Source organism: Numenius arquata, chromosome 6 (assembly GCF_964106895.1).
Source record: "Numenius arquata chromosome 6, bNumArq3.hap1.1, whole genome shotgun sequence".
NCBI classification, from domain to species: Eukaryota; Metazoa; Chordata; class Aves; order Charadriiformes; family Scolopacidae; genus Numenius; species Numenius arquata.
The window spans coordinates 35314415-35458593 of record NC_133581.1 but is presented as its reverse complement, the minus strand read 5'-3'; the positions used below and the strand labels follow the sequence as shown (position 1 = coordinate 35458593).

At 43.6% G+C, this 144179-nt stretch overlaps 2 protein-coding genes across 5 annotated transcripts in view; both read left to right on the top strand.

Annotated features, from left to right (window-relative positions):
- The first annotated feature begins 27068 nt into the window (after positions 1-27068).
- On the top strand, positions 27069-86870 carry PAMR1 (peptidase domain containing associated with muscle regeneration 1). Of its 4 annotated transcripts, XM_074149358.1 has the most exons (12): positions 27069-27141; positions 38919-39095; positions 39844-39972; positions 46179-46293; positions 52404-52621; positions 56664-56771; positions 75613-75813; positions 78500-78712; positions 80241-80307; positions 82437-82669; positions 84052-84347; positions 85820-86356. In XM_074149358.1, exons 1-12 carry the CDS (start codon positions 27069-27071, stop codon positions 86354-86356), a joined length of 2367 nt encoding a protein of 788 aa, XP_074005459.1. The 4 variants fall into 4 exon arrangements, with proteins under 4 accessions (XP_074005459.1, XP_074005460.1, XP_074005461.1 ...); XM_074149359.1 differs by lacking the exon at positions 27069-27141 and having other exon boundaries at positions 38927-39095; positions 75643-75813; XM_074149360.1 differs by lacking the exons at positions 27069-27141; positions 75613-75813 and having other exon boundaries at positions 38927-39095; positions 85820-86870.
- Positions 86871-143719: 56849 nt separating this feature from the next.
- The window catches only part of SLC1A2 (solute carrier family 1 member 2), a 31102-nt gene continuing 30642 nt past the window's right edge, over positions 143720-144179 (top strand). The window contains 1 exon segment of the mRNA XM_074148816.1: positions 143720-143855. Coding sequence (XP_074004917.1) covers positions 143726-143855 — 130 coding nt within the window. The 5' untranslated portion in view covers positions 143720-143725.

Genomic DNA, 144179 nt, shown 5'->3' with positions numbered 1-144179 from the left:
TCTTGGAGCCTCTGACACCCTGTATTCTTGGATGCAGTTGACTGTGCTGATGGGGGTGGAATTGGCAAAAAGGTGACATCATCTGGGGTCTGGATCTTTAAAATAGAACAACAGAAGATGGAATCAATCTTTGCTCCAGAAAAGCTGGTTGCCTGTGGGAGTTCTGTTCAAGCAGCCTTGGTAGGAAATGAGTTGTACTATTGAATTTCCAAGATGTTTCTATTGGTGAAGATCCAAACACTGAATTTAACTTGGCTGTGAACTTGGCTGGTGAGGGGGCAATTATGTTGGCTGATGAGCAGGTAGGAACAGAAATCGTCTGTAGCCTGGCATGTACAGAAGAGAGCTCAGAGAAGAGATGGTGTATCCAGGGCTGCCCCCTCCCATCTGCCCGGGTGTAAGTCAGGAGCCATGCACTGGCAAGAAACTCAAGCTGAGGATTTCCTGTGGGCAGCGTCAGTACATGGTTGTAAGTCTCTGATCTTTGTGAAACTCCATCTGTCATGGATCTTTATTTAGGATCCACTTTAGGATCCTCCTTTAAAATCCTCTCTAGGATTTTAGATGCAATTTACATTTTTTCCCTCTCAAGCCATGATTTGATTTTCACAATGGCAGTTCTGCTGTGCAGCATCAGACAGTATTGCTTGAATGCGCATCGTGATTTTATGAATGTTTTTATATCCCCCTCGGTATTATCCTCCCCATCTGCTCTGCCCTGGTGAGGCCCCATCTGGAGCACTGGGTCCACTTCTGGGCTCCCCAGTTCCAGAAGGACAGGGAACTGCTGGAGAGGGTACAGCAGAGGGCTACAATGATGATGAGGGGCCTGGAGCATCTCTCTTATGAGGAGAGACTGAGGGACTTGGGTCTTTTTAGTCTGGAGAAGAGAAGGCTGAGGGGGGATCTGATCAATGCTTATAAATACTTAAAGGGAGGGTGTCAAGAGGATGGGGCTGGTCTTTTTTCAGTGGTGCCCAGGGACAGGACAAGAGGAAATGGGCACAAACTTGAACATAGGAAGTTCCATCTAAACATGAGGAGGAACTTCTTTCCTGTGAGGGTGGCAGAGCCCTGGAAGAGGCTGCCCAGAGAGGTGGTGGAGTCTCCTTCTCCGGAGACATTCAAAACCCTGCCTGGACACGTTCCTGTGCAACCTGCTCTGGGTGGACCTGCTTTGGCAGGGGGGTTGGACTGGATGATCTCCAGGGGGTCCCTTCCAACCCCATAGCATTCTGTGATTCTGTGATTTACCACAGCCCAGAAATGGGCAGGTTCACTAATAGCCAGGGAGCCTGGAAAAGGAGAAGGTCCAGGCCGCCTTGCTTAGCTCTCAGTCTTTACTAGTTACTTGTCGTACTCCTTGCTGGCCAGTTGAATAGACTTCATTACGGATCCTGGCAAAGCTAGAGAGATACAATGGTATGACCTGTTCAGGTAACAGAAATCCTGGCTGGGGACCTGTGGGGAAGATGTTGTCCACCAGTCATTTGTCTGGGCTGCCCAATGACTGTGTCTGTAATCCTTGCGCTGCCGCAGACCCGCTTTGCCTTATGCCAGAGCTTATCAGCCTCTGCTGAAGAGTCTCCACAGGGAAGCCAAACGCCTGTGCTTTTTCAGAGCAGTGGCTCTTTGCTGCCGCAGCAGGTTCCGGTGTAGTTACACAGTGCCCTGGCAGTGAGGCTTGGGGCTTCCCGTGCTGCGAAACGGCACGGCTGGTCAACATCCTGTACTTCCCTAACCATGATTTATCCAGCTCCCTCAGTCTTGCTGCTGTCATTAGCACTCTTTTCTCCTGGGCTTTCAAGAAAGTCCAAATGAGAAACTTTCACTCTGAGGATTTTACCAGTTTCCCCTTTGCCAGAAACATTTTTTCATTCATGTGTAAAGTAAAAACAATAAATTACGACTTCTAGTGGTAATAAAAATAAATCACGGTAGTATGGCCAGCAAGCTCTGTATTGAAATGCCTTTCTTTCAGGGGTTTTCCCCATACAGCACCATAACCCACGAGTATTAGACAGGAAGAATTAATCCAAAACCACAAGAAAACACAAGTGGGTAGAAACCAGGAAAATTGTTTGAATTTGACATCACTTTCCATTTTAGTCTCATGAAAAGTTCCAGGAACAATCTTGGATTTGCTTCTCCTCAAAATCCACGAGGCTCATGAATAGAAAAAAGTGTTAAAAATTTAAAAAGCACTGTAGAAAATGTTTGGATTTGCATGACAATTTTACTTAAAGTTTAATTTCATTTAATTTCATTTAATTTTTCCCACTTTAAGTTATTTGCATTTTTAATGTAATTTCCTGATATATTACTAGCATGCACTGCTGCTTCTGATAAATTACAATGACATAACATAGTAGCTGAAATGCTTTATTATTTTAATGTAACTTAGTGAAATGTATCATGTTAATAATTAGCAGTAGCTGTTACTTAGAGCTAGTTAAAAGTTCATGCCATATCCCCTAGAGAATTTTATCTTATTTTTTCAATCTATGCTGCAATGTAAGAGATTGACACTTTGTGTAGCATAAATAATTTGAGTGCCAGGGTGAGTCAACAGCAATGATTTGCAGAAAGCAGTGTTAATAACGCTGTAAGAAATAGCTTAATATTAGTGGTACTTTGTTCTTAGCTCACATTTTCAGTCCCTATATCAGCAGACACTTTACTAAGACAATTAAATATCTGTTCATTACTTCGTTTTCCGGACAGGCAGCTGGAGGCTCAGACCAGTGCAGTGATTTCAGGGCAGCATTAATATCTGGGATCTGTGTTTTGTGGGCATTGCTGTATCTTTCCCACACTGTTGTTTTTTAGGGGTTTGCAGATGCTGCAGGAGTCCAGCACAAGAAGCAACACAGCACTTGTACTCTACCCAGCCAAAATGTCTCTCCGAACTCTCTGGCGTTCAGGAGCAGATAGGTCTCTTCAGAAGACTCAGTTTATCTTTCCTCTTCCACTGGCCACTTCTGGTCTCTTGAGGGACCCTTAATCTCGCTCATCCCTGAGTGCAGAGAGAGAGCAGACTTGTCCCCAGTTTTATGCAGGTTGCAAAGGTGGGATGTAGCAAAGGAGGGGCCTCTGGTATCGTGCTTCCTCCCACATCCAAGGCATGACAGCAAAGACCTCGGTGACAAGCTGGGTCTAAACATGGACCAGCATCTCTTGAAGGGCTGGCTGAGATTCTACTGCCTTGGACTTTGGATCAGGCCTAAACTGAGCAATTTCCTTTGTCTTTGAGTCAATGCATTCTTGAGTGGGCGACACCTTCTCTCAGCTATGTCTCAGACCAGGCACTTCAGGTGGGGCACACTGGCCTTGGCCATCTCTCTTGCAGGTGCAACCTGGAGGAAAGCATCCTTCACACCAAAAAAAAAAAAAAAAAAAAAAAGCCTAGAGATTACTGCTGTCTCAGAGGATGGCAAAGGCCTGCTTCTCTCCCTGTCCCTGAGAGGACAGGTTGACTCAAAGGAATGAGATGAGATGCAGAAAGGTCTGTTTGCTTCTTCCTCTCCTTTCTCATTCACTCTCAGCTGTGCTGCTATTCCTAGACACAGGGACCTAAATCCGAGCCACAGGCATTTACATAGCTTAATATTTTTATAGCAACAAAAATGAGTTTCCCTTTAGCCAAAAGTGGCTGGAATCCCAGGACTGGAACTGTGCTGATGGGGTAATGTCTGGAAAAAAAAAAAAAGGAAATCTCCAACATAGAAACACTAAATGCTATGGCAACAAGAGGAACAACAAACAGAGCTTACAGACACAGGCTCAACATGAATTGAAGCACTGGGAATTAGAGAGAGGGAAATATCAGTACATTATAATGCTGTGCTTTATCTGGGATGAGGAGATGGGATCCTTATGCCCTTAAACAGCAACGTATATGCACTAGGTGTAGACAGACAGGCAGTGTCCTGCCGCAGGCTCCTGACTTCTATCAGAATCCCTTCTGGCCACTCAGCTGACATTACATGTGGAAACCGAGCTCTTCTCACATTATCCCTTTTTGCTGAGCCTTCTTTCCAGTCATGTGCTGTAAATACAAAGGAGGGAACATATCTGTGCAATTTGTTAATCCAGTGATAGGAGTTGGCTGAGCTGCTGCTGCCAAACCATCCGCTCTTGAATCACAGAGAGATTCCTCCCTTCCCCAAAGAACAGAGAGATTTCTCCAGTGACATCTGACTCTGTGCTAATTGACAGCTTCCTGTTGAAAATGATGTATGTGTTCATATGCTGGGTTTTGTCCCAGTTTATCCTGGCCCTAGCAACTACATTTCACAGGTCTCCCTTCAACCCCTAAATCCCTGGCAAATGGATAATTTCCATATGTAAACCTCCTGACTTCTGTCCAGAGTAGCCCAAAGGAGGTTTTCTTGTTTCTTTTATTTCCTTTGTGGATCTGAATCTCAAACCATCATGGCACAGTAGTTTCCAGTAAACACTTGGAGAGGAGAGACAGGTAAAAAGTAGTCTGAAAGTGCTTAGCAGAAGGCAAGACACGGGCTTCAGCTCAGTAGATCTGAATTTAATGTGTTTGCACTTCTGCCACAAACTTCCTTTGAGATCCTTGACAAGGCATCCCCTTTCACTACACCTTCAAGCTCTGAAGTGTCTATGTTAGAGAGACCATAACCCACCTGGGCAAGAAATCTCTCCTGTGTGCATGTACAACATCTGCTGTAATGAAGCTTCAACCTGAGTTGAGACCTGATGAAACTACTTCCATACAACCACCTGGTGAACTTGCCGTGCAAGACGCTGACAGGCCGCTCCCCTGCAGCACATTGCCTTGCAAAGCTCAGCCCCTGGATTTCCAGGCTGATGGAGCTGCTGCCTCCAGTGTATATGTGTGTATAATAATTTGGAAGTCATCTTTGTGAAGCAGACATATTTCTTTGTAAAAAAATGGAGCAATTCTCCACTGTGTGTTTAACTGTTTTTTTTAATTTTAAAAAAATGACATCACAAGACTCTGCTTCTCAGCATCCAATGGAAATGACATCTGAATCTCAGGCAAGGGACTCCATCTCTTTTTCTTATTCAGCTGCTCCGAGCGTCTCTTCCCCTGGCCGGTTTTCTCCTCCTGTAAGGCGATATTGCATTTCCCCACCGTCCTTGCCCTTACCGCGAGGCCCTTGCTGTGAGCCTGTCCCAGGCTGTGGGGAGTCCTAAGGAGGAGACACATGGCCTAAACATCTGCCATCTGCTGCTCTGGGGACAGGACAGGCTACTGCAGCACGGCGAGAGCACGGCGGGTCACAGCGTGCGGGATGTGACCTGTCCCCGTGTGTGTGTGGTACACGCTGTTTCAGTGGCACACTACTCAGAGCACTGACTGCGGCGCAGCAAAGCAAGGGAAGTCACAGCAAACCTGCCTTCTCTTAGTGATGTTGTTTCTGTGTCCCGGCTACTCAGGGTTTGGAGAAAACATGTGCCAGGGTGGCAAGAAGGGACAAAGAGGAGCAGCAACAGTGGAGGGAGCAGATGAAATCTCATCAGTGTGAATTCCTCCCTCTGAAGAGCAGACTGAGGAAGAAACTCTCGCTTTCAGTGTGTTTCACAGGGCGGGCTAATTATGGGGGACAGGAACAGGGCAGCGGTTATTTCTCTCTTCCTGATCTACCATTTGATTTTGGACTAGTTCCTTCATTTCTTGTTGTGTAAGTTCCCTTTTTCTATAATGACAGGATAAGAATACCCTCCGTTGTGAAGTCCTTTGATATCCCAGGAGGAAAAACATCACATAGAAGTTGCAGATTATTAGCCTTATCAGCACTAGAGCCATCTTCCTCTTGGACAAAGTCTCTCATTTGTACAAAGAACATCATTGTTGAGTAACTCTCTCTGGTGTCACACCAAAATATATCTGCTTTCATTGTACAGAAAGAGAGAGTTGTGTTCCTTCATTCAAGGACTTGTTAAACTTCTCAATGTGTGTCCTGGCAAGGCAAGGCCAAGTAGGTACAAGAGTAAATGAGAATAATGACAACCTTTTCCTTTGGCTTCTGTCTCAGTGGATTTGTGTTCCCTGAGTTTCAGCAATTTCCAAGCATAAAAAAACAACCCAGTTTATGGTTTTTATGATTTCATCCAAGTTTCCTTAGAACTCGGGCCAGGGATATTCCAGAAGAAGGGATCCTTTTTGACCAAAACGGCTCTGTTTCAAGTGTGTAACATTCAGTTTGTGCAATTTTGTGTTTCAGTTGAGCATATTTCACGCAGCTCTTTTCAGGACTGGGGCTCTCGTCTTACAAAGAGGACAACATAGTGCCAGTGCTTTCAGCCTCACTTGCCTCCCTATTTCTTTCACACGTGAACAGCTTCTGTCTGAGTTAAGCACTGATAGAGGACTGCTCAAGGCGCAGTGGAAAGCTCTGTGACACTATTTCCTGATGCAACCCTGATACATTTTGCATGGAGATAGAACTCAACATTTTTGAAATAATAGTCACTGGGATCAGAGGTTTTACTGTTCAGATAAAAGTCTATTGAAGACTGAAAGCTGTGTGTCTCTTGTATCTGGAAACCCGCCTACAGACCCGGAGCAGGAGAAACCAGCAAACTCTTAGAATCATAGAAGCATTTAAGTTGAAGAGACCCTTAAGATCATCGGGTCCAACTGTAAACATGACACTGACAAAAACACCACTAAACCATGTCACTCAGCACCACGTCTACCCATCTTTTAAATACCTCCAGGGATGGTGATTCCATCACTTCCCCGGGCAGCCTGTTCCAAGGTTTGTCAGCCCTTTCTGTGAAGAAATTGTTCCTAATATCCATCCTAAACCTCCCCTGGTGCAACTTGAGGCCATTTCCTCTTGTCCCATCGCCTGTTCTTCTCCTTGGGAGAAGAGACCGACCGCCCCTGGCTACACCCTCCTTTCAGGGAGTTGTAGAGAGCGAGAAGGTCTCCCCTCAGCCTCCTTTTCTCCAGGCTGAACACCCCCAGCTCCCTCAGCCTCTCCTCATGGGACTTGTTCTCCAGACCCCTCACCAGCTCCGTTGCCCTTCTCTGGACCCGCTCCAGCCCCTCAAGGTCTTTTTTGTGGTGAGGGGCCCAAAACTGGACACAGCCCTCGAGGTGGGGCCTCACCAGTGCCCAGCACAGGGGGACAATAATTTCCTTAGTCCTGCTGGCCACGCTGTTCCTGACACAGGCCAGGATGCTGTGGGCCTTCTTGGCCACCTGGACATGCTGCTGGCTCACATTCAGCCAGCTGTTGACCAATTTCTGTTTATATTTCTGCCAGGCAGCTCCAGCCACTCTGCCCCCATCCTGTAGCGCTGCATGGGATTGTTGTGACGCAAGTGCAGGTCCCGGCACTTGGCTTTGTTGGCCCTTGTGCTGCAGTGAGTGGGCTGTCATGGGTGTCATGGCTGGTAGTCATGGACTGTAAAGCCAGCCTGGGCCATGGCACCCTGATTAAGTTGAGTTGAGCTTATTTTGGTTAAATCCATCTCTTTTCCCAGCTTTTGGAGATGATCTCAAGAGAGAAACAAATGGTCCATGTCTTTTCTTTCCTTTTCTAGCTATAAAGAAAGCCTAAAATAGCTTCTATTTTACAGGTATTTTGAGAGAACTTTTTAGCAGATACTTTGTACGTGAAAAATTCAGATCTTGTTTATATTGTTTTTCCTTGAGAACTAATAGGATTATGGTATCTATGATAAAGGTATAGCACAAATAGCTGAGAGAGGAACTAAACTTTATCTAGGTTGTTTAAAATGCTGGGTTTTAGTACTAAATGTTTAATGCAACCCCCTTATAGACAGCTGGAAAAAAATTATCAATTTGCTAAAGATTCAGCTCAATCTGCTCTGTACAGCCAATATCACAGATATCCATGCAGTTTCACAAGAAAAAGCAATGAAGATGAGCCTTGACCTTTCTGATCTTCAAAGGTTAAAAACAAGAAGAGAATGGAGCCTTTTCAAGAGGGAGAAAAAGTCCCCCTTTCCAGGCCTTTTTTTATCTATCTCAAAAAGGAACAAGAGCAGGCTAATCTTGCACTTCCTTTTGCCATTTCAACTTTCTGCTTTCTCCTTATAGCTCAGGAAATGTTAGAAAAGAGCTGCAGTCAAGGCAGAAGTTTCTGGCTGGAGAGTCACCAAGTGGCAAGCAGCGCAGCTGTGTGTCTCCCCCTCAGCCTTGAGAAGCTGACCTTGCGACTGATTCCGGGCTTGAAACATCCCAGAATATTTAAAGTAATGAAAAAACCCCACAAAACAGCGATTGCTCAAACAGCAGGGTATTCTGGGAGTGCTGAAAGTCCTGAACAAAGGTTTATCATCCAAACAATCATTTCTACCAATTGCTTTGCATATCTTGTACAAAATCACAAAGGGAAAGCTTTGACAGATGTTACCTTCTGGTGTTTTACCAGGGTGGGAAGTACTCAGACCTCTGCCTTATGTCCTGCAGAAATTAGCAGTATTGTGGAGAATCAAATCAGGGAATACAAGAAAAGGAGGGTGCCTTCTACTCAAAGAAGCAGGATCCTGCAGACTTTATCCACAGTTCTGTCAGAGAGTGGTACAGAAGACCCGAACACCTCATCCTGGTTCCTTAAGCCAAGCTTTTCAGCTATTTGCATTTGATTTTTGCAGGTTCCTTCCTTGCCACCCCAAGATCTGTGACCATCAGGAGAGTGGGCACTGACAGCAGTTACAGAAGCCAATGGGAGTCTGCTCTGGTACTGTTAGAAGAAACAACAGAATTTAAAAACAAACAACAAAGACACAAAAAAAAACTGTCTAAGCATCTCATTTTGGACCACAGAAACAAATACACTTCTGAGCTTAATCTGCCAGCCCATCTGTCTCAGCCCCTCATGTGAAAAATGAGATACAGTCATAACCTTCTTGCTCAGAGTTGTGAGAAAGCATTCATTAGTTGTTATGAGGCACGAGAGTAGGATATTTATTCGAGTATGTTTAGAAGAAAGATATTCACAGCCAACAACCCTAAATCCACTATTGCCATGAAGAGGTTAATTACCTTTGTGTCTGCTTTCAGTCAAAATTTAGTCAGAAGATTTATACAGTTATCCCAGAGAGATGTTAATACCAAGCACACTTGTTAAGGCACAGATTACTATGATGTATGGGGTTCAGTGTAAGGTCACGAATGCAAAGTCATGTGTATGGCAGCGGGAGGATGTGGAAGCAAGCTCAATGCATGGGCAAGTGGTCAGAAAAAAATGGAAAATAACACCTGGTCCATTGCAGAGATGTTTTAGTCCCCAAGAAAGTCAAGCAACCCCTATTTTAATGAAGAATCATCAGGCTCCTGCCTGGATAGAAAGGAAATAAACTAGTTTCAGAGTGAGGGATCACACTTGCCTGCATTCTTTAGAAGGCTTCAAGAGGAAAGAGGGCTTGAGAGCTGTCATGATCTGCCCAGTTGAGTCCTCCTGCGGGTTAAGGCTGAGGCGAAAGGCGTACAGAGACCACACCTGCCAGGTGAGCATGGGGAAAGGCTGCAATGAACTGCTGGGAGAAAGGCAGAGAGAAAGGGAGGGAGAGCGTAAGAGGGAGTCCCTCCCTATTGAATTTCAAATGTCTTTTTCCTTCCATTGTTTCACCTTTACCTTTTATCAATTTTGTGACAACATTATCTATTTTGGATCTCATGAATAAATACTTTTATTTGTAACTGATCTAATCCTGGCTTGAATTAAGAGCAATTTCAAGGCAACTGGATAAAGACAAGGCACTTTTCACCCCAGGCTATGACTATTTATGAGGTGGGATGCTAGGGACACTTCAATGAACTCTCTTGCTCCCAGTGCTTTCTCCGTGCTGTGCCCCCACAGGATCCATACAAGCCAGTTGGCAGAGAGAGGATATAGCTCTTGTTATACCAAATGATATGGCTGGGAAAAACTGACATGTGTCTGGGCTCACTCATGCTTGTGCGTTTGAAAGCTTGTCTGTTTTTTCCAGCTATATCACTTGACTAATACAGTGATATACAATAATGCTTATTGTGCCATATTAGTGTTCGCATTATAAGTTCGCAGACGACACCAAGCTGGGTGGCAGTGTTGATCTGCTGGAGGGTAGAGAGGCTCTGCAGAGAGATCTCGACAGGCTGGATCGATGGGCCGAGACCAATGGGATGAGGTTTAACAAGGCCAAGTGCCAGGTCCTGCACTTCGGTCACAACAACCCCAGGCAGCACTATAGGCTGGGGGCAGAGTGGCTGGAGAGCTGCCTGGCAGAAAAGGACCTGGGGGTGTTGGTCGACTGTCGGCTGAACATGAGCCGGCAGTGTGCCCAGGTGGCTAAGAAGGCTAACAGCATCCTGGCCTGTATCAAGAACAGTGTGGCAAGTAGGGACCGAGAGGTGATCGTCCCCCTGTACTCGGCACTGGTGAGACCCCACCTCGAGTACTGTGTCCAGTTTTGGGCCCCCTACCACAAGAGGGACATTGAGGTGCTGGAGCGGGTCCAGAGAAGGGCAACGAAGCTGGTGAGGGGTCTGGAGCACAAGTCTTACGAGGAGAGGCTGAGGGAGCTGGGGTTGTTCAGTCTGGGGAAGAGGAGACTGAGGGGAGACCTTATGGTTCTGTACAAGTACCTGAAAGGAGAGACGGGGGTCGGTCTCTTCTCCCAAGTCACAGATGATAGGACAAGGGGTAATGGCTTCAAGTTGCACCAGGGGAAGTTCAGGTTGGATATTAGGAAACATTTCTTTACTGAAAGGGTTACCAGGCATTGGAATGGGCTGCCCAGGGAGGTGGTGGGGTCACCATCCCTGGAGGTATTTAAGAAACGTGTAGACATGGTTCTTCAGGGCATGCTCTAGTGTCCAAGATTACTGGTTTGCGGTGGGGTGCTGTGTGGGTGGGTGATGGTTTTTGGTTTGGTTGTTGTTGTTGTGTGTTCAGGTGGTGGGTGGTGGTTTTGTTTGTGGTGTTTTTTTTTTTTTTTTTTTTTTTTTTTTTTTCTGTTGGTTGGACTCGATGATCTCTGAGGTCCCTTCCAACCACTACGATTCTGATTCTGATTATTAGTCATGTGATTAAAATCATGTCTTTTCTCTCTATTACACAAGGATAACATGTTTAAAGAGACTGAGTTAAGACAGAAAAAGCTCAGGGTAAGTAAAAACAGTGGCTAATCCTTTATGCTAGGAATATAAGGTAATTGCACTTCTGGAGACATCTGAAAACTGTGTAAGCCTCACATTTGATAGGTTAATTTAAATCAGATTATGATCTTGATATGACAGTTCTACCCCTCAGGATAGTGCAACAACTGTGGCTAGTGAATGTGTTTCAGTTCATCCTCATTCAAGAAAGGATTTAAGGATCCATTAAATTGTAAACATTATCCTTATGAAGATAAACATCTATTTGAGAGCTTTTTTGACTGTGTATGCTCCATCATAAGATGGGGTTGCCTGCTTCTGGTTCAGTTCTCCATGCCAGCCAGCCACCAGGTCATGACTGGACCTCCCCATAAGGTGCCGTCTCTTCCTAGTTGTCCGAGGGCACCATCTGTAGAGATGCTGGATTACCCCCTTCAGCAGGCTGCCACTGTGCCCAGAGCGTCCTTATGGAAGTGTCACTGTGGCATCTTTGCCCCTGCCATCCTGTCGAGTGCAGGAATAGGAGCATCTCTTCCTTGCAGTTCTGCCTGGAGGGTGTTTGGGATAATATTATAACTCCCATGGCAGGGAAAGTAAACACTCTGGATGTAAAATGTTGCAGAATATAATCATTACTTAAATAAAAGCAAAAGTATGAAAAAGTAGTGGACAAAGTAGTGAAAAATGCCTGCATCTTAGTTTTCTCTGACAGGCATTTGACTTGAACAACAAATTAAAAGTACTTTGTTCTTCAGTCATGATGCTTCTCTCAGTCTTTTCTTCCTTTCTACAGAACAGCTTGCTTTGACTGCCTATTTACACACATTAAGAGAAGACCTTCTGCTGTGAAAACATTTCTTTGATCCTTTTACCTGCTAAGATTTCCTGTCCTTTGTGAATTCCTCAGTTTTATACAGCCCATCACCAACATCTGGTCCTTTTGCTTTGATTTTAGGCATCTTGCCCTTTCCACTTCCCCTTTCTCTCTTGCACAGAAGTTGGAGGAGCCAATGAACACTCGTAGCCAGCCCAGCTTCCCAAAGTGTTTCCCTTAAGCAGGCTATCAGTAAGGTTTAATGACTGACACCTCCCCTTTCTGGCAGGCACTTGTTGAGATGCAGACAGGCACACTTTCCATGGCAGAGTAGTTCTGGAAACCAGGGTTCATGCTTGGGACTGAAGCATCTGCTCCAAAGCAGGGTTTCTGCCTCGAGTACAGGTACTCGCAGAATGTGCTATGGAGTTTGCTGTTACACTGGCCCAGCACCTATTCAGTTCTGTGTTTCACAAATTAAAAGTTATTTTACACAACAGGTAAGATGGGTAAATCCAAGACAATTTGCAATACTAAAAAGTTCTCTACAATAGTGTGTGCCCAAGGCTGCACCCCCACCAAATAACTGTCAGGCAACTGATACTCAGAACATCCATGTGTTAAGTTTCTGAAGAGTCAAAAGAGAGTATACAAAAGGTAAATGCCTTTCATGGGAAATCCACTATCTAGAGACTAATCTTCTATAAATGCATTCCTTTTTTCTGGGGAACTGCAAAGAATAACAGAAACAATGATGCATTTCTAGGGAGGCCGAAATTAGATGTTCATTGCCTGTGATCTCCAGGGAGTTCATATTTATTTTGTTGAACATTTTACTAACACTGGGAAAATATTCTCTTTTCCTGAACATTTGCCCTTTGTCACACTGCCAAAGCTTTAGAGAATGATGAATCATTCTTTAATGACAGTGTTATTATTTCTCATTTGTAACATGAGCAATTTTTTTGGTGCAAAAATTTCAGACACCTCATAGTGATGTTGCAATGGGACCTAATGCCTGCATATTTGAACATATGGGGAAAAAGTGCGTGAAGCCATATAAACTAATCATGATTCCTGTGGTAAAGTTAGGCAATGCTCACACCGATCACTCGTACCAATAGGGCTGCACGTATACTTGACAGTGAGATCCACACCGTGAATAATGGGGAATTGTGCAGGTGAAGTGCAGTTGAGGAGGAACCCTCTGAGGCTTTAGCAGACGAGGACAGTGGTACTTGTGCCAGCACTGTGAGGAGCTCTGGGCTTGGAATAGCAGTGGGCATTTTGAGACAAATCTAGCCAATTTACATGAGACTAAAGCAGCAGGTAGAGGGTAGTTGGTTGCTACAGCTCAGGTAGACTTCCCTGCAGCCCCTTCCAAGGTGCTTTATAGAAGGACAGAAATAAATTTAAACTACCATGGCTGAGAAACAAAGTACATGGGTCAACAGTGTCTGAGAGATAGGAAGAAAGAGTAGGAACAAATGTTTTTGTCTCATACCTGACAACATAGGTGTAGCGAGGTGTCTAACATGGATATGAAATCATATGTAGTTTAATACACATATTAAAGAGGAGCAAGCTGAGACCTAGCAACTGTGGCAGACAGCATAAGGTTAAGCTGATCAGGAACGTCTATGAGGAACTTGCACAGTCTAAGCAAGGGTCTAGGGAAGTAGACAACATGACAAGCAGAGTTCAATACAAGCATAAGAAGAGTAAGTTACCCCTGCATTTCTCAGTTATGGGTTAGTTATATCAGCCCAGGCAAGTGAGCTGGGTCCTGCTCTGGGCAGGCCAAAGAGGTGGTGGCTGCAGTGGCAGCCGCATCCCAGCAAGCCAGCAAGTATGGACAGAAGAGAGCATGATGAAGAGAATGATGTGATTCTTTGATTTAATCAGCAGGATGGCCCCTGTTGGATGTTCACCTCATCCCATTCACCGCATTTTCAATGGATGCTGTGGGACTAGAGGATGGAGAAGAAAAGGGGAGAGGCAGAGAAGAAACAATTGATCTTGGTTGCAATTAAGAAAACCATGAAAATTGTCTTCCCAAAAAAAACAGTAACCTGCTGAAACAAGAAAATGTCAGAGACGTATGGTCTAAGTGTTTTCCTTTGCTTTTAGGAACCAAATGGTTATTTAATGAAATAGAAGGTGGCCAGTTCAAATCCTAACAGAGAAATGATTCTTGGTACGACGTGTAGTTAGATAATTGATCATTTCCACTGCATACCTCTGGGTCCAAAATCTTAGCAAGTTTAAAAGGGGTATTAGACCTATGTGTAGATAGCAAGAGGTCAGGAGTAAAATTGCTAAACCATAAGCACTTCAGGAGTTGAGTTAGTCTTTATTAGTGGAGAACAGGATAGAACTGTGAGCTGGAACAGGTTATTCCAATGCGTTTACTGTCTCTTTACAGTCAGGGCTGTGGGTCTTGTTTATCCACACTTTAGTGAAGCCTTTGACACCGTTTCCCAGAGCATTCTCCTGGAGAAACTGGCTGCCCATGGCTTGGGTGGACCTACTCTTCACTGGATAAAAAATTGGTTGGAGGCTGGGCCCAGAGAGTGGTGGGGAATGGAGTTAAATCCAGTTGGAGGCCGGTCACGAGTGGTGTCCCCCAGGCCTCGGTACTGGGGCCGGTTCAGTTTAATATCTTTATCAATGATCTGGACGAGGGGATCGAGTGCACCCTCAGTAGGTTTGCAGATGACACCAAGTTGGGTGGGAGTGTCTACCTGCTGGAGGGTGGGAAGGCTCTACAGAGGGATCTAGACAGGCTGGATGGATGGGCTGAGGCCAATGGGATGAGGTTCAACAAGGCCAAGTGCCGGGTCCTGCCCTTGGGTCACACCAACCCCATGCAGCGCTACAGGCTTGGGGCAGAGCGGCTGGAGCTGCCTGGCAGAAAAAGGACCTGGGGGTGTTGGCCGACTGTCGGCTGAACATGAGCCAGCAGTGTGCCCAGGTGGCCAAGAAGGCCAACAGCATCCTGGCCTGTGTCAGGAACAGCGTGGCCAGCAGGACTAAGGAAATTATTGTCCCCCTGTCCTGGGCACTGGTGAGGCCTCACCTCGAGGGCTGTGTCCAGTTTTGGGCCCCTTACCACAAAAAAGACCTTGAGGGGCTGGAGCGGGTCCAGAGAAGGGCAACGGAGCTGGTGAGGGGTCTGGAGAACAAGTCCCATGAGGAGAGGCTGGGGGAGCTGGGGGTGTTCAGCCTGGAGAAAAGGAGGCTGAGGGGAGACCTTCTCGCTCTCTACAACTCCCTGAAAGGAGGGTGTAGCCAGGGGCGGTCGGTCTCTTCTCCCAAGGAGAAGAACAGGCGATGGGACAAGAGGAAATGGCCTCAAGTTGCACCAGGGGAGGTTGGATATTAGGAAAAGTTTTTACACAGAAAGGGTTATTAAGCCTTGGAATGGGCTGCCCAGGGAAGTGGTTGAGGCACCATCCCTGGAGGGATTTAAAAGACGGGTTGACATAGTGCTTAGTGACATGGTTTAGTGACGCTTTTGTCAGTGTAAGGTTGATGGTTGGACTAGATGATCTTAAAGGTCCCTTCTAACCTAGACAGTGTTATGATTCTGTATCTATTGAAATATATGGTCCTGGTCATTTCTGGAGGCAGAACACTATACAAAGAGGATACTCAGTCTTGTCTGGCCTGACTGTGACAGTATTCCAACAGACCTATGAACCCTAGGTCTGAAAGAAAAGGAGGGAGTGAGGAGTGGGGCTTTTTGGCAGGGCAGTATATAGTCCAATAATGAAATAGCAGAGGATACTTCAGGTCAGTCGTGAAGTGCACCGCAAGAGTCATCCAGTAATAGAAGTCACCCATTATCACTCAGGCACAAATATTTTGAAAGGAAAAATTCTGGACAAGCTCAGAAAAGCTGGTTGGCTCATCATTCTGATGAAATTTTCATAGAGAAGTTACAGTATTTGCAAGGCTGCCAATTTTTAAGCAATCCTCTCTCAGCCAATTTCTTTATTTCCCTCCCCACATTACCAAACATGATTGGATCATATTATGAACTTATTGCCTGCCAAAATTAATCTCCAGTTCATCATACTGAGCACTGTGACCTTATAAAAGAATCTTAAACTTATTAACCTGCTTACTCTGTGTCTATGTACTTATTTTGGAGTACTATTTATTAAGGCATTATGATTTATGGTTTTCTTCTCTTTTTGCAGTTGATAAGTCATACTTCAAAGGGAAAGGCTGTGAAAGAAAGCAGCGGTTCCACCTTTAGTTGTGATCACATGGAGGAAGGGAATGATATACTACTAAATACACTCAAGATACCTGGGAACATGCAGATCTATGTTGTCTGCACCTTACTGTTCCTATTTATTCGTTTACACTGTGGCCCATGAGGCTTCTTTTGTTTGAGAAAATCGTAAAACATTTAAAGCAGTGCTGGCCAGTAAGGCTTTACTCTACTAAAGGAGCAGAGAAGTGCTAAGACTGAAGGCTAGATCCTCATATGGTACTTATCTGCCATCCTTCTGGCATCCGTACTCTGCAGAAGCAGACAATATTTTGCTTAACAATGAATGGTAACCCGAATCAGTGCAATCTGTATCATTAAATACAGGCTTCAGATCAAGATAATGTTGCATTTTACTTTTTTATGTCCTTGCATAAGTGCACCAGTTTGGGTTTGAGTTCACCTTATGTAACATCAGACATCCTAAATGTCAGTGTTTACATCAAAGGTAGTCATCTAAAAACTCTTTCTAGTGCATGGAGAAGAACAGAAAACCTCCAAATGCTTATTTTTAAAAGAGTGCTAATAAATCACGTACCAGAATTTCCTAGTTCTCTCCATTCATAATGAAGAGCACCTAAAGCGCTAACTCAGATGTCTTTGTACAACCATCTAACATTTGGTGAGATGGATGCCATCCTCATGTCTGGAATGGAAGACCCATGAAAGAGTACAGAATGCTAGAGGCCAGGACTGAGACGCGTCAGTTGAACTACTCCCTGGATCAGGAATAGAAGATGAGGCAGGAGAACCAGTTTTCACTGATTGACTCTCATTGAAAGCTCAGAAACGCTCCATATTATGAAAAGGAAAGTGATTGCTGTCTACCTTAGTTAACCATTGTAATATTCCACCATACGCAACAATCCTGTTAAGTGGGTCACTGAGTTGCTATTGTAGGCTTCTGCCTAAGATCTCTTACTCATAACGGCGTGTGTGACAGTTGTATTTTTAGAGAAGAGAGATAAAAGCTGCATGTGAAAACTAATTAAACATTTCAAGGTGCTGGTACTGGCTTCAGCCTTGAGATACTGCTGTTACAAACGAATTGTCTAAAAGCTAATGCTTACTAGGTGACTTGGGAAAGCTGCACAGTTTATAAATTTTAACATGCCAAACATGCCAAAACATGCCAAAACATTTGGGAAATACAGCTGAGGACATCAACAAGAGAAGACTTTCCCTCAGAGATCAAATAACTGGACGTACTCAGTTGTGCTGTCTTTGGCAGTGACTATTTCTGAAGGCATAGAAAAGCCAGCTTTGTATAGTCACAACATAAACAGTTCATACAGGAAATTTCTTCTTAATGTTTGTTTTGATAGTGATGGGGAAAATCCTTGTTCATGAGCACATTTAATACTGGAAGAAATATTATATTTAATTTACAATTTTGCCTGTAATGTTATGGATCTAGATGATAAAGTTATTTGAAGTGGTGCACTCATATTAACTATGCCTATGTTGCCTGCAAAGGATGGTCTGATGACTGCCCCAGGAGATGAATTGCCTATCTGCCATAGCTTCCAGACATTGCATAAAAATGGAACCCCATTTCCATCATCATGTATGCCCAAGCCAGCCAAAAGGTAAGTCAGGACAGGGAGAAAAGGAAACAAAGCAGGCTCAGAAACACTCAGTGACGATTAGCTGCTATGAATCTGGCTCCTGTATCCACGTTGCATAGAAATTTTCAATTTCAGCCACATTTGTATCAGCTAATCATCAGGATCCTTATGGACCTGCTCTGAAGGCCACCGTGGAAGGTCTTTCCATTCACTTCAGTGGCTTTGGATCAAGCAGTTTTGGATTAAAAATACATGAAGAGAAATCTAAAACAAATGTCAATGACCAAGAGGTTCTTCACATACAAGACAATGACTGAATACAATAAAAGCAATTATGGACAAAACCAAATATATAGGAAAACCCCCCACATTAGTCAATACTCATTTAGCACAAACTAAAAATTCTCTACTGGATCCAAGACTGGCTTTTCTGAGGTCCTTCCTGAAGCAGTTTGGACTACTCGAAGCACACTTTTCCATGTAGTCTTCTCCTCCCTTTCATGATTTTGTGTGTTCTACTGCAACAGGAGTTTGGGAAGGTCTCAAGGAGCCATGAATAGATATTAGAAGTTTAAGGCTATGCTGTCATGAGACACATGCTCTCATTGTGGTTTCAAGATAAGGAGAAATGTGGGTTTTTTTGGCAGGACAGAGTGCAACAGAATAGACTAGTCCTTTCTTTTACTGCTTAAATTTGTAAGATTTAAGTCCTGCTGGAGAAAACAAGATTTGCTATTATTTCTTTTCTACTCCTTTTTGTTGGTTCTCTTCTAAAAAAAAATGTTCAAAGTAATAAAAATCAATATCCTCTGTGTCAGCTTGCTCGCCACTGAATGCTAACAGTCAAGGGGAGCAACAACAGTGCTTTGCTTCAACTGAGTTCTTTCAATGTTTAAAGGGAAGCAGCAGTATTGATTTGTAATCCTGGAGGCTGCTACATAAATATTTACTAAAAAATCTGATACACCTATTAACGATGAATGTTGAAGGCTGTCTTATTTAGAAACTCCTGTCACTCTTTCAATATTTCCGAAGTAGTGGTCTGGTGCTAGTCTGTTGGTAATCCCAGTGGGAAATCAGGTCTGATGGAACCTACTGCTTTTTATTTCTTGTACAAAGCAGGTAGCACCCAGCAAAATGAGAGCCTCATTCTTGTTTGTTGCTGAGAGTGGCTGTAACGATAGCAATGCTCCACACCTCTGAAGGTGCGGAAACTCCAGCCAGCCCAGGACTCGGGCAGAAAGCTTTCTGTGTGACCCCTGACATTGTCACTCCTCCCAGTTTCAGTTATGGTTATCCACTAAGACTTTTAGGCTTCAAAAACTTAAGAGAGTGTCATTTAACCCCACTGAATTCAGTGGGATTACTGATTTAACCAAAATTAAGCACATGCTTAAGTTTTTGCTAGGTCAGAGCTTAAAATACCATTGTGGTATTGTGAATACCATTGTGGTACTGTGGTACCTTCATGGATATTTTAAAGAGGGGTCTTATGAGCTACACAAAGTTTTCCATTAACATGAATGAATGTTTTAGATTTTTTTTTTGGCATATAGTGTCTTTTTCATTGATTAAGATTTTGTAAGTCTTCTAAATCTTCCCAGCTTATATAGCTACAAGTAACAGAATTACACCAAGATGCATTTTTTTTTGTGGCGTTAGATACATGGAGGAGGATTTCCTGATACAAACAGATCCTACTGCTCACTGAGCATGCGTTCCTGGAAAGTGCAATAGTCAGTGATTCGACAGCAAAACAGATTTTGCCATAGGAATTAATGTAAGGCTGGTAAGTGGGATCTGTCTTTCTGATTCATATCTTGATACCACTGCCTAAGAAATAATAAAAGAAAAATTATTAGGAAATCTTTTTCATTGTTTTCCAAGTTTTTAAGTGAACCATCAATAGTGGTCTGGCATGTCAGAGTTCGAAGATGACAAGGATGACATGGAGAATAAATATGTGGAAGCAGGATCATCAGGACTGTCTAGTGCCCGGGCCATCAATGTCTGATAGGACAGAAGAGGTGGACAAGATGCCACTTTTCAGTTACTTGCTTTTCAGCACATAGTTTTGCACTAGTTGAAGATGCTGGTGACTTTTTTTAAAAATAATATTGAGGACATGACTGCATATTGGCTTGAGATTTTAATCAGTATATGTTTTTATATCACGAGATCAAATTTTTGCAACACCCTAGTGACCTTGTGCAATTGTTCTCGGAATAGAATACTACTCTGAAAGATCTCAGCCACTTCATCTATTAGTTTGAGCAATCTTGTTCTCTCTTTCTGAATAATTATATTTGTATTGTTTTGTCAACTTATTCAGGTCCCCTCCTCTTTGTCAAGGTCAGTCAAGCCAATCAAGGGAGAAGGACAGAAAAACTGGGAAATTATTAGCATAAGAGGGTGTTAAATGACAGATGGCAGAACTCCCAAAAGATGCATCGGGAAGATACATGGCATGTTACTGTACATTTCCTGATTATTTACTTGTATGACATGTAAGACAACTGTATAAAAGGTGGATGATTTCATTACTCCTTGTAATTAGAATTTCATGGTTGTTCCTAACCAGACTTTTTCACAGACCATTCATAAGGACATTTTGGCAAATCTGACCTACAGGGACAGAGAAAGCCAGCCTTAATTTCAGTTTTTATGGGGATCAATTAAAGGAGAAAAGGAGATCACAAAAAAGCTGCACTTCAAACTTGCACTGCAAACTTCTTAATTTGTTAGACAGCAGCACTCAAGTCTTACATCACTCCATTATCTAACTGCAATGCAGTTACAGCTTGTGTGAATCATATTGCCAGAAGTGCTATACTTTCACATTTCCAGTTTGGAAAATCAGACATTCAGCACCTCTGAAAAGCTGACCTTCCACCAATTACTACCAACATACATTTTTCTGACCTTCATTTCATGCACACATTCATCTGGCTGGACTTCATGCTGCAGTGCTAGGCTGGCCTTCTAGGTGGATCAGGGTTAGGTTCCTGTCTCAAAATCATATTCTCTTCTTGGCTTCCATGACAACTCACATGTACCGAAGACCATAAAACATAATCCCAACTTAAATAAAACAAAGACAGTTGCTGATTGTCTGTGTTTCTGTTGTTTTGGTCATCAGTTTGAATGTGCTATAGAGACTAAAAGTTTTATTCTTTAATCTAGAAAGCCTTATTTATTAACTTACGAAGCAAAAATGTGTATCACAAGAACGACTGAATCTACAGGTTGTTCATATCCACGTAGGGAAATATGTAATTGAAGACCTTTTTTGTTACCCCCCCTAGACTTCAATATCAGTGTCTGACTGATTGTTAAGAAGGCTTCACTACTGGCTAGTTTTAATTTCAAACCAAATCTTCCACCTGTTTATTTTCTTACGTGTTGCTATGGTGAAGATCATCATAGCCTGTACACAAAAGCAAAACACAAAAGGATCACTGAAAAAAACATCAAGACAGATTAAGACATGAAATAATGACTGAAAGAAGTGCATTGCTTGATGGTGCCATTAAGCAGTCATATTATTCTGGCCATATTTTGTTGATCCCCTGCCCAGAAATGTAATTGGAATCATAAACTTTAAACTACCTTCATTTTTCTGACAAAATCTTTTTAACAAATATATGCATTACCATTGCCATTTAAGTCCCACTAGGTCAGGGGCTGTAATGTGGATTGGCACTGCAGTTCCTAGCTTTTTTGGCTTCTTGCATTCTCATTCATTTAGCTTTCCCGAACTGTGATGCCTCAGTCACTGAGGATTAACATCCCACACAGAGAAGGGAATAGTCTGTAGAGCTCAGGACAGGAAAAGTTGCACAAAGTTCCCTTGCCCGTAGGTGCCCGTGTAGGTAGGCTGCTGCAATTCAACTGTGGTTCATAAGTGCTGGATATTGCATTGCACACATTTGGCAGAACTTGAAGCCCAAAGGGCAAAGTGTACTCTTAATACTCCTAGAAACTTATAAAATGTTCCTCAGATGTTACCATAAGGTCTGGGATTTCTTTTAAAAGCTGTGTTTTAAAGGCAAACACTTTGTAATCTCTCCTCTAAAAGGACTCCCTTATTTGACAGTAATGCTTTGAGCGGAGGAATAAAACATTAGTGCTAATCTTTCATTAACTGCTCTTGTTGCTACTCTTAAAGCTCTAGGTCTGAGTTTCATTTGAACTTTATTTTCCCTCTGAGAAACAAGTCATTTTCAGCCTCTCAATGGGTCCATTTTCTTTTACAATGACTTTCAAATGGTTTCTTCAGACTTTGTTTGAGTGGGATGGGTATTATTGGGCAGACACTAAAGTTCAAGACCTAACTCCACCAACCATGCTGAGAGCATGTTTGAGCTTAGATGATTCTAACTTTCTTTGGCAGAAGACTCCACTAGTTTCAGTGGGAATCTTGCCTGTGAGAAGAGAGAGAAATGGGCTCCAAATGTTCTTGTAAGAAGGATATTCTGTGAAGGCATCCAATCTGTAGTAGCGTAAATGAATAACATTGAACATCACAGATTTCCTTCCAGCAGAATCTCTGGAACTTTGGAAGATCATCAGGGCCATTTTGGAAGGAATCATCTGAGCAGAAGTCACAAAAGAAGAAAGTTTTCTGATAATGTTCCAGTAACAGAAACAAGAGATTTCAGCAGCCTGTGAAAATGGGGGAAAATAAAAAGTTCACTAAAATTTCAAAGACTGAAAAAAAAAGCCCTTTTGTCTCTGAGACAGTGATTTTATTGCAAGTTCGAATTGATTTTATTCAGAACCATACATTCATCCCTAATTATTCTTCACTGAGTCCTCTCAAGCAGGATGGTCCAGAGCTTCAAGCACTGAACACGGGTGAAGCTGCTATGTTTCCTTCTTGACCTGCCACTGCTTCAGGATATGAAATTCAGCTCATCTCCCTGCATCTTAGTTTTCGCCCACTATAAAATGGTGGCATTCTTTCTGTTCTGACAGGACCACAGAGTGTTTTCATGTCTCAGATTTGATGGTGGATTGTTAGAAGTAAAAGTTAGTGGTATTAATTACACATTAATTTTTCACTCAGTGGTCAATTATTAATTAACAAAGGGCTTGTTTTACTCTAGGCTTAAATGGATTGCTAGGTACTTTAAAATGACTATTAAAATGTGGCTCTATCAATATTTGCTGCACTCTGTTTTACAATTCAGTTTCAGTGGAATGTAATTTTTAAACCTGTACTTAAGTATATTCAGCAACAGGGCAGATAGATACAATCATTGCAGCCAAATGCCACAGTGAGATTTCTCAGCAGCACAGACACATGGTTAAGAGCTTTCTTTCATGGAGTATTACATACAGCCTGAAATATTTGGCCGGTGTGATCTGCCTGGTTTGGTCCCTGTCTCTTATTAGGAATGCAAGAAGCACATTCAGGAGCACTGTGTAAGTTGCCCAGAGCCATTCCTGGGGTTAAAGCTACATCCCACCAGACAACCCCTGTAAACAGGCAAAAAATTTGCATGTGCAAATCTGTGGGATCATGGCTGAATTCACTTCTTTGGATGCCAAGCCATTCTCTAAGGAGGCAGTGGATCCACCAACTAAACTGATCTAGCAAAAGTGCCAAGCTAACTTAAGCGCTGTAGAGCAAAATTGAGTGCAATTATATTTCCTGGTGGCATAATTACCTTCCCTCAGAGACATGAAGAACAAAAAGAAGTCATAGATCTACCAGTTTTCCCCTTCTTTAGCCCACTCCTCCATAAAATGGAAAGACCACTTTTCCACCCCAAAACAGAAGGTGTCCCTGCAGAGCTGCTCCTTGCACAGGACAAAGACACAACTTCAGCTACTCCTTTTCTACCATGTTGAGCGTCTTGCCATGGGAACTGTCTCAAATAAACAAATAGTTTTGGCCCTTGTGGGTATTTTTCCCCAATGGTTCTGGCCTTTATGAGAAACCAAAGTATTAGGTCCTCTGTGTTTGGCCTTAACACTCTGTTTCCCCGTGTCCAGCATCATTTGAAGCTCTGGGATTTCCCTTCATTTCACACACCAAAACCATATTTTGTTTTTCGTCCTCATGAGACTCTCCCTCAGAGGTATCTAAGCCTGAGATACATGTAAGCCAACTTTCAGTCCTAAAAGGACTTACTAGATTAAATAGTTTGTTCACTAGAAATAAGGGCTAGGAAATAAACTAATCACGATGCCACAGACATTGAAATAGTTTTGTGTTTCTTTGTGAAGAGGCAAGGGCTCCCTGTTTTCACTATTTTCATCTGTTCTGGGGGGGCTTTGTTATTTTTTTCTTATTTTTTTTCCTCCTGCTATGGGCCAGCAATAGCTTGTCAGAGGAGCCCAAATCTGGAATTACGAAAGAGTTTTGAGCATATGTGCAGGTTATCAGAAAGGAGCAGGGGGTCACCAAGGTAGGGTTTCAGGGCTCTGGGGCACAGACGCGCATCAAGGGCTCAGGGAAATGTGGTTCTGAACCATAATAGTGCCCGGTGGGACTTGGAGAGCTTTGGTAGCCTCCTCCTGAGCTGACGAGCACCTGGGGCACCAGCCAGGCTGGCTCAGCGAAGACGGCTCACACACTATAGGATCAGCAGAAAAGCTTTAGCCTGCTTGTTAGGACTTCTGGTTTCGGATTGCTACGGACTGTTATTGCAATGGCTTCTGTGCCCAGAGAGAGATTTCCACTCGACAGCCCCGGTTTCTTCACCTTTTACTAAAGCTGTGAACGTTTTGCCTGTGGTGTCAGAGGTGGAGAACAGGATCTACTATCCAATATAGTGGGGTGTGGAAGCGCTAAATTACTGTACGGGTTTTACTGGCGAGGTGCAGGAGGTGGGGGCTGCAGGGGTCTCTGTGAGGAGAGGCCAGGGCTGCCCCGAGCCCGACACGGCTGGTTCCAGCCCGTCCCAATCAGTTCCAAGGGCCCCACCACAGGGCACGGCCGAGCCCCTCCGCCAGGGAGACACCTCAGGGAACGCCTGTTTAAGAAAGGGCAAAAACCACCAGACAGGCAGAGGAAGAGAGAAAAAAAGTGAGAAACAGGCCTGCAAACTGGGGGAGGAGATGGGAGGAGGTGCTCCAGGCAGAGCCCACAGAAAGCCCACGCCAGAGCAGATATCCCCACCACAGCCCCTGGAGGACCTCACACAGGAGCAGGCGGACATTTCCTGAAGGACTGCAGCCCGTGGACAGCCCATGCTGTGGCAGACCAAAAGTGTGAGACGGAAGGAGCGGCAGAGAGGAGCTGTGATGGACTGACCACAGCCCCAGGTCCTTGTACCCCTGCACCGCGCCGGGGGGGCCTCAGAGGAGCCAGGGTGAAAGGGTGAAGCTTAGCCTGGGAAAGATGGGGGAGACAACATGCTGTTTTACTTCTCGTGTTTGGTTCTCACTACCCAAATCTATTTTAATTGGCAATAAATTGAGTCGAATCTGCTCTGCCTATGACAGTAAATGGTAACCGACTTCTCTGTCTTTACCTTCACCCTCTCTCTGTCCTGCTGAGAAGGAGGGCTGAGTGAGTGTCTGGGTGGGAGTTTGGCCCTTAGCCAAGGCTAACCCACCACAATTAATATCTATAGATTACACTGAAATAGTTAAAAAGATGGTGTTTGAGAAGTGGAAACTATATTTTTATTGACTGGTCATGACTGTATTTGCAGTTAGCATCGTTTCCACTGTTCGGAGCCGTGCAGAAAGTCAAATGGCAGCTAAGTGCAAAATGTCCTTTGAGTTATGTTATGTTGACATGTTGTGTTGATGTGTTTGTTGTGTTGACATGTTCTGAATAGCACTATGTGCCATAACGGTTAAAATCTTGGCATCTATCTCAGGTCTTCTTATATTAGTATTCTCAATGGTGGGTTTGCATCAGTGTTAAGAGATTTAGAGAAAAAGGACAATCATGAATACTTTGGTATTGTTTTATGTGGAAGGTGCACAAACACTGCAAAGACTGTTCACAGTTAAAAGTCAATAGGTTGCTAGACAGACAAGCATAACCTAAAGAGATGTCTGGATAAAGGAATTCCCCCTGTGAAAGAACACCTGAAAGTGTAATGGATTTTCCACTGCAGTAAACTACTCATGGTTTCCATTGGCTACTGCTCTCAAATTCTTGAGGTTGCTCAACATGCCTAAGAGCTTTACCTAGGCTGTAGGTATTTGTTAAAACTTTTTGAGATACTCGAGTTTCTACTCCAAAGCAAGTGTCAATTTTTCAATTTTACCCGCTCACAATATATGCAAATTTTGAAAACTTGTTACAGAAATGAAATTGAGAAAGTCTGATTTAGAACTATGAAATATTTATTTTGGATAATATGGAAAAATTGTGCAAGAAAATAATTAGAAAAAATAAAGTATACTGCTATGAAACGTGGGATGAAGACCACGTGAAATCAGTAGCATGGGCTAATAGAAAAGGCAAAACAAAATATGACACAGAGATAAAATCCTAATTAAATGGTCTCCTTTGTCTGGATTGAACACTTCATCAATATCAACATGTTCTGACAAAACATTTCAATTTTGCCAAAATTGCATTTCCTGGCAGAAATGGACTCCATAAAAATGCTTTGACTAGCTCCAGTGCATGTATGCCAAGTGATTCCTTTTGTGTTTTGTGGTTTTCATCCACTGTGGAGAAAACTTCTGGTAAGCCTCATTCATTCATCTGCCCCACCATAGAAACTCACAGCTATTTTAAGCGCACGGTGAAGTGGAACATGTCACTTGGCCAGGCTGCCTGCCTGGTCAGGGGACTGGGGGCCAGGAATCCCTCTCTGCACCCACCCCATGCCCAGCCCCGCCATCAGGGGCAGCTCCTCCGGGATGCACCAACCCCTGCAAGCCCCAAGGCAGCACGTAGAAAGTGCCTCCTGCTGGAGACATCCATAACTTCAGCTCACCCACAGCAACTGGGATGACTCATACAAATCGATAGTCACATTTCTGTTTCTTCCTCCTTTACAATATCCATCTTTCTGAGATGAAAATCGCTGTCTCAGAGCTGAGCACCGAGCCAATAAACCCATCACAAACTGGACTGGCTGCCAGAGTCCAGAAAGGGTTAAGGCAGCAGTTGGAGAGGTTTGGGGTGACGTCGTGCTTCTGGACGCCTGAGAAGCCTCTTGAAGGTAGTTCCCCTCTGGTGAGGATGGGAGCGAGCTGAGGTCTGAAATCTGAGATCCCTTGCAGCCTGGAGCTGGTGAGGTCCCAGTAAAAGCCGTTTGCCTGCTTTCCCTCCCCAAGCAGTCACGCTGCTGCACCGGCCTGGGCAGTATGGAGCGAGCCCCCTGGACACATGTAGGACTCACTCTCCTCCAGTTCCTGCTCATCTCCTGCTTGCCAAGAGGTACCGTAAGTGAGTGTGTGCGTTGCTGGCACGGCCAAATGAGTCTCTTTCCTGCAGTGTGGTCAGAGGGGTTTGATCTCATGTGCTGCCATGGGAAGCAGGGAGATCGGCAGGGATGGTAAGAATAGAAAGAAGGGGCTCTGCTTTATTTATTTTTTTCTTGCCGGCATGGAGTGTGGCGGGGGGGAGGTTTGCCCAGGGATGAATTCCAGGCGAACTTAATAGCCTTAAAGAGAAACAACTGGCTGGATTTGTTTGCCAATGGCCATCAAGAAAAGGGTATGCAATCAGTTCACTTACTACTGCTTTATTTTCTCAACACTCAGTGCTAAGGAAATGATGATAAAAAGAGGCATTTAAGTCTCTGAATTGTAAAGTGCAATTTGTTTAGTTTGGCAAGGCAGAGACTTTCCTCTCCAGCCCCAACACCAAGAATGAAGGCAAGGGAGGAAAAAAAGTGAGGGGAAAAAAGAAAACAAAAGCCACACATTGTTTCCAATCTGGGCTTTAGTTCTGCCAATATTATTCTTTTGAAGGGGAAGCCTTGTTAAAGCAGAATGATCTTTTTTTATACTCAAGCCTTGCTCCAGTTTCTGCTGAACCAGCATGTATGGTTTCTTCTTGATAAGGTTAAGCAAAAAGCATTTACTGTTGAGTGCAAATTTGCTGTTGTTATGGCCATGAAGGTGGGCTGTTTCCACCTGGAGGTGGCTGGAGCTGCCTGCAGCGGCAAGCAGTCAGGATGGCAGGCTGCCCTCTCAGAGCTGCAGCCCCAAGGACCGGGAGGTGTGGTGCCCTCAAACCACTCATTGCAAGCTGCCGCAGAGCGCGGCACTGCTGGCACGGCACGTGCCTCTTAGCAGGGCAGCTGTCAGGTATGCAGGCCCTCTGATTGCCATGGCTGTAAATAATCGGTGTCAAGGATGGCTCTTCAGAGTCTGCCTCGCCAGGGGCCACCTTCCCTGCCAGCCCCTGGTGGCCTGGGGTGCAGGTGACAGGTGGTGACTAGGGACGGCTGGCCACCAGCACCTCCAGCTGTCCTGGGAGACTAACCCGCTGCCACAGTTTCCCCCTGGGGCACGAGCACAGAGTGCCTCTCCACACCTTTGTTCCACATGCACTGACTTGTGCCCCAGGGTGGCCTGTCCCTCAGCCACGTGCCACCTTGCCAGCCTTGGTTGCACAGAAGTAGCCCTGCCAGCAGCAAAGCAGCCCTAGGCATGGGCTGTGGCTGTCAAGGGGCTAGGTGGGAAACAAATCTCTTCTGCTGTGGGGGCAACACGTCTCTTTCATGGCAAGAAGCCGGTCCGCAGAGCAGGCAGGCACTGGGCTGCTGGGAGCCCTCTCGGCAGCAGTGACAAGGGGAGACAGGAGGACGGACAATGACAGGCGATAGGACACGGGGGCTGTGGGGATGCGAGGTTGGGAGGGAGGATGCCGGTCCCCTCTGACACCAGCTCCTCATGCGCCAGGAACAAGCAAGAAGGGCCTGGGGGGACACGTGGAAGAGAGCTGTCCCCCTTGTCCCCTCTCCTTCCTCCCCGAGCCACCCCTGCCCTGCTGCTGGTGGGGCGGCTGGCAATGGCACTTGCCCAGCACACAGCTGGCAGCATGAGGAGGGGACCAGGGGCTCCCCTCCAGCAGCGGCGGGAGGGGCACTCAGAGCCGGGGGAGCCATTCAAAAGTGCTATGGCCTTCGCATGTCAGGGCAGGTTGGAAAACAGCATTTTGCCTCCTCCCCACAGATGTATCCAATTTTTATCTGTATTTATCACACCCAGTTGCACAGGTCCTGCCTCAAGATTTGGGGGCAGGAGTCGAGGATGTCTGGGAATTGATTTTGGAATAAACTTGAAGTGCAAGTGACTCATATGTCCTTAAAAATATATGTGTGTTTGTGTGTGTTTCTGCCTATCCAAACCCTTCCCAACCTCTCTTCCCCTCCCCCTCCAGCCTCTGCCTAGAGAAGCGAAGGCCAGATGCACTCAGAGGCATCCAGATGCGTTCCATCTCAGCAAATGGGTTACTTCAGTTCACGTGTCTAGGTTCCTAGTGCAGACAATGGGAAAGAGACTTGCTTTTTCTTTTGGAGGAACGCTGGGGTTCCTCACTCTCCACCTGGAGGTCGCCTCAATGGCACTCCCAGGAGTCCCTGCAAGGCTGCCGCTGCCCGGGATTTGGCTCTCCCTGGGCTCAGAGGGAGCCCTCACCGCCGCAGGGCCTTGTGGGTGCTCCCCTGGGGCCATGGGTTCCCCTCTCCTTCCTCCAGGAGCAGGGCAGGGGGGGGCAAACGGGGAGGGAGGCCACAGGGCAGGGCGGCAAGTTATCAGCAGGGACAGAGGGCCGGCAGCCGGAGGGCACCTGCAGTCCTTGGTTAGGGCTGGAGGACATGCCCCGGGGAGCTGTGAGCAGTACAGTGTGAGGTCGAGGGTTTTGCTGCTGTGTGCACGGTTTCTATCTGGGCAACAGCAACTGCAAGTAAGGTGCCAACATGTCCTGGGTCCCACACTGTCACAGCAAGGCAGCGCTCACTACAGGCCCAGCACCGCTCCTCCCTGCTTGTAGCACCAGCACAGGTATGGGGTCATTCTCAGGGTATGGGGTCATGAATTCCAATAGTGTAGCTGCTCCTTCTCTGCAGATTCCCAAATACTCTCCCCTATTCCAGAAGTCCGGCATTACTGCCCAGACCCCATTAGCAGAGGCTGGGCTCTCCAACACCACCGATGCTGTCACTAACTCAGAAATGCTACGTTCGTTACCTGTTCTTGTCTGGCAGCACAGAGAAAACAAAATCCCCTCCTGATCACACTAGTATAATTTTTCCAGCCAGAATAAGCTCCTATATCCCAGAAAGAAATCAAGGCCTGAAGGGTAACGTGGCAACCTCTGGGTTTTAGCCTTGCCCTGGCTATTTCATCCTGTCACAGCCCTTCTCGGATAAAGCCACAGTGCTGATAATAAGATCACAAATGCCAGATCGTAACTACAGAGAAGAAACCAAAGGAGGGGGAGGTTTAGGGCAGACTTCTTCAGGTTGCTTTAGATGCTAAAAACGTCCTGGCTAGTGGCACAGATGGCCTGTAATTTAAATCCAACTATAACAAAAAGAGAGAGTAAAAGGAAGCTGTGTCGTGTTTTGAGGGCAAGGGGATGATGCACGCAGAGGAGAAGGAGGTTTGAACTGGAACTGGATCTGAAATGTGGTGAAGGCATGAACACTTGATGCAGCTCTCTGGGCCAGTGGCCTAACCAGCCTCTCCCTAAAGGGAAAGGAGGGGATATGAGGGCATCTTGGTACAAGAAAATTGGGGAAAGAGCAGAGTTTTGGTTCCGGAGGTCTGCAGTATGGCTCTATTTTGCATGTTACAGCTTACCACCAGGGAACAAGGACTGCTGCAATGTAGGAAGAAAGGGAACGGGAAGTTCCCAATAGAAACAAGCATCCTACCCTAGAGCTACCTGTCGGTACCCCCTGCAGTAGTGGGAGAGCAGGCAAGAGGAGGGGCTGCACGGCATGCAGGTCTATGGAAAGAGCAAAATGGCAGGAATGACACCACTGGTTGGGCATCACAGCTGAGGCAAAGTTGACTGAGGGGTAGTGGGATTACTGAGGCTTTAACAGTCTTAGAAAAACCAAATTGACAGTCCTGTTTTCAGTTAAGGCTGGAAACAGAAAATCCTAGAGCTATTTGTGTTAATGCTGGTTTTGCAGTAACCCACCGTTATATAGCTTAGATGGGCAAAGTCTAGACCTCACAAACAGGAAGCACAATTTTTATTTAGCTTTCCTTTCAGTTACATCAAGATACTTCATTTTTATCATGGACAAAGCAAAACAGGGCAGTGTGGAGAGAGATACAAGCTTTGGAAGTCACATGGGAAATCCTGCTAAAGACCTGATGGAAACCTCAAAAATAAGTTTTTTATTGAACTAACAATTTTTCCCTCCTTGGAGCAGAAATTTTGGGGGTTTATGATTTGTTTGTCATAGCATAGTTAAGAATAGAAGCTTACAAATGTAAAAAAGGCACTACTGTAGGAGCACAATGAAGCAAACCTATGGCCTATCAGGAACAACATCAGGACTATTTACTTATGAATTTATAGCTACTAAACATTATACGATAGCAGGAAACCTGGAATAAAGACCATCCTATTTGAAAACATTAGGCAGACCAGGTATGCACATGGTACCTATGGGGTGGGACCCAGCTTGCACGACATGCAATGACAGTAGAGCTGAATAAGAAAGCAGGAGGATAAAAGAGTAATAAAAATGAGACAGACCTAAAGGAAATGTTAGCTGTTACTGGGTTTCACCTCTGTTAGAGCTAGTTTTTCTTTAAATGAGAAATCTTCATTTCAAAATTATTACATGGCCAAACATTTCCTAGTAAGAGCCTTAAGATATTTGGGCCTTCAAAATCAAATGCAAAATCAAATGCTGCAGAAGGCAGTAATTGTTCTTGAGCATCATGCTGAAAAATTAAAATGTAATCAAATAAAAAGGGGCATGTTCTCATCTGAGGAACATGAACTGGTTGAATAATCACTTTGAAAAAGTCATAGTCTATTGACTCTAATTTTAGAGACATATCTGTTCATCTCTGCTTTTATTTACAATGCACTGTTAATTCATACAGCACTTTTCAAAGCAATTTGAAATAATACGTCTTTGAGCCTAAGTAGTGTTTCACCAATGTGCTGATGGATAAATTGGAGGCAGGGAAGGAGAACTCATCTTTTCAGGATAACAGAATGGACTTGCAGGATGGGAAGTTCCATCACTTTAGACCAACATATGGATGTTCTTATAAAGCACTTTATTCCATCTTTCAGGAATTCTGATAAATACATACATCCAGCACGGACCTAAGGTGGTCTCACTTTTGGAGGACTGTAGACCACATTGAGGTTGTAAACTTTTTTTTCCCCCCAAAGACGGATGGAGATGGCAAACTGGTTTTCTGCTGGATCAGTGCACTGATCCCTCCACGTAGCAGCTAATGCCCACACAAAGAGTGGGTATGGGAAGTCGGGGAGAGAAGGGAGGAAGGTGTCCCATCTCAGCAGCAGTATGGGCTTATATCAGCTTAAAGTGACTTGCAGCCTAAAAAAGTAATTCTTCCAAAGAAGTGTTAATTAGTGTAATCAGGCTTGCTTCAATTTACCTTAGTTATTAGCCTTATAATTTTAGCAGCTCTCAGACCTTTGGAACAGAAATCCCCTTTCTGTCCAGCAAGGTATCTATGACTGACAAATTCACCATGGCAAAAGACAAGTGTGCCGAATCACAGAATCTTCTTGGTTGGAAGGGACCTTTGAGATCATCGAGTCCAACCAACAACAACAACAAAAAAAAATACAACCCAAAAAAACCCACACACACCACCAAACACCAAAACCAAACCAAAACAAACACCTACAACCACACAGCACACCCACCCACAAACAGACGCAAACGAACAATCTCGGGCACTAGAGCGTGCCCTGAAATGCGATGTCTACACATTCCTTAAATACCTCCAGGGATGGTGACTCCACCACCTCCCTGGGTAGGCTGTTCAGGGCCTGACCACTCTCTCAGTGAAGTAATTCTTCCTAATATATAATCTAAACCTCCCCTGCTGCAACTTCAGACCATTTCCTCTGCTCCTGTCATTATTCCCTTGGGAGAAGAGGCCAACACCCACCCCTCTATACCCTCCTTTCAGGTAGTTGTAGAGGGCAATGAGGTCCCCCCTCAGCCTCCTCTTCTCCAAACTAAACATGCCTAGTTCCCTCAGCCTCTCCTCGTGTGACTTGTTCTCCAGACCCCTCACCAGCTTGGTGGCTCTCCTCTGGACACACTCCAGCAGCTCCATGTCCTTCCTGTAGTGAGGGGCCCAGAACTGAACACAGCACTCGAGGTGAGGCCTCACCAGTGCCCAGTACAGAGGCACCATCACTGCCCTGCTCCTGCTGGCCACGCTGTTCCTGACACAGGCCAGGATGCCGTTGGCCTTCTTGGCCACCTGGGCACACGGCTGGCTCATGTTCAGCCGGCTGTCCACCAACAAACACCCCCAGGTCCTTTTCTGCTGGGCAGCTTTCCAGCCACTCTTCCCCCAGCTTGTAGCGTTGCCTGGGGTTATTGTGACTGAAGTGCAGGACCCGGCACTTGGCCTTATTAAACCATCCCAGCTGAAGCTTTACCACAATGAGCTGCCTGACCCACCACCGAGGCAGCAACGTGCTTGTGAATCTGTTCCCAAATCGCTAGAGCTTTAAGCCTGATCTAGTAAGATAAACCAACATTGAAGCTGGTTTACTTGAATATCCCAAGGTGCAAACTGCAGTTAGAAACTCACTAATCTGTGGATGACACTTTATTTGTTTCCACGCTTTCAAACCCTTGCTCACAAGTTCCCCACAAGCAACCACCCTGAAGATGAAAGCTAATAACTCACTACATTCTCCACCTCTTACATTTCATCTACATGAAGAGTCTCTCTCTCTTTCCAGATTTCTTTTTTCTTTATATGGCTGAAGAACCTTTTGCTATTATTTTAATTTCTTTTAAAGGTCAAATTCAGCTTGGCTTTTGGCAGTTCTTCCTTTGTCCTTGAGCTCTAAGGCACAGCTTGCTTTGATGATTGGTCTGGTTTTCCATCCCTGACAGGTCTCTCCTTTTCCCTTGAATGAGAGATTTGACTGGGCTCATTGTATATCCCACAGGATTCATCACTATCCTTTCCAGCAAACCTTGTATAGAATAGAACTAGTGCTTTAAGATGGTTTATCCTTGCAGCTAGTTCTTAATACTTGGGCATCCTCTTTGAACTCATTGGAATGAGTAACACATTTCCAGTCTTCAGGGTGAGTGCTAATGGAGCCTTCACTTATCTTCCAAGGAGACTTCTGGCTTTTCAGTGGTGCAGTAAAAACTACCCTTTTGGAAGGTTGCATTTCCACTCAATTTCAAGCAGCATTTCAATTTCAATTTCAAACAAACCTCCATCATGACCTTTCCCAAGTGCTAACAGAAGAATTTCTTGTGTGGTTTTTATCACCCCATTTTCTGAAGTCTTGCAGTTTGGAACAGGAAAGTGTTTGAGGTTTAGCAAGGACAGAGATGGCTGAGTCATATGTGTGCCCAGACCAGGAGGATGACAGGAAAAACAGATACACCTGTGTCAGGGAGATGGTGGCTACATCGCTAACTGTTCAAGCTCCTCTGCTGTACACCAGGTGGCCCAAGTACATCTTGGGCAAGAAGTCAGCACGTTTTGAAAAGGTGAAGCAAAGATAACAAGCTAAAAAGGGAATTCTGGGCCAGAGGAAGTGAGGGATGTGGGTGAGACTGGCAAGTCAAATCAGAGCTGGATTTGCCACAACTTCATAAAGGGAGTGAGAGTAGAAGCGTGATAGTCCAGCAAATTAAAACTATTTGCCCTTCAAGCTATTGCAGCTTACTTACTTCCACTCCTTCCCTTCACTGGCTCCTGTGGGTTTGTGGTACAGGGGCAGGCAGACAAGCACTGATCTGAGTCAAAACCAAGAGCAAACGCTTTGCCTTTGCAGTTTTGAGGATCTGGGGAGAAAATGAAGTCCTTTTACTGACAGGGGAAGTCAGTAAGCATTAAACTACTCAGCAAATTGGCTGTGTGTTTCATTCTGTGCCAGCTTCTCTGTAGATGTTCTTCATCTGCTTTTCAGCAGCTCAGCTCCCAGTGCCAGCTCAGGGGAAGCCAGAGCAGGATCAGCCATCTGTGTGGAGGGGTGCCACACGGTCCTGCTGCATCTTCTCCTTGCTGTGGCTCATCATCCACACAGGTTTTCACAGGGGAAGCTCAGGGCCCAGTTGTTAGCTGGGAGGGCTCCCCAAAGTGAGGAGCCTTTGGCTCCTCCAAAGCCCTGGCTCTCCGCTGGGGAGCAGGGGAGGTGGCAGCATCACTTTGATGAATTGTTGTCACTGTAACTCAGCCCTCGGACTGATGCTGCAAACAGGGAGGATGTTGACTGGAAACATCCCCTCCTACTGCTGTCTTACAAAATCCATCGCTGATGGATTTGAAATGCGCTATGATATGTGCCGATTAGGATCTGAAAGGTGTTACAGGGACTAGGCAGTCTCGCTAGGTGCAGATGTCAGTGAAAAGTGTGAAAGGGTTGCCATCCGAACCTGGAAATGCATGAGAATTACCAGCCACCCTGCGCATGCCTCAGTGTTCATCTCCCACTTCACTGGTCCCTCAGGGTGGACTGGACGCATTGGGTGAAACGTTGCGTTGTGCTCTGCCAGGCTCCAAAACCAAGCTGGTGCTCTCTCTAGCAGCTTCCCCAGAGGTTCGCGTGCACTCCCAACACAGCCATTTCTTACTTGGTTTCCATGGTCCTGAGCTGCTTCCATGTGTGCTTTTTATTCCTAGATTTAATGGGCTTTCCTTCCATGATTAGAATTCCATAAATTAATCCATTGGTTATTTGTCTGTCCAGAGACTTGCTTGTTCTTTTCAGCTAAATATTTTGCATAGGTTGTCAAGCAGCTTCTTCCTGCTTCTCCCCAAATCCACTTTCTGGACTGTATTTGATGCTGGGAGATGCAGCCCCTGCCTGCAAGCCAGACTGCCTGCTCTGCAGGGTTACTGAAATCAGGCCCACAAAGTACCCCACAATTATCTCTGCCACAGCTGGCCAAAGCCGGGGTTCCAGTATTTTACTCAGTCAATAAATCTTTCCCCACTCTTCTCTGCCTCATTCTCTGCTGTTTTGGGGTAATAATGGCCAAGTGTGGGAAGCTGCCAGTGGTTACCATTCCCCAAACGTACAAGGGGGAGCAGGGTTATGCCTCTTCCTTCCTGGAGTCCAGGCTAAGCTCAGTAACACAAACAAATGTTCATTACACACGCTAGTGGCTCTGTGTATCACCCTCTCAAATTTCTAAGGGAAAGATACTTATGCAAAACAAAAGGGATCCTACAGTTATTAGAGGTGCATAAAGTCTTCACACAAATTTCTTTAAAGAATAGCTTCTACAAAACTTCAGAATAGATTTCATGATTTCCCTGAAGAAAATCCCAGAGAGGAACCCTTACAAAAAATCTCAAAACCACAGATTTCCTTGTCAAGGCTATATGTGTTGTCCAAACTGCAGCACCTGAGAACCTGAAAGGGAATTAAATTGTCAGAAAACCAAAAGGCAGTTTATTTTCATTGCCTTGGTTGAGACAAGGGCAAGAAGTGAGCAAACAGCATTTCTAGGTAGCAGCAAATGTATTTTTACAGTTCTTTAAGGGCCAAGATCTGCTGCTCCCATCTTAACACTAAATATTACCTTGAACTCAACTTGTGCTACAAATACACCCGTTTGATTCACCAAGAATAAGTGCAGCATCTGCTTTTTGGCCCCGATGTGTATACAAGCTCTACATATAAAAATAAATATGCATATGCACACATGCACTCTCTCCACACATAGACAAATACATGCATAATATTTTATGGAAGCATAGAGTAATTTAGGTTGACTCTGGAGGTCATCTGGTCTGGCCCCTTTCTCAGAGCTGTGTTGCTAGCAGCCTTACCTTGCCAGATTTTGAATTCCTGCAAGGATGGAGCCATGCCTTAGTCACCCCAGTGCAACTTTGCCTGTGAACATTTGGATCGTTCTACAGATAGGAATTTTTCTTGGGGAATTTACAGCTATAATCCAAATGGATATAGCCATTTTATTAATAAGCTTTATCAATCTTGAGAGAAATTATATTTCTAGCTTGAGTTGGGAAAGACAAGAATTTGAAGGAAGCTTTGCAAAAGCTCCTGAGTGTTGAGTAGTTATTCATTGCTCAGACTTTGGGGAGTCTTCCTTCAAGAAGTGAGACCTCCACCCCCATACCCAACAGAAAGAGCTATTTTCAGTCATGTATGGTGAGATGTATCAAACTGAGTGTCAGTTCTAATAAGATTATTAGACACGTGAAATCAATTTGCTCTGGAATTTGAATCAGATACAGTTCATAGATAAATGGCTACATTAAAGGAGAATAATAGCCATAGGTTAAGAAGTCCCAACTTGGCCAAGTTGATTGACTGCTGTTCTGGGAATTAGAAGGCATGAGTTTAATTCCTGGCTCTGCTATTGTTTTTCTCTGGAGCCTTGAGCAAAGTCACTTCACCTCCCTTGTGCTTCAGTTTCCCATCTGGAAAAAGGACTTTGTAGATCTACAGGCAAAAGGCTATATAACTGCTAAACACTAAGGCTATTTTGATGCAAGAATCTATTATTGGAATAAAAAATTACAGAATCTTATTGAATGACAGAAGTGGCTTTCTTTTTCGTTCTGGAATGATTATGGAGGAAGGGAGGGGGAATAGGGTAATAGTAAGGTTTCAGCACAAACAGCTGCCTAGTTTCCACACTCAGAATGGCAGTGGACTCTCCCCATTCGGTACACCAGGCACGTGGGAAAGGCTCAGTTCTGAGAAGCACAAAGGGCTTAATCTTATTTCCCACACAAAGGGGAAAAATGGATAAACAGTTTGGTGGTCCCTTTTTTATGCAGTCATTATCATTAGAAGAAAAGATAAGCTTCCAGGAACCAGGCTTCATGAAGTCGTGAAGAATCAAGTGAGACAGAGGGGCAAAGTTGGGTGGTAGGGAGCTCCAGCAGACATGGCAATTGGGTTATGAGGCACAAAAGGCAGCAGTGTGAGAAGGGAGCCAGGTACAGGCATGGCTGGGTGTGCTGTGTCTTAGAGATGTATGGCTTCTTGCAGTGACAAGGCAGCCCTGTCACTCAGAGTTTAAAACAAAAGGAAAAAGGATGTTACCTAACCACAATGAAAGAAAGAAAGTAAAAAGGGGAGGAGAGAGGGGAGAAAAAAGAGACATCTCATTATGTTTCCTTCATGTCTTATCTTTCTAGTCTGCTCTCTCTTTTTATCATCAAACTCCATGAAAGCAGTCATCAGGTCTGTCAGCTGGTTAGAAGACACGCTGACAGTATTGTGCACTCATCAGATTTCATTTTTCAGAATTTAGATAGGATGCTGGTGGATAAAGATGGGATCTGCACTTACTGTGGCAATCCAGAGTCACAGTTTGAGGTCGTTTCCTAAAAGGGCACTTCCAGCATAGCTTAAATATGATCATATGAGGTTATGCTAAATAATCAGAAGATATTAATAATGTTACCACCTGAGAAATGTCAGACAAACGAACCTTATAAATTAATGAAAAATCTTGTTTCCTTTGGCAGTGAAGCCAAGTGTAACACTGTGTGCTTCCGAGTGAAAATAAGGAGTGAAACCAGCTAAAACCTAGCCTCAAAAGTGGCTTTTCTTGATGGACACCCTAGTCTTCAAGAGTAGCAAATTCACAAACAGAAATACGACCAAAACCTGCTATTATAGTTTAAATAATCTATACTGCATATAAGGATGTAAATCTGTACTGTGATCTGCATAAGAGATTCTCATGTGATGTTATCCTCTGGGGTTTTTTTAAACTATTTTTCTCACCACAGAAGTGGGAAGGCCTTGCAGACAGCAGACTGAAGTGACCATATTCCTTCCCTGCCGTCTGTTTGCCTCCTCTGGCTGGCACTGCAAAACTGCCTGTGTGTCCTTTAGACACCCAAACCCAGCTAACGTTTTGGCCATGTAGTTTGGGATTTCCTGGGCCAGCCTCACGCCACACATGATCCAACAAACTGCTGAATAATAGATCTTGTCAACCCTCAGCAGATAACGGATTATTTCCACGTGTCCCCCTCTCTCTTCCCTGCTTGCAGAGTACACAGTGATCAATGAAAACTGCCCGGGCGCCGAGTGGAATATCATGTGTCGGGAGTGCTGCGAATATGACCAAATTGAGTGCATCTGCCCAGGACAGAAAGAAAGAGTGGGCTACACCATCCCCTGCTGCAGGAACGAGGAGAATGAGTGTGACTCCTGCTTAATCCACCCAGGTATGTTTAGGCCCACACCGTGTTCACACCAGATCTTTGGCCAAGGCATCAGCATATAATGGTAGCTGCTGGGTAGGGCAGGCACATCGCACTGGGGCATGGGATTACCCCGCATCTCCTCAGGAACTCCCTCTGCCATTCTGCTGGCAGTATCAGGACACCTGGCAAGGTGCCCGCACAGCAGCTAGCATCATTGCCAGAAAAAGAAGCTGACTTTCGACCAGCAGTGTTGTCCGCAGGGTGTCTTGGACAGGCTTGGGAGCTGCCAAAGGGTGATGTTGCAGCTGTTTTCGCACAACGAGTGTTTTCTAGGTGCTCTGGGATGATTTGCATCCCCAAAGCAAGAAGGGAGGGATGACTTGGAAGTCCAACTAGCAAGGAAGGAAGGGCAAAGCGAAAGGTGAGAGCAGGAGACAGGACAAGGTTAGAAGACATCAGAATCACTTGGGATGGGTCTGAGTGGCACCAGCATCCACATTCAGACTCCTGAGAGAGGCATTAACAGTCAGAGCAATGAGATTTAGAGCTTTGGGCAAGTAAGGCTGGGAGTTTGACTCCAAATTTCAGAGTCTGAGCTGCCTAGGGTTTGGGGGTGGAGGCTGGGTACAGTTCACAGCGGGGAAACTGTCAGCACCACAGCAGTCACTAACATCATTGGCATTTTTTGTGGAAAAGAGAGACAGGCTGATCATCTCCTCACAGGACAATCTACCTTCAGTTTTCTCTAATGCAGTGGCTCTCCTTTCAGGCTGCACCATTTTTGAGAACTGCAAGTCCTGCCGCAATGGCTCCTGGGGAGGGACGCTTGACGACTTCTATATCAAGGGGATCTACTGCGCAGAGTGCAGAGCTGGCTGGTACGGAGGGGACTGCATGAGTAAGTGTCCTACACGGGCAGGGAGGCATGTCAGGGACAGGGAGTGGTGGGACAGAGCCAGAGCCATGCTGTGCCTTTCCAGCTATTCCTGTACGGTGAGTCTTTTAAGGGGCATAGGCAGGAGAGGGCAAACATGACCAGGCAGTAAGCAGATCTGCACGGGGGAAAACTCTCCCAGTGCTCATGTGCTAGTGATTGATCCAGGCCCCGACTCACGGGAGGTTACAACCCTACTGAATTTCTGGTTTGTTTTGGTTTATTTTAAAACTTTAACTACTGTGCCTCTGGAAATCTTCTGTTCTCTGCATATCTTGGACATACTTCAGCATAACTGATTCCCCAGAGGCCTTCACCAAAGCATAAACATTTACAAGGGCAACTGCTATATCAAAGAGCTTCTGCTCTGTCCTTCTTCAACCCCAGGGCTGCAGAACTAGCCCCAATGAAGTCCTGGTGCTCCCTCCCTCCTTTGCACAGCTCCACTGCACTCCAAGGCAGCTCTGGAAAACAGTGTCTTGCAACTGCTAACAGTGCCGTGATGGACCAGGAGTGTTTCAGGCTCTGGTAGTGGTATCGGAAGGTTTTGTTCCCAACAGCATACAAAAGCTCCTGCTTCTTGGATTTTGCTAAGCTGTTGGTCCCAATCCTATTTGTCAATAATGAATTCCATAAACTAATTCAATACAGTTTAAGACTAGTATTTCCTTTACCAGTTTCCCACCGGTGAAGGTACAGCCTTTCATCATCCCTCTTTCAATTTTTATTGGCTGTCTTTGTTCACATTTCACTGAAAGGGATGAAAGCAAAGTCTGCTTTTCATACACTGTTCTGTCCATTATTCTATACACCTTAGTCTTGTCTCCTCTTAGTCCTTGATTTTAAAGCAAAAATTGAATCTGCTTTCCCAACACAGCCCATGACCATTCAGGAGGTGAAAGCAAACAAAATAAAATCATTGCCTCAAACAGCAGAATATGAGGAATTAACATGTTTCAGCAACAGGGCCAACTCAACCTTGGTGCCTCAGAAGTTGATAAGCTTCTGGAAGTTGAGTCCCTTGCAGTTTACAGTGTGATTTCTGATAGCACTTTAAAGTCTTGTTTGCTCTGGGTCAATGCTAGAGCTCCCCTGGCACTTTTTATAAGAGCAGAGCCAAGAAAGAATCATTAGCTCATCTAATCCTTCCTCCCTCTGCCTGAGTAGATCAGTTACCTACAGTTTATTTCAGCCTGCTCTGCCTGCTTGTGTTTTAATCCAAATACACGCTCGCGCTGTAGTCTATTCAGACATTTTTGCAATACTGAAATTTTGCAGAGCTGGTTTTCCTACTACTTGCTGTCTTGAGGGAAGCTGTGTGACACTGAGAACATAGTCTCCTTTGTGTGGTTCTGTGGCACTTCAGAGGCAGGGCAGGATGGGCAGATAGCGCTACTGTCTCTTCCATTCTTAAAGAGGAGCACAGGGAAGAGCTGTGATCGCAGCACACTCCTGAGTTCCCCTGCCCTGGCTTTCAGGGCTATCTCACTTTCGGCCTTGACAGTAGGCTCAGGCATGCAGAGACTGCATGTCCAGAAAGCAGCCTACAACCATGCAGAGTGCCAGCCTGCAGGCTCACAGCTATGTGGCTTTGGGTCTGGAGGGTGGCCAGTCACAGCCTGCGTTGGCTGCTGGAGCAGTGGGTGTGCCAACACAACACATTTTGGAGAGTGAAAGAGGAGGCATCTCTCTCTGGTACCTGGCAGGCAGGGTCACATCTGGAACTTTGCAGCCTGCCCCAGGCGCCTCGCCAGCAAGCAGAGTGCCAGTAAATCCCAGATACACAAGGGAGCGCAACCACAGTAACTGGGGGATGTAATCTCTACACTTCATCCTATATTGCAAATGCTGGTGCCTTCTGCTAGCAAGTGCATGGACGGCCTGCAGCACCTGCCCCAACCAAGCTGGTGGTTCACAGACACTGCACACCAAGCTTCACCCCACACCAGACCGGCAGCGGTGAGGAGCAGTGTAGCTGCAGTGGCCATAACGGGGGACTCTCCCATGCAGAGCTCTCCCAGGCTGAAGCGTCTTCCCCAGATTTTACCTTCTCTTGCCCAGCGATGCCCGCGTCTGCCTTCCCCTTGGGCCGAGGGCAACCTGCCCGCAGACTTCCGACGCCTTAACGCTTTGGGCGACTGGCCGGAGCACGGGCCGGTGCGAAGGAGAGAGCCGGGGGTGCGGGCACGCGAGCTCCCCGGCAGGGCTCCGGGCGGATCCGCCGCCGCCGCCCGGGGAGCCCCGGGCTTTGTCTCCCTCTCGCGGGGCGCCGCAGGCCTTGCCGCGGAGCACCGGCCCCGGCCCCGGCCTCCTGCTGCCGGAGCCGAGTGCGGCGGGGCTGCCCAAGACGGAGTCCTAGAGCGGGCTCCGCCGTAGCGGCAGCGAGCGGGCACCCCTCCGGCTCCATCCCGTCCCTACCGGACCGCTCGAACAAACCGCCCTGGGCACGGCACGGCCCCGACCCCCCCTCACAGCGCAGCCGGCGCTGCTCAGCGATCCCGCCGCGCCGTTTCCCTCAGGTCCCTGCGGCACCGCTGCCATGCGGGCGCTAGGTGGCGCCCGGGGGCTCCGGAGGAGGCACCAGCCCCAGCCCCAGCCCCAGGCCCCGGGCCGGCTCCTGTCAGACAGGTGGGGCAATGGCCGCGCGGGAAGGCACAAGGGGGTGAGCGCCAGGGATGCCATGGAGCACGCAGCTGCAATTTAGTCTATGGGCGAGGTTAATGCCTATTTAATACTGCACTGGTGGTGGGGGAGCAGCCGTGGCGCAGGCCCTGGTTAGCCCCTGGGGAGCCTGCAATTGCAAGGGCAGGGTGAGCCCCGGGAGTCATTTCTGGGTACTGCCAGCAAAAGTGGCGATGTGCCTGGAGGGCTGTGGCAAGGAAGAAGTAGCATGGGCCAGCCCATGGGGCCATCCAGTGTGTACTGTCTGCTGGCATAGTCGGACACATGGACATGGCTGAAAAACAACCAAAGGACATGGTATGTCCTGGACAAAGGAATGGTATAGGTAGTACAAAGGAATGTTATTAGAAAAAAAAACCACACTTAATTAGTTAATTGGGTACTGGGACATTTCCTAATGGGACTGCTTATTGGATTGGACTATCGTGCCCTAAAAGGCACATCAGATTCTAAAACCAGAAAAAAAACCTGACCGTGCAGGAGCTGTTCCTCCATACGCTGCATTCCAACAGCCTTTGTCAACCTCCGATTGTCACGTTGCTTGAGAACACATCCTTCGTGCAGTCCCAGTACTTCTTGTTTTGCAGACTTTGCAAAAAAACTTTTACTTTTCAGGTAATGCTGGTGGCCAACAAGTAACAGGTAGCAACAAGGCGTGACAAGTGACAGCTGCCTTCCCCTACCAGCCTGTTTCTGAATACCAGTAACGTTTTTACTCTCATTCTCACTTGACCTTTGAAGGAACCCCACGTTGATTCTGTAGCACTTGAACAGCAGATAATGAGTTCTTACTGGATGTCTCCTCAGGACCTCTTCCTCCATCGACCCACGGGTCTCCGTGGGCTACAACTCTGAGGTCTCCTGAATTGTTTTCTTTTCTGTTACTAACAAGCCTTAGAGGAAATCTTACTGTGGCCCTGAAAGCTGCCTTTTTTCATGAACAGGAACGGAACAAGGATGTTGACACTCTGCCAAAGTGGATTATTTTTTTGTAAATGAGGTAGAATTTGCCAGCATTTGTGTTTAGGATGTAAATTATTTTTGATAGTTTTCCAGGTCTCCCAAGGATTGGGAAAAGACTCCTTTTGATCAACAAATGATTGAACTGTTGGTCTGGGGAGTCAGTCTAACTTCTGCTAGAAGTGCTAGAGATACAAGAGCACAGGTCTGATGTGACTGCAAAGGCGCTTCGTGAGGAGAAGGGCAGTAGCAGATCTGAGAACGTTCTTTTGGATGCGGCCATTGAATGGCTCCTCTTTAGCTTCTGGACCACGTGCTTTGCTGGCCAAACCTTCTTCCTTGGCACCAATGTTCAGAGAGTTCGGGCTGTACCACCGCGAACAGAAAAGTGTGTTTAGTATGCCATGCACACAAGTATCTCTTTGCACCAGTTCTTTGGCTTTCCTTTGTTAAATCCATCAGAAACTCAAAAGCCCTTCAGGACGAAAGGGAAACTTTCTTTGAGGTGTTCCAAGCCCCCTGTCAAACCATCTGAAGGATTTCTATCAGCTTTGTCTCAGGTTGTTTTTGAGGCAGGAGCCAGTAGCAGCACAAGGTCCTGTTTCTTGCTGTGGGAAGGAGCATTATCATGTGCACTACAGCAGATCCTGCTGTACTCACTGAATCCTAATATGGTTGCTGGGCACAGTCATTAATCCTTGTCTTTTACAGAGGGAACTAAGTGAGCCACAGAGGATGAAACACTTTTGAGGAACTCTTCTGAGCAGGATTTCTGTTTCCTTGGGTCCTGCTTAATTAAGGGTAACCAAGGGTAAATGAACAAAGAGTATTTCATTTGAGCAACACTTTCTTAAGAAGAAAGAGGAGTAATTGAGGTGCAGTTTTCACATTTCCCCATAGACCAGATGCAGCAGGAATGATTTCCAGACACTAAGGTCAATGGGAACCGCAAATTGGTACTTCACTAAATCAGGTCACTGTCACCCTCTTTTCCCAGAGGAAGGAAGGGCCCTGAGGCGCGTGTTAAAACCCACCATTTCAGTAGGAAGCATTCATCCTGTGTTACTGATTAAAAGTTTAAGGTTCCTCTTTGGAAACAGATGGAAGAAGAAGGGCTTTTTGTTGGACTAAAGAGGCAAAAAGAAGCAAGAGAGTTGCTGTGGAGGTCTTTTGGTTCATTTGCTTTTTTACTTATCCTCATAACCTGTGGTGTGCAGCCTGTCAGACCTCTGGTTTGGTGATGATGTTAGACTCATTTGCAATTTCTGGCTTATGGATACAGCCTCATCCCCCAGCAAAGCAACCAGGCTTACCAGGGAATGTAGCCATTCATAATGATGTAGTCAGGAAAGTAGAAACTGAGAAATTATCTCTGGTGCATCTGGTGCATAATTCTCTCTGTGCATTTTTCTAGCACTTGCATTTACAGATCACAGAAGGGTCTACAAAAATCACAAAACAACTTTCCTTCTTGCACAGAGGAAAGTACCATTAGCCATATTTTATAGCTGGAGGAAAAGGAGAGGTTACCAAAGGTGAGAGAACTCTCTGAGCTAAAAATGGGCTTCCAAGGTGAGGAATTAGGACAACTATCCCTTGACAGCTGCCTAGGGACAGCTGCAGGATATTCATGAAAAGATACTGCTTCATCAGTGTGTGACCTTGTCTGCTGTTTGTTCAGGTCATTGTCCTCAGATGGTTTTCTCAGACTGGGCAGAAATGACTAGAGTACTTTATCTTATTCTGTTGATGCTGGGCACTGAAGTACATTTCATAATATGGTGAAAAGCTGAGAGTGACACAGGCAGAGTGACAAAGGAGTAGAGGAAGGATAGGAATGAACCTGAGAGAAGGGGTGAGGACTGTGTATTATATAGGTGTTACATTGAGTCATTGGTGAAGGAGCTGTGATGGTTATATTTCTCCATTGACATGGTGGCATTTATGTCTAAGCCCTGGTGAATTCTGAGGACAAATATGTCTTCTCTAGGAGTACATCAACTGGTTTTCCTCCAAGAATCTCCTTGTGAAGGACGTGAAATTATGATGTTGGGTGCAACTGCTCCTCCTCTTGTTGTTTTGCTCACTTGAGCTAATTCAAGTGTTTATTGTACCTTTGGCACTTTCCCACCACCTTCCTCAGCCTCGGTGATTACACAGGTCAGCATGAGATCCGTCAAAACTGTTCTGAGCTGGAGTGTCAGCCAGGTGGGTGGGTGGGCTAATGAAGAGTGGGGCAAAAGCTGTAAGGGGTAGTTTCATGAGGCTGAGTTGCAAAGTGGGGAGAAGCAATCAACTAAAACTTTTGTAGGGGTGCTCTTTGCTTAGACAATACTCTAATAGAGTCATAACTCTTTATAGCTATAGTGTGGCTGTCCCATTATTTTATATACTGCCTTGTAAGAAAGTGTGTATCTTCCTAAGCCACCCTGTCTTCTCATTCCAGTGTTTTTTCTGCATGTATTTTCTTCAAATGCCTCTTGAACATCCCTTACACAGATTTTTTTTTTCCTTCTTTTGCTCCTCAGGGTGTGGGCAGGTTCTTCGGGCTTCTAGAGGTCAGATTTTGCTGGAGGGTTACCCGCTGAACGCACAATGTGAATGGATTATTCATGTTCAAGCTGGATTTAACATTGAATTAAGGTAGGTCATACTGACTTTTAGCCAGCACTGTTTTCAGATGGATATTGGGGCATGTGGATAACCAAGAGTCAGTGAGGCTCAACAGCTGGGAGCCCTGGAGCAGTGAAGGTACTGCCACAATTTTGCATCTGGTACCTCAGCTCTTCCCCCTGGTCTAGCTTGTGATAGGCAGCCACTGCACAAATCATCAATGCTGTGCCTTCAGTTCCCATTTAGGACAGCTGGATGATAAGGAGAGTTTCTCAGATATTGGGCAAAATGCATCTCTCTAGAGGTCTCTTCAAGACCTTGAAACCATAGCACCAAATATTTTCTGAAGAGTGTACCAGACTGAACTAAGACATTCTTTGAAGAAAAGCTGTAGGAACATTTTGATACGATGTCTTATGCCAAGAGAGAGTTGCCTGTGGGACCTACCTTGCATTTAGCCTACATTTTCCCTCTTCTTTTTCTTTACTCATTTTACCCGCCCTGTCCTTTACCTCTTACCATTCCTATGTCTGGAGGATGTAATTGATTCTGCAAGCCATCGCTCATCATTAACCTGCCCCTGCTGACTCAAGCTCACAGTTCTTGTTTGGGTATCCTGCATAGTTCAGGAGAGCCCCTACTTGGGGTAATTAGTACTGTTTTCACATGTGTGTAGCAGGGAGCTCACACGGGGAGCAGAAAGCTTGGCAGGGGATTGCATTCAAAACCCACTAGCTAATAAAAAGCTAAAGCCTTCGCATTGGTATTTTACCAGCTTCGGAGCTCAAGTAAAAGAACTATTCTAGATACACAGATTATTTCCTATATGTTTAAAGAGAGACCTAATATTTAATAAAAGGAAGAGAAATCAATTGAATAGAAAAGAAGAGCTTGTGGCATTCCCAGACTAATTTCTTTTTTTCAGACTTGCAAATGCAATCCTATTGTGTAGTTATGAGCAGCTGCAATTATTGCCAGATAGCACTGGAGAATCTTGACTCTGGAGAAATATGTAGGAGACACAGGGAAGCAATGCTGTGAGGAGGAATTTTGTGTTCTCATGACAGAATTTTGCATCAGGTTTAGCAGGTATGAGCTATGCGTGCCTTGCTTTTAGAAGATGTTGTTGCCTAGGTGTATAATTTCCACAGCACAAGCTCAGAGAGGTGGTAATCTGTTTTGTTTTTTTTTTTTGCATTTCTGAATAAGGCTTTGTCAATTGTAAGGCTTAAAAAGTGCGTCAGGAGCTATAGAGGTCACCCTGTCTTCACTTTTATGGTGGTGGGTGAGTGAAATGCATCCTGTGCATGCACATCACTAGTGAATGCACCCATCTCTGGGTAAAGAGTTGACAGCCAGGTGGCACCAGGGACAAGGTACAAGAAAGGGAGGAAAGGACGCTAGATTGAACAGCAGTACTTGCTGTGGCTGTGCTAAGGAGACTCTCATCTGTTTTCAAGGCAGAGGAGTTAAATCCAGTTGGTGGCCAGTCACAAATGGTGTCCCCCAGGGCTTGGTATTGGGGCTGGTTCTCTTTAACATCTTTATCAATGATCTGGACGAGGGGATCGAGTACATCCTCAGTAAATTCGCAGACACCAGCACGTTGGGTGGGAGTGTTGACCTGCTGGAGGGTAGAAAGGCTTTGCAGAGGGATCTGGACAGGCTGGATGGATGGGCAGAGGCCAATGGGATGAGGTTCAACAAGGCCAAGTGCCGGGTCCTGCCCTTGGGTCACACCAACCCCATGCAGCGCTACAGGCTTGGGGCAGAGTGGCTGGAGATGCCTGGCAGAAAAGGACCTGGGGGTGTTGGTTGACTGTCGGCTGAACATGAGCCAGCAGTGTGCCCAGGTGGCCAAGAAGGCCAACAGTATCTTGGCCTGTATCAGGAACAGTGTGGGGAGTAGGACTCGAGAGGTGATTGTCCCCCTGTACTGGGCACTGGTGAGGCTCCACCTCGAGTGCTGTGTCCAGTTTTGGGCCCCTTACCACAAAAAAGACCTTGAGGGGCTGGAGCGGGTCCAGAGAAGGGCAACGGAGCTGGTGAGGGGTCTGGAGAACAAGTCCCATGAGGAGAGGCTGAGGGAGCTGGGGGTGTTCAGCCTGGAGAAAAGGAGGCTGAGGGGAGACCTTCTCGCTCTCTACAACTCCCTGAAAGGAGGGTGTAGCCGGAGGGGGGGTCGGTCTCTTCTCCCAAGGAACAGGTGATGGGACAAGAGGAAATGGCCTCAAGTTGCCCCAGAGGAGGTTCAGATTGGATATTAGGAAAAATGTTTACACGGAAAGGGTTACTAAGCCTTGGAATGGGCTGCCCAGGGAAGTGGTTGAGGCACCATCCCTGGAGGGATTTAAAAGACAGGTTGACATAGTGCTTAGAGACATGGTTTAGTGATGGTTTTTTATCAGTGAGGTTGATGGTTGGACTAGATGATCTTAAAGGTCCTTCCAACCCAGGCAATTCTATGATTCTATGATTCTATGAATGGGGAGTGTTGTAAAGTAAGCTAACAGATGTACTAACTCTTTGGAGAAATCAGACCTCCATTCTAGACCATGAGGGCCACCCACATGCACGCTAGGAAGATGTTAGTGTCATGTGAGATCGTACAGTTCACTCCATTTACCTTTGCTGTTACCAGAAGATGTAAAATTTTAATGAGGGGCATCCTGCAGAGAGTACCTTTTTCTTTCTCCTCATGTCCATTGTTCCTACAGGCAAACAAACAAAATACTAGGCATCTCCTTGTTGTGACATTACATTACATTCCAACTGAGGAAGTCTCTAAGAGGGAAGCCTGAGCTATCAACCTCCTGTTGTCAGCAAATACATTTATCTGTGCTGGGTAGTGCTGGAGAAGCCTAAAGCCCCGTGCCCAGACTGAGCTTAGCTTGATGTCTGAGTACCTAAAGATCCCAGCAGGTGACACAGCACTTCTAGGGAAAGACCAGGAACTGTCCTGAATGTCCTCACTTAATCCTGCCACTCTGCAAGTCAGGAGGCATAGGGCAAAGCCTCCAGGGCAAACAAAGAACATGAGGACCTATATGTACCTCACAAGGTAACCCTGGAATGTGTTCTGAATCAGCTGAGGTTTTCAAGGTGGACCACCTCAAAGCTGGCCATTGAGGTACTTCAGCAGTTAGATACTGTGGGAAATGGGTACATTTAGCCTAAAGCTTCTTCTTTGGGCCATTCCTACAGAGGAGAGCAGGTACCGGAGTCTTCCTCCTGGGTCTGCCATCCATGCAGAATTGTTGCCTTTGCTGCATTTTCGTGTAAACATGCTGATCCCCTCTGGGGGTGCTAACTCTGCTTAGACCTGTAGCGCACAGCCAACATTGTGCTGAATCAGCACAACTGATAACAAAAGAACTCCTTTCTTCATTCTCTGTGAACAAATCCTGTTTGCTGCTGCTCTGAGGGCTTGCAAGGGCAGGGATGGGGACAGTGAGATATAGAAGGGAATGAAGTGGTTTGTCTCTGCTTATATAGGGCAGGGAGATTAAAACTCTCAGAAGCACCAATAAATCTTCCCTTGCTTCAAGCTGCGCCACACAATCCTTTGGGGGTTGGCTAAGCAGAGCTGTTTTGATGAACGGCGCTCAGATTGTGGTGGTAGTTTGTTTTCTCTGCTTTTTTCCAACCTTGTTTTTCTTTGGGTTGTGATATATAGGCTCCCTCAGCCCAAGCCATTTCAGGGATGTCATACCACAGTAAAATGGTGGTATCACAACTTTCAAACCTTTTCTTTAATGCCTCAGCAGAGATGCAGTTTTAAATATTTTCCTTTGGCTGGAAGCTTCCTTCAGAGGGGTTGGTAAATGTAGACAGCAGACAATGATGAAATCAAGACAATACTTTGCATTCCATTTTGTATTTGATGACTTGTAGCACTAAATTAGCACGTTTAGTTTCATGATATCCAAGAGAATTACGATGCAATTACAGTTTCACAGGTGAGGGAACTGAGGTTCATTACATTTCCTGTACCTGTTATTTAAAAGCAATAGACCTCGTGGTCTGTAAAGGGTCCCATCAACTGGGCCAGAGCCAAGAAGTTTTGAAAAGTTTTGGTAGGTTTCCTGACCTGCCAATTCTGAGTCTTAATCATGAGATCCCATGTCATCAGTACAGTGTATCTGCTTCTACGCTAAGCTAAATAAAATGCAAATCAGAGCCCTGTATGCCTTTCACATCTTCCACTGTTTTCATAATTTTTTAAAGCAGAGAATTGCTTTCTCTGCTTTTCTCTTGCATTTCTCTACAATTAAAAGCAGTGTTCTGTGTATGGCTCTTTCATTCTGTGCCTTCAGCCTCTGTGAGTATCTCTTGATATCCTTTGTTCAGGAACACACTGCTAGACAATTTACCTTTACATCTATAAATAGTACTGCTCCCATTATATGGTGAGCATCCCATAAATGTTCTTTCTGTACTTACACACATACTTAATTTTAATCAGAAATGTACCAGTTCAGAGAACCAGTAAATAATTTTAGGATTGAGTCAGGATAAACTGTAGCCTGATAAATGTGGCAAGGATAAATGGGTTAATTTGTATTGCTTTATAGCTTCCATAAGGGTAAATCCCTGGAGTATTATCTGCCAGTGAAAGAATGTTTTGAAGACGTAGTGTATAATGTGGTGCCTGTGAGGATCTCTGGCAAACCTGACAGAATTAGAATTCAACTCGTGTTTTATGCAGAGCTAAGTTGAATTACACCTCTCTGTAATGCATATGAAAAGTAGATGTAATTTCTTCTTATACCACATTCTACTAGATGATTTAAAAAATGAGGGGCTCTGCTCCATTGGTGTAGCGTTCTACAACTGCTTATTCATTTATCTGTAAGTAGTGTACTCCTGATGTTCTAAAACCAACCATATGATGAACTGAGGTGAAGAGGCCTCTTAAGTCACCTCACAAGTCATCAAAGAAAGGTCATTGCACATAACGTGAGGGCCTCCTTAGCATGGGGGCCCGAGTCTCAAGAACAGAAGAGCAGGAAGGAGGCTCCAGTACTTTCTTGTCTCTCCAGATGGTGGGATCCAGCAGCAGATCCAAAATTTGTTTCACCCTTTTGGTGTGAAAATGCAGTCTTTGCAAATCACTAGGCCCACACTGGAATAGGCAATGTGGGAGATTTAGCCAAATCCTAAATACACGCCTGGGGTATTAGGAGTTCTCATGAAGATTGAGCATGCAACAAGTTTAATTTATAAAATACTCTGCTGAATAGTTAGTAGTGTGGCCTCTCCCAGGCCCACATCTTCTCATTCTTATCTGCTGCACCAAGGCTGGGCCCAACACCCCTGGCCATTCCTCATTCTCCAGAGGCATTTGGTGTTTCTCACTCTGTTTCTCATTCATATTCTGGTGGGATGCTTTGGCTCTCTGCCCTACTGAATTCAAACAGCAGCATATAACATTGCTGTTAACAAACAAGAGCCTCGTGCAGTGGCTGGATCAAAGCTAGGAAAGACAGACATTGTGGGAAAAGGCTTTAAATATTTCCCTTCTGCATTAACTCCTTTCCCTTATTTCTACTCTCAAAAGAAGGGCAAGTGCCAGACATTGGGGATTTACTACCATTTTGCTTTCTAATGCAAAACATGCCGTAGTGTTTTGGATTCCCTTTCTCTGCCTTTTCTGCTTCTGTTACATCCCTGGGCTTTCCTTGTACCCCTAATTGCTGACTTCAGAACATCACAATGCAAATAGCTTTTGAGTCTTGATCTTTAATACTGTTACGTTCAGTACTTATAACTTTATTTAGGGGAAATAGAACAATTTTTAGCAAACAGCCATGATAGAAATATGCCCCCTAACATATCTGACCTTGATGAAAGTTCTAACATTGTAGTGTGGTTATGGACCTGATGCATATGAGCAGACTGTATGACTCCAATTTAGACTTCACTGTTATACCTCTTAAATATTCTCATGGGGGAACTATGTAGAGTTGAGCTGGCTTCCCAAGATCATGATGCAAAAAAGCAGATGAATTGCGTGGGACTTCAGGGGGTTAGGGACTTGTTGATTCATTTAAGGTGGGAGGCAGTAACGTGCAAATAAATAAGAGTCAGGGTGCACAGGTGAGAGTATGCCATCTGACTGTGCGTCTTTGTTCCCCAAGATTTTCCATGCTGAGCCTGGAGTTTGACTATATGTGCCAGTATGACTATGTGGAGGTCCGTGATGGGGACAATTTGGACAGCCGGATAATTAAGAAATTCTGTGGAAATGAGAGGCCGCCTCCAATCCGAAGCACTGGGTCTTCACTCCATATCCTCTTCCAGTCTGATGGATCCAAAAACTTTGATGGATTTCATGCTGTCTTCGAAGAAATTACAGGTAAAATAATCCAAAAGTGGAACATGCCATTCATTCTCATTAATTCAATTTCACTAATCTCTTTCCCTGTTTTGTTTCATTAAAAACTTTCACGCTGTGTTGCCAACAGCAACTTACACAAAGTTAGTGCAGGGAAGATTCAAAAGCCATCAGATGGCATGTGAAAGTGAGGCTTTTCTAACAAAGACTGAATTCCTTCTACCTGTGTAAAGAACAAGCACATCAGCCAGTCCAGAAAAGCGGCCATTCTGTGAGACTTTTCTGTTTGAACCTGAGAACTAAGAGCACAGAAGGAAATAGAGGAGGAGGCATGTGTATCTGCAGTTGCAGAATTACTCAATGTTGTGTGCAGGAGCAGAGTCACTGTCTCAATTAGCAAAAACCTGATGCAGTCGCATAAGTAGCTCAGTGAAAATGCCCTGACATGACTCGTGTTGGCTCATGTATCATACCATTAGGGCTTTTTAAAAAAAGTGTGTACTAAGGACAGATTATTTTCTTTAAGAAAAAAAAAAGAAGAAAGAGGCATTTCCCATTCTGTCATGAACTCAGTGTTATGAATGACAGAAGGAGGGCTCCAGAATTCCTGTGGTTTTGTTAGTACTCAGTGCTGGATTCCCCCACACTGCTTTCCATCGTTTCATTCTGGCTGCAAAATAACATTGAAAATGTAGCTGGCTCCCCATTTTGCCATTGCATTTGAAGCAGCCCCTATGATTTTCCTGGATCTTCTTTGTTTAGCTATGTAGGGAATTTTGGTCAAATCTCTCCCCAGTATTCCTGGCATAGAAGGCTGATCAGAGTGTGCTGCTTTGCCACAGATAAACCCTGCAGGATCTATGACACACCATAACTTGCCTTCTGCACAAAATGCAAATGACCCAAATTTCATGAGGTCATCCAGGGTATATCTGGCTTGGGAATTTTAGTTAGTTCATATAATCCTTATATAAATACAGAAACCTACAGTGGATCAGCTGTTAGCAGCGATCAGGGGTGTAACTGGCAATCTGAGATATTACATACCACTGGATGCAGTGCCGACGCTGGTCTCCATATCTTACCTTTCGTACCTGTCAGTAACACAGCAGGAGCAGTGAGCTATTGGTGGTCCTCCTGGGCTCGGAGCAGGAGAGGTAATAGAGAACAAATGAATGTGGCATGGGCTATGTTGCACAAGGGCTGCCTACACTCAGGGAACTAACATTTTCCATATGGTGCAAACTGAATTGATTCTGTTTTCTCTGACCAGCAGGGAATACTTGGTATTCGAATACTGTTGAGCACTTTATTTCCACCCCATTTTTAGTGGTAATTATTCTGAGGCTGGGTGGCTGCAAGTGTGGTAATGCACACAGAGCACATTGCAAAGGGCTTCTTAGAGTTTGTGAGGAGGTCTTATTGTGTACTTTATTATGAGGCTGTTCTGGCCTAATGTGTAGCTGCAGTGAAAGGCTTTTAAAACACTCCCAGAGTCTTTTTATGTGAAGCATTAACCTGGCCAGCAGGACAGTTTAGGGGAAGAATACAGCGTGCATGGGGCAGCATAGAATTGAAAGCAGGGGCAGCACAGGATCAAAGCTCTGGCAGCACATTGCAAAGTGAAGCATTTCCCCTGAAATGCACAGCACTGCGGAAAAGCTGAGGTCCCCGGAACAGATTGCACAAAGATTGCTAGAGCAATTCCCTGTGCTGCAGGTGAGAGCAGCAGCAGCACTTGTGCTTACAGGATGTGGACCAGGCCATGGAGGTGATCTGATGTCCCCAGCACCTTAGTGGTGTCATCGAGAGGACTGAAGAAACATCTTGTGCTGTCACAACTGAATTGCTTCCCTTTCTGTCTTCCCTTCCTCTGAGCTCTGTGCTTGCTGAAGCAGTGGGACTGACTGCACAGAGGTCACTGGTTTGACCGCCAGAAAGGTTTTGATTGATAGAAAATAAGCTGCAAAGCCTATATCCCCACTAGGAAAGGTCACTGCATGTGTAGTTATTAAAGGACAAAACCACACAACCTGCTGCGCTGCCTGGACTGGAAGCAGGTGTTAAGTCATATCCCATGCCAACTGTCAAATGGTAACCAGTAATTGGCTAGAGCTGAGTGACTAGACTTCACTCAACAGACTTCTGGTGAGAAGCATGGGGGGGCAGATGGGGAGGCATCAGGGTCTCTTAGGGATTAGACATATGCTGGATCTAGTTAGATGAAAGCCTGTTATTGAATTTCAATAATGCTTTATTTTCTGTACCCCCAAGCTAGTCATCTTTGATACAACATGGGGGATTTAACCTTTTGTAGTACTGTCCCATGCTGTTTGACTGAAGCCAGGAAATCAAGACACCTTTAAAAAGAAAAATATTTAGTGTTCTTAAGTACCAGGCATTTTCAGGGACAGTACCTGGAACTTATCCTCTTTCACTTGACATGCTTACTTTTACAGAATCATGAGACAAACCTGGGGCAAGGACAGCGTCTTCTAACCAGTGACTACAAAATATCAGTCTGTACAGGCTCTTCTGCTTCTCCCTCCCTTTCTCAGTGATATTTTACATTAGTTGGATACAGTACAATTGCCACATATGTATGCCTTTTAACAAACGAATTACTGTCCTTAGCCAGATCTTAGTCTTCAATGAGACTTAGAAGATATTAATTGCCCAGCCATGTATGAACTGCTGTCACATCACTGCATGAAACCTCTAGAGAAACCCATATGTGGCATCTATGTATTTCTCGTCTCTTGCCATCTGGATATAAGAGACTCAAAGATTATGCCTCAAGTGAAGTCTTTGCAAGGAAAACTGCTGATTCAGATATCTGTCATTCTGGACTGCAGCAAAGTGAATGCTCTAAATGTAATACTACACAACCTCACCATTGGTCCCCCAGGGTCAGTTGCTCATGGTTGCAACACTCAATGGCTGGTACAGATTCGTATTTTTATTATAACTGACGTAATCTGTGTCCTTAGCATGGAAGGACAAAGATGATCTGTAAATGAATTAGAATGCAGACCTTTCTAGCAATTATGATTTCAAAGTTTAATCTGTAAGTTATCAAGCACGCTTGGATAATTCTTTAAGATGGCAAGGAATATGTTTTGTAGTCAATGTGAGCTGAAACTGAACTCAAGTTCTGGTATGGATCCAGATGTGAACTTTGCTGCAGTCTTTTTTTGTTAAGATGGACTTGAAGCAGGGCATCAGATCCTGAACTCCTCAAGTGTTGGAGTTACTTAAATCTTAAACTGGATCTGAATCTTGAGATTTTGGCTCTGCTTTCTGTCTGCTCACACACTCAGTTTGGAAAATAATCTAAGTTGAAATGATTTCTTTGTATTTTTGAGAGTAAATTATGTTCTACTCACTCATCTCCCCTTAGAGCAGGCGCAAAAAAAAATGTGTGTTATTGCACAGTGGAATTTGCTGATATTAAATGGTGCAGTTACACATTCTGATATTAATTTATGCTGATATGTACAGTTTGATGCTTATCACTGTTAGATTTGCAGTGTGCGAGAGCTTCCTCATGAGTCTTAGGGTCATCATGACCATTCAGAGCTTCCTGAATCCAACACCAAATAAGTGCTCCTCAGCGGCAAAGCAGCTACCAAAGTCTGGGATGATAAGATCTGAGACCCAAAAAAATTGCCAGAACCATGGAACCCAAAACTTATCCCTAAACTCTGGGATGAATGGCAGGAGAAATGTAGGTTGATACTAAGCTTCTTTAATTTAGGCTAAGCTCTAAACAGTGTTGGAGCTTGCTGTAAATTACTTTTCTTCCACAAAGCTTTCTCACCACTCGACTACAGTTAAAGGAAAATGGTAAGAGTAAGTGATGAATGGTGGGAAAAGAACTGCCCATTACTTTAAGATCCCCTCTCCAGTAAGAAAGAAGAGGAGAAGGCTTTTTGACATGCATTAGGCTCTTTCCTGTGTCTTCCTAACTTTTAACCAGATGTGTAATTTACCCCAAGACACAACTGTCAAGAGGAAAAGAATCCTATGAGACACCATGAATGTTCTTGCTTTTCTTTTATAGCTTGTTCTTCATCTCCATGTCTTCATGATGGAACATGCATTCTAGACAAAAGCAGTACCTACAAATGTGCCTGTCTGGCTGGCTATACAGGGAGTCGCTGTGAAAACTGTGAGTACGGGCCCTGTCTCTAACGATCAGCCTCCAGGGTTGTTTACTGTTAGGAGTGTCATTGATATGTAGGTTAGGTCAGTCACAGTGCCAGAGAACGTACTGAGCTTCTTGTGGCATTTTTAAAGAGATGTTGCTTGCAGTTTATGAAGATTTCCACTGAATAGTTCTGGAGCTTTATATCTATGTGTAAAAAGGCAAAACAGAATTGGAGCTGAGAAACAGTACACAAGAAATCTTGCAATGGACTAGCCTTATCAGACAGAGATATTCCTGCTTGCTATTTTTCATTGTGTGGATCAGCTGTTCTCTTCTAAAAGCACATACCCCAGCCGAGCTCCATGCTTGATGCTGTAGCCAGAGTCAGTCCTAGGAAGTTTGTCTTCTCTCACAGTCACCTGAAAGGTAGAGTTCTGGCACCATGAATGACAGAGACTTGGGATCAAAACAAATGCAAAAGGGTAGATTCTGTCCATATCCGTGTTGGTGGTCCTCACTGTATGTATAGTCATACACCTGGTTTTGTCCTGCCAAGTGAACTGTAAAATAACTGGGTTCAAATGAGTTCAAATCAATTGTCTGTTCTAGTGATTTAATTCTTCATGCTTGAGCAAATGTCTTCATCTAACAGGGCTCGAAAGAGCAAGAAGGAGTAAGACTTGTGCAATGTATGCTATGATAAAGGCTGAATCATCGCTACTACCTGAAAGGAGCATTGTGCAATATTTAAAGTCACTGAGCTAGAGCTCCAGCTGACCCTGGAGGATTTCAGCAATACTGGTGAACTCCACTTGGGATCACAATCGGTGCAAGAGAGAAAACATTGCTTAATGTACCCTGCTGTGGCATTACTCGGGCTGTAAGGCACACAATACCTTGCCTACTTCCAGAGTTTTCAGTTCTATGTCAGAGCAGCCAGTATACACCAAACCTTACTACTTCAAAATCTTTTCCCCACACATGCCGTTGTCAGGAGTGGATTTCTCTCCTGAAGTTGTTTTTACTTCATCAGAGGAGTTAAATTATAGTGACACGGTACCTCCTTGCATGGATCATTTTGAGATAAAAGGCCTTTCGATTTCTACAGATGCAGAACTAGCTCATAAAACTTGACTTTTCTCCCAGCAGACCAGAGAGTTTTACATTTTCTATAAGCCTGAAAATTTTTGGTTCTGAAGGGCATGCCACATTCTGCCAGATTGCACAGATTCCTGGTATGTTTTCTGTGGGGAAGTTGTTGCTGATAACTGAGGGTTCCTGACCTCAGGGCTAATGTGTTTGGCTCTTCTGCTAACAGGTTCTTTGCTGTGAGTCATTGTTTAGCAGGTCATTTAGGGACTGGAAACTCCCGAGCTCTTTGCAACTGCTCAGTGAGCTGACTTTCCATTCCTGTCTTTAGGAGAGAGTTAAAAAAAAGAAAAGATTCATGTCTGGTTCAGAACCAACCTAAATTTCAAATTAATTAAATTTCCAGCAAACCTCAACCCTTGTTTTGGCAGGTTCTACACTAGAGTCAAAGCAAGAAATTAAGCTCACATTCTTTTACTAGTTTTCTTTTGTAATTCCAGTGTAGAAACATCACCCGTGCAACACACAGAGTGAATAACAGAGGAGGTAGTCAAAAAACAATAGGATGAGACTTTTGTCTTATTGTAAACTATAAAGGGTATAGGTAGTAACAGAATAAAAGGGTAGAAACACTTAAAAATACATATAGTAAGATTTTAAACTCGACAGGAATCCTGTAGTTTGGTTTGTGAAAGAACAGTTTAGGTGGATAAAATACTGTTACTTAGTGATGCTTGTGGCTGTACGCTTGCCTTTCGCTTATGCTAGGAAATATTTTTTCCAGCACCTAGATAGTTACCTTCCATAACATAGGTAAAGGTTGACATTTTTTTTCTTGTATGTGAATAGCAACCCCCCCCCCCAGTGGAAAACATCATGGAAAATCTCTGTTCTCTCTGGCTTTAAAGAAGTTTTTTTCTTAAGATATTTCCTTCAGTTTCGCCAAAACGTATCCTAAGTATTTTCCAGTGCATAGGGGGGAAAAGGCAGAAAATTAAAGGTTGTGTTCTTTTTTAATAGAAAAGGAAGAACTGGAAAAAAATATCTGCGGTTGTAATTCTTGAAAAATTAGTCATGTCGTTTCCTGAACAGCATTGCAATTTAAATGTTAAAGGGAGATTGTGTCATGCTCAGAATCTTCGTGTCTGTTAGGTCTTGCAGCAACAGTGCTGTCTTGTGCCCCTGGAGAAAAGGGAAATAAATTTACTTCTACAGAAAATAATTAGCAAATGGTCACTTTTGGAATATTGAATAAGACTTTGGACACTATGAGGCTGATTCTTTCAGTCTGGTTTTCTTGGAGCAAATCAGATGTAATCCCATTAAAGTCACTGGATTTATGTTGCTGAAAAATAGGTGTAAGAGAGAAGAAAATTAGAGCCCCTTAATGTTAAGTGCATAGAGAAGATTTGAGGTGGTGCAACAGAAGGTACCCAGAGAAATATGAGGGTTTTAAAGAAATCCAAGGGACATACTTCAGAGGAAGAGAGACTGTGGGATTATGCCATTGAGGAATAAGTTAAGAGCAAATTAAACAAATTCAGCATGGACATTTTGTATCAGAATTTTTCTAAGTCCCTCACCATCCCAATGCAGCTGTGTCTTTTTGTCTGTTACCAAGTTAAGTTTTAAAGATGTGGGAATCACCATTAGAATTATGGAAATCACCTTAATGAGAAATCACAAGGAACCTATTTTTTCCTCTGTTAAACTAAATTCCATCTATTTAATAGGATAATAAACTTTGGTCAAGCCACTTTCCTGGGGTAATATTCAACCCTAATTGCTGTCAGTTGCAATTTGTAATATTAATAAAATAATTAAAGGCATGGGTTGCTTATAACTAGCTGTCACTTTTCTCTTCTACTATGGCAGCCAGGAAATTGTCTTTTTGTTTACGATTTGAGGGACTAATATAGTGATTTAAAGACTTCAACAGCATGACGTGAAATGCAGGCATGTATCTTTCTAACAGCTGTTAATATTTCAGCCAGTCCTGTTTCAGGACAAGAAATATTTTATCTAAATATTTGATAAAATACCTAATTTCACTCCAGAGACTGTTTAAAAAAAAAAACCTGTATGAAATTGCAAAACAAATGGTAACTAATAGTGGGATCGTTCCTTCTTTCATTTGCCCTAAAAGACAATAAAGACAAGTCCTGGCGACCAGCAACAAATGCCTTCTTACGTATACGCACACTTTGTTATGATGATACAGTAAGTAGAGAAAACTGATTCCTGTTTTAAATACTTGGACTTCTTTCTGATCTTAAACTGAATTTGCAGTATACCTGCATACCCTGCCAGTGACCCCTTAGCCATGCTGACATGATTGAGGTCAAACTCAGCCTTTTCTGTCTGACCTCTGTGGATTTTAATGCAAATAATTCTGCAATCAGAGGCATTAAAAAAAAAACCCAAACCAGATCATCTTGTTCTCTTAGCCTGCAATGCCTTGAAACACAGCAGCAACTTCCTCAAAAGATGCATGCTAGGGAAAAAGTAACAAGCTGACTAGTGGCCTTATCCTGGTTCTCTGCATGCTAAAAAGCATCCACTCAAGTATGACTGTCAATGTCTGTACAGCATGGCAACTACTTGCCCAACTCAAACTAAGAAAAAAACTTTTCCAAAGTCTCAGTGTTGAGTTTCCCTCCTAAAGCTGCAGCTGTAGAGAGCCAGTATTGCTGGTACCCCATGGCAAATGCTCTTCCCCTCTGCTTGTCCTCCCCTTAGAACAGGGTGTTCTGACTCAAGAGTCCTCCTAGGGCTTGCTGGCCCCAAAGCAAGAGACCTTGACCTCATCCTGCCCTGAAATTTCCTGTTACCTTTATTTCAAACAAAGCCAGGCGAACTAGAGTTCCTATGCAAATAAGAGGAACTTATGCTGAATAGGGAATTCAGGGCTTAGATTTTATTTCCATTTTTATTGTGTTTCTTGCTGCTGTCTGCCAAGAAGAAGGGGGTTGTTCTGCATCCTAATGAAGGCTCTAATCCAACTGACTAAGCTGTATAAACTAACTCCTTGCTGTAGCCTTTGATGTTGCTATGGCTGGCCTTACTGTGTTTCAACAGGCCTCTGAATGTAGCTTTCAGGCCCTTCCCCACTGCTGATATAATCCCTTTCCATCCCTCTTGGCCCCATACAACTGTGACTTGGGCTGGTTCTCAGGGATGCCCTCACCCTTAACGGACTGACTGACTGATATTTAAGATAGGTAGAAAGCATTAACACTCCCCCACCCCCTGCCTTACTCTGCTGTGGGAGACACGAGCCCAGTTGTCAGGGCTTGGCATAGGCTAGACAGAGTTTTAATCCCCCAGAATGAGGCACTGGGGAAAGGTTCTGGACATTAAACCTAGTTTTCTTTACATGGACATGTAATGCAGAGTAGTCTAAGGGAATGCTTGGAGCTTTTTTAAATTTTGTCAGAAATATTCTCAGCAATAGATTTCAAGGAGTGCCGTAATCACTGCCTATAGTCACTGGTATGTATTTTACCATTTGCAGCTCACATGTGTTAGACCATGTGTATGTTGCATGATTATAGTGAAGAACTTCAGGTATAACCAAATGCCCCTGAGCCCTTTCTTGCCACTCTGGCCTGGAAATCAGTCCTATTCCAGTTAGGGAAAATGTTCTGAAAAGAAATTTGACTCTTAATTTCCCTACTTCTAGCCCTGCCATTGGTTCTTTTGGTTGTTTGTTGGGTTTTGCTTTTTTTTTTCAGTGGAAAATAGCTTATTACAGTTTTTTTAAAGGGACAGAGTTCTTCACCACTTGTGTCAAGGTGGCATTTTGGTGGTGATGTCAAAGAGATGAGGTTAATACCACTCTTTCTCCATCACATTTCCACTGTCCTCCCTATAGGCTTGCACATATAGAGTGGGAAATAAGAACCCAACTCCTGCTGCTGCCAAAGTACATATATACCTGGAGCTAAGGAGTAAAGGCTAGTGGCCTTTATTTACTACCACAGTCCAAGGGTTCACCTTCCTTGGAACCCACACACTAGCAAAAACCTTTAACTAGAATGTGTCAGTTCTCAGGTTTTGCAGACCCATTGGGGGTTACAGGCTAAAGCCAACACCACCCTTTAGCCTGTCATACAGCAACCCTATCGTGTGAACACAGGCAGGATGCTCTCAGAGGTGGCTCGTTCTCCAGAACTTTCCTGAGACTACCCCTGAGAGGCAATGTAGTATTGCTACTTGTGCCTTGAGCACTATTAGTTGTTTAACTGCTCATTATGGGCAAGGCTGTTCAGAAGGACAGTTAATTCAGACAGGGTGAGATAATCCTGCAGTGAAGACATGGCCAGTGCAGTCATACAGGAAGCTTCATTGACCCACATGTTTCTGCAAAGCCAGGTGAGATAATTGTACTGCAGTCCTCAGAGAGGTGTTAAGTAAGTCACCTTCTGAGTTCTCTTCTGGTGGAATAATGGCCTCTTTTTTGTTCTCCTGAGCTGATCAGAAGAACATTGTGATGCTGGCTAGATGTTTGCTAGGATGTTATCCACGGGGCAAGATCTGTATTGTTTAGTGCCTAGTGCGTGAATTTGAAGGACTTGGCTTGAGGATGGAGGTAGAGATTTCTGCTCCCAGTTTTCACTTCAGTATTATGTCTGGTGCTTTAAGGTAACCTAACGTCAATTTTGGGTTGTCTTAATTCACTGAGTGATAAACTAAAGCTGTTTGGCTCCCGTTACACGAACAGCCAAGATGCCCTGTAGGAGGACAGAAACACCTAAGAGAAAAACGGGGTTGATGGCTGAGGATGGAAATTGCTACAAACATCTGAAGCAATCACTAAACAACTGCTGCTTGTGAATCAGCCTGTAGAAAACTGGTTCCTAGGACTGTTCTTTCCTTTAGCTCTGTCAATACAATTGTTGGACTGGGCAAGTCATGCAGTCTCTGGGGGGAAGTTGCTTATATCATTTAGCAGTGTTTGATCTCATTATATTTTTGTAGTGTTTTGAAACTCCAGTGAGTAAGCATAGCTGACAGCAAGGCTGAAAGAGATAGGACATCTGCTTTATTGCCAACTCTTCTTGTCCCTTTCTTATTTTCTCACTGTCTTTTTACTACCCATCTCTTTAGTTTTCCAGAAAGTGAAAGAAGACTGGTAAAAAACCATGGTCTTTTGCCTAGGAGCATAGCTCCAGGCATTGCTATTCTCTAAAGAAATCAGAAATTGTCTCTTTGTTAATCTAATTCGTTCAAAGATAGGCCTGCCATAGGAAAAGAGGTGTATTTCTAAACCATTCATAGTGAATCTCCAGTTGCACCACCCCAAAACAATGCTGATTTTTTTCCTCAGTCTGTTAACATGCCTCAGAGATAAAACCATCCTCAGAACTCTCCCTGGTGGAAGGATGAATCAGTGTTGTGGGAGGACAGGTTAGACCAAGCTACATTCTAGGTATTCTTGCCACGCCCGATGGGACAAAGATGCTTTTCCCTGTCATTTCTTCTCTGAATCAATTCGGAGATTAGGTATTCCTGAGAAGTCTACTCTAATGTATGGCATGAATCAGCTCTTCAGCACAGAGTAACCGTTTGCAGGCCAAAAAACTGTCTGCATCACTGGCTCACTTTAGGCTCTTTTGCAAAGGTCACAGGCGACAGGGGGGTTGGTATAAAGTTGTAAGTTGCTGATGGAGGGGGAGAAGATGTACCTTTTGGGTTCTTTGGAGCTAGAAGAAATGAGAGAGTAGATTATAGATTTGGGGTGTCTGCCTCTAACGACTCCTTGTCCTGTCTGAAGACTACTGATACACTGTTCATAGCTTCTGGGGTGCAAACATACAGGCTGCACGTCCTTGCAGTGCTTGGGGATAACCTTAAAACTACTTTGAAAGTTTGCTGGGGTAACCAGCATGCTTAAACACTGACAGTTTCATTCTTCCCCCCCCCGCCAAGTTCATTCAAAGGCTTTGTTCCTCCTTGAGGATTTTACACCCAAACATCTCTGAGGCAAGCTACTTTACACGCTTCCCTTTGTTGCGCTCATGGGCATGATTTCACTGTCTTGCATGCTGTTTGCAGCTGATGCAGAGCTCTGCCACGCAGAACGGCCTCAGGCAGTAGGAATGATGACAGAACCGACCAGGCAGTATCCCACTTGCTCTTTGTTATGGCTCCCATACTCCTCATTGCTTTCTTCAAGAGCTCAGGAACTGCATTTCACAGCCAACCAAATTGCCCTGGTACTTCCTTAGTACTCTCCTGCTTTTTTAGTTCCCTTCATTTTCTTTTTCCCTACACTCTCATCTCAACATTGGTAATTGCCATCTCTTTTTCTTAAACAGGCAATGCCAGATCTTCCTTTCTGTCTGAAATCCAGCTCAGATCCCTGCCAAAGGGTGAATAGACTATTCTGTCAGCTATGCTAGGGTGAATCTATATCATTAAATGGTATTTTCCTGTTACTGTTAATGTACATTCACAAACACTGTTTCAAAGCAATATGCATTTCTTTAGAGTGTCTTTCTCATCCAGCATTGCCTGGGCTTGTCCATATTTATCTGGAAAGCTTACATCTCCAAAATTAAACACTTTCAAGATGGTTTACTCTCATTTGTAATTTGGTGTAATAATGAGCATATCAGCTTCTCTGTTGCCCTGCAATTTTCCCCCTGATCTGACACTGCTCTCCTCTGCAGTGTGATACTGTGCTGTTTTCCAAGGGACACATTGGGGAACTTATTCTAAATATTAATTCTTGCCACTGATTAAGAAAGTTAATGTTGAGGATCGTTAGGATTTCACTCACTCCAGTATCCCATGCACAAACAGGTCCAGTTGTATAATTAAATAGGCCATCCGAGTGCCGGAAAGATTGTATCCAGAGACACAGCTTTCTAAGGGCTAAGAACAATGATGATAAAGATCAAGTGACTAATTGTAAGCAACAACCTCAAAATTGCCTCCGGATGAATAAATCACAGTGGGTGATCCAAGCATATTTTCACATGGATACGGTCTCATTCAGAGAAGCAGGGAGCTGGAAAACATCAGAGGTGAGTTCCAATTGGCTGGAAGGGAATGAAAAGATTTGAATTTCAGTAGGGATTACATCATAGTTTTGTGTAATTATTCCTAGCTGGTGGAACCACTGCAAAAGTGAAAAGGCCGAGAGAGCAGGACTGTAAATCTATCGCTGGTACTTGGTGTTGGCTGATCAGATGCTCTTGTATGATTTTCTTTGACATTTCCAGGATTAATGTGAGGACTGGCAAAATACAACGAGAGGAGATCTGAACTTCCAGGACTCTTTAATGGGGGGTAAATTAAGGCCAAAAATCTTTGTGGTGAATTGTATGTCCCAGCATTTCTGGATGAGCTGTGGCTGGAGCTGGGCATGGAGCTGGGAGAATGTGTCCAGAGGCATCACAAGAGGCATGAAGGAGGGTGGAGAGTCTCCTTTCTTTTGAAACAGAAGTGAGTGAGGGCAGAGATAGTTTATCCAAAATCCTCCCTTGCTAGCAGCCTGAATGGAAAGGTACTGCAATGCAGAGGGGCACTTTTGGGGAATAATCCTTGTTACCCCTCCAGGACTTGTATTTGATACTGAAGGCCAGTTCCTAAGTGACATTTAGGCACCTATTTGCTCTTTTAGCTACCAAAATCACCGTGACATGGGCACCTTTGTGGAGCTGGATAGCCTTGCCGGCTGAAGTGCCTGTGATAAGGTAGAGGTTGGAGGTACCTCTGACACTCCTGCCTAAAGCCTCACGCACTCATTGCCGAGTCCATGGTGACAGGCATGACCATGCAGAACAGTGCTGCTTGGGTGTGTGGCTGGAGCTGTTCAGAGCATCCCTGTTCTTCGAGGTCCAAGTGTCTCCTTATTCCAGAAAACACTGCCATCACTGTGAACACCTTTTTATCACAATGGCTTCCTTGTCCTTTCCTGTACAGGATCCTGTACAGTGTTTGCATGTATTTGTTCTCTGCTTTGAGAGTCTTGCTTTAAAAAAATAATTTCCAACACAAACCTTAGCACTCTTGGCTTTCCTTGTTCTCCTGGTTCAGGCCGAATTGGCCTACATCAGCAACAGATGCTCTCCCCCTACTTCTCACTCCAGGAGAAAAGGAGGAGACATAAAGAGATTTACGAGTTTAGAAGGAACCAAACTAATGAAATATTAATAATAAAATAAAAAGGAAATAATGAAATAGATACAGTATATACAAAACCGTATCAGGCTCCCAGGATGATGTCACCAGCAGGCACTGGGGAAGTCCCGGACTGGACTCAGTGACGGAAGGGAACTGGATTCCAGCTCTGGAGTCAGGAACACACGAGTCGGGATCAAAGGCAGACGAACAGACAGGGTCCTCCTCGGACATCAGCCATTGAAGGAAGAGCTGACCCTTTGATCCCTCAGCTTTTATACTGAGCGTGGGGCAGATGGGATGGAACACCCAGTTGGTCAGTTTGGGGTCACCTCTCCTGTCCCCTCCTCCTCCCCACAGGTGGGACCCCTCTAGGCTTCTCCTCTTCCGACCCCCTAAGGGGGCAAATAACGAAACGAGCTGAGCTTGGCTGTCAGAGCAATAAGTACAAGCAAGAGCCTCTCTGCACACCGTTCCTTGGCATTGACTATAAACACAGCTCTGACCACTCTGAGAACGAACAGTGTCTGCCCAACATGCTGTTAATGTCAGAGAGTTAGAAGAGGCCTGGCTAAGATGTAAAATTACTGAACGGAAGGTTGGTTCTGTTCTACCTCAATCTGGGACACTTGTTCACCCCCTTCTAATTTCTGGTTGTAAAAGTTGAAACCACACTCTTTTTTCACTGACAATGCAGAGACTACGAGGTCGAAAAAGTAAAAGTTCTGATGGGCAGCAAAGAGGACAAGCAAGCATACTAGACATCACCAGCCCCCTCAGACATGGCCTGTGTAAACACACACCACCCCTGGAAAGCATTTCCTTCAGAGGACCACCTGTCATTCACAGTGGTTCAGCTCCCAGCAGTGTGTTCCTGCTGTGGAGAAGAATGATCGTCACATAGCAAAGCTAATGCCATCAAGCCTCTCCTGCTCTAACTCACGTCCAGCTCTTGCCAGGGTCCAGAGGAGAACAGCTGGGCTGCTTGTCAGTGTGTGGCTTCCTAGTCAGCAGCACTCTCCAGTGTAGGAGAGGTGGGAGGTTCAAGGAGGTGGTGGCAAGAAGATTAATGTCCTTATGGTGGATCCCACAGTGCTTACTACCACTTATTTAGGGGAGCTTGAGCTGAGATTTGATCTTGAGACCAGCATCAGAAGATGCCAGGCTGTTTTCTGAGTGTAAGTACCATCACTATGAATTGAGCTTCTTGTAGGAACAAAGCCTGTGCTGAAGTGATTGCAGGCTTGGGGAGAGCGTCAGCAGTGTCACAGAGAGAAGGACATTCTGAGGTGCTGCAGGACCTCATGAGTCCAATGTTGTATAGCAGACATGACATGACCATTATCCCAGCACACAGAGAACCTTGAAGGCAGGCAGGAGCCAGACAAGGATGGTGGGACTCCTAAAGCATAAGTCAGGGCTCCTGCCTCATGGTGTGTGACCTGACAGATGAAAGTCTGGCAGGCCTGTGCAGAGGAGGGTGCCTCAGGATGGCAGGATGGCCTGATGCCTCCCGATGCTGGTGGGTTATTTCATCAAATCCATTGCCAAACTCATATGCTTGCTTGAAAGCAAGCATGAATAAGTATCTAAAGGGTGGGTTGAAGGAGGAGGGAGCCAGACTCTTTTCAGTGGTTGCCAGTGAGAGGACGAGGGGCAATGGGCACAAGTTGGAACATAGGAGGTTCCACTCAAATATGAGAAGAAACTTCTTTATGGTGAGGGTGACAGAGCCCTGGAACAGGCTGCCCAGGGAGGGTGTGGAGTCCCCTTCTTTGGAGATTTTCAAGACCCGCCTGGATGCAGTCCTGAGTAACATGCTCTGACATGCTCTGGGCAATCCTGCTTCGGCAGGGGAGTTGGACTAGATGATCTTTATGGTCCCTTCCAACTCTAAAAATTCAGTGAAATTCAGTGAAAGCCCTGCTCACTGCATGAGAAGAATTTAAAAAGCAATTCTCCTGAGCACTCTGAGCCCCAGCCTTCAGAAATCCCTCACCTCATTCCCTCCTTGAGGACACAGGCATTCCAAAAACATTTTGACAGCTGGTGTACTTATGGTTTTGGCTAAAGTTAGTCTCTGTGGGCTTATGTGTTAGGCATTAACTGTCTCAGGGCTGCTATACCAAGCTGCAGAAGGACGATGTCTCAGGAGAGCCATCTTAGTCCTCCCCCACATCAGTTCTTTTCTGTCAGCAAACCCTGTGAGAACCTGGGGTGTCCCCACCTTGTGGATACACACTGTGGAGAGAAGGGCTAAGTGTAGGAATAAATGGTATCAGAGATTACATGGACTGACAGGGCTCATGGGCTAAGATTAGGAAATAAACTCTGTTATGAGTGAAGACAACATATTCCATAAATCAGAATTCAGAAAAGCTGTTTACTCACTGGGCTTTGCAAAGAGCATCACAATACCCAGCAGTAACTGCTAAGCTGTTCACGGCTGGTTCCCTCCTTAACTCCTGTTCTTTACGTTCAGGCACACTGAGCTGTCTGCTCCCAAACGGCTCCATCGCCTTTGTACAAAACACTGCTGCTGAGAAGGTGTGGATTACATAATGGCCTGATTATTTAATGCGGATTTCTGCACAAAGCTGGGTCAGTTTAAATGTAAACATAGTAAGAATATCAGGAGATGACAGGAGCGTTCCTAGCTCTGCCACTCGCTCACTGTTTGCCTTCAGGTAAATCACTTGATGTGTCCAATAGCTTCCCCAGCAGTAAAATGCAGACACTGATTTTATAAAAAACTTTGGAAATACAGAGATTATAAACTTTAAAAACTGTATATAATGATACTCAGGTAAACATGTAATCAGACTTGCCCTCAAAACAAAAGTTAAACCAAGGAAAAGAATTTTCATGAAATCAGAGACTTGCAGGCCAAAAGTCAAACCCGATGGGATTTACCACTAGTGGCTTCAGCAGGCGTAGCCATAGGCAGCAACTGCAAATATCAGTGAGCTACAAGAACTGCACGTAGGTACAGCTAGCTGGGAGTTTTCTGTTAGAATGGTCTCATAGCAGTAGATTTTAAAAGAAATTTATATTTTCTGCAGGAGTTTTAAAAAAACATTATTTTCTTAATCAGAGAGGAAAAAAAAAATCACTTCCACATACTCTGTATGTTATGCTCCCTCCAGCAACAGCATCTTGGAGCTGTGATTTCTTCCAAATTCTCTGGCTCCAGAGCTCTTGCCAGCCACTGCCATGGAGCCAGGAATCCCCAAAGCTCAGGAACCAAAAATCCTGATGTTGATGTTTCCTGTGCAGCGTTTCTCTGGCTCAGGGGCTGCTATGGCTTTTAGCAGCATGCTGGATCAGGAGAGCATTCACTGGAGAAAAGAATGTCGTTTAGGCTCTCTCCTGAAAAAATGTCCTCTTTCTGAGGATAATTATTTAAATGTCTTCAGTTTCAGTCTCTATCAGGCTTTCTCTGACAGTCATTAGACTGGTTTGGCTGGGATGGTGGCACCTGGGGTCCCAAAGCAAGTCCATAGCTCTCTTTTTTGCTGCAGAAGACATATGCTAGGATTCATAACTCTGGAAGCTGCTCTACTCCCCTACTTGTTGCCAAGTGCAATTTCTGTGGCCATTTTCATGCCAGCACAACTTATGCAAAAGCAATATTACAAGTACATAGAAAAATGTTCCCCAGAGCCACTGCTGGATAGTCAAAATGTGCTATATGCGTTAGCATGGGTCAGCCTGAAAGCCAAACTCTGACTTGGGATTATGCAACAAGATAAATTTCTTTAGCGGTAGCAGGATTAAAAAAAACGCTGTAAGCAAATGAAGAATAAAACTCCACACAATGATAAGCTCTTGCACCTAATGTTTCGGGGGGACAAAAATGGAAATGTAAACCTTTCATTAGTACCAGAAGTGAGAAATGGGATTTATTTCAGGCATGCAATATATTATTGAAAGGTTATGCAGAATTTAGATATAATATATGATATGTGTGAGGGGTTATATATTATTTAACGAGGAAGTGGGTGAGAAGAAGGCAGCAGAAAAAAATGGTGTTCATTTAATGAAGGGACCCTGGGACAAAAGCAAATGATAATTCCATCAGGCAGGATTTGAAGGACATCGAAGAGAGAAAAGTGTGGCTCAAAAGATCATCTAATCTATCTCACTGGTAATAATATGAGCATGGAAACTATTTCTAAATGGCAGATAATTCAGATCTGAGGAATGTCTCTTACATATAATTTAGAAGGGAGAGGAATTTGCACTGTTATTATTAATAATGGAACATTTTACTTAAAAAATCAGGAACTTACTGTTCCTTTAGTCTAGTTTTTCTCAGACGGTGGAAAGCTGTCAGTGAAATGTGGAGCCATTTTAATGTTTCCCATGGGACAGAAATATTGTTTTCTTTTTTCCAAGACACCAAAGTAAGAGGCAAGAAGGGTAATAAGTTTTATCAGGAATCTCTGAGTTCATTATATAGACCCTTGAGACCCTTTTTTATTCTCTTTCTAACAATTGGGCTGTTGCAACTGAGCATTTCTGCCAGAGGTGCCTGTAGCCACCTTTTCTTACACCTTCCTACTTTATTCTCTCATGAACTGTACAGAGCTGTATCAGGCCAAAACTCGCCTTAGACCCTGAAGTGACAAGGTTTACTTATGTGCCCGTATAGATTAATTGTAGAACTTCCCAGGAACAACATTGTGTGGCAAAACATGGAAAAGTTAAAATTAAAAAAATACCTTAGCTTGTAATGTGCTTGCTAGTGCCGTCCTGTTCTCTTCAAAGCCTCTTCCATTTTTTTTTTTTAGCCGGAGTTTCTGTATAATATAATATATATAATAATAATATATAATTCTGTATAAATTCAGTATAATTTCTGTTTACATCCTGCTATACCTTTCAAACATTTGTCAAGGAGACAGTTTTAAGAATTTGTCTTGAGGAACAATTCTCCTTTTCTTAATTTTATCCTGGCTGAATATACCTCTTTGATTTCCTTTAAACATTTTACTTATCCTTTCTGGGTTTAGCTTTTAGATTATTGTAGTTTTTAGCTTTTGTATGACCAGGGTGGTCATTCTTAGCTCTTTGTCACTCTCAAGATTATATTTCCGTACCATTGGTTTCACCTTTCCCTGAAATCTCTCCAGTTTTCCTATTGCTTTCTAAATATAAATTCACCAGAATCTTTATAGATGTGATGATGCCCTCGCATGAAGAATGGGGTCAGTCTGGCCTTCATGGAGTCTCTGGGTTGCTCAGACTGTTTTTGGCAGACCTTGAATGAATGACTTTCATATTTGGCTTTCCATTACCATCTCATAGTAGAATTTTGAAGCCACCTAATCCATTTTCTGGTGGCTTTCGTCTTCTGTTTGTGGAGAGAAAGGTGCAGAGACAGAGCCCTGCAACCTGAAATCCTGACACTCTTAGTTCCATTTTGGCAGAGTTGTCTCAAACCTTACAGTTTGGGGTGACTATTGCTGACTTCACGGTACATTTAATAGATAATTCTGTCTGAAGCTCTCTACCTTGTCTTTTGCTTCTTCCTCTGTCTGCTCTGCAAAATGCACTGAGAGAAAAGGTAAGGTATTAATCTTGTGAAAAGCTAGGCAGTGACCAGTATTCAGAGGGCATTCACTAGGGAAATGTTGATAATGCCTTTAAGTAGGATGAGACCTATGGATGCCAGTTGCTTCTTTAACCACTGCTGTGTCAGTGAGAAAGTCTTCCCATGGGTTATCAAGACAGATTTTCCTACTCTCTCATTTTGCTATGGACAAGTAATGCTGTAGCCAAACACAGCACAAACAACACGTCTAAGACACCTTAAAGGTAGGAAGCCAGAGTCACAGGGCAGTAGGAATCATTTATTTCATGTGGAGCAGAACAGTCTAACTAGTGGCCTAGGAACAGTTCAAGCCCATGGAGTGCTCCTGGCCAGCCCACCACCTGCTTCCCAAGGAAGTGGTGTCCAAAGGGCTCACAGCCCCATCTCTGCTGCAGCCGTCAGGCCAGACCAAGCACAGAGGGAGCTCGAGGTGGAGAGAAGGTGGGATGGGGATGGCTGTGGGTGGGTGAAGGCTGTGAGGGGGACCCAGCTTGCATGACTGTGAAAGATGGACCACGCAGAGAAGGACTGGTATTCAGAAATACTCAGTAGATGGCACTTATCAAATATGTTAGAGAGCTTAGAAACTGAAGAGAATTGGGGTCAGCTCAGGTGGTTGGATTTTATGGCTACTGTGTGTATTCAGAGCGTGAGGGCAGAGCTGGGTATGAATGATGTATACAAAATGTTCTTTCCTTTTCTTTCTGATTTCTGAGAAACGTCTGTTGGAGAGTTGGATATGGTCTTACACCAGGAGAGAATGTTGAAAGACTTCAATAAAATATCTTAAACAAAGGAGGCTGTCCTAAAATTCAATGGAATATACTGTACCTTCTGAAAGATGTAAGAACCAGTCAAATTCACACTCTTGATGGGAAGCTATCGACAAAAAGATAAGGGAGAATTGGATGAAGCACACAGGGGCTAGGATTCCCTTCACAGTAACTGTTCAAGGCTCCATTGCCTGAAGTGTTCACAAGTAAAGGGAAAAGGTGCAGAAGAGCTGCCTAAAACATATTAGGTGGAAGGGATAAAAGGCAAGTCAAGCTGAAGAGGTAAAAAAGCTATAGAGCTCAAACCAAAGCAGCAGAGGCAGGTACTTAGAGTAGCTGTATGTAACTTTCAAGCCAGATAATATAGCTAAAACCAGAGAGCTCAGCTGTGGTACTGACATGTAGGGAACATCTCAAGATTCAAGGACACATTTAATTTGTAGAGAGAAAGAACAAACTTACAAAATGATCCAAAGAAAAAATAAAATGAGTGGCTGTGCCTCTAGTGGCAAAGTTTAAAGAATAGGACGGACCATGAGGGCAGGTCCTGTGTTACAAGAGAACAGACAACCATTATACAAAGGCATGGGTAGCAAAAGGGACACGTCTAATAATAATACTTGGCTGTTTTGCCATCAGAGAGACACAGATGACTCTATGACACAAGCGGGTATGAGCTAATGTTTATAACATCCCTGTGAGGAAAGGGGTGCTCTCATTTCTTAGATACAGCAGATGAAGCAACTTACCCATGGCCACAGTTTAATAGCTATGATTAGATCTCGTGACCTTCTGCCTCCATATCCTCTGCTCTAGGCCATAGTTCCAGTACTAAATGAATCTGTGCATGAAACACTGAATTTGCAATCATAAATAAAACCAGAGTTGTTCCATCTGGGTCACACAGGCACACAGAACGGAAAGTCTGGCAACCAGAGCAAGTCAAAAGGACTAGAAACTAAGTTAACTTAATCACTTAGGAGAGTGAACAAGAACAAAGACAAAGAAAGTTTGTGGAAAAAAAAGTAAGTGTAGTTTGGTGACATTTTTTCCAGGATGGACCTAGAACACAAAAGCACCAAACCATTTGTTCTGCAGAGCTGAACGGGACAACAAGCAAAACAGAAAACCTGTATTTATGATAAAAAGGAGAACTCTGAGTGGTGCACAGATGTTTCTAATCATCTTCTCTCATTTGACAAACTGAGCATGACTTTACATTGAAAAAGAGAAATATAAATGTAGTGAAATAAATTGCTGTTCACAGAGGGATATGGAGGGAGTGACTGGGAATACAAAGATCATGACTTGGAAGACAAGTGGTCTGAGAATTTAAAACACCTAGAATATCTATGCTCCCTTTATTTCCCTTTCAGTTATGTGTGTGCTTTTGTATACACCTATGCACCTATATATTCATGCATAGATACATGTGCTTATATTTCACATGAGAAATGTCAAGGGCTAGGAATGAATTTTGTTGAATTTTTATGATTATTCTTTCGCTAGAGATGACACTGATGCAGAACACTTGCAGCCAAGAGAAAATGTTGAGCTCCCCTAACTGGATGTGTTTTGATTTGGAGCCTAGGCCCTTCTCTAATGCTTAAATGTTAGACAGTTTTTCTCTCCAAGACGTGTGTTTACTAGTGCACAAATGATTCTGCTGTCATTGTTTGATGGTTGTAGTAATCCGTAAAATGAGGGGAAATTCTGTGGAGCCTTGTTCTTGCAAATGCTGCTGGTTTAGGACTGTTACTCATGAATTTCCTCCTTATATGAATAATTGGATGGTCCACAATCCATACAAAGAGATGCATTCATGTGTGTTCTTTGTACAGGGTTTACAGGATTACAGGGTTGAGGCCTTAGGAAAGCTTAAGTGTAAAGTGTTAAAAGTGTAAAGATCAAAATTTGGCTGTAGGTGAGCAAGCAACTAGCTACGAGGCAAAACAGAGAAAGTCAAATTCTAACAGCGTGAATTAGGGATGATCTCTTCAGCATTCATTTATCCATCTTCAGTGGAGTACCACAGCTCTCAGGTAAAAAACCCATATGCATATTTAAATCTGGCACTGAATGCTTTCCTATGCAGTTTTTCACAATGACAAAGCCTGAGACACACAGAGAGGTGGAAACCTGTTTCCTATATTGTTGTAATTTCTACATACAGAAATACATACATATAATTTCTACATACAGCAAATGGGTGACTCGGGGAAGGTAAATAGGGCATGGATGTTCTCTGTCTCTCATAGTGGAGAAAGTAGGGCATCAAATGAAATTATCAGGTAGAAGGCTAGAAAACAAACTAAAGAAGGTAGTGTATTTTTCACACAACACTTAGTCTGTGGAACTCATTTCCGCAGGATCTTGTAGACACCAAGTATGTAGTTGAGTTTAGAAAATACTTGGACAAATTAGTGTTAAAAAAATATAAATCACCAGGGTATGTTTTACCAAAAATACCATTGTAGTTCAGGTAATCCTTGGGCCCCAGATTGCTGAATGCTGCCAGAATGTGCCAGGGGAGAATTCTATATGCTTGCTCTGGTTTTATATTCCTTGCATCAAATCTGCTGTTTACCACAGGTTTTCATGCTGGATGGACTTTTGTTCTAATTTAGTATGTCTGGTTTGATGCTCTAAGAGAAATCTTGCTTACAGTGTTTAATCTAATATTCACTACTTGCAGTAAGTAAATAGACCATTGACTGTAGGTATTTTCTCAATAGAGCAAACCCTGTGGAAAGGGTAAATATCAGAGTTTGGTAAATATCAAGGTTCCTTTTTAATGTCATTATGATAATGTTTGATCTATACAAATAATGATGCTTTAATATTTCAGTGAGGTTGTCTGAAAAACTATATAGAGATTGAAAGAAGAATTTGAAAGAATTTCAATATAAGGCTTTTAAGGATCTAAATTTTTTCTTGACCAAGCATGGTAGTTCATTCAAAACCCCTGTTAAGATGGAAAGTGCTTCAAGTGCTTCAAGCTTTGCTCATATTTTGAGCAAATGAACCCTAATGATACAAACGCTTATGCACATGATCCCTTCACACTTCTGAGTAATCCCATTGAACTGAATGGATCTAGATATGTTTTAAAAAGTGGTGTATATGGAAGTGTGTGTAAAACTGATGTCTAAACAACTTTCTAAAGATCAGCATATACCTGTCTTGTGAGTTTGATTCCTGTGCCCATTTTAATTGGTTTTTTAATGTTCTAAATAAAGAATCATCCTAACACAGTCCTGTTTTTGTAATAAAGTGGATTTTTTTGAAATATCTGAACTGTCAGTGGTGATGTGTAGGACTCCAGGTGCTCCCGCTCATGGTATTGTGGAAGGAGATGACTTTAAATACGGGGCCCAGGTTTACTTCAAGTGCAACGCAGGTTACAGCTTAAAAGGCAGCCGTGTTGCCTACTGTCAGCTTGATGGAATTTGGTCAACACATCATCCTGAATGTGGTAAGGTCACTTTAAGTTTTGATTCTTATCAAATGTTTCAGCCGATGTATTCACATTAAACTAAAATGTCCAAATCTCACTTGAAATTTGGTAGATCTGTGGCTTAACATGATGTGCTTTTGTCTTCCTGTCTTTAAGAAGCAGTAGGAATTCTGATTTTATTCTGCTGGACCCCAAGCCTGCAAGACTTGCTTATATAAATGTCTGACTGAAACATCAAATAACTGAAAAATAATTTCCTCAAATACATCCTTCTTATACACAGACTGAAAATGTCTAGGACCAAAACCAAGTGAGGGACATTGTGCAACAATGCAATAGCTGCTTCCATTACTATGTACCTCTGATACCTTCTCTGCAGAAGTCTGGTGCACTCTGTGGAGGTGATAGGGGCTTACTCCATGAAGACTAGACTCTTATTTCAACAGAATTCCCATCCTAGAAAAAGAAAGATTCTCCCATCCCAGAGAAAAACTGATAAAAGAGAAAATTCCATTCATTCTGGCTGTGCAAGTTGGCATGCCTACCATTCACATTGATTCAGCTGTAAAATTCCAAGCCCTTTTTTCTCATCCAAAGAGACTTCTAATTTTTCTTTACTTGTTTTGTATTGCACAATTTTATTTCCATATTCCAGAATAGTTAGTAACAATTGGAAAAGTGCTTTTACAAGTGTATTGTGGCAAACAATGTAATTTGGGGGGGGGGTGTGTGTGAAATAGCTGTATATATAAGTTCATCTGAAAAAGCAAGCAATAGGCATTCTTCTATCTAGAGAGAATGTCTCCGGTTACAGTAGATGTAATATTAGGACCTTGCTAAAGTCCCTGCTGCGTGATGTCCCTGGCTAAAGATCTATTCAAAGATCTGTCTCTAGACTGGGCTGCTACTGAAGTGCTAGGTGGTGTAATTTGGGTCTCTTCTTCCCAGATGTTTTCTCTTTATTTTTACTCATCAAAAAAGTCATAACCCTGAGCTTAGGGAAGGAGTACTGTTAAAGTTACTGACAGGCATAGGATGAAGTTGAAGTAAGAGAAGACTTTCATTGACTTACTTGGTCAAGCTTGGAAATGTGCACTCTGCTCATCAGATGATGCCTCTAGGGTAGATATCAGTGCAGAAAGCAGCATACTGGGGGTGATTCCCTGTAGTCTTTAGCTGCTATCAAGTTATCAGTCACTTGTGGTTCACATGTGAGAGAGCCTGTGAGGTACAGAGAATTAAAATGGAGCCAAATTAAAAGGACACAGAGCTCTGCTTCTCCCTTTCTACTGGTTGAGAGGAAGTTCAGACATCCTCTTTATTTACTGAATATTATCACTCATGTGGAAAAGTATTTAAGTACATATATAACCTTCAGCATATTCTAAAATCCAATGTTGTTAAAGAAAGCACTGAAATATATGCTTGGCTAGTATTATATGCTCAATGATGAGAACACATGCTCTTCATTGAACTTGTCCTGTTACGGTTAGCTATGTACTTCCATGCTTTGCTGAGCTGGGCTCTGTCTGCTGACATGAGGATATGGGAACAGGACGGGGCCATACCTGTGCACTCTTACTGTGCTGATCTTACAGGGATTTAAAGAAATATTTAAGTTGTTATACGTTGGTGCTTTTGTGAAGTGCAGGCAGGGAAGTGAAGCAGGCAGCCGAGTCTGAAGCAATGACACGAGGAGGTCATTTCTGGTCAATTGATATGTCTCAGTCTTCTCAGCCCTCCATAAACAGAGCAGCACCAACATTCACTGTCTAAACTAGATGTTCACTGGTTATCATGCAATGAGACATCAGACAGAAGAATTCAACAGAATTGCATGTTACTGTCAGCCTGACAAGAAAACTGAGATAAAATCCAAAGGGGGGAAAAAACCAGAAGTACCTTTTCAGCTGCTAAATTCAAAGAGCAGAGGAGTGAAATATATAGGAAAAAAGCATTTATTAGCATCACGTAGGGAATACTGTCATCCAGATTTAGGCCAAAATTTTACGTTTATTGAGAGAAAAAAATACAACAATAAAAGAAGAGGGAAATATTGGGAAGGAGAAAGTAAAAGAGGTTTTATAGGCAGAACCTAGCATGAGTAAGCTTTCCATATTAAATTTTTAGTATCAGTAAATATATATATGTATGCTCTCTTTCAATTCCCTTATTTCCCTGGATTATTGAGATCTCTCTCTCTCAGAGAGAGAGCACAAAATGCAACCAAACATAGAAGTAAAATTAAGTAGTCTACTTTTATTATCCAAGTCCAATGAAGTATTTGAAGTACAGAAAAGGGAAAAGAATGCCAAGGGCCTGTTTCCTGCAAATAGTTTAAGTGCATCCTTTTATGCTTTTGAATTAGCCCTGTTATTGTAATGGGACATTAACATCATGTAAAATCAAGGTTTGTTCTCAGGATTGTCAACATATGTTTTAAGGTCTTTTTAACAGTTTGACAATCTTATGCTTTCAGTGAAGAATAAAGTGTGTATTATAAACAAACATCTGTATATTATCATTTCTTCTTTAATATTTGATCTTTTCAAAGACAGAGATCCCAGGTGGGTCTTGAAAAGGCATCTTTAATAAAGTGTAGATTACGTAGTAACATCTGAATGAAATGCTAAGCAATCTGATGAGTGGAAATAATGCTGTGAACTTGATAAAATGGTTACTATTTTTTTTCCCCTCTCATTAGTTCTGGATGAAAAAAAATGCTCAGATCCTGGTGGCCCACTCAATGGCTACAGAAGAGTAGTAGAAGACACTGGCCTCTTGAATGGACGCTATGCAAAAATTGGCACAGTCATTGCTTTCTTTTGTAATAACTCGTATGTTCTCAGTGGGAACGAACAGAGGACCTGCCAAGATGATGGAGAATGGTCAGGGAAGCAGCCAATCTGCATAAAAGGTAGTTTACAATCTTTTTTACCACAACTCATAAAAGTTGCTGTGGCTTTACTAGAGTTTGTTTTATATAATTTACACTTGCCAAACAATCATTTTTGCTAAGAACAAACTGTCTGACTGACACCTGGTACTGAGATGGGTGGTTTACTAACTCTCCTGGCTGTTAAACTCAGCCAGAGAAGATGCTGTCTTTAAACACAGAAAGGAATGTTCCATACGACCCTTGTTACCCTCATTGTATGATCAAACCTGCGTAAGATAAAAATCAGAAAAGATCAGGAGGGAATTGAAATAGAAGGAAATAATTGTCTCATCAGAGTCACTGTCATAGGGCCCAGCTCTCCTCTCACAATCGTTTTAAGTCAATGGGACCAGCCGTGAGTGTGAAAGGTTTGGTTCAGAAAACCACTTGAAGACATGCTTAAACTATCTGTATTCATCAAAACACTGAAACACATCTTTAAATACTTTGCTAGAAAGGGAATTATGCTGTTGACCTGGAGCTACTCTGAGCATGTCTGAAACCCCGAATGGATGAATGAATTTGGGCTGGGGAACTGCCAAATTCATTTTCCCACAGCAATTGTTTGACATATTTTAATGGATTTTTTTTTAACTGAAGTAATGATCTTATAGGGAAATAAATCTGTCCCTGGGGAATTTGCTTTATTTTGATATTTTAGATGGAAATATTCTCTCCATGAAGTGCATAATCATCTGTGGAAAGCATCTTTATTGATGTTGACTTTGATAGTGACATAAAGGTTAACATATACAGTAATCACAAAGAGCTAGATATTGTTAAATCCCACAGAAGGCAAGTACTCAGGCATACAGATACAATCCATCCTGCAAGATTCCCTTTCTTCCACTGTGCACAGCAGGAAGGAGATCCTGGCAGAGTTATTCGAACTGGTAAACCTGAATATTTTATCCTGCTCTTAAGTAAATAAACTGAGTATACAAAATTAGAAATCCTGAATCTCCCTTCTGTTATTTTGTGCATATTCAGGTAGCTCTGAGGTGTTCCTTTGAATCAGTCTCCAGCTCCTTCCAATGGGTGGACAAGCAAACAGATTCTTAGAAATCTGTAACATCCTGCAGCCTTTCTCTGTATGCCAAGTCACTGGGATTAGCTGTGTGTGCCTACACAGATGGAAATTATTTTTTACATAAATCAATTATTGCAAAAGTTTGCTCAGATTCCAAATCATCAGCTGTAGTGCTGTAAATCTGCTGTTCAGACAAACTGATGGACAAATCTTCCTCCATGGCTGAAAGTGCCAGTGCAGATGACGCTCAGTTGCTTCCACTGTTGTAGATGGGATAGATCTGGCGATCTGTGGGGAAGGATTTTTCCAAGGCTTTAGGTTTTAGGGCCTATCTTTATTTTAATGCATGTAAATTACTGCCTCTTTTCTTAATCCAGTCACTATAGCTAGTGAGAGGAAAGAGTGGAAATATGTATGAATCATAACACTTGAGCTGTGAATGTGGAAAAGTACTGTGCAACATTATATTTTTTCTAGCCTGCAGAGAGCCAAAGATCTCTGACCTGGTGAGACAGAAAGTGCTTCCAATGCAGGTTCAGTCAAGGTGAGAATGCAATATCTCAACTACAGTTTAAAGAAAAAATATGACTGCTTTTCCCCTCCTCTCCTTTCCACCCTGTGTGTTTACCCTGCCTGAGCAGCCATTCCTACAACTCCACTGATAACCAAGCACGAGAGCTGCCGGGAGGGGAGCTCTCATGGGGCAAGCTGCCGGGGGCAGTCAGGAAGAGATGCACGGTTAGACATGTGCAAACTACTGGGCAATGCCGGAATTAAGCTTGCAAGCTTGTGACAGGCCATGAGAACAGTCCGAGAACAGTTTCTCTGGGGCTAGTGATGTGTCTAAAAATATGAACATGCGCCATCTTAGTGAAGAAATGAGTGGAGAGAGCACAAGGAGGGAAGGGGATATAGTGATGTCATCCGCTCCCGTTAAGTTTCACCATCGAAAGCCATATAGCACAACTGATACAAAGTTGGGTTTGAAGGGGCATGGGGGAGAAGAGGAAGTAGAGTAGGAGGGGAGAAAGGAATGACAGATTGGACCCTGTCTGGGCATACCCTTCTGCTGATTTCTTGAAATAAGCTCAACCTAAATTAGTTATGCTGCAAATGTTCAGGTTCATTTTTTTCCAAGTAGTAATTTCTCATTTCAGGGTATTTTTTTTTCAGTACATGATTCGTTTATTTTTAGATGCAGTGCAAGAACTGTCCTCATCTTTGGTCTTAAGAACAGCCATACCAGGTCAGAATAAAGGCCCAGGTCAAGCCATATCCTGTCTCTGGCAATGGCCAGAAGCAGATGCCTAGAGAAGACTTTGGGAACAAGGCAAGAACGTACTTCCCAAATGCTCTCCCACCCCCCAGCTCTGTGATGTATGGTTGTAGAGATGCCCCTGAAAAGGCATCAGGAGGCTTTAGTAGCCACCAAACGATTTTTCTTGCTTAAATTTCTCAAATCACTTTTGAACACAGGTCTTTTTTGGCTAAATGTTTCAGAGACTAACACCAGCTGTATGACAGCACATACATGCCCCCACCTCCATGGCATCATGATGACATCTCATATTTGTAGACTGTTTTTATCCCTTGAAGTAGGATCTCCATTTCATAGATTAATAGTGAGGTAAAGTGTGGATTGTGCAGTATTGCAAGGTCACATGTGAGTAGGGAACGGCGGCCTGGCAGTCAAAACATGACCACAGCAGTTCTCATCCTTCTGCCAAAATACACGAAACTTGCCATTGCTCTCGTTCTTAATAACAGCTTTCCTGGAGTGCTGTTTGTGCCTCACAGGTTCTATGTGACAAAGGCTCTGTGATCAAAAATGGAATCACGACATGAAAAAACATTCTTTTGGCTTTTCTGGATGCAGGCAGTACCAGAAATCTCAAAGGAAATTAATTTCCTGCTGAATTTTTCAGACGTAAATTGGTTTTTTTGGAGATATGTGCACTTAAGTGTTACAGCAAGGGACACTTCCTAAGTGATGAAGATTTAAGTATGACTTTAGTCAAGCTTATGGTCCATATCTAGGCTGGCGCATATATTTATTTTTTTAATTATGTGCCATGTTTCAGCTAATCAGTACAATTTCTAAATGGAAGCTGAGCTATTATTACAATTATAAAATCTCTGTGGTGAGGCAATTATCTCTGTTAATTGCTAAATCAAGCAACTTTATCAACATGATTTAATCTGAATTGATTCCTAATACTGCCTGTTAAAATGTTCACTAGACAAAAGATGTGCCTAACTCCTCTCTAGTGAGAATTAATTATGGCAATGCCAACTTCCACTGTACTTTCTTTATTTAAAAACATTGTATCTCAGTCCTTTTGTGAATGGCAAAAACTGTTCCACATTCAGAGGCAACTGGTTGCAATCCAGAAACTGTAAAATGAAGAAAAAAAAAAAGAGACACAAAGATAAAATTTATAAACATATGCGTATTTGTATATTTGCACATATATGTATATGTAAATAAAATAGCTGGGATGCAAATGAGAGTATTGCTAAACTATGTTGAAATTATATTTTTGCCTTATTCTTTCACAAGCAATCTTCATATGCTTTTAAACGATACGTAACACAGCTGGTGATAAAGCTATGGTAATTATCACTTTTATAATATTATTACTATTACCTTGTGGGTTTTGTGCCTTGAAACAGGGAAACACCTTTGCATCAACTTTACTCGTCTGCATTCAGCAAGCAAAAGCTTGAAATCTATCCAACCAAGAAGCCAACACTTCCATTTGGAGACCTGCCCCCAGGGTACCAGCACCTGCACACACAGCTTCAGTATGAGTGCATTTCCCCTTTCTACCGCCGCCTAGGCAGCAGCAGGAGGACTTGCCTGAAGACTGGAAAATGGAGTGGGAGAGCCCCTGTGTGTATTCCAAGTGAGTCTCTGAGAGAAAAAAAAAAGCACACATATTTGGGTGGGTGTGGGAACAGGATGGGTGTTCACCTTAGATGGTTAGGGAGTCCCAGCGATGTAGGCTGCCCATGCTTCCAGCTGGGAGATAGGAGCAATAAAGCTTGGAGGATATATGGCTCTTTTTATCCATCTGTAGAACTTGTACAGTTGATGGTAAAGGGATCAAGCTTTCAGCACTGTAATTTACCATCCATTTTTTTTACTCTTTTATTGAGCAAAAGATGTAGTGAGTTTCTCTCCTGCTTTGAAAACGTTTTCCTACTATCATTTTGGTTTTCCTGTATTATTTACTGCAACTGTGATTTTTCTTTCATCTCTATACTTTGGCACACAGCTGGCAAAAACATCAAAGTTTAAACAACAGAATGGAGAGTTTGTGTTATAAGGAGGGTCTTCCTTTAATACACCCTGCCAAGGCAGGGTTCATAGTGCAGACTGTAAGTCCAGGTAAAATCTTACCCAAAGCTAGTGCTCAGAGTAAGGGCAGAAACATCACGAGATTTGGTACAACCCACTACTGACATCAGGGAACTGTGAACAGTAGATCCTAACATCAAGCAAGTTTTTAGAGTTCTTTTTTGTGGTGTTGCTTTGAGATAATCTCATGTATTGAAAAGTATTTCGTTCAATCCTTTTCACTGCAGGCATGCACACACACATCCCAGGGAAAAAATAATGTCCTAAGGGAGAAATGTGACCACATGATGTAACTCTTTCAACTGAAGTAAACCTTTCTGAATACAGATTTTACCCCAGGTCTGAGCCCGGGTATTATATTCCTAGAACAGGGCAGAGCGTTTTCTTTTCCCCAGGATGGCTATTAATTTAGACGCATTTCCTTCAAGGTTTTTGCTGCAAGACAAGTCTGTTCTGATAGGCATGAACTCATGTGCTAGGGTCAGTTCTGGGAGAGGACCTCACAATTATTCTGTGATGGTCAAGGGTGAGTTTTAGTGTACCTCTGGCTTTATGTTGTTTTATTATAAGCAACAATCAGGGCTGGTCTTTTCATTTCTTTATGCAGTCGTCTCATCATAGTGCAGCTTGGTAAGGTTGTCATGAAAATTCACCTGCTCAGGTGCTAAATCCACGTTCCTACTTCAGCCAGGAATTCAGATAATAATAGAAAAATTGGAAGTTTCTTTTTAAAAAAAAAGCTATATAAAATACTTCTATACTATAATTTTGCAGGTTGGAGACAGAGGTTAATTAGAAAGCTGTCCCTCATGCTAACCATTGCAGTTTGTTTTCTTGTGGCACATTCATAAGCAGGAATCAAGAGTGGTATTCAGATTTTTGGGTGGGGAAAAGGCATTACCTCATTCTTGGTTCACGTTTCCTCAGTCTGTGGAAAAGCAGAAAACATCACCCTTCATAAGACAGTGACCTCTACCAGGTGGCCCTGGCAAGCGGCAATCTATCGGACGGCCAATGGAGTGAAGGAGAACAGTCTCCGGAAAGGGGCCTGGATCCTTATCTGCAGTGGGGCCCTGGTGAATGAGCGCACCGTGGTGGTGGCAGCTCACTGCGTCACTGACCTGGGCAAGACCATCGTGCTCAAGACAGCAGAGCTCAAGGTAGTTCTGGGGAAATTCTACAGAGATGATGACAGGGATGAAAAGACCATCCAGAACCTGCGGGTGAGTAAGTCCGCTGGGAGTGGAAAATGATGAGCAGACAGATTCTGATCACATCCATCTTGTATGAGGAGAAAAAGGTTTACCTTTGAGCAATATATTGTTTTGTACACTGTTCTTTGAAATGCATCTCTAGAGACTCAACTGACAGAACTGTCATGGCACTAGGAGGGCACATGCTGTAGTGCATTAAATGCCCCTGATGCTGTCCAAGTCATATGTTCACCCCCTAACACAGATCACTAAGAAAATAGCTCAGGTTCTGTGGGCCATATCATGAGTGATATTACTAGAAACAAAAAGTGGAATAGATGCCCGCTATTGTCAACAGTGATTAGCATAATCTATGAGGGAAACACTTGTGCTCTAGATCCTGATTTGACATCACGAGAGCATTTCAGATCTCAGCCCCAAGGCTGTACAGTTCTAAACTCAAAAGAAGTTGAGGCTCCAGCTCAACTCTGTCTGGCTGCAGCTTCAAAAATAGCACCTCAGACTCACCAGAGCGGTTTATTTTTTTCAAGTAAAAATAGAAAGGCTGAAGCCAAAATGAGGAGAAATAGAGCAATTTTGGCTGTGTGTCTCTTTTTCAGGGGGGTGGTGGTATGCGAGTTAATTAATGGATTTTATCTAAGAAATCATATTTAATTTGATTCTCTGCCCCCCCTCCTTTTTTTTTTTTTTTTTTTTTTCAGTTTCTTTCTCTAGTTCCAGCTTTTTCAGGCTTTTCCTGAAAGGAAATATATTATTTTTTACAATACTTCTGCAGCATTCTGGAACTCACTTCCTATTTTTCGGCAGTTTATTAGTTCTCTATTGGTAAACCTCATTTAAAAACATTTGCCTGCACTGCTTTTTTTTTCTTTTTCTCTCTTTGTTCTTTCTCTGACTTCACAGATTTGTTGTTTTCTCTGTGGAGCACTTTTGTTATATAGTATGTTTTATCAAAGACATAGTGCTGCTACTTCAGCTAATGTGTTCTTGTAATGTTTCATCAAGGTAACTAGCATTAAAGGTTTGGCCTGTTACATTATGTCATGTATTGCTAGTATTCTTTTTTGGTGGGAAGATGGATGAATTTCCATAAGAAAATAACATTTTAATTCAAAGCCCCTCTCTCCTCCTTCAAATTCTACAGGCCTAAGATGACATAGCAGGTAAAATCTTTTCAGTAAACATTGGGAAAACTTGAACTGCACATTAACTCCCCATTTTGCTGAAAATGTCCTTGACTGCAGTGCTTCATGGGGTAAAAACTGTCCTAAAACCCAAGCCATAAAAAAGTCAGAAGATGCTCGATCTCTTTGCATGTTCCTCATTTGAGTCAGCACTGTGGTGAAAGACCAGTTTGGGAGTGGAGGGTAGAGGAGAAATATGCAAAATAAACTAACAAGTAATGTAGTAGCATGGACAGAGTGCTGCTGAATAGTCATTGCTATTAACTCTGCAATTCTTCTACTCTGTTTCCTCCCCAGATTTCTGCCATCATAGTGCATCCCAATTATGACCCTATATTACTTGATTCTGACATAGCTATCATAAAACTCTTGGACAAAGCCAGAATCAGCAGTCGTGTTCAACCCATTTGCTTGTCGTCCTCTCAAGACTTGACTTCAAATACAGAGGATTTAAAAATAGTGGTTACTGGCTGGAAGGTATTGGCTGACATTAAAGATCCCAGATACAAGAATGACACAATCCGCATGGGAGCTGTTCGGATGGTGGATTCACTCTTATGTGAGCAACAGTATGAGGATAACGGGATACAAGTCAGCATCACTGACAGCATGTTCTGCGCCAAACAAGATCACACAGCATTTTCTAATATCTGCCCTGCTGAGACTGGTGGGATTGCAGCCATAACTTTGCCAGGAAAAGCATCTCCTGAGCTAAGGTGGCACCTGATGGGATTAGTGAGCTGGGGTTATGATAAAACTTGCAGCCTAGAACTCTACAGTGGCTACACCAAAGCTCTTCTCTTCAAAGACTGGATTGAGAAGAACCTGAAATAAAAAGCTGTGTCTGGAAATGGCATTTTATAGCTATCATAATATCTCTCTCGGTCTCTGCTGCTTTAGGCCTCTCATCCCAGTGATGAGCCACCTGTGGGATAAGGTTAAGGAAGACAGCCTGGTAATTTGTCCTGGGATCAGATGTTCCATGAGGCTGCTTTTATTTAGCCCATGACAGAGGGCCTTAGTGCATGAGAAGTTTTGCCATATTTAGCCTATCTCCCCTGGTGGGAGGACGATGCTCTGCTCCCGAGTCTGACGTACAGAGCAGGACAGCAAATTCTGACTAAAATGAATCTGTAGTGTGGAGTCCCCTAGAGAAATCGACAGTGAGCCTCTCCCGAAGATCTGTGAGACTGAGTGGATTAGGAGGCTGGAAAGAGTAGTCTGAGTTCATAACGATGAATGAGCTTGTTACGGTATGTGCTGTCTGTATTGCCATAGTACAATGTAATCTTTTTCCCTTCCAATTACTTTACACATTTAAATAAACCATGGTTTGTTTTTTTAACCTACATACCCATGTCTGACATCGTCTAGATTCCTTGTTGCTTTATCTGTGTCACACTCTAGGGACTCTCTACTGCCCTTGTCTATTTGCATCTGACTCTCACTTGGGACTCTTCAGGCACACTGAAAGGCAGAATTAGCATAAAATTCAATTACTACATAAATAAGAAGATTTATTTTTCTTAATATATCCAGTGCTGCTTTGTTGTGCATGAACCATTGCAATGAAATGTACAGGGGAATTCTCTCCCATCTTTTATTCTGAAGAGATGAAAACCTGAGACATACTTTCAAAAGCATTTCTCCATGTGGATTATTTCAAAGATCTAGGAAAACCTCAGGAAAACTCTGGTTTCCATCAGTTCACATACTTTTGTGGCGAAACAACTCCTCTGTAACTCTTCAAGGTGAAGAATAATGTCCAGGTCTCACACTTAGCAGAGGCTTTTCTTGACTGGACTGTTTGACATCACAGTGTAAGATTCTCCCATTGGGCATGCTGTCTGGAGGAGAGACTTTGGTCTTCACATGGTCCTTCATCACTGCTCTTTCACTAAATCATTCTCTATTCAGTTGTGGCTAAAGATTAGAGATGGGCCCCAGAAAAAGCTGGGGAGGAGGAAGAGGGGAATGTCTCTCATTGGTGATGACTCCTGGATAAGTCATCTATGGCACCCTGGAATTTGTAGGACCTCCAGATTATTGTAGTGCCCAAACCAGCTCACAGCAATAGCTGGATGTGAAGGCTGGGGATCTGATAAAATGACTTAGTACCCTCACAAAGAAGGACTCGGATCCTGCAGTTGTGTTCTGCCTACTGCACGGCTATGGCAATTGTAAGCTAACAAGTCTGATTTCAGCTCGGATTCTCTGATGCTGTGAAATCTTGCTAAGAGCTTCTTAGCGTTCAGTAGTTTCCACCTACTTTTGAATCTGAAAATTGCTGCTAAAACGACAATTATTATTGGAGATCATTCCATGTAATTTATTTCTTGCTTTCCTGGGCTGAGTTAATGTGTTATGCTTATGCACTTTTCTTATTTTCGCTGGCAATAGGACCAGGCGATGTTGCTTGAATCAAAAAGCTTAAGGGCTACAACCAAAGTATATTGGTTCTCTTTATCTTGTTCGTCAGCCTCCTCCTGCCAGGATATTATGCATGGCTGACAAACCGCGTGACAACAGCTACAAAAATTCTGAATTAAATGTGAAAAATAAGATGTGTTTCATTCCTCATCTGGGAGGAACACGTGCCAGTGAATGCGTGCTACCCCCCTGCTGACAGAAGGGGTTAGAGGAAATTAGGTGACAGTTTTGGAGAAGGGCAAACTTGCAGAAAGTCAACATGTGTTTCTTCCTAACACTATAGACAAAGAATGAAATGAGAAAGGGATAGAATTGTTTATTGGAGCCTGGCTTGCCTGGTAAGAGCTCTTCCGTGATTACATAAAACGACAGTCTCTACACTCCAATGGTAAGAGAAATTATCTTCTAAAACAGAAATCATAGAGGTCTCTGAGCTGGTTTTTCTCAGGTGTGACATTGTGACTGCGTTGCTCTCCGAAGCATTATTGTTCTCCACTGCTACAACTGAGCGAGAAGAAGGGGCCCTAACTGTTGTTTTTTTTTTTCCCAAGATTTGTCCTGTAGATAACTAGGCAGTCCACACAGATCTGCAAAAGTCTGCTTTAATTCCAGCTTTAGCCCTCACTCTTCTCCTTTTACTAAAGATAAGCTATGCCTAGTGTTTACTGATCTTCTAACTCCTCCTCAGTGCTGAACCCTGTCCCCATTTGGCTTCAAATGCCTCACAGATCTGGCAACTAATAACTGAAAGTTCCTGGGGCTGGGCAGCAACAATAAAGCTGTTCACTGGCTGTAGGTCACACAGAAGTATATTCTTGAAGAGAAACTTGAAGGAATTAATGGAAAATCACAGGAGGATTGCTACAGCTGTGCGTGTGCAGAATTCAACCCCCCTTCTTTGTGCAGTCATGATGCTCTTCAAAGAAAACAGAAGCAGAAAAATGGTGCAGCTTCTCTCAAACCCCAGGGTTCAAATTTTAGCATAGTCCTTTGCAGAAAGAGGAATTAGCTGCAGCATTTGGTTCTACTTCTGGACCTCAATGATCTTTGAATCCTAGATTCAATTCTGGCTAATGTCTAAATGCAAGCATAATGTTTTATTTCTATTGTTATATGGTATATGTATTCAGGGGATGTAGGGATAGGCAGGCATATCAATGTATCTGAGCAGCTGCACCATGCCTAGTATTTGTAGAAATTACAAATCAGCTTGTCCATCCTGTCTGGCAGGCTGACCCACAGCAGTTCCATACTTACAGCCTGAGCACGACAAGGGTTAACATCTAACGCCAATAATGAGGAAAAATAGGGGACGAATGGTTGAAAAAAAAACAACCTGTGAGTTGGCATCACTAATCTCTTTGATAGCTAGGATCTATTTTTAAGATACAAAACAATTTCAAACATCTCTTTCTAAACAGGTGAGGATCTATGCCATCTGTTGGAGAAAGGGTGTGAAATAGCACAACATGGATAGCAACACATTTTCCCTCCGAGGAAAAGAGCTGTGTGTTCTGGAAAGATATTGCTATGAAAAAAAAAAAGAGAGCAGTCTCTGCATGGCTTACTCCAATGGATTTACACTTGTCCCTTTGTATGTTTTTGAGGCTCAGGGTGTATTATATTCCAAAACAGCCAGGGTGCTTAGCTGAAAAATAGCTCTGTAAGGAAATGGACATACTGAAGTACAGGTTCTTGTCAGGCACACCCTCAGTGACTCTAATGGAATTGCCCTGGTAACTTGTTTCCCTTGAAAACCTAAGTCCATGATAAGAGTAAAAGAAATGTGTATTTGATTAGGACTAGGGATGCACACTAAGATGCATCCTGCCATTTTTAAGGACAGATACTGGAATCGGCTTGGCTGCAAGAAAGGTGTGCCGGAGGTGTGGGAGAGCGGCAGGGTCAGGCAGCCTTCGCTCCGCTGTGCATCCCCTGCAGCCTCGCAGCTCCTTATCCTGGCAGGGAGCTTCCTGCGCGGCTGCTGGCTTTCTGTGCCGCCTCTTCGGCGAAGAGGGAACAGGCTACAGCAGAAAGGTTTGTTCCCTGTGGAACAGGACATCAGACTTGGATGGAAAGACAGCACCAAGCTTGGCAGGCAGCGCCTCGCCTGGGGAAAAGTGAAGCAAAGGTGCACAACGGTCTTGACAGGGCATGAGTGTCCCCGCGGCTACGAAGGGGATGAGGGCTTCCTGCCCTGCTCCGCACGCAGGGCCTGGCTGCAGCTCGCAGGCCGGGCAGGGGGCTGCCAGGCCAGCCTCTGGCTGGTAGCAGGATCTGGAAAATTCCATCATAAACCACGCTGCGGTTCCCAAGAGTGATGAGGTGAGGAGGAGGGGTGGCACCAGGACATCCCTGTGCTCTCCTGCGAGCCCAGCTGCGGTGAGTGCCCACCCAGCCCTCCCTGCTCCGAGAGGGGCCTGCCAGGGCCCTCCCGCCCGCGTTCCCGGCGGCTCCTGCCTCAGCACGGCCGAGGCCCCGCAGCGAGACCCGCCCGCGCCCCAGCAACTCCCGTGAGGGCCCCCGCTGGCAGCGGGACCCGCCCGCGCCTCAGCCTCCCCCGCGCCCCTGCCCCGCAAGCCGCGGCCGGGCGTGGGCGGGACGGGGCGGTGCTGAAGGGCGCGGCGGCGGCGGGCGATGCAGGTGCGGACACGGCGCGGGACGCGGCCGAGGGCGGTGCGAGCTGCGGTCACCCGCGGGATGGCGGCCTCTTCCCGGGCTCTGCTCCGCCGTCAGGCTGAGCTTGCGGGGACGCCGCTGCCGGGCCTCGCCTCCCCCGCCGGCGTCCCGCCGCGCCAGCAGGTGGAACCTCCGCTGCGGCGCCGCCCCCGCCTCCCCGGCAGGGGGCAGCACCGCGCCGCTGCCGGGCCGAGCCCGGGCGCCGCGCGTTCGGTGGGGCCGCGCCGCACTTTGCTCGCCGCCCGCCACGGCCTTTGGGTCCCGCCGCGGCCGGCAGCCGCACCCGCGCCGCCCCGGCGCGACAGAACGGCTGTCGCGAAGGGCTGAACGGGCCCGGGCCGTGCAGCTTCGGGAGGCTCCCGCCGCGGCGTGGCGGGGCAGGTGCCGGGGCTGCGGGGGGCGCGGTCCGGCGGGCAGGTTGGCGGTGGCGTGCCCCTCGGCCGGGCGGCTGCGGGACTCTTCTCCCGCCGCAGCGCCGGCCCGCTCGCCAGGGGACATGAGGGGCATCGGGGTGGTAGCCGGACACCCGCGGGGGGCGCGTGCGAATGTGTGAATTCGGTCCTTCCCGTCGCTCACGGCCGGCCGCCCGCAGTCCCGGCGGGGCCTCACGCCGCGGAGGGCCGGGCCTGCCCCGGGGAGGCGGTGGCGGTCGGCGGCGAGCGGGGCAGGTCGCGACAGCCCTCCCCCTGCGAGGGGCTCGCCGCCCTCCGTCCCCCCTCCCCCGGCTTCTGTCAAGGAGCGGTTGGGGGGATTTATAGGAGTAACAACGGCTCGTGATGTCAGCCCGTGCCTAAAATAGAGAGGGATAGACTGCAAATCCACGGCTCGAGGGCTAAAACCTTCCAATCCAGCCTCAGCCAACGCCGCGCCGATGTGAAGTCGCCCCCACCTCCCGCACACACACACACACGCACACACACACACACGCACACACACACACACGCGCGCACCCCACGGCGAGGGGAGGGCGCCGGGAATCGCAGCCCAGGTGCCAGCCCTTCCGGGCCCCGCCGGCCACTGCTGGGCGGCCGCGGGGCAGCAGCGCCGGTGCCCGGGCGCGGAGAGCCCTCGCTGGGGCGGCGGCGGGGTGCGGGAGAGCCGCGGAGCGGAGCTGCCGGAGCCTCGCCCTGCGGAGCCCCCCGGATTACAAGGAATTGCGTGCTCCTTCCCAGCCGCGAGCGAGGGGTATCCCAAAGAGCCAACCTCCTTCGCGCTCTGCTATCCAAAATAATCCCTTGGACTCTTGAGAAGACAGGGGGGCTTTCGGGACCATGGCATCGACAGAAGGGTGAGGGGGACCGTCTCTTGGGAGGGAGGAACGGGAGGATGGGAGGGGGATGGGGGGGTGTCCGGCATTGTGCTTTTGGTAACGGTTTCCTGTCATCTGCTTCATTGTTAATCCTTGCCCCTCGCCGTTCCCTAATGGAATAATTAGGGAGCTAGAGGAAACGAGAAGCAGACGAGCCCGATTTAGGAGAGGGAGAGAAAGCGAAGAAAGAATTTCAAATATGAGCCACTGGAAAGGTTTTGTTTTTCCTCCCATCACTTCTTTATTTAACCCCTGGAGGACAGATCAAGCTTAAATCACCTGCCTGAAAGAAGAGTCCAAGTGAATGGTTAAGTTGGAGATGAAGGGGGGAGCAGCCTCCTAAATATAATAATAACAGTAACCAATAGTTCAAAAAGAATTGAGGAGCTCTCCCCCCACTTGCCCCTTAAAAAGACAACAAACAAATCCAACTTCTTGAGGAGTTTTGCAATTCTGCAGTTTTTTGCCAAATGCATTACAGTGCTAGCAAGAGAAATGCTGGGACGGGTGAAGGGTTATACAAGAGGCTTTAAAGCAAAGCAAACACAGTTCAGCCCTGGTAGCGTCTCTTGGAAGGAAACATTTCTCCCTACCTGTGACAGGCTTGTGAGGATCAGCCGCTTCATCGCTCTGGTGGGCTGGGGGCTTGTTTGGTTTAACTGGTGGTAGGAAAGGAAAGAAAACGTTTCTTTGATCTCTGGTTGCCCTCTTATAATACTAGCTAGTATTAGATTGCATCTGGTGTGAGCCTCCCCTTTATCCCTGGATGTTGTCAGGTTATATCAGCATGATCTGCTCTGGATAGGACTCTCTGAGGACAGAGTGCAAAAGGAAGCTCTGTTTATATTGCTTTTGTGTCTCTCAGGCTGAAAGACTTGCTGAGCTGATTTAAATAACCTGACACGGGTCTGTGAGGGTGTGCACGCAAGTGTCCCGGTAGCTGGACAAAGGAAGGAGCTGGCTCTCTGCAGAGCGGCCACCGAGGAGTTGGCTTGGGAGGAGTGGAAGGTTAGAAAGTACTAGCTTGGGTTGCTCTAGAAAAAGGACAATCCCCCAAGTCTGACAGAGGGCAAATCTGTGGGGCTTTTCTGCCTCTTCACAGGACTGTGACAGAGGTAACTAACTTATATTTGCTACTGCCTTGCCTTCACAGGGAATTTCTGCTCCAAATTAGTACGCTCCTGTTTCGGTAGCAGCCTAGCAGTTTAATCTGCCCTGTAGCATTTCCTCTGAAAATGAAATCACTTAACTAGATACTGTCAACAAATAATTGGAGCTACGAGGAAGAAGCTTGGAGATGGAGGAACCAGCCTATGTCTGTAGGGTCGCAGCTCTGCCTTCTCTGTCCCTTCTGTATCTTTGGACTTGGCTTCCCCCTGGGTGCTCCGGTCACCCGCTGTTTTCATTCCCACATTGGGGGCTGTAGAGGTCTATGCTTGGTTTGGATGTTTGGGGGAATGTGCGATCTGTTGTGCAGGGGTTTAATAATAGGAGACATGATGAGGGGTGGCTGTCTTAGAGGGATTTGTCAACTTCGGATGAAAGGAGGTTTTAAATGTGTCTAGAAAGAGAGGTGCTTTTAAAAGATGTTGGTTGAACAGGTGGGCTGAAAAAGATCAGAGCGCCAGAAACAGGAAGGCTTCAATAGATGTGTGCTTTTGCTTTCCTTACTAGACAGAGCTAAATTGTCAGGGTGAGAAAAGAAACAAAAGTTTAGGCTTTGCTTTGAAACTTTTTAGGAAATTTACCTAGATTAAGACAAGCTGAAACTGTTTATTTGTTATGATGATAGCTGAAGGAGGTGTGGAAAACAAGTTGAGCGGGACACATTTCACTTGTCAGTCCCTTTTTACTGGTGAGAACCTCTTCCAAAACTGAATTGTCATCTTTCCCTCCCCTCAGGTGAAAAGCTGAGGATGGAGATAAGCTTTACACTCTGGCCTAAAGGTCAGCAAACTCAGACACCATAAGGATCATCAGGCAAAGTGAATACTGACCAGACCTTGTTCAAGAAAGGCTTTCCACCAGCACCGGCACAGTCAGAAAGAGGTAGCAGAAACTGCCCGTTGCTGCAGGCAGAGCAATGTCTCTCAGGCACACACAGGTACATGGAGAAAGCCCTGCTTGAGGTGGGGACACCTGCACTCCAGGTTTACGTCTGGTGGCTCTTGCGATGTTCGGATAGATACGTTAGTCAAGATTAGAAGTATATAAAAGCTTTATTTTGTTATAATAGAACTACTGCAACCACAGTCATTTTTTTAGTGTGTTATTTCTCCTCTAACAGGGAAGCTTAAAAAGAAAGTGGGGATGTCAGGGGTGTGACAGGATACTTGGCAAACAATGAAAGGCCCTGATATACACACAGAGAAAGGCAAATCTGCATTCCATTGTTAAGAATTAGTGGTCACTTAGAGCCAGGATTTGCTAGGAAAGAGTTCCTTGTCTGCGTCTTTCAAGACATTATTTTTTTCTTTTAATGTCTTATTTGGTTAAGCTTATCCATTTATGGAAATTTGCTGCCCAAAACTTTCTGTTCCAAGAGGATGGTGGACAAAAGGAAACTTCAATCAGTTCAAAATGAGAAAGGAAATGGCCCCCAACATGGCAAACTCAGACCCATGTGTCCTCTGGGTCTACCTTTCTGTAGTTCATAAAATCATAGAATGGTTTAGGTTGGAAGGGACCTTAAAGGCCATCCAGTGCCACCCCCTGCCCTGGGCAGGGACACCTCCCACCAGACCAGGTTGCTCCAAGCCCTGTCCAGCCTGGCCTTGAACCCCTCCAGGGATGGGGCAGCCACAGCTTCTCTGGGCAACCTGGGCCAGGGTCTCATCACCCTCAGAGTGAAAAATTTCTTCCTGAGATCTCATCTCAATCTCCCCTCTTTCAGTTTAAACCATTACCCCTCATCCTATCACTCCACTCCCTGATCGAGAGTCCCTCCCCATCTCTCCTGTAGCCCCTTCAGGTAGTGGAGGGCTGTTATAAGGTCTTCCCAGAGCTTCTCTTCTCCAGGCTGAACAACCCCAACTCTCTTAGCCTGTATTCACAGGAGAGGTGCTTCAGCCCTCAGAGCATCTTCATGGCCCTCCTCTGGACCCATTGCAACAGGTCCATGTCCTCAGGTCCACGTCTAGTTCCAGCTAGCAGGGCTTTGGCTTACTGTTGAATATTTTGTCTGTATCTTGACTTCTAAGTCTTCCTTTCACAAAATTCCCTGATACAGATGTTATTACCAAGATGGATTTTTGGTGTTTAGCTGGTGCTGAAATGGAAGATAGCTGTTTTAAGGAGGAAGGGCTAGAACCAAGTATTGATACTATTCAGGGATTTTATGTTCTCTGTTTAAATGTCCTCTTCTGGCCATGACTGCAGACAGGGTGCTGCTAGGAGAAGTGGCCTTCTGATCTATGCCCGCATCGCCTTTCGTGAGTCCTTAGCATGGTTCAAAGAGGCAGTGACATTAGCTCATATTCACAGATTGTGGTGTCTGGCAGAGGGCTCAGTATGTGGTACGTTGAACCTATGGAGACTTACCATAGAAGAGCATTTAAGCACTTCTTGGCTTTTACAGGGTCTGAGAGGACCTCAAGGTTAAATGATATTGACTGATCCAACTGATGCCCATGTTTGCCTTCAGACCTTTAAGCAAAGTCCTGAACGCCTTGCTTCACATGGTTTTGTTATAGCTCTCGTCTTTCTCTTTAGAGTTAGTGTTTCAAAAGAGAAGAAATGCAATACCTTGCTACTGTGGGTTTTTTTGTTGTTTGTGGGGTTTTTTTTTGTGTGTGTGTTGGTGGTTTTTTAAAAAAACCCCACATTTAGGTAACCTAGAGATAGGTTTGGGTGTTAAATCAGCATGAGACTTTGTAACTCAGATATTAAACCTTTAGCGTTTATTTCTCTGAGTGATGCTGTTTTAGATACTCTGAAAATCTTGAGATGTGTTTGTATTTTGTATACCTTTGAAGAGCGGGGGTTTCAGGTGTGAAGTTTGGGGTTGGGTCTGTTCCTTGAAGAATAGCCACTAGGAGACACTATCGCTGCATCGATAGCAGTAAATGGAACGGGCAGAGGAGGTGTCTGAGCCTGGAGCTCAACCCTCTGTGTGTAGGTCAACCTCAGAACAGCCCTGCCATGGCTTTGGCCAGGCAGTCCTCTCCCAGTTCACAGGCATCGTTAGGGAGCGAGGGTGGGCCATCCCAGTGGGCGTTTGGATGTGATCACCGTATTGTGGGGAGTTCGATAATACTGATGTGGGCTCTTCCATTTCTGTTGGTCTTGGTGCTTGAGAACAGTCCCAGGGCTTGTTTATGAAGAGGACAGAGATATTACCCTTACGGCTATCTGGTGCACAGTTAACAGGCAAGTCTGTGTGTGCATGTGTGTATGCACCCTGCTACAAAATAAATCTAGTGAAGTGGAATAATATGCTGAAACATTATTAGGTTTGAAAATACAGAAGTCTGGGTAATTGCTTCGTGTCGTGATTTAATTAGTGAAATAGTTGCAAGTGCTTCACAAATTTACATACACTTAATATAAATGGTGTTTATGTAATACGAAATGGCACATATGCAGAGCTCCCACTCTGTTCAGAGCAGCAGAGTAGCATGCATGTAGCTGCATGCAAGCTACACAGATCCCTGTCTTGATATTTGACTTTATCAATATCTCACAACAGGAAAAAACCCAACCAACCAGCAACCCCAAAAGCCCAGCTATAGTCCAGACTTGGTTGTTCCTACATTGTCCTTCTATAGATACTTTCTGCCTTTCACTGTCTTTGAAGCAACAGTTCCATTGTCATGCATATGGTTTGCCTGTACTACCTGATCACCAAACAATAAGAGTTTTGTCCAAATCAGGGAGCATATGACTTGCTTTCTCTAAATTTAGCCAGTGCGTATAGTACGGAACTCACACAGGTTTTATGCTAGCTGTAGAAAGATGATTATTAGTCAATTCAACATAAAGTTAACACAGGAGGCACAAGTAATAAATACCTGACATCAAGCCTTGTGGATGCAAGTTAACCTGTCAACATTTTTTGAAAAAATTTGAACCTTAAGAATTAATTTATTATAGAGGATTAGTGTTTTATTTGTGCGGCTGTGGTGGTTTGGGATCTTGCAGTAGGAGTGCTAAAGCCATTTGCTGCGTTGTCAAGACAAAGCCTGAAAGGGCAATTGCCAGCACATATTATATGCCTAGTCCAGAGACAAGGGGACACAGCTGGGTGAGTCAGAAAAATGCTTTGCATTTCACGGTAGATTTCAGGAACCTACACGGGAGAGTGGGTTTTCAGGATCTGCCACAATATGTACAACAAGCACACCCACTGATGTCTTGTCATCTGAGTTTTCACTCTGTAATTTACCCAGAAAATTCCTCTAAATGGAAACTTGATGAAATGTGCTGGCACAAATGTTTAGGTACTTCAGAAGATGAAATCCTCCAAGTGCTCTCACTGTTATTTTCATGCAAGATTTGAACATCTCAGACTCAGGATGGAGATATTTTACCTTATGATCTTTCTCAGACATTTTGCGGAACAGATGGAGTGGATGTAGCCTATTAATTAGACATATCAGCTCAGGCTCTGACCTCATTTCACTGTTGTCAATTGCAAATCTCTCCTTGATTTCAATAAAATAGAATTAGGCCCTACAGAAGATAATACCATGACACTCATGTTCCTTAAACTAATCTGATGACAAAAAAGTTTGGTTTCAACCAAAATGGTTTCAACCTTCAGTTTGGCCTTTAGCTACACTTTCAAAAAGAAATTGTCGCCTAGACATCATCTCCATTTTTCTACACAAAGATGAACAAGGTTTAAAATACTTCTTATAAAGTCTACAGGGACTTATTTATTCTGAACTTTTTGGAAAAAGCATGTTATAGTATTGGATTAGATATACAAAGGCTAAAGGGAAATAGTGCTTAATTTAAAAATGGCTGAAGTGTTCAAAAGTCTTGCCTTACTGTAGCTTTCCATGAGATAAGCACATATGTACACCCTCCTGCATGAACATACATGCAGATACATATGTACAAGTGCACTAAGGATCAGCATACAAAGCAGTACTGTATTTCTATACTAGCAAATTACTGCATTTAATTTTTTTTCTGTCTTCCTCTTTCCCCTTGATCTCCAGGCTATCCCAACCAAGATTGCTAATAACTGTAAGTTTGTGAGCAGTGTTTAGAGTCACAGTTTTTCAGTTAAAAAAGGCTGTCATCAGAACTCTGTCCTGTTTCACCTGGGTAGTGGTGGGCTTGGCATGCGGGTTCCTTCTCAGTGTATGTGACAGTGGGAGCACCGGGGCTGTGTATGCAGGGGGATACGGAGCCCACACCAACCCTATAGAAGTGTGCTTTTATATATTTAATCCTACTTCTATATTAATTTCAAAGCCTCTCAGTGTACTAAAAGCTTTAATTAGCTACAATACATGTCTCAGTGCTTGGGAAAGATAACAGAGTAGGTTCAAAGATCATCATATATTCTAACTTGCATCTAGAACATATTTGATCCTGTGAAAGCAATTCCAAATTGGGGATCCTTACAAGGAAGAACAAAAAAGAACCAAGACATAAAGGAAATAACGAGCACTCCTGCTAATTACAGGTGCCTTTAGGAGAACAGCATGAAATTCACAGAAACACAGTATTTCGGGTTCACTGATACGTCTGAGAAATCAAATTCATTGAAGTGTTTTAAAGAAAAGGAGGAAGGGGAATTAAAAATGAAAAACATTTAATTTTTACTTTTCAAAATAAATGCTTAGTTTCAGCTGAAACATTTTTATTTCAAACCCATTTTTCAATTAAAAAGGTCAATGAAGAGAGGAAGACTAAAATTAAATGGTTGGGGCTCCAATACAAAGGAAAACACTTCACTGTGTATTAAGGAAGCATTTTCAGTTGAATAAAACAAAATTTGTCCTTTTTTGGTTTTTCTTTTTAAGTTTTGCTGACAAACTCAAAAGATATCTTTTTTTAGTGTGACTGTGACTGATCTGTTTCTTGACTTTTTAAAAATATAAGCACTTCTCAAGCTTGCCCAGGTCCCATCCCATTCCTCAGGCATCAACCACACCACTCAGCTTGGTGTGACCTGCAAATTGTTGATGCACTCAATCCCAGTCTCTGTCATTGATGAAGATATTAAACTGTACTCGTCCCAATACTGACCCGAGGCACACTACTTCTCACTGGTGTCCATCTGGACGTTGAGCCATTGACCACGACTCTCTGGATGTGACCATCCAGCCAATTCCTCCTCCACTGAACAGTCCACTCATCAAATCTGTATCTCTCCAGTTTAGAGAGAAGGATGTTGTGAGGGACTCTGTCAAAGGCCTTAGAGAAGTCCAGATAGATGACATCCATATCTCTTCCCTCATCCACTGATGGAGTCACTCCGTCACAGAAGGCCACTAGCTTGGTCAGGCAGGACTTTCCCTTGGTGAAGCCCTGCTGGCTGTCTCAAATCACCTCCCTCTCCTCTGTGTGCCTTAGCATATAGCTTCAAGGAGGATCTGTTCCATGATCTTCCCAGGCACAGAGGTGAGGCTGACGGGTTGGTAGTTCCCAGGGTCCTCCTTTCTACCTTTTTTAAAAATGGGTGCAATGTTTCCCTTTTCCCAGTCACCGGTGACTTCACCTGATTGCCATGACTTTTCAAATATCATGGAGAGCGGCTTGGTAGCTACAGCAACCAATTCCTTCAGGGCTCTGGGATGCATCTCATTGTGTCCCATAGACTTCTGTACGTTCAGGTTCTTCAGGTGGTCACAAACCTCATCTTCTCACTCTCCCAGTCCCTGCCCTGTGGTCCATCCACTGGAGGGCTGTGAGGAGAGAGGTTGCCAGTGAAGACTGAAGCAAAAGCGTTGTTGCGTGCCTCAGCCTTCTCCTCATCCGTTGTTACCAGTTTGTCAGTCAGGTTCATCGGGGGTATACGCTTTCTTTGACCTTCCTTTTCTGGATGACATACCTGTAGAAGCCCTTCTTATTATTCTTTGCATCCCTTGCCAAGTTCAGCTGCACTTTGGCCTTCCTGACCCCATCCCTACACAACCGGGCAGCCTCCCTGTGCTCTTCCCAGGATACCTGTCCCTGCTTCCACTGCCTGGGCATTTCTTTCTTGCCCTTTAGTTTGACCAGCAGGTCTCAACTCAGCCATGCCCGTGTCTTGCCTTCCTTTCCTCATTTCTTACACCTGGGGATCGAGAGCTCTTGCACTCTATGGAAAGCATCCTTAAAGATCTGTCAGCTCTGCTCCGCTCCATTGTCCCTGAGGGCAGTTTCCCAGGGGGCCTTACTGACTAACTCCTTGAAGAGCTTGTTTGCTTTCCTAAAATCCAGGGTCCTGACATTACTCTTTGCCGGATCCGTATCCCTCAGGACTGCAAACTCCACCAGTGCGTGATCACTGCAGCCCAGGCTGCCTCCAACCTTGACATCACTGATTAGCTCACTTGCACTGGCGACCAACAGGTCCAGTATTGCAGCCCCTCTGGTAGGGCTGTCTATTACCTGGCTTAAGAAGTTATCCTCAGTGCATTCCAGGAGTCTCCTGGAGTCCTACAGCTTGCCGTGCTACTTCTCCAGCAGATGTCAGGGTGGCTGAAGTGCCTCAGCAGGATAAGAGCCTGTGAGGGCAATGCCTCCTGTAGCTGGACTAAGAAGCCTTGGTCAACAGGCTCCCCTTGATGGGGCGGACTGTAGAAGACACCACCCGCAAGGTTCCCTTTGTTGCCTCGGTCTCTAATTCTTACCTGTAAGCTTTCAACCAGCTCGTGGCTATGCTTCAGAGACAGCCCTTCACACCTTAGCCGTTTCTTGATGTACAGGGCAACCCTCTGCCCTTCGTTCCTCACCTGTCCCTTCTAAACAGCCTGTAGCCATCGACAGCCACACTCCAGTCATGGGATTTGTCCCACCAAGTTTCAGTAATGGCAATTAGGTTGCAGCTTTCTAGCAGCGTGGTGGCTTCCAGCTCTTCCTGTTTGTTGCCCATGCTGTGCGCATTGCCGTAGAGACACTTCAGCTGGGCTGTCGCCCGTGTCACCTTCTTACGGCAACTCCCCTTAATTCCTTTGAGATATTTCACTGGCCTTTCCCTCTCGGCTCCTACTGGAGTTGGCTCCTGTCACCTCAGGAGGCCTTGGCTCATCTCCGTAAGACTTTGTGTGCTCCAGTGTAGCCAGCAGGTCTCAGAGCAACAGGCTGAGGGCCCTCACTGGTATCCCGTCCCTCTAACCTTGGCATGTCATCCCACAGCTTGTCACAGGCAAGCCTGATATTGTCCCCCTCCCCCTCAAGCCTAGTTTAGAGCTCTGTCAATGAGCCCTGCTAGCAAAGACCCTCTTCCCCCTTCCAGAAACATGAATCCCATCTGACGCCAGCAAGCCTGGTGCTGTGTACGCCACCCCGTTATCGAAAAACCCCAAATTGTGGCAGTGACACCAGCCACAGAGCCCTGTATAAATAGACTGGGTCCATCTGTTTCTTCCAGTGTCGCTGCCCGCAACTGGAGGAGAGAGGCAAAAATAACCTGTGCTCCAGATCCCCTTACCAACCATCCCCAGGCCCTGAAGTCTCTTTCGGTCACCCTTGGACTATGCATTGTGGCTTCATTGCCACCCACATGGAAGAGCAGTAATGGGTCATAGTGTGAGGGCTGTTCCAGGCTAGGAAGTTTCCTAGTGATGTCCTCATCCCGGGCCCCAGGCAGGCAGCAGACTTCCATAAGAGGAGGGTCTGGCCAGCATATTGGACCCTCTGTTCCCCTCAGAAGGGAGTCACCTACAGCTATAATATGCATTACCTATATGTATATATATGTGTGTGTGTGCGCGCATATATATGTATGCTTCATTGCTCCATTTCATATACTGTCTCTTTACTTCAAGAGTTTCATTTAGTAGACTTTGCTGCTGTCTTTGTCATATTGGAGCATTTTAATTCTACCTCTGTCATATATTTCCACAGTAACTTTTGGCTTTCTCTTTTACCTTTAGATACTGGTCTACTTCCTACACTTTTAGCCATTTATGTTGTCATTCTTTTATTTCTAGTCCTTTGTGGCTTCTGTTTTGTCTTTTTTAATAATAATTCTCTTTACTAGTAAGTAGACACTGACAATTCGCCTAGGGTCTCTGTGAAGACAGACAGTTGAAAAGAGGTTTTGCCAGGTCTCTACGGTTCGGTACTATTTTGTTTAGTTTGCAGTAAAATGTTTCTTCTTCTCTGGCTGCGTACAAAGGCATATCTGATTCTGTCTTCAGCTGGTTCACTGGTGTCACTTCCAAAATTGCCAGGAAGATTTAAGCCTTTTCTCTGTCAATCTCAAAAGCTGTTAGGGAGTTTTGTGGTGTTGATTTTCACAACAGCAGGTTTGCAGCATTGGTGTTTAATACTGGTAACCATATATAGGCACGGGGGCTGCCTGCCAGTCTCTGTTGGGTGGACAGGATGCAACTACCATTACCAAAGTCAAGGTCCTTAAGCTCCATCCAGGAATCGAGCTTTTTCTTATTCTGTGATAACTCCTTATCAACTGCATCCCCAGTAAGAAGATAACGGACAGCAGCTCTGAAGTAGATACTTTGGGGCAAGTTTAAATTTAATCCGTTATCCCTTCGGCATTCTGATTCTATATCCAGAATAATCAGTGATATATCGAAGTGTAAAATCTGTGTGAGTGAGAAGATGATCAGTTCGGTACTAGAACGCTTAGAGAGGGTAGCAGTAAAACCTGCATTCAAACTGATACATGCCAAAAGTGTAAATGCATTAATTTATCACTGTACATCTACCCCAGGGAAGGCAGGTAAACAGCTCTCAGGGGAGCTATATCACCTGCTAGCACACATTTCCGTGTGAATCAAGTTAGTCTCACTTAACCCCACTGCCAAATTTGTGCTTCAAATCGGAGAGTGACTGCACCTCTGATGTACTGGTGGCCTTCTCAAGCCATACCATGTGGTTTCCAGATGGTGGACGTCATCTTTCTGAGGCAGGAACCCCTGGCGTTTGTCTTTCCAACCATTTATTGTACTTTCCTCCTGTCATTTACCGTGTTAACCCCACCAGCTGAGTTAAGTTTGGATCTTGGAGATTTCCTCTCTCGCAGGGACAATGACGGAGATCGCCAGTAAACAAGTCACGAGCCCGGCTAAGCTTCTGACACACTGCACATCACTCACAAAGACTGTCGGGCAGGTACTGTCTGGTCCTGCTCCTTTGGGCAATTGTGTCTGATGCAGCAACCTCTCAGAGGGGCTGACTGACACCCCTGGTACATCTTTGCAACCTGCAGGAGCAACATGATCAGAGACCAGTTTAAATCATGAAGGTGGTGTAACTGTATTAGCCCAGCATTGTATCCAGGCTAGTGACTGCCTCTCAGCCAGGCCAATTAGCCAGAGCGCAGGAGGGTGCTAGTATGGATGTCCTGGGCTAGCACAGAGGCAGATATGGGTACCTTTTATGTCCCAGAGCAGGCCCATACAGAGCCTGAAAGCCTGTTTCTCAACAGGTTTCTCAGTGCAAGGGAAAAAAAAGATGAATGTTATTTCTTCTAGCATATGAAAATTATGGCCAACATTTGTGATTTTTACTAATCACCAACTGTCTAGGACTGTGGCTCCCTTAATTTAAAAATGCCAACAGATATGTAACTGGGGATATGAGGGTGGATTAGAGGCTCTCCAGAGGTCTGTTCCAACCTTACCTGTTCTGAAATTCTGTATACCGCAAATACACGGTATGCAGCTGTCTCCATGTAGTATCTTCATATCTCAGTTCTTGGATGTGGCTATGATGCCATACACTGCTGGCACACCATACTGTACTATACTATGTCCACGTTACTGATTTTTCATGAGATTGGCTTCAGGCTATGTATACATGAATGATAGTCCAGCACAACAGGAATAGTTGGTCCTGCTCAGTCCACACGACACTGGTTAGTACGTGGAGGGCCTTCGGTGTGCTCCTAGAGTGCATTTCCTGGTGTAGCTTATTCCAAAAGTAATTCAGTGCATCTGCTCCAACACAGCTCTGCCATGCAAACCAGAGCACAGCAGGGGGGCATTGTCAGGAAGGTCACTCCAGAAGCTCACTGCTGGTTTGAGTAAATTGCTAACACAAGTTTACTCTCAGTTGGTTACTGGTACTCCTCAGGTCAGTGCCCCCCACTGGACAGGTTCCTGGCAGACTCTTGTCATCTTCTGGATACTCATGTGCATGGGGGCAGTACGGTCGCTTCTGTGGCCACAAGCCGAGGTGCTGCCATGGCCAGTTGAGACATTTGCATATGTACATGGCTAATGAGCAGCACTTGGCTTAGGTTTCTCTTCAGGCTTTGGCAATAGGAGTTTTCCATCTTTATCCAGCTGTGGTGTTAACCTTTATTCTGGAGGTATCGTATCATCACGTTCTCCAGTCTTTTCTTCTTTTTTCTCCTTAGCTTTTACCTCAGACACCTCTACAAGAGGGGTAGGATCTTTTTCAGGCTCAGGTTCAGGCCCCCCAAGAGTATCAAGAAGAGCTTCCACCGCATCTTCTTTAATTTCCTCCTTTGATTTTGTTTTCTGCTCCTTCGGAGGAACTGAGGTCTTGACTGAACTCGCTGCTTGTGTCTGCACGATTTCTCCTTCCTTGCTTGGTTTCTCTGTCGGGCTCGCCTTCTTTTCGTCAGCGGAGGCAGCAGCGCAGGTGAAGTCAGATGACAGGGCTCATCCTCCGTCATGGATTTTTCATCTCGTTCATCTACTTTTGGTGGGACTACATCCTTGCCATCCACTTTGCTCTTCAACAACTGACGTACTCTGGAGGGAGACTACCTTCCCGTTTACCCATTTCTTCCAAGTATCTTGAAGATATATCTTCCATAACTTCTGGACCAGTGTAAACAGGACTAGGAGGCACATCTTCTACAGGTCCCCCTAGGGTGTCTGTTAGGCTATCCAGTGCTGACTCATCCATCATGAGGAGCACAGACTGGGGCAAAGCACGGCTGGAGGTAAACCGTAGTCTACAGTCATGTAGAGCGTGGAGACTTGTGTTGTAAATTCATGCCAAACGTGCAGAGGGCTCCTGGCCCCATAGCTTGGCAGAGGCAGCATACTGAGTGTGTGTGGTTGTAGCACACTTCCTTTGAGGCGGAAAGCTATCTCATTAATTAAGCATCTGGTCTTTATCTGTGTAAGAACTGCTCTTCCTATAGTAACAGAGAAAATATGTGTCCTTAAAAGCACACACGTATATAAACACATGGCATCCCCACACACGCACGCATATGGGAATTAATTAACACCTGGCTGCTATTTATATCACAGCAATCTAGGACAGGAAGTGAAAAACAGATCAGAATCCCTCACCTGGCAGTTCAGGGGGACTTAGGCAGATGGCAACGCCCCATGGTGGAAACTGCTGGGAGATACTATTCCTATTGATATAAAAAGTACCGGAGGAACCTTCACAGTTATGTAGGCCAAAAGCATTACAAAACCTGTAGCACACCTCAGAAGGAAGCCTTCTGCTGCTTCCAGGATTAGCTGTTGCTTGCCTTCTTGCTTTCTTCCCTGTCCCGTTGGCAGGCATACATTCCCTGGGGGTCTGCTGAAGAGGGTTCCTGACAGCCCTTTCCGAGGGGAACCTGGAGGACCCTCTTGAAAGCATAGTACTGGGCTCAAAGTTAAGGGCAGAAGGGCCTCATAGCAGTCACCATCTCTTCAAGCGAGTTGCTGGAGTGCCTTGAGGAGGACATTCCTGTCTCCCTTTTCTGGGAACACGTTTGTGTCACATGGTGGCACCCTTGCAAACCGAATAAAGCTTGAACTGCCACTGCAGCCTCTCTCCTTTGGTCTTCATCCTCACTCGGTAAGGGAGGCTTCAGTGTCTCTCAGATGTTGATCCCCTGATTGTGTCTAGCTTGAAATCAATGAATAGGCTGAAAGACTTAATGGGCAGTGGGAAACTGATAAAACCCACAAGGATGGTCTGCTTGTGTAAGCCCCATTTTTTTAGGTAACCTAGCAGTAGATGCAAAATCATAGAATCATAGAATGGTTAGAGTTGGAAGGGACCTTAAAGATCATCGAGTTCCAACCCCCCTGCCATGGGCAGGGACACCTCCACTAGAGCAGGTTGCTCAAAGCCCCATCTAGCCTGGCCTTAAACACTTCCAGGGATGGGGCAGCCACAACTTCCCTGGGCAACCTGTTCCAGTGCTTCACCACCCTCACAGTAAAGAATTTCCTCCTAATACCTAATCTAAATCTCCCCTCTTCCAATTTAAAACCATTACCCCTTGTCCTGTCACTACATTTCCTGACAAAGAGTCCCTCTCCGGCTCTCCTGTAGGCTCCCTTCAGATATTGGAAGGCTGCTATAAGGTTTCCCCAGAGCCTTCTCTTCTCCAGGCTGAACAACCCCAGCTCTCTCAGCCTGTCTTCATAGGGGAGGTGCTCCATCCCTCTGATCATCTTCGTGGCCCTCCACTGGACCCGTTCCAACAGGTCGATGTCCTTCCTGTGTTGAGGACTCCAAAGCTGGACACAGTATTCCAGGTGGGGTCTCACGAGCACAGAGTAGAGGGGCAGAATCACCTCCCATGACCTGCTGGCCACACTTCTCTTGATGCAGCCCAGGATGCGGTTGGCTTTCTGGGCTGCCAGTGCACATTGCCGGCTCATGTTGAGCTTCTCATCCACCAACACCCCCAAGTCCTTCTCCTCAGGGCTGCTCTCCAGCCATTCTCCACCCAGCCTGTATCTGTGCTTGGGATTGCCCTGACCCAGGTGCAGGACCTTGCACTTGGCCTGGTTGAACTTCATGAGGTTCACATGGGTCCACCTCTCCAGCCTGTCCACGTCCCTCTGGATGGCATCCCTTCCCTCCAGCGTGTCGGCCAAGCCACCGAGCCTGGTGTCATCGGCAAACTTGCTGAGGGTGCACTCTATCCCACTGTCCATGTCTCCGACAAAGATGTTGAACAGCACTGGTCCCAGTACCGACCCCTGAAGAACTCCACTCGTCACTGGCCGCCAATTGGACATTGAACCACTGACCACAACCCTTTGAGTTGCGGCCATTCAGCCAGTTCCTTATCCACCGAGTGGTCCATCCATCGAACCCGTGACTTTCCAATTTTGAGACTAGGATGTCGTGCGGGTCAGCGTCAAAGGCTTTGCGTAAGTCCAGGTAGATGACGCCTTTTGCTCTGCCCTTGTCCACCAAGTCTCTGGCAGTATCGTAAAAGGCCACCAAATTTGTCAGACACGATTTGCCCTTGGTGAAGCCATCATAGTGCAAAGGGTAAAATCCCAATATGTTGGTTGGTATTTATCATACCTGACTATTTTTGGGAAGACACTTTTTTTTTCCCTTGATAATATTTATCCATGAGATGTTACTATCAGTAGCAGTTGAGGATTTTGTGAAAACTAAAGCAAGAATGTACTTAGCTAAATTCAGACCAAAGGAATCCCATTCTGATGACCTGGATTATTTAGATTTGTTGAATTGCATAGGAATGCTTATGTTTTCCTTTTACATTGTCTCAGTTTTTATTTTCCCCTGAAGCTTAAAATATCCGAAAACCTGACAACAACTATTTATTTTTAGAGGCAGATTGCATTTCTCAGAACTGCTGTTTCTAAGCACTGTTCTGAAACCAATGTATTTATTAGCAGTTGCTGATTTGTAAAACTATGCTTTTAGACATCAAAAGTACATACCTGAAGGATAGACAGGACATTTCCCAGTGATGGGGAAATACACTAGTGCCAAATGTACATCCAGATGGAAAGATCCTTATTGGCAGATGACCAGCTTATTGCATTTCACAAACCTTCCAGTACTATTTGTTTTGTGGGCTATTACAAAGAAGTACTCAGAAAGGAAAGTCAAAACCTATCTAAAGCTGATGGCTTCTTTAACAATTTCTGGCATAATGTGTCATGTTTCAACAGGTAGATTCTTTCTCATGGTTTATGCTGTTGACATAACTTCAGATTCTGCCTAGCAGGACAGAATAGCAGAAAAAAGTTCATCTATCAGTTGAATGAGCAATTAGGTAAGCAAGGCAACACCCCACTAGGGCATTTTTTACATGACAAAGTGTAAAAAAAGAACAGAACCATGTGTTTTCTTGAAATTGGCCATAAACAATTATTGTCAGGGGTCTTCCTTGTTTAAAGAAGATGCTCACACTTCTGCTGAGCCAGGGAAGACATTTTCACATACAGACACATACCAGAAGAAACATGTACAAACATGTGGTCACTATTATGTCCAAGTAGTGATCCACCACCAACTTGCCAGGTGTCCTTAGGACATAACTGACAAACATGGCATAGTTTTAAATTGCCCCGTTTGATATAGTGTAAAATTTACATTAAAGTGGAGATGGCATAACTATCATTTGGTTTGTCTGTCTGGGTATTACTGGCCTCAAAACACATTTCCTAAAGATTTATTGACAGATTCACTCAGCTGTTTCACCATGTCCTGAGTTCAGTGTAAAAGAAATATTTGGGCTCTGTGGAAGTTATCTTCACAGTCCCATTCCAGTATAAATTAGAATATTCTAGCAGGTGCTTTCATTTTCAACCTTTGGGATCATTTCTAATGGTTAGTGAGTGTACTAGACATCCTTATCTTGTATTTCTTCTTCAACATATCCTACGTCCAGAGTCTCTGGAGAAGGTGGTATAGGAGCTGGCTAAGCCATGTCTGTATCTTTCAGTGTCTTCTCAGATGAGCATCCCTCTGTCCAAGAATGGCACTCTTAATTCCTGTTGAAATACTCAAATGACGTTATGTGGAACAGAAGAGACTCCAGATTTTAGCCTTAAATCTAGTTGTCTTCTAAAACCCTTTAGTGTAGCTAACAGTCATCCCTGACAAGTTGTTCCACTGTTAGTGTTTTCAAACTATCAGGAATAACTTGCTGTAGTGAGTCAGGTTTGTTTTTTACAAGTGCCATGAGGTCCCACAAAGATTAGTTGGATTAGCAGAAACAAAGTCAGAAAACACTAATAAGGCAGACAAAAAGGTACATCAGATCCCATGCAGGCCTACAGTGTATAGCTAGAAAAATTACATTAAATACCCACTGTAAAAGAAAATATGGTGAATTAGCTTATCTGTTTTGTGGACAATACTGAATCTGATTTCACATTAAAAAATATTTACTCACAACTCAGCAAAGCATAACAATCCCCAGCAGGGAGAGAGACCTCCTTTGTGTTACTGTTCAACATTGGTAACAACCATTAGTAGTCTCCATCTTTATCTGTGGATTCCGTAGCAGTGACACCACTCAAATATGTTTCAGTGAGTTTCAAACTGATGCACAGGTGTACGTTCTATATGAAGATCTCGGAGTTTGTAAGTTTTGTTTAAAATGCATCCTTCTAGGTCAGTAGGGTCATGCATTATGAGTTTTCCTGTGCAAAAATGAAAAACGAAAAGTTGTATTTCACCATCTAGTTGTTATTTGTCTATAACGCTTTTGTTATGTTTTGTTTCTTTTTTCCCCTGTTCACTCATCCACATACACAGCAGGAGTTTCCTACAGCTTGTTCAGTGCCTGTACGAATAGAGTTGTACCGAAGACCTCGCGCTGCGCTCCGTGATGGTCCCTGGCAGGCTCAGCGCACAGACTGTTGTGCGAGCGTGTATTCCCAGTGACTGTGAGTGCAAATATCCACATTCATGTGGATATCAGTGTTCACATGCAGCATCCAACAAGTTTGCCCATACATTGTAGCATGCCTCAGACCTGAAAATTTTCCACTCTGTTTTTTGAACAGATCAAATAGACCCCTTGACAAAAAAATGAAGTAGGATTTAACAGTTCTGGCTACCTCCTCTGTTCTGTTTACACTATAAGCCTTGATATCGTATTTTTTCTTCAGACCATTGGGAATAGTTGGTTACCTGAACTAGAATCTGACTTGATAGTTGCTAGAACGAATTCATGATACAGATGTCATGTTTTTATTTCAAAGGAAGTGTGTTGGGGGGGGGGGGAGGAGGAAGGCATTGTAGGATTTTGACAGTGCTATCCAAATACTTCTTTTAATAGGTGAAAGGTAGGTATTCTACCCATTCGTTACTTTTAAAATCTTTACTCATTGCAAGAATGAAAAAAAAGTAATTACTAATGAATGTGAGGGAGATGGTACACATTCAGTTGCAGCTGTCCTGGGCAGCTATGCATAGTTTATTTGGGTTTGCCAGTACAGATTGCTCTGACTATTTGCCCATGTTCTGGCAATCACTTTTCGTCAGTTATAATATTCCTGGTTTACCCTTCCTTCAGCGAGACTATTGCCCACATGGCTGGCAGGAAGAAAGCAGTGTCAGTGGAATATGCAGGTCTTTTTGCTCAAGTCCAGACTTTCACGGAATACATGACACATCACACGTGAATTCCTGTGCTCTGCTGGATTACCTGTTGATCTGAAAGTCTTTCTTTAGAAGTCCTTCTCGGCTACTCACAAACATGCTAGCACTCTGTCTGGAAATGTATGGGCTTGCCTACTGTGAAGCAAGCTATTTCATTAATTGGCTGTGTACCTGCTGCTCTGCACTAATTCCTCACGCAGGTACGCTTACCCCAAAGGAAAGGTGAAGTAGCTGACTACACCTTGAAAGCGTAGGATAGCCAGCACGGTACCTTTGCCTGCACTGCAATAGATTCCCACTGCAGGCAGGCCTTAGAGTTGTGAAGGCTTTGTTGTCCTAAAAAAAAACCCCACATCTCCTTTGAATTCACTGTGAGTTTCAACAGCTTCGTTTTCTTTGGCTGGGTTCTGAATGTGACTGCCCAGATGAGGCCAGGAGAGGGGGTTAAAGAATTGAATTTAATTCTGCTCGTTTCTGATTACCAGCTAACAGGACACATACACTGCAAGTTTGAGCCTGGCAGCTAATAAAACCGCTGGATTTTATGCACAAAATGAATTTTACTCATACTTGCCTTAGAAATGTAATGTAATGCAGCTGTGTCAGAGTGACAGGCAGTTCCCTGTTGCAAACTTTCCCTTGCTCCCTCTGGCACAGTTCCCTTGTGCTGTGGGTGTAAAAGGAGCAGGACAATCAGGAAAACAAGGAGTGTGCAATTGCTTGTGGCTCTTTTAGAGAAAAAAAAACAGAGCTCAGAAATATTTATGCGAGATGCAAAAACGGGGTGTGAAAAGCTAACATTCCCAGTTCTGTATTCACAGGGCATTTTGTTAACAGCAAATGCTTAAATGGTTGTATATTACTGTATGTAATATATAGCTGTTTATATATTACTCTATGTGATATATAACCACAAGGACACAACAAGGCTATATGGCTATATGGGAGGATGTAATTAGCACTAAAAAAAGATTAATTGAGTATACCAAAGCAAGCCAAGTAGGTGCTTCCCTACTGAGGCTGTGAGAAAAGTGCTCACAGATGGTAAGTGGACCTTTTTTAAAATGAATACTATAAATAGGCTAATGAAACTCTGTTTAGGAGTACACTGACAATACCACTTCCAAGTCGCATTTGTGGAGTAACAGCTTTTCCTGCCTTAGAAAAATACAAACCTGGAATTCAATTCTGCCAGCAGATAGACAGCAAAGACTCACCATATTAAGAAACCAGAATTCATAATACTCAGATCTGCTTTGGAATACACAATATGACATATTCTGAAAATTACATCTGTGATTTTTTTGTGGAAGGTGGAAAGGAAAGGAAGTTGTGGTTCCCATGATCAAACCCACCTAATAACGTTTTTTTAAGTGAAGAAAGATCAGTCTCTGCTCCTCCCTATTTGCTTAATGCTGCTGTATCTGGATTTAGAGTAACACGCTGGTAAAACTCAGATCAGGACATGCAGGTGGATGTTTGAGGTAGAGAAAGAACTTAGTGCGTTTAATACAATACTTTAATGTGGATAGACATATTCTAGTGCCACATAAGAGAATATGAATTAACTTTCTTTCCCCTGTTACTCTCTTCTTACTGCTACCTATTCACAGCTCACAGCAAATACATGCACGCTGAGCTTCTTTTTCCTCTTCACTTGCCTTTCAGAGCTTAGTCATATGCAGTATCTCTGTTTTTTTTTTCTTTCCTAGCCTCAGTATTTAATCTGAACCATAGTTACCCGACGGCTCTACTTCATGTTAGCATGCTTGTTGTCTGTGAACAACAGAGGTCAGAGGTCTGTGAGGTCAGAGTGAACTCAGTGCTCATGAATGATGCTAAACGAGCAACCCAGAGGAACAGATTTCAGTTGTAATTTGTCCATGGGTAGGAAGGTCTCAGTGCTACTTCAGTAGGGTCTTCTAGAGAGGCCTCCAAATATTCAAGCATCCGATTTGTGTATGTTTGAAAAATCTCATCCTGTCTCTTGCAGGGAGTGAATCCAGTCCCAACAGGCTGTTTATCCTTTGGCTTCCCCCTGCTGTGTCTACCATAAGTAATGTTTTCGTGGTTTGTGGGACTGCTCCCTAGGAACTGAAAGCATTCAGTTCACATATATCACAAAACTGCCATTAGTGGTTGCACGTTTTGGTCACAGTGAGCCAGACTGGGCTTGGTCCAGGGATAAACCCAGCTCCTCTCCCCTAGAAATCCAGTTCCACTCGCTTGCAACACCACCGACTTCTGCTCCATAAAACTCACTCTACCTCTCCCAAAATAAAAGTCCTTCTGATACTACACTGTGCTGCTGCTACATCCGTCAGAGAGGAGTGGCCCAATAAGAGAAGCAAGGCTGACTACGTGTGCAACTCACACAGTAGTGAATTACATGTTGTTAATAATTACTTTAAGCTGGTATGCTACAAAACCCTCCTTGTGAAATCATGGGCAGCACCACAAAGTATCCCATGCATCTGTCACCAGTCCCCCTGACTTACTTTCATGCTCCAGGGAACATACTCCAGGGAACTGAAGGATCTGTGCACACATGTGACACAAACTTTTATAGCCAAAGGACACAAACTAGAGCCATTCTAACTCCACGTTGAGGTGGAGTGTATGCCTACATGCAACGGGTGCTCCATTAGGCAAAATAGATCCCATTATAACGTGAATATGAAACCCAACAACTATTTTCCACGAAGTGTGGTGAGAAAGAAAATGGAAGCTTTCCCTCAGCCAGGAGACCTTGCGGACAGGGAGTTATATTTTCTGCTCCTTTTCACTGGTCATCACTCTACTGACTTCAGTGCAGTTCCGCCAGTTTACATCAGCAGAGACGTGACCTTCTGCTTGCCTGAAATTTATACAGACGATCTATCATTCAGTCAGTTGTAGACTGTGTGTTTTATGGGGCAACCTCAGCTTTAATGTGCACACACCCTTTGTCAAGGCACGCACTGTTCATGTTCAAAGCCGCCCAAATGCGTTTTTATGAATAGAGATCTCAGACATTACTATGGCAACCTAATACTGTTAGTCAGGAGTAAATTATTAGTGGTTTTCAGCAGCAGAAAATGCAAAATCCTGTTCCTGATGGCTGTGCAATGTGGTGTCATGTGGTTTATTGAGAAAATAGTGCAAGACTTTTGTAGTACTGGGATTTCATAGTACATCATGTAAGCTAGAAGGTCTTCTTTCTTTTCTTTCCCGGAGCTTTGTCATCTATGCTCAAGATTTAAGCAGCTCTAGCAGTTTATCTAACCATTAACAGACAGGCAGAATAGGTTATGTTTTAAATTTTGTATAGAAAATGCCTCTTGACTTTTAATAAATTACTATTTTAAATTAGAATCTGGGTAGTAACTATAAAAATCAAAAATTAGGGGAAAAAATTGTATCTGATGCTTGCTAGTTTTTGATACAGCTGGTTTTTTTTATGCAGAAATAGCATGGTTGTAGAAGTATTGCAGAAGATTTTAAGGTTTTTTTTAATACATTCAGTAATCCACAAACTTTTTTCCTATGTAGAGAAAGACTGTAGTGTTCTAATTTTCTAAGAAAACAGAAGCTAAATTGATGAGTTCTGAAGTTCTGTTTTTGCACTATTTGTTAAGAATTTTTGTAATGGATTTTCCTTGCTCATATCCACCCTGCCCCCCAACATATTTCAAACATTTTCTTTTATAAAATTTTCTGGAAATTCTTTTTAGGGTGTAGTACAAAAAATCATCATGAGGATAAGAGGGCAATTTACTTGGAAACGAAACATGCCAGTGGCATGATTTGAGGGCAGAATATTTTCTATCTTTATTATCAAGATCAATGTATACTGCTGTGTTCTGGTATTGGCAAAGACAGCAGCTCTTCTCCAAAGGGTCAGACAACTCCTTCAAGCTTACAAAACTGACACAATGCTTACTTTTTCAAAAGGCTCTGAATAGCTGGTGTGGTAGGACTTTACATTACTGCTTTAAAACTACTTAAAGATGAGATCCTGCTTATCAATTTTTCTTATGTGTGTTCCATCAGTTTTCTTGGTTATTCAGATTGTCTTTATTCAAAGGATTTGATTGATGACTCCAGGTAAGAATTATATTTCTGGCAGTATTGAATATTTGTTATAAAAATGGCAGAAAGTCTTTAAAATGTGATTTAAGAAACACATAGGTATTAACCTTCACTATTCATGGTGAATGTGTTCTAGGAAGATATAGGTGTTTAACAGATATACGAAGGAGGAAATTCAATAGATGTAGTTATGCCCAAAAATACTGGAGATCCTACTTTTTTTGGGTAGATAAATTTTTCCACCTAGGACTAATATGCCCCCAAAATGGTCCATGCTGGATAGGTCAACTTTCATGTTAGAACTGGGAGGGTTGTATGTGGGTCTTTCACTAGGCTGCTGCTTCTGGCTGGAGAGAGACCTTTCTTTCCCAAATGGGTAGCTGTGGTAGGGTGCTGTCGTAACTCTGCCCTCATACCCTGTGAGCAGGGACTTGCATCTCTGGGCCAAATTCTGAGCTTGCTGTAGGGCTGTGCAGCTTAGTCAAAGTCCACGGATGTCTTCTCCTTCCAAGACCAACTTTTCCTGTAGTTACTCGGACGTCACTGTAGGCTGGTAATTATTGTTGTAATCTTTACTATTGCAGATTTTTCTGCAGCTCTTCTCTTCCTGTCTTCACAGTCCAGCCAGGCTTTGATGTGCAGGAATGGGACCAAAGACAGGTTTTACATGCAGGGTTTGAAATATAAAGCTGATGGTCTAGGACAGATATTATAACCTCATCAGCCAAATAGATAAGAGCTGTACCTGCCTGGCTGTCCCATCACAGCCCTTAGGGAGTCCTTTGGAAAAAAGACAAAACCAGGAAATCAGAGCTGTAGGATGCCTCGCTTTGCTGAGACACCTGGCAGGTGGCATCGATTGTTTCTAGGAAAAGCAATAAACTGAAGAGTAGGCAGCTTTTCTGCCAACTGTTCAAGCCAGATCATGCTTTATGGCAATTTTGTAGAGGCAAATGTGTGATCCCATTTCAGAGGGACTGGGAGTCCTAAGCTGTTCAGCAAAACTGGGAGCAGATCAGGCCAAAGAGCTGATCTCGGAAGAGCAGGCTTCTTGGATAAACTTGAAGTTCAAAGCACAAACTCTTGCTTTTTGTCAGGTTTTCATTAGAGATAAGGTTTCTGTACTAGGCCACTGAAAGAGAAGGAGAAGCAGAGCTAGCCTTTACCGTTATTGCCATAGGAAGGAGAAACTGATTTTAGTGGAAGTTTTAAGTAAGTTGCCTGTGTTTATCTGAGGACATTCTTCTGCTGGGCTCTGAGCTGAGATGTAGTGCTGCAGGTTGAGGCAAGTATTTGTACCACCAAGAAAGGGAGAAAATTAATTTGCTTGGTCCTTTTGAGATATAATTAGGAATATTCAGATGAAAAAAACGAGAGAAAAAATGAGCTGGAATTTACTGAAAAAAATCTGAATGTATGCATGCATTTATGTATCAGTGACAAGATTCATTAGCCAGTTTTGGAGATTCTCAGGGGAAGTAGTGGAAGATAAATTCCTTCAAACTGTAATGAGCAGGCTGGACAAATCACTCTATCATACGGCACCCCGCTTGAATTGCCTAGGAAGTGCCCAGGTGACCTACTAGATACCTGGTTTAGAGCTTCATTTGAGAGGAGAAAGGCACTAATGGAACTTTAAAAAATCCAGCCCTCCTTTTTCTACAGTGGGATCCTGTTGTCCTCTGGGGTTTTGAGACCTTCCACCAGATTTATTGTGGACATACACGGTGTGCAAAATCGGAAGGAGAGCAGTTGTTATCTCTAGTTTCTTCATCACTGCAGCATCTCCACCATTACACAAAAGCTGCATTTTAGCAGGAAAGAAAATACTCCTTCTCCGTGTAGGGTGCAGTCTGTGGTAGGAAATGTTCTATTTACTAAGGCCAAGCAGCGATCCTGAAATGTAATCCACTGAAAACTAGACAGCAGGGGGGAAAAGAGGTGGTCTGTGGGGAATGTGTGGGGCCACAACATTAGCAGTGGGCTTGTCCTTAGCAGATACTTTAGCTATTCAGTAAACCCAGATAGAATCATGTTTCGGGAATATTCAAGGCAACTCCCTCCTGCTTGTAACTGAAAAAAGAAACATTACAAATCGGATGGCAAAAAGCAAAGAAAGGAAGAAGTTGGTAAAAGAAAAAGGAATAGGAAAAAGGGAAAGAAAAAGATAAAGCAGACAAAAAAAAGAAAAAAGAAAAATCAGTAAACCTTCATGAAAATTCACAAGGCTTAGGGATGATATATATTTTTTGCCTGCTCTTTGTTGATTACCGTTCAGCCCGTGGGCTGTCACAGACCTCCCAAAAGAAGGCTGGGGTGTGGCACGTACGGGTGAGTGGGAGAAGCCCGAGCCTTTGATGTGCTTAACGTGCTGGTCTGAACGCAGTCATTGCTTCATGGCTGAGATAAAAACAGAGAACCACCAGAAAGCCCAGAAGTTCTGACTGTAAGAAGAGCAATGCTGCTTTTTGCCATTCCCCACCCATCCCTAGCGTGTACCTTTCCCTCCGTCCCACGAGCCGGCCTGGGCGCCCGTGCGGACAGCTGATGGCCACCAGCCTCTCTGCAGGTTGGCGCATGTTAAGCTGATTTCCCTGCAGAGGTGTTAGGGGGATTGGCCGGGGGATTTAAGCACTGAAATTCATGCCCCAAGAAGGGCAAAATGCTACAACTAGAGTCTTGTTTGTAAGATTTAGTCAAATATTTTTAGAGACATTTACTTACTCTTAGGAGGCATTCCATTGCCCAGCTTTCAATAAACATCTCAAGCTGAATAGTACATCTAGGTGTCATTTCACCAAAAATGTGAATTATGCAGTGTTTTCTTGTACTTGTATCTTCTTAGTTCCCTCCCTGAAATGGAAAGGAAAGGAGGATTATTTAAGCATGGGGCAGAAGGGTTCAAGCCTGGTTTTGCAAGGTCTGCTCTCATAAGCGGTGCCTGTGCGGTTACTTGGAAGAATAAAGGATGCATTCTTCCTGTCTGCAGAGCACATTAGGAAGCTAAAGCCAACGTTTTTTTTCTTACTGAAGAAAATCAGACTAAGGTCTGTGCCTGAGACATGGTGAAATGGGGAGGTGCCTGCCAGAGCTCCCCCATTTTCCACATGGCCATTACTCCAGCACAGATTAGGAAAACATATTTGGTTCTCTATTTCTACCCAGCTGAGATCAATCCAAGGTCTAGGTTGTCACATCAGGACAGATGGAGTCGGCTATTTGTCCTCCTCACAGCTCTTTTGTGTGTGAAACGGCCTTTCCCATAGTTTCCCATATCCACCCATATGCCTGCTGTACACATACGTGTGGATTTCTGCCTCTGGGACCTCCCTCACACTGGAGAAATCCCTCCTAATTATTGCATGATGGCCAAGCGACCCTAACCTTTATGCCACCTGAAATAAACATACCCTGTGTCTCCCAGTACAGGGGAAGGGGACACTCAGAATTAGCAGCTGCAAGTCTGTGAACAGACAAGAGGTGTGTCTGTCTGCCTGCCTTTGTCTCTCTCTGTCTCCCAGGTTCAGGCTGTGGAATTGCTAATCACAGGCTCCAGTAGAAAGGCTTTAAAGACTGTTGATGGCTTTGGCACTGTTTTTATAACGTATTAAAATTTAACAATAATATGTATCTAAAAATGCACCATTCTGTAAATTGAAATCCCTTTCTCCCTCAGCCCTTCTCTTTTTCCAACATCTTAGAGAGGCTAACATAAAAGTAAGAAAATAGGAGCAAGCAAATCCAATGCATGTTTTCCTGACTCTTTGAGGTGCAGTGAAATAACTGCAGGCAGAGTGGACAAATTCATGTGTTGTAGAGCTGCTACAAAGACCATGGTAAGGAACAGAAGACGACTAAATGCCTGTGGCTCCCCCACCTTTTCCAGGTTGCACTAGGATTCCAGGGAAGCACTGCTTGCCTTCTGGCTCTTTTCTGTGCCTTTCTTACCCTTTTCTAAGGGTGGATATAAAAGAGGATTAATTGAAAAAGCATTTGGTGTCTTCTTGCAGCTCACCATCAATCTAAGCTAAGATTTATCAAGAGATAAGCCTAGTCTGTGGTGCAGCAAAGATTAGTCAGGCTTTAAAATAAAACTCTTTGGAAAAAAAGTTCACTAAAAATAAACTGTCATGCTTTTATCCATCAATAGGTACAAGGACTATAAATAGACACCAGTGCTTAAAGCACTGGTTGCACTGTACAACATGGAAGCACAATACAGCAATGAATAAGCACCCATCTCGTTTTGTGAATTGCAAAATATGAATTTTAATACCTCTGCACTAGATGGGATGTGGTGGTATCCTGGATTTTTGAAGAAAAAAGAAATTCTGCATTATTTTATTGGTTAAATTGCCTTTTAACCATGTTATTAAACTAGCATACATATAGACATGTCAGTGGGAATCTTCCCACTAATGAACATCACTGAAATCTTTGGCCTAAAAAGGCCTTGATATGTGGGAAGTGGCAGGGTGCTGTACATCCCAAACAACCTGGCACCACTGTTTGGGATTTAGCCCATCAAACCTGCTTCACAGAGAGCAATGTGACTCCTCTGCCCGGCATAAACTGTACAATCCATTCACTGTGTGAGGCAGACTGATAATTAGTAAGAGATGAAATACAATCAAGCAACCAAAGACCTTTGCTGTTTGTTTGTATTAATGCTTATTGCACATTAGTGGAAACCAAAACAACACAGTAACCCAATCATTGTAGTGTCAGGAAATAACGCTGCAAGGGACACAAGGGGGTTTTCCATCCTTCATCTGAGACAGGATCAATGGTTCTGGTCACATTTCTGACGACAGGTTTTTGCTTAATCTAGAAGGTCAGTAAAGGACATCCCCTGCCTCTGCAGGCTACTTCTGCAGGGTAGAAGAGTTTTCATAACACCTAACTTTAGCCTCCTTGCTGCACTTTTAAGTTCTTTTCCTTCTTTCTACGCCACCCACAGACAGAAAATAGTGTCTCTCCCATAGAGCAGCCTGTTTCACAATGGAATGCTTTTCTTATCCCCACTTGCTGTTACGTCTTAAACACCTAACTTTTTATGAGAAGAGTGACATTTGTTGTATTAAAGCTTACAAGAGATGCAGTCCAGTACTCAGTTCCCACTGTACAACCACAGAATAAAAATCCCCATTTGTTCCCACCACAATAAAGCTATCAGGCACTTGGTTTTTTAATGTGGTATTTTAATGATGGTTTGCTATATTCAGCATAACCTGTTTCCATTTCACCAGCAGGTAAGATTCAGGGCCTCTCTTGTATACACCTTGCAAAAAGAACCCTTGTTTTATGAAAACTCTACCTTTTTACATCTGTTCAGAGAGTCTACTTTAACTCGCAGATAATAAATGGAAGTTATTTTGCTTCTTGCTGAAGAATGTCAGGAAGATGTCTTTGGGGATTAGCCTCAGTTTGCAGTGTTATGGTGCTTATGTGTCTGGCACTTTGGACCAAATTAGAGATAGTCTGTTCTCCGCATCTCAGTGTACACTCTCAAAATCACGGACTGGCCTTCGGATGTGGAAAAATGTGAATAACTTTGCAAGATTAAATCAGTTGCCCTGTTTGATGGGTCATTAAGTGTTCTGCCTGCTCACATAAAGGGGGTGTTCTCATTGGGACAGAAAGGCCAGTGATGTATGTCTTATTTTTCAGTATTTGTTTTCTTTCTAGAAAATCTTGCTTTATTTGTCCTTCTACATTATAATACTGGCCGCATTTTGAGAAGAGTCTTGAGTTGAAGCCTGATGATTCTCATGGTGAATAGGGGTGACAGTGTCTAGCCCACTATTAGCTTGTTGCAAATTTGTGTGGCATATTCCACTTTTCTAATAACGTTTGTTACTCTGCTTAGTCACAAATGGGATTTAATTTGCTAGGCTTTCTTAGCTTCCTCTTTGTTTTCCCTCTGTAAAGACACCATTTGGGAAGTGTAATCAGAGCAAAATAAGAGTTTAGTACATTGTCTGGATTAAAGCACCCTGCTTTTTGATGAAATTTGTCCTAGAATCTGAAAATAAGAGCACAACGGTTTATTAAGTCAGTGGTAAAGCATGAGAGGAAAATGTTTAGATGATTAGCTATCGGCAGCGAAGTAAACTAATTGAGCAGACAGCAAAATGCTGCATTGTTGTTCAGTTTAATTTTATGCTGTTGTAACTCTCTTAAGCTAACTGGTATAACAAAATTAAAAAGGAGGAATAAAGCTATGGTGACTCTGGCCTGAGAGCGTGGCAGGATTTTGCCTTAATTTTCATTTCATGGGCAGTGATACAATGGCAAGAGTGAATCCAAGGAACTGATGGTCCATGTTCTCACTGCAGTTCTCATTGACTCCAGTACAAATTGTCTGATGCCAGCATAAGGAGAATTAGACCCAGGAAAATCAGACTTCTCTAAGACTGGTGTAATAAACCTGAGGGTCAGGTCATTTATAGACTTTTCCTAAGGACAGTATTTTTGAATGTCATTGTATGAGTGAGATTTAGATCTCTGTTCTATGGAAAATTGCTATGTATTATTATCATTGTAACATAGTTCCTGCAAATCACTTCTGATTCTTATTGTGGTGACTGGGATCTAGCGTTCTGACACATTAAACACGGGATGGGTTGTTATGAAATAAAGTTACTAGGAAGTACTTTAAGGTTTTTTATGGATTTCTCTGTATTGTGTCTAGGACTCTGCTTTGGAAGAGAGCACCAAGAGTAGCTTACGTCTACACAGGCAATTATGCAAAGCGTGCATTGACACACACTAGCTTACCATACATGATCTTCCCATGCTGATGATCTTTGAGATATAAGGAATGTGAGTCCTAATATTAACTTTGCAAAATAAAAGCTACCTAGAAGTGATGCCAATGTCAAATCCAGGGGAGTAGGGAAAAATTGTTCTTAAGAAACATCACAAATATAATGACGCCTAAGCATTTTCCATAAAGGTCTTAAAAAATTATTTTCCCTCTCAAGGCAAAAGGTGCATAGCATAAAAGGATTCGGATACACGTTTGCAGAGATCATATCTGTGCTTGAGGTGAGGAAGATGCACTACAGACTGATTCGCTCTCTGGAAGAGTGCCAGGAGGAGGGGGAGGGTAAGAAAAGCACACTGGCTTTTAGTTTATACAGCTAGAATCATTCAGGGTTGCTATGCAAGGACCTTGAATACAGTCAGTGTTTCCTTTCATTGGAAAACAACCTGCGGAGAGCTCTGGGCTATATAAGGGCTGCCAAAACAGGTACCTTGTCTACCACCACCAGCCCAAGAGAAATACTGTGCTGCTGAGCTGTGAGGCTTTCCCCCAGGTTTCTGTTTTGAGGCAGTTATTTGTGTGGTTTCCAGGATCAGGAGATTGTCAAGGAGCATAAAGTGGCCGAAGCCTCAAGGCTCTGCCTCCAGTCTCGCGGTGCTGGGTCCCTGGCATCGTCCCCGCTGCCTGCGCTGCTGGCCTCCTCCACTAGGCAGCTGCTTCCCCTCTGCCCCTTCAGATTTCCTTCTCCAAGCTGAAATAAAACAGCAATAAAACCGCTGTATCTCTGTAGTGGCCTTCAAACACGTTTCTGCATTTTAGGAATGCTGTTGTGGGCAGCATTAGACATACTGCGCTGGCAGGTGAGCAAAGGTGCAAAGAAGTTTGGCAGATCACCAAGTAACACTAAACCCATGATAGAGTCAAGTACAAGGCTAAAGGAGTTATAGCTATAAAAAATGCTGGTGAACTAATTCATCATTTACTAGCTTGTCTCCATCAGTGTCTATAAAGCTGATATTTACTCTACTGTACGTTTTCTCTTAGAAGTGCCAAATTGTCCTAGCAGTTGCCATTATAACCCATATCCTGATTCAAATTCACAGTAGAAGAAAAGCACTGATAAAAGAACTGGAGCGTGTATCTTTGCCTTTCAGCAGCTGTCCTATCTCCTACGGAGCATTTGATGATGCCTACAATGAACTGTCTTCAGTTAGCCCTTTGAAATACTTGCCAGGTATCATGAAATTCCTGCATATGTTTCTGGTCCAAGATCAGTCTTTCTTTCAAGTCTGCTGCACTACTTCTTTCCTGCTGGTTGACACTTTTTCCCATGGTGCATTGGTTGTGGGGTTTACTTTTATTTTTCTCCTTGGATAAATTTAAAAAGGCTACGCCTATGGGCAAGGCTTCCACTGACTGTAAAGGAAAACGGATGTGATCAGCAGTGTAACTCTTCCGCGTTTTCCTATAGCACTTTTGAAATATTTCCCTGTAGGACAAGGAACTTAGCTTTTTCTTGGACTCGTTGTTTTTGTCTCTCTTTTAAACTGACAACTGTTTATATATTTAATAATATTTTTTTTCATATTCTCATGAACTTTATATTTTTTAAATGAAAAAGAAACAAACAAATGCAGAGATTCTGTTTGTTTTTCAAACCCAGACTGGGAAGTCTAGAAAGAAAGAACATCTCAGCAAAAAGCTGTGATGAAAAACATTCCTAAAGGCAAATGTTTTGAATAACTGCCACACTGCATGTGTAAAACTAAAACGAATTCTTTCAGTGTATGTGGCTGGGTAGTAAATCATGCAGGCACCTCCTCTTGTTCTGTTTGCAAGAGTGCTCCCTGAAACAAGGGGACTGATTGTTATTCTGAGTTTATTTCAGCTCACACCAATATTGCATGTTTTAAAAATAAATCTGTTCTTTCCTTTGGAGCTAAGCTATACACTCCCAAAAACTCAGAGGGTGTTCTGCTTATGGAAATAATTAGGTATTTGTTTGACAATGTTGTATGGAAGCCTTTTTTCCCCCAAACATTGCACATCTACACTTAGTATCCCCAAAAGAAACTTGCATAGCCAATAATTTCCATGTTCCAGTAACAAAAGTTTGGAGATGGGAGTGTTCTTTGATGGCATTGCATACCCTAATTGCTGAAAAAAATATTTGAAGCTCCCATGCACAGTATATCAATATAGAATTTTTTTTTTGTTGTTATTACTTGACAGCTTTGTAACTGAGCTAGAGAAAACTGGCCTAAATATAGTGTAAGTCTTGGGAAGAGGTGTCTCAGGGAGGGAAAGAATGGGTTAATATCTGTGAGATTGCAGGGAACAACTTCCACACCAGACAGAAATAGAAGTGCTGCTCTTAACAATTTAGTTAGTCTGTCTTTTTGGATAGACCTTTGTGTAGTGAAGCCAATAACTTGCAAAGGGCATGAAGAAATTGGATTTTTTTCCAGATCCTTATTCTTTGTTGTGTGTAAGGGGGTGCTAAGGCACAGATATACATTGAATGGGATTGTTACACAGTATTTAAGAGGAGTGCAAGAAATGAGGTGGAGGCTTCTCTGGTCTGTGCACCCTCAGCTTTAAGTGTTGTGTTTCTCAGTACAAATGCCAGGATATTACAGTTGTCACCCTATGTAGCTTCCTAAGAAAGAACCCAATTGCTGAGTGTGACAAAATGTACTATGGGGCACAGTCAAACCTCTGAGCATTCTGCCCACCATCACTGTCAGACTTTTATGCCCAGAGGGAGGATGGTGTGCTGCCCGGATGTGCTTGCATCTGGGGTTTTTTTTCCAAGCAAGATATAAAACAAAATCTATTGCCAGCTGCTTTGTTTTGCTTGAGCAACTGAGGAGAGATTGTGCATGAAAGCAGGACTGAGTGAATGCGATCTGTGTCTACAAAAGCAAGAATGGGATAGCTCCTTCTTCCTACTCAGGTCCATCTCCTTCCTGGCATGCTGCTCAACATTTTCAGAGAGCAAGGAGCCCATGTCATCCTATCAGGTACCCCTGAGGTTTTACTGCTTTCTCTGAAAATCACTACAAGAAATAGGAATCCTCCATTAACCTTAGTATGGTTTGGTTCAGGTTCAAAAGCGTGAAGTCTTTTGAAGAACACTTTTTGAAGAAGAGAGGAGATCTGGAGTTTGTCTCAACTTGTATAACCTTTAGCAAGTCACTTGTGTTAGAGCCTTGTGGCTCTAGGTTCTGGAGAACTGCACCCAAGGGAAACATGCTCTGCTCACACACGTAGGAGGGCGCGTGGTGTGCTGCCTTCTGCACCTGGTCATCTCCGTTGGTTGCTGTGGAATAATGGGAACTTTCATTCCAGTACCTTTCTGCTTCCTTTGGAGAAGTTACTGCTTGCAAAGAACTCACCTTGTGTAACTTTAGCTTTGGATTTTTCATTAAAATATAATATGATAATTATCACGCAGCTGACTCGGAAGAGAGAACCTCTGACTGGGTCATGCAGAGACATGATGTGCCTTAGAGGGAAGGACTGCAATACTAGCCCAGGGTGGCATAATTTGAATATTATACTCCTATAGTATTTTAAATATCACCAACTGCTCCAAGTCCCAAGCAGTTTTCATTACAATCCTCAGTTCTGGTTGTTGTGATTCTGAGTTACTTTTCCTGTCTGTAGCCTTTTCATTGCCTGTGGAAAAGGGCTCCGGAGGCATCTGCTCCAGGGGGATACGTCCAGTGATAGCTGAGTGATCTTTAAGGCAGTTTGGGTCAGGCTAAGTATTCACACAGGCTTTTTCTTTAAGACCTTTAGCATTATCGTCTCAGACAAGCCCATGAGATCATGACACCGTTCCTCGTGTACGTGTCCCAGCACTAGGAAGCTGCACACACCCACAGCCCCAGCACTGGAGCCTCCACCGGCTGAGCTCAGTCTCTAATCCTTGAGCAGAAGGAAGATCTTCCAAGGTACTGTCTTGCTCCTTTGAAACCTGAGGTGAAACTGTGTTACGAGCATGAGCATGAACATATAAAGCACATCACAGAGCAAAGGCATCCTTGTACAAAACATCCATGTTGTCCTCTCTTTGTCCTCTGAACGAACCCATGGAAGTCTGTAAGAGCAAAGTATGACAGTCTTGGAGTTCACCAGGTCTGGACTAGGGCAGACTCAGACTGGCAATAGTTTGCCATCAGCTCAGAGGTTTCACAGGCCCTAGCAAATTCTTTTGAAACAGTTGTTTTCCCCCTCCATGTTTGTTTTTCCCATTGCTTGTTTTGACATGTGAATCTAGGTTGTACCTATGCGTCCATCTGTAACCAACTGAGAGAGAAATCTGCAAAAACCCAGCAGCTAAGCAGGGAGAGTGACCACAGCCTGGTGTGTGCTGTCTGCTAACCTTTATCCTGGGTGCCAGTCACAGATGCAGCTCCTGAAGCTTTACTAAAACAGGATCTTAGCCAAAGCTACTCCATCAGAAAGAACATTTTGTTCACTCCAGCACTTTTAATTGCACAATATTACAAGCTGCATGCCCCTCCAAAGATTTGAGGTTTGAGTGTACCCATGGCAAAGTTTGCTTTTGGGGAGGATTTTTTTCCTTGTATATTAAAGTAAAGTAAGAGACAGTGTCCTTCTTACGAAGAGGTCCTGTCCCGATCTTTAGAAGTTAATGGCTCCCATTCAAATTTCCCTCTTTCCCTTTCCCTTGTGTACACCCCTTTTATGTCAGAATGCAAAGTGTGAAACCAGAATTAAGACTTCCACATGCCTTTACAAAGATCAAAGGTGCCATTCATTCAAGCTGTTTGCTTTCTTACTTTCTTCTTTATTAATCTCTCATTTTGAATCTTTATCCCACATTTCATACTTCTCTTTGGTTACGGGTTGGTTGGCATAGGTACAGCAAATTCGGTTGTTAAAAACAAATAATCCCTCCCCCCCCCTTTTTATGACCAGTTGCAGTAAAAAAAAAAAAAAAAAAAAAAGTTAATTCAAGCTGTAGGGAGATTAAGGTTGAAAATCTCTAGCAAGGAGCAGGAGGAATTAAATACATGTGCACTGTGAGACAGCCCTTCTTCTAAAGCTTCCAGGCAGTGCAGGACCAAACCAGGCTCCCGTCTTCCCCCAGAGCCGTACGGGTGCCGCAGCCCGCGCTCGCCGGGCACCTCACTTCTGCTTCACGTACTCCCTCCTACACTGAAACTGCTCAGGTAATGACTCTCACCAGGCATTACTCGTGGTTTCAGGATTAAGCCGTGGTAAGAAGGTTAATTTTAAAAGTCCGATCGTGCCTGCTTCTTGGTGAATGGCAAGGGGAGGGGAAGCACAAGCGAGCCGCTGCGCTCGTGTGTGGCACCATCGTGTCTCGTAGCCCCTGCCAGAAGAGACAGAAGGGAAGACAACCGGCTGCAGAGGAGAACAGACTTTGCGTCTCTCCGGGGCAATACAGTTGCAAGGTTTCTGTAACACCTTTCTCACCGCTGCTGTGCCATAAGTCCTCTTCCAGCAAAGGATTTTAGGAATAAGCTCTCCTACCCCAGTAGCACCTCACGCAGGGGTCATGTGCAAAGGATGAACATTTCCTTGTTGAAAATGGCAACAGACAAGAAACATCTGGTTATTAATTCTCTTTCCTTCACGTATCTGTGGTACAAGTTTCCTTCATAGCACGGGCTGGAGGCTGTGTGTTGCCGTGGAACGCCTGCTGAAGCCCCAGGCGAGTGGGAGACAGGGAGCCGGGTGATGTTCTGGCCAAATTCCACTTTAGGCTTCATGTTAAGGTCTATTTCCACAGCACCGTTAATAGCACACTGAGAAAAACGCATTTCATGTGTGAATATTTCTGTTGTAACGGTTCCTCTTTGGAAGTTTTTTCCCTTCTACCTTGAAGGGAAGCAAGAGAAGGATTTCATATGTGAAAGAGCCAAACCCGTGGCCTTTAGGTTGGGCTGCTGGGCACAAGGAGACAGACAGAAGTAAATAGAAACACTGAGCTCTGTTTTTTTGAAACTCTGATTGTTCACATTCAACACAATTTTCCATGTGAATTTCAAGTTGCTGGATTTATATCAGAAAAAACATAGTAAATTTATTAGTATATATTTCATTTTTAAAGCCTAATTGCTGTTAGGATTTTTGTTTTATTTTAGGATTTTTGTTTTATTTTTAAGTTCATAACTAGTCTATGGGTTAAATCTACTTAATGACATAGAACGGATGCAGCATTTTAACATAACCACTTTGGGATTTAGGAATGCTATAATCCTGACCAATAGTGACAGGAATGCTTAAGGCTGCTAAATTTTTTCACTCTAACTTTATTTTTAATTGCTTTTAGATTTTGCTTTTAGGGGAAAAAAGTTCCTAGATTTTATGTGCAACCATGTATATGGTTGCACATAATATATATAACATAGATTTTTTTTTTAGCAATAATGAGCAAAATCAGCAGCTGTAATTTTTTTTTGCTTCAGTATGAAGATTCACTGCACTTTAATCTTCATCATCATTCATGTGACCCCTAGTCAGGAGTCTGAAGAGTAGAAATCATAAATCTACTGCTAATTTAACTTCTCCCTGAGGACATACACTGAAGAGTGGTGTTACGAGCATGTCTCCTGGCAAGAAGTGATGACATGTTTGTTTTGGTTTTGCATTTTTGCATTTAGTAGACCTCTGGGATTTTTCTTTCTTATATTTTATGCAAAGAGTGCATCAAGAGCACATATATATTGCTTTATTTGTGTTGGACAACTGATGTGGTTATGATTCCAAGAGAAAAGCATGACATTGCATCAATAATGTAAGTCACAACTAAACTAAAACAGGGTTTCCAGAATTCTAGGATGTTTCATTTCTTTTATCATAGAGACATGGCTCAGGGATTAAGAAAATCGGGGTAATTTTGTGAATCTGATTTTATAGCAGATGTTAAAACTGCCTGAGAGTCTGTATCAGGAAGGAATGTGTAGACAGAGATCTTGAGGCATGCTTTCTTTTCCTCCTATGGAACTTCAAACTAAACTTGGATCAAAACTATCTTGGCTGAATTATCAGACTGTTGCGATGTGGTATGCTGTTGCTTGCTATAGCAGTTGTAATTTGGGGACCCAGATGCTTTCCCATTCTCCTTAATAGGCTACGCTAAAGGTCGTATTATGTCTTGTGACAGGAACAGTGAGTCATGTTAATGTCCCTTACACAGATATAAATTATATGGACCCAAGTTAACTACAGACCTTCGTTTTAGCATATCTGAACTGAAATATTTTGCTCTGGGAATATGTTAAGAACTTTCTCTCACTGGATTTTCTCAAGCCCTGAATTTTGACTGAGGCCTGAATTAGGAATAAATAGGCACTCAATTGAGAGACGTGGTGAAGTCCCATCTAGTAAATTCCTTTGCACTGGGGAAAGAGATTATTGCTGAGCTTTATGTACTCCTAATTTTGGTCACGCGTAGAGCCGGGTCTTTCCTTCCCATACACGTCTACGCAACCAAGAGAAGGGAATCACCTCTTCCTCTGTAGATATGTCAGGAAAAACAAAACAAAACAAAACTAAACTAAACTAACAAACAAACAAAAAAACCAGCCAACCAACCAAAAAAAACAAACAAAGAAAAAACCCAAGACAATTCATTAGCGGGCTGAGGCCTTAAAAAAAATTTCCTATAAACCACATGTCTCTGTAAGTGTGTGAGAGGTGGCAGCTCAGAAAAGAAATGAAACATAAGGAGATTAAAGGGACAAGCGAGAGACAAAAAAGAGATATACTGACCTTGGTTAACTTGGAAAAGCTAATTAATACAGAGGAAAAACATGGTTCAGGATTCAGCATGAAGGTGAGCTTTCTTTTATGTGATGCTTATTAATAGTCTGGCACATTATTTTACAGAATATTAGTCTAAAGAGCTATTATTTCTTGTAGAAGTAGACTGTAGGTCTAGACTGTAACATACCAGTCCACTACAAAGTCACACTTCGTAGAAAATATGTGAATAATTTTGTTCTTAGACTCTCTTTTAAGCAGAAAAACTTCTAATTGGGAAGTGTGGAGGGTCAACCTTTTACATTCCAAGGTAAGAGCAAAGGGAGTTGAAATATGATCTTTGACATACACATGAATGAAGTAAGGGACTTCCCCTTTTAATTAGAGAGTGTCCATCTTACAGAGTCTTAATGACAGTAACACTTCATTCTCTTAAATATGGAATTGGAAACCAGAAGAGATAAAAACCAAGTAGATGTTACCAGAGATACTGAAATGGGTGGCAGAGGAGTGGTTTTACAGAGAGGGTGAGGTTATGTCGCAAGGTAGTCATTGCCATCAATTTGCTGCTGTAGAATAATTTTCAGACTTTGAGGTAGTGACCCAGGCATAGAGAGGGCTAATAGAAAGTGTTGGTGGGATAGCTGATATGTAGAAGAATGGGTGATCATGAACTATTTTCTATTGGCTATATGCAGTCTAAAGTATAGGTTTTTAGTCCAGAAAATATTAGAAGCACTTTGTTTAAGATGAACTGCAGTGGCTTTTTGTTTACACATTTATCTTGTGCCTAGATGAAGAACTTTGATTTTCAGTGCCTTTCGTCTTCAAATGACATAAAATGCAGTGTAAACAACTTGTAATAAGACTTAACAGTCTTCTAGGGAAGCTGGCTAGGGAACAAGGGCTCAGGCCACAGGGCACATTGGAGTTGGCCTTTGGAAAACTATGAAATACGTTGGGTTACTGTTGAAGACAGCTGTCTTCAACACTTAACATCTTAAAATCTTTCTATGCAAACCTCAGCTTCTGCTATTTAACAGTTGTTCTTATTTTTACTGTTGATAAATTCAGTTCACTGGTAGTCTCTTACTGTATCAGCGTACCCCAGGTAATTGAATTAGACACGATGGCCATTTACAAATTAAACAAAAGGGGTCTCTCTGTAGTCAGCTTTCCTTTTCCAGCTAGGACAGATGCTTCCTTTTGTATAAGAAATCCTCTGTCTCTGGTAGCATTTAAGAATCCTTTGTGCTTGCAATGAAGAGCCTTCTGGCTCATTACAAGGTTATACCTAGCCATATCACCCATAGCAGAGAGGAAAGAAAGGATTTAGGAAATGACCAAAGACAGTTTCAATAGTACTTAACACTAAGGAAATTCTCGGAGGCTAGAGTACTTAGAATTGCATTCAGGGCACAGTCTGATGCCATAAAATGCTGGAATTTAACTGAACTCTTTTGGTGCCTAATGGACCCTGTATTGTACACCAAGAAGTGCAACGGTGTGAGGTGCTGTTCAGTGCTACTCTGCCCAAGCCTTTGCTGCCTTTGCAAGTCTGCACCAGCTCTCAAACCACTGTGGGGAATCAAGCGTGTAGGTACGTCAAGAAAGATGCGAGGAGTATACCTTCACCATAAATCATGTTTTCTAGCTCCTGTCACTCTAAAAGTGGACATGTCAGATTACCGGGGCCATTTCAGATTGGTCTTCTTTCCTCTGAAACAGAGCCCTTGTGCTGTTCAGGTCACTAGAATCACATCCTCCTGCTCAGATGAAGCTGCTTTTTTCTATTAGGTATTTTAAGCTCCAGTTGCTGGAGAATTTAAAGCAGAATAAGGAAGAAAGATGCAGACTAGGAATAAATCCAAGCTTGCAATAAAGTGAATTATATTATAAAATGATGAGATTGTCACCTGACAATTAAAGCCCAGAACTGAAAAAAAAAAAAAAAAAAAGAGGAAATCCTGAGTGTCCCCAAATTTACATTAATCTGGGCCAAAATTCAAGCTCCGTGCAGTCCTTAGGAAACTGGATTTTGGTTTAGCCTGGTCTGCCTTGCACTGCGTATCGATGCATAAGATAACTTGCTTTGGAAGAAACGCCTCATTCTTTACCAGCAAAAGGTATGCCCGTTCTTCTCCAACAGATTTCTGCTGTGTAGCAATAGGGAGAAGAGATCCTTTATAGATGGTGCCATCACTGCCAGGCAAAATCCTTCTGAAGACTGTGAGAAGTAATACTTGATACCATGCCAGGAAAGCTGCAGACGGTGGTGTTTCCAACGGGCTAAGGAAGCTGGCCGGGAGAGTTGGCTGCAGCCCATTGAAACAAACTTTACTTTTGCACCTTGAAAGGTCAAGTGCACCTGTCAAGAAATATAATAAATGTAATAATTATTTTAAGAGGGGTAATGCGTTGGTTCTGGCTTGAAATTTCCCAAATGTGGCTTTCATACACTCCTAGGAAGTGGCTTTTACCCGGGTGCTGGGAAGCCCCCCTGTGCATGCAGCTTCTCTGTGGGCAGGTGGTGGGGGACAAGGAGTGGGGAATGGCCACCTGCTACTGTGGAAGAGAGGAATAGGGACAGATGAAGGGGACAAGAGACAGAGAGAGAAAATGGTCAGATAAAATGCTGGGGGCACCTTTTAAAGAGGTTAATCCTGCTATTTTCTCTGGGGCAAACATTTTGATTTTGATGAATCTGCTGCTTTCCACTGGCTGAAGGATCTTGCTTATTACGGTTGGGGATGGCCACAGTGCTTGTGTGAATGTCCTCAAGGACACTTGTGTATTTTGAAACACACTGTGAGCAGTGCCATATGAATGGTGCGGTGACCAAAAGGCATATGGTCATGGGAAGCATTTGCTTGGGTAATGACCTCTGGCCGCTCACAGAGCAATGGGGTGATATTTGGATTGCACCAACACCTAAAGAAGCATTAACAGCAGAAGAAACCAAGTTAAGTATTTCAAGAATGGCAAGACCAGCCTGTTAAATTGTGTTACAATAAATACAACCATGAAAACCTGTAGTTTTGAGTAATCAGAAAGTAGTGAGGTTAGTGTATGAGACTTGAGTTGGACAGAAAGAGAGCAGGGAAGACAACAAAAATACATGGTAAGTTCAAGTCATTGACTCTATGATGTCTGAGGAAAGACACACAAATGCACAATCACAGTTTTCATTCCTAGAACTTTTCAAGTATTTCAGTGGTACAAACTTTTGACCTTTGATTGGTGTCACCTGTCAGGCAGAAAAGTACCAGAGATTAAAGAGACTCATTGTCTTGCCCTAGAATGTGGGCACAACCATAGCATTACCTAGTGCATTGTATTTTTAGCATGTTCATCGTATCTGCTTCCCCACTTTGTTGTTTTTGACAGAATAAACTCTTTGAGGAGTAAGCTGTAAGATGTAAGTAATCAAAATGTCCACTGGCTCGCACTGAGGACACCCGTGGTACTCTGTATTGAGAGCCAGAGTTTGAGGGAGAGTGACAGGAGTCAGAAGCAGTACAGCCAGCTGGGACTCCAGCTCACTTCTGGCTACAGATGACAATATGACAGCAATGAATTATTGTTTGAAGTGTGCATTGCTATTAAAGTTTTCAAACAACAAAATACAAATGTAGTAAATAAAAGCAATGTAAGCAAAAGCCTCCCATAGTCCTAAAAGTCAGAATTTTCTAGATGATCTGCATATAATGAAAAACACATCAGGGTTTTTTAAAGTAGCACTGGCTTTGAAGTCCCCAAGTACTTAGAAGCCTAATATTTAGTCAGCATTAAAAAGATAAGCTAGGATACGTACAGCTGTTAGTCAAAAAACTATGTTTCCCGTGATCATTATTTAGGCAGTGATTGCTTTCTGTTTGCAGTTCTCTTGTAAGGTTTTTATTACAATAAATAGCCTAGTAAATTCCAGGGCTGTATCTTCCTGCCTTGACTGGGGACCAGTTGAGTCAACCAGATCAACATATACTTAACTTTAAGGATATGTGTAAGAGCTGCTGAGTTAACATAGGTGAACGTTCAAGTGACTGTAGTAGAAATCTCAGTAAAAGCTCAGTAAAAGGCTTTAGCTCATAGGGGTTCATTATTTGGCTTAGACGTTTTATTCCTTGGACTAAAGCATTCTGCAATACATCACCATGTTGCTGGAGATGGTGTTTACATAATACGCATTGGAATTCACCATGGAAAACAGCTATAGTAAATGCGGTTGGGGTTAAGATCATTCTGCAATTTATGACTTGGGATGTAACTGAGCATAATTCAAGCTAAAACTCTTCAAGCTTTCTATTTGTGTGGCATATTTTACAAAGGTTCCCAATGCCATCTCAGGCTTGGTCTCCTTAAGCCGTCTGGATTATGTCTCACAAGGAAGAATGGGAAAAATTGCTTTTGATGTGGGGTTATGCTTTTTTTTTCTAACTTTGTACTGAAGGAGCCTTACAGTCTATGGCTGGGTAACACTTGAAATCCACAACCCATAGGCTGATGAATATCAGGACAATACTTTGGGAAATTCTGTACTACATGCTTGTCTTACAGTCGTGTCCTGGGTGTCTTGAGCTGGTCACTGTCAGAGATTTCAAACTGGATTAAATGAGGCCTCTAGTTTGACCGGCTTCAGTCTTCATATTAAGAGCCATTAGGGTGAGGAGCACGGAATAATTTGGAAGATTAACCTTTTTCGATTTCCACTAACTTTGAAAAATTCAAGTTTCCATGGTTGAATTTGGCTAAGGTTAGAAAACCCATCCTAGTTTTCACAGAAGCTATTGCATCCTCATGCAGTGACAGTAGTTGTATCATGCAGAAAACCAGCTGCTGGAGCTCAGAGTAATGCATCCTGCTGTAGAGCCTCACAACTTTTGATATAAAGATTTGTCCTCAGCACATATATTAACTATGCTGCTCTGTCTGGAAGTGGAGCATCTCCCTAAGAGGGCACCACCAGGCTGAACTAAAGCAGTTCAGCTGAGGCTACCCGAAGTGTTGTACTACAGTCAAGTGGGCAATACTTATTTAGTATTTGCAGCAAAAATAAAATGTTCAAGAAAATGTCTTGCTAGGATAGAGACTTATGGAATGCCAAAAATAATCTTGTTCCTGCCAGCACTGAAATTCTCTCAACTCTTTTTGCATCTGTAAAATGAGTGTAAGCAGACCTGGGGGAGACAAAGGCAGGTCCTTTGACAGAGTAGCTCGTGCTCTGAGGGCATCACATATATAAGGTAGAAAGTATATAATATATAAGGTATATTATACTGTATAAGGTGGAAGTATATAAGGTAGAAAACAACCCATTAATCTATCTTCAGGCCCATAATCCTAAATACACACTTCTTTGTAAAAGCTGTTTTGTATTTGTGAGCTCCCATCTTAGTACTGTTGGTTTTCTGGGTGTAGTTTCCTAGCAGACATCTCTGATGTGTTGGTAAGGAGAGAACAATAGAAACAGATCCCATTTATCTGAATGTCCATTCCATTTCATGCAGCTACTAGAATAAACCACTAGTCCATATGAATAGGAAACTTTTCCTTCCTTTCCCAATAATGTCATGGCAGTGTGTTTACTACTGTTTTTCATTTGTTTTAAAGGCACAGTATGAAAAAAAGGTTCCAAACCCTAATTATGAAGGTAAATGAGACAATGAAGAAGATGCTTTACACTGGGTGAAACATTGCTGCTTTTTAGGATTTCCTCTGTAAGAAGCCTTTTTGGTTCCAGCAGATGGCATGCACTCATCAAAGCTTGCCGTGTGTGATCATAAATACTGCTCCAAGGAGTGTGCTGAGCTGTACAGCTAAAATAATGTGTCACAAATTATTCTGTTACGCTATACTTGATTTCTGTAATCTCTTTAACACACTACAGGAAGTTAGTATATCTTCAAAACTAAATTTCTTTGCTTTTTCATGGCCCAGACCAAGTAATTTTTGTTGAGACTGTTTTAAAGGAACATGAGCAGAGTTTGGCCAAAGCAATTTTGTTGGAGCAATAGTTGTGATTAAATCAATCTGAATGTCTGGCTATAATAAAAGCTTATTGGCATAAAAAGAGAAGCAGGGGATCTGAAAAAAATAACAAAATGAGTAAGAGAAAAGAAAGAGTAGAAGTTTATTGAGCAGAATGCATTTTAAGATAGGAAATGCCATATCGTGAGAGAAAAAGCTTAAAATGTCTTTTTTGTTTTTTAGCTTGTGAGAAGCATTGCACTGGTGAATAAATATAGTCTGCGCCTAATGTTCTGCTATGAGACCTCTGCACTTTCACTGGGGTTTCTGGCACCCAGAGATTGCTGTGGCAAATTAGCTTTATAGTTGTTTAAAATTTCCTTGCAAGTCAGATTTGGGAGAACAGCTGAGAAACACCATTATCTATAGCCAAAGCAGAATTAACATCTGTTAGGGTACATGGGAGCAAATTGAGACTTTGAGTTTCTGTAAACTAATCCAAATTCTGACATTTTCTGTGTAGAAGTTTGACTGTTTTCTTGTAGTCTCCTTAGTAGTTGCTCTTTATGCGGTGTCTAACTGTCCACAGTACTTTCTGGAAGAGAGATTTCCCCCACAGGGAGCACTGAGAAATGCTTTAGAACAGAATTAGTGCTGGATTTAGTGTTATGTGCTGACTCATTGGCAAACATCCCAAGGAACTGAACGCATTTTTTAGTGAATTGGTTGCTTTTTATGAAGGTTATCTGAAGTCTAGTCAAACTTGGATCTCTTTGTGCGCTTTGCAGGGTTTAGAGGAAAATACTGAAAATTTGAAGGGGCAACTATCTCAGTCTTTAGCCACTGGAAGTTGGAGAGGAGCTCTGATTTATTGTTTTTTTAGGGCACTGATGTACCAATTCAGCGATGGAGGTTTACATGGGCACTAGACACTTGTTCTGTGCAAGTGATGTGGTCCAAAATCACTGGTGTAGCTGCTTTCGGTGACAAAACCTGTGAGAATTTACCACAGGCAAAAGTGTTTCAAGAGCCATCACTCAAGAAATAAATTCGTAGGAGAACTTGCATTTTGTTTCCCGTTGTCATAACAAAATTTATTCTTACTATCTGTCTCACAGCTTCTTGTTCACTCTGCCTGTCTGTGAACTACTTTAAATTATGTAAAAAAAAACAAACCCACTTTTACTCTTTTTTGTCCCTAGCCAGCATGTCTAGGAGCTGCTATGTTTCTGATCTTCTCACTTTTTCACTGGCTTAATCTTTGCTCAGTGCCCTTGAAAACTATGTTAATCCCTAATCATTTCATAGCCTTTTTTCTTTGTGCTACCCGGCACACCCTTGGTAGAAGCAAATGCAAGATCATGATTCTACTTGTCTCTGAGTTTCTGAGCATGTAAGTAGATAATTTTTTGCACAAAGCACATCGTTACTATATCCTTTGCCATAATAATAATAATATGATTAATCTACTAATTCTATTGCTCTTCATCTCAGCCTCAGTACATAATTCTGGTGTAATGAAGCATGCAAGTTCCCAGGTTGTTACACCACTATAAAGCCCTATCAGAAATTGGTCAGATAAAAAAAATATTCCATGTATGCATCATTAAATAAATTATCATCTTTGTGGTAGGTATTATACTGTATGCTTAATAACACAGTTTCTTGCTTTAGACTCTGGGTGATGGATAGAATGCAGTCCCTGTAGACAGTCCCTTGTTTATTCCAAACAAGATACAAACCAGCAGCCCTCCTTCCACAAAGAACTGATGTGGTCTGAAATTTAAGGTCTGAAATTTAGAGTAAATCTAAATCTTTACTATGTCGTAGCAGGATTTGCTTTTTTGGGTTCATTAGGCTTGAGATTCAGGATCAGAAAAGCAGAGATAGTAAACAGACAGAGCCAGGCCTTCACAGAAATATGTCAGTGCCAAATTTAAAGACTTGGTAAAAAAAAATTTCATGTCCAGGTCCTCAACTGGTATGAACCAGAGGACGTAGAGGTTGAGGACCCGGCACTTGGCCTTGTTGAACCTCACGCCATTGGCCTTGGCCCATCGATCCAGCCTGTCCAGATCCCCCTGCAGAGCCTTCCTACCCTCCAGCAGATCAACACTCCCACCCAACATGGTGTTGTCTGCAAACTGACTGAGGGTGCAGTAACTGTGAACTGGCCCCAATACCAAGCCCTGCGGAACACCACTCATGACTGACCACCAACTGGATTTAACTCCATTCACTGTAACTCTTTGGTTGTGGCTATCCAGCCATTTTTTTACACAGTGAAGAGTACTCCTGTCCAAGCCATGAGCAGCCAGTTTCTCCAGGAAAATGCTATGGGAAATGGTGTCAAAGGCTTTATAAAAGTCCAGGTAAACAACATCCTCAGCCTTTCCTTCCACCACTAAGCAGGTCACCTTGTCATAGAAGGAGATCAAGTTAGTCAAGCAGGATATGTCTTTCATAAACCCATGCTGAATGGGCCCGATGACCTGGTTGTCCTGATATTCTATGATTAAACACATTCAGAAGATTATGTTAAACTCACAGAATGTACACTAGATGCTAACTCAGAGGAAAGAACATGATTGTAAAATGATCCAGGGAGAAAAGTTCTTCTCCCACTGCAAAAAGGCAAGTCGTGCTTCGGGGTGTTGCTTGTAATACCACTCCCCAGGTCAAGTCAGGCTCCATGGTAAATGTCTAAATCTCCACTCAGAATTCATTAATGTCTTACAAATAACAAGAAAAAACCTACATAATGCAGTTAAAATTCAATAGAAGGGCTTAGTGGCAGCAAGAGGCTTAAAATAAACCCCTTGTTAATGCAGACTAAAGCTTATGTCACTCTTGTTTGTAGTAGTTTTGTGTATTTGTTTTTGCATTTTTTTTAATATTTGTGGACCTGACCAGAATATTTTATTGATGTAAAATACAGTGTTTTAACAACTGGACATCACATAGCAGGAATGATACCAAAGCTAACGTATACTTTGCAGAGTAAGAGTATTTTAGCTGTTTCCCCTGCATGGCTGGTCATATTGTGGCTGTATATGATGAGCTTTACCAGCTCCACTGTGCTTTGAAAAATATATCTATTCTAAGAAAATAACCCCCCCCACTACAGCACATGCCACAGCACAGTGGAGCAATATAGTCCCAGACTGTCTCCCAAAAGAAGCTCAGCAGCTGATGTCTGATATAATTAATTAAAGCAGCAGACAGCTCTATTTCAACTCAAACCAGAAGTTTATTGTTAAGCTGATGCTTGAGCCCTAATTTCACAAGAGTTGCTGCAGACAATCTGGATTCCTCAGTGAAATCCCTCCCCTTTTGTTTTTTTTAATCTTTTCCTTAGGAAGGCCAGTCCTCCTAGGCACAACTGATCAAGTACTGACATTTATGCTTGCTGTTTACTCATTGCTTCAGAAGAGAGCAGTGTTTGGTTGGACAGCAAACATATAACTCAAGAGATGTTCTTAGGCCCTGAACTGAAACTTAAGCCAGTCTCTCCAAGGTTGTTTTCTGAAGAGTAACTCCTGCTACTTAGATTGAACTGATTGCTACAAAACATAAACTGATGCTTTATTCATGGTATTCCGAGAAGAAAATGCTATTTCCCTAAATCCTTCCTAAATATTTTGCTGAAACTCTGACTCTCTACTAAAGAACCCTTAGTAAACCTCCAAGAGCTATTTTGCCAGGTCCCAAAAATGTACCTTCATTCTCTTGTCCTACTTTAGAAATAGCCTTTTTCTATACTAACAGGAACCTGTCCTCTAAGCAGCTCACCATCTCCCGAAACTAAAGACCAAATTAATCTCTAGGTAGTACTAGCCAAAGTAGAGTTATTATACTGGGAATTATCTGCTTGATTAATTGTCACAGCTGAAATACCTTACACAGATTAAACATGGTCTCTGCTAATTTACCCTGTCCACAGCGTATGTTTTCACTAACCTTGTTATGATCTTTGCCTACATTTTTCATTTAGATGAACAATTATATTTTCCCTCTAGTCTCTGCTCTAGGTTTATGCCAAAACTGAGTATTTGAGAGATGCAGAGTTCTTTCCCCATAACTGATTGAAAATAAAAGAGCATTGTCACTCAAGCACTGTATAAATTGTTAACCTTTAACTTTTGTGAGGAAAGGAGTTATATTTGGTAACCCAGGCAAAGAAGCAAACAGTTTTTCCAGCCTTTTAGGCCTAGAAACTTCAGTGGGAATAAGAGAAAGAAAAATGCAGTTGAAAAGAAATAGAACAGCAGACGTTCCCAGAGAGAGGTAAAATAAGACCTAAGAAAAAATGCTTGGAGGAAATAGGAACAAAAAATCCTGAGGACACTGGTGTTTTAATAACTTATTTTCCTGCATTTTGACACCATTAAACATAGCAACCGGCAAGAGAAACAGACTACAGCTTAAAAATTGCAGATAAATGGATCATCTCATATAGCACTGTATATCTCACATGCAAAACTAACTAACTGTAAATATTTATATAAAGTAAAATCAAATGCTTATGGATAGACTTTTTTCTTATACCTTGTGCATACTGTGGGGATGAGGGACAGTGGAAAGAGCAAGTAGCTAAATTCTTGATTATTCAGGCAAGAGGTTGTTTCTTTGCTAAAAAGGCAATAAAATTGCAGTTTAATTCTGATGCTAATTTCTGTTAATGCACTTACATATAAGCCTTGGCAGGGTAGAGCATATTTGAAATCAGTGAATATACAGATGGTATTCACTTTGAGGCACTACTGTACTATCCTAAAGTGGATAAAAATCAAATCTCCTGGGCTCAAAAGAGTTCCTCTCCTTTTCTAGGGATAAGTGCTGCCTCAAAAGGGAGAAGGATAGGTGATGTTGGGCTAGGCAGAAGATCATAATCATTCAAAGCCACCACATACGTCTAGCTCTTGGTATGTGCTGTTTCATGTGACTACACATTCTCCAATATTTGGCTCATTTTTTTATTATTCCTGTCAAAGTTTTCAAGCACCTGTAGTTGGCAGAAAATATTATCTTCTTTAAAGATCTCAGTTCTTAAAGCTCTCTGTGGGCCTATTTTGGAGCTTAGCTATTTGGCTTCTTTTCACTATGACATATGAAAATAATGAGCAGAATTAATTTATATTATCATGTTCTGGCTTCAGTGAAGTTAGACTAAAAGAAGTTTTGGTCTGATGGGTTTCAAAGGAGCATTCAGAATGAATGTTTGAATTCATTTGTTTGAATAGCCATAGAAGCTCGCACTGAGCTTCAATGATTTATTTGACCAAGGTAATAATTTTCAAGTTTGAAAGACCACAGCTGCTAAAACGCATTCTGCACTGTTTTGTGATACTTCCCTGTGTACAGAGGTACCATTAACACAGGGATTATATTAGCGGTGTTCAGTTGCATAGGAGGGGCTCATGTTGTTGGTACACTTCTGGCTTTGCATGAGTCCCAGCACTGCAAATGAGTTGGGGTGCAGTCAAGCTCCACTCTGTCATGCATTAATTTTTTCCTTCAGCAAGAAAATCTGAAGCACAAGAAAGCCTTATACATATTTAAGACCCTTCCATGCATGCTTTAACATGGCACTGTGGCCTTCATGGTATGGAGTAAAGTGGTACATGTGAGCGTGCACGAATGTCAGTGACAGACAGCAGAGGAGTAGGACACATGCAGGGGAATCCAGTTCCATAAGGGCCCAGATTTTTCCCTAACTTATGTCTGTGTATCTTCCATTGACTTCAATAGGAACTTCTTGCAGTTATGTGACTGCAGGTTTCAGGCGCAAAAAGTTCTGCATTCTGCTGGAGATAAATATAATTTGCAAGGTGCAAATAGAAGCACAAAAACAGCACAAGGAGGATGACTTGTCCCACATGACATCTTGGTTTCAAAACTGGAGATACATGGATTTGACAGATGATACATTCAGCAGATAAGAAATTGGCTGCATGGCCTCACTCAACGGGTTGCAGTCAACAGGTCGATGTCCAAGTGGAGCCCAGTGATGAGTGGTGTTAGCCAGGGGTCAGTACTGGGACCATATTTAACATCTTTGTCTGTGACATGGACAGTGGGAGTGAATTCACCCTCAGCAAGTTTGCTGGCGACACCAAGCTGTGTGGTGCAGTCAACATGCTGGAGGGAAGGGATGCCATCCACAGGGACGTGGACAGGCTGGAGAGGTGGGCCCATGTGAACCTCATGAAGTTCAACCAGGCCAAGTGCAAGGTCCTGCACCTGGGTCAGGGCAATCCCAAGCACAGATACAGGCTGGGTGGAGAACGGCTGGAGAGCATCCCTGAGGAGAAGGACTTGGGGGTGTTGGTGGATGAGAAGCTCAACATGAGCCATCAGTGGTCACTTGCAGCCCAGAAAGCCAACAGCATCCTGGGCTGCATCATAAGAAGTGTGGCCAGCAGTGCAAGGGAGGTGATTCTGCCCCTCTACCTGGCTCTGGTGAGACCCCACCTGGAATACTGCGTCCAGCTTTGGCGTCCTCAGCACAGGAAAGACAGGACCTGTTGGAACGGGTCCAGCCAGGGGAGGGCCGTGAAGATGATCAGAGGGCTGGAGCACCTCTGCTGTGAGGACAGGCTGAGAGAGTTGGTGTTGTTCAGCCTGGAGAAGAGAAGGCTCTGGGAAGACCTTATAGCAGCCTTCCAGTACCTGAAGGGGGCCAACAGGAAAGCTGGGGAGGGACTCTTGATCAGAGAGTGGAGCCATAGGACGAGGGGTAACGGTTTTAAACTGAAAGAGGGGAGATTGAGATGAGATCTGGGGAAGAAATTCTTTGCTGTGAGGGTGGTGAGACCGTGGCCCAGGTTGCCCGGAGAAGCCGTGGCTGCCCCATCCCTGGAGGGGTTCAAGGCCAGGCTGGACGGGTCTTGGAGCAACCTGGTCTGGTGGGAGGTGTCGTTGCCCAGGGCAGGGGGGGCTTGAAACTCGATGATCTTTAAGGTCCCTTCCAACCTAAACCATTCTATAATTCTGTAACTCAGTCCATAAGACACAAGTTAATTTACATGATTCAGACATCAAACAGATTTTCAGCTTCTAGTAATTAGATAGAAAATTTCTTGTGCAAAGTACTGGTTTTGTCATGTGCTACACAAGAAGCTTCCCTTATCCTTTGCAGAAGGTTTTTACTTCTTTTTTTTTTTCCCCTCCTCTCCCTTCCCCTTGCCCCCTGCAATACACTCAAAAGCCTGGAACAATACAATCTCATTGCTAAGAGCAGTGCTAACAGTGCAAATGCTCAGATTTTTATCCTTTGTGGTACCATTTTTCATGTGATGATATTAATCTGTCAGCACTTTTTGTAGCAGATTTGTGTGGTTAGCATATTTTAGTACTGGGTCTTTTTCTTTAAAAAACCCATATCAAGCAGAATTTCAGTCCCTGCTGAAGGTTCACTTGTGATCTTGATGAGTTGGAGAGTATAAAACCCGTAGTTTGTGCTTGAAAGCACACAATACGGTATTAAGTTCCTGGAAATTTTGGAATGTTCTTAAAGAGCTTCATGTCCTCATTTCCTTCTCTTCTCCAGGGGTATTTGGATATCTACATTTTATGTGGCTGAAAATCGTCACAGATCTAATCGTAACCTTCTGTTGAGAAACTATGAAGACAACAAGCTACACTATATATAACAATAAAAAAAAAAAAAAGTTTTGATTCCCTGGAAATGGTTTAGTACTGAGAACATTGAAACTTTATATGTCTCTTCAGACTTGTTTTAGGTCTATAGACCTCAGTCTACTGTTGTAGAGGAAGATTTGGTTTCCTTTTTCTAACATCTTGCCCTAATCTGGCAAGTTCTCAAAAATACATTTTCTTGATAATAAAAAAATTGTTCTTTACCCATTTCTCATATTTAAGCAGACAGCCTTAACTTTTAGGGAAACTATGTTTTATTTGTAGTTGTATTTTTAGTATTTTTTTTGAGTACGTTTTAATAGGGAGTCTATTGCTAATGGTTTCTCAGGCATTGAGGAAGTTAGAGGCATGGCTTTCGAAGTCCTGCGCTCATGTGCATATCACTTACCCAAATATAAACTAGAGTTAGTAAAAAAACTTTTTCCTCTAAACACTGCCAATTCAATGAAACCAAAGATTTTCTTGGGGAATGCATAGTTTTCTGACTAATTGTCAGTGGCAGTTGTTCAAGTCTCATTAGAACCAAATTGAAAAAGATTGTTTTGACTGCAGAATTCTGATTATATTACAATAAAATGTTAATGTTAAAATGAAACATTTTGGGAAGATTAGGCAAAATATTCTGGAATGCTTATTTTGCAAATAAATCCTCATTTTAAAACTTTTTTCCTGAATTGGAATTAAATAAGGTATTAAAATCTTCATTTTCGTGATAATGGAAACTTTGTTCTTCAGGCATCTCTCCTACTTAAGTAGACAGCCATGATCTTTGGGGAAACTGAATTTTACAGCTCAAGACCAATAGCTTAGTCCATGAAACAAATTGGGATGATGTGTCCAGCGACTTCATTCTGGTTATGTTTCCACCGCTTGAGAGATAACTACCAAAAATACTTTAAAGGCAACACCTTTAGAAAAAGAAACTATTGGCATTTCAGAAACTTCCTCAGAGCAGCAAATACACAGTGCTTGTGAAATGTGGGAAGCACTGGAATATGCATCAGATTCCCCAGTTATATATGATGGAAGTAATCCAGACTTTCCTCTCACTTTTGGCATCCTGTGCTATAACTGTTACTTCTTTTTAATTTTTCATTCTAGTGCCAACAATATGCCTAAGCAAGTAGAAGTGCGGATGCATGAAAGTCATTTAAGTCCAGTGGAGCACAGATCCAGGAACATATGTGTGCAGTTCTGCCAGTCGCTCCACAGGAATCTGCTCTTGACTCTCACTGTGTTCGGTAAGGTATATCTGCTGGTCTCAACGTTCTGTCTTTATCTGTATCTGTTCATATGGTACCACAGACCCTGCGTGTGGTCATCAGCTATTCCAGTGGCACAGGCAGAAGGTACATAGGGTGCCCGTAGGCATTGTCGCCGTAGCTCAGGCGTGCAGGGTGTTGCTGACACAGCACAGAGCAGATCCACACCACGGAGACACATTCTGTGTCTGCTTTTGAATGGAGCGTAATCGAAGTCCCAAGGCCAGTCAGATCGATGTCATTCAGTAGAACGAAATACACTACATATTTTTTCCTCTCCGTTATTTGAAATAGAGATAAAAG

Excerpts from the sequence above, each read along its gene's own strand:
- PAMR1 (XM_074149358.1), top strand. The coding sequence starts at position 27,069 with ATGGAGCGAGCCCCCTGGACACATGTAGGACTCACTCTCCTCCAGTTC. Across the intron at positions 82,670-84,051 it reads AGCCCCTGTGTGTATTCCAA|TCTGTGGAAAAGCAGAAAAC; the intron begins GTGAGTCTCTGA and ends ACGTTTCCTCAG. Across the intron at positions 84,348-85,819 it reads AGACCATCCAGAACCTGCGG|ATTTCTGCCATCATAGTGCA; the intron begins GTGAGTAAGTCC and ends TTTCCTCCCCAG.